At 44.2% G+C, this 125,148-nt stretch overlaps 5 protein-coding genes, 1 long non-coding RNA gene and 2 other non-coding genes across 18 annotated transcripts in view; 4 read left to right on the forward strand and 4 right to left on the reverse strand.

The window, feature by feature from the left end:
* The window catches only part of CDON (cell adhesion associated, oncogene regulated), a 101,595-nt gene extending 58,686 nt beyond the window's left edge, over nt 1-42,909 (forward strand). For 3 of the 7 annotated variants that reach the window (XM_077756583.1, XM_077756581.1, XM_077756582.1), the window contains exons 11-20: nt 1,122-1,250; nt 5,046-5,249; nt 6,883-7,064; nt 7,730-7,835; nt 12,264-12,386; nt 16,397-16,618; nt 18,603-18,877; nt 21,770-21,849; nt 37,713-37,975; nt 39,060-42,909. In XM_077756583.1, coding sequence (XP_077612709.1) covers nt 1,122-1,250; nt 5,046-5,249; nt 6,883-7,064; nt 7,730-7,835; nt 12,264-12,386; nt 16,397-16,618; nt 18,603-18,877; nt 21,770-21,849; nt 37,713-37,975; nt 39,060-39,223 — 1,748 coding nt within the window. In that variant the 3' untranslated portion in view covers nt 39,224-42,909. Of the gene's footprint in view, nt 1-1,121; nt 1,251-5,045; nt 5,250-6,882; nt 7,065-7,729; nt 7,836-12,263; nt 12,387-16,396; nt 16,619-18,602; nt 18,878-21,769; nt 21,850-32,050; nt 32,242-32,333; nt 32,634-35,821; nt 35,854-35,940; nt 36,239-37,712; nt 37,976-39,059 lie in introns of those variants that run through there. The other 4 variants (XR_013333287.1, XR_013333286.1, XR_013333289.1 and 1 more) reach the window with 4 other exon arrangements.
* Nucleotides 42,910-43,968: 1,059 nt separating this feature from the next.
* Nucleotides 43,969-52,989, reverse strand: VSIG10L2 (V-set and immunoglobulin domain containing 10 like 2). Its single transcript, XM_077756507.1, has 11 exons — nt 52,908-52,989; nt 50,657-51,010; nt 50,147-50,422; nt 49,303-49,578; nt 48,486-48,734; nt 47,813-48,073; nt 46,185-46,475; nt 45,458-45,754; nt 44,694-44,816; nt 44,212-44,264; nt 43,969-44,118 (listed from the first exon to the last, which is right to left on the reverse strand). Exons 1-11 carry the CDS (start codon nt 52,987-52,989, stop codon nt 43,969-43,971), a joined length of 2,412 nt encoding a protein of 803 aa, XP_077612633.1.
* A 6,147-nt stretch (nt 52,990-59,136) lies between these two features.
* Nucleotides 59,137-67,975, forward strand: LOC144225320 (uncharacterized). Its single transcript, XR_013333272.1, has 3 exons — nt 59,137-60,142; nt 61,164-61,277; nt 67,449-67,975. It is a non-coding gene; the product is annotated as an uncharacterized LOC144225320 (long non-coding RNA).
* Nucleotides 67,976-75,522: 7,547 nt separating this feature from the next.
* DDX25 (DEAD-box helicase 25) lies at nt 75,523-95,418 on the reverse strand. The gene is made up of 15 exons (XM_077756508.1): nt 95,284-95,418; nt 94,627-94,693; nt 94,321-94,365; nt 93,688-93,823; nt 91,783-91,875; nt 91,592-91,694; nt 89,993-90,107; nt 88,945-89,122; nt 88,799-88,830; nt 84,540-84,559; nt 83,544-83,650; nt 80,945-81,089; nt 80,525-80,687; nt 78,266-78,454; nt 75,523-75,812 (listed from the first exon to the last, which is right to left on the reverse strand). The coding sequence occupies exons 1-15, from the start codon at nt 95,416-95,418 to the stop codon at nt 75,751-75,753; spliced, it is 1,590 nt and encodes a 529-aa protein (XP_077612634.1). The 3' UTR covers nt 75,523-75,750.
* On the forward strand, nt 76,446-76,552 carry LOC144225421 (U6 spliceosomal RNA). Its single transcript, XR_013333295.1, has one exon. It is a non-coding gene; the product is annotated as a U6 spliceosomal RNA (small nuclear RNA).
* A 1,080-nt stretch (nt 95,419-96,498) lies between the features above and the next one.
* Nucleotides 96,499-107,198, forward strand: PUS3 (pseudouridine synthase 3). Of its 2 annotated transcripts, none has more exons than XM_077756585.1 (5): nt 96,499-96,536; nt 103,350-103,776; nt 103,889-104,454; nt 105,354-105,544; nt 105,674-107,198. In XM_077756585.1, the coding sequence occupies exons 2-5, from the start codon at nt 103,402-103,404 to the stop codon at nt 105,982-105,984; spliced, it is 1,443 nt and encodes a 480-aa protein (XP_077612711.1). In that variant the 5' UTR covers nt 96,499-96,536; nt 103,350-103,401; the 3' UTR covers nt 105,985-107,198. The 2 variants fall into 2 exon arrangements, with proteins under 2 accessions (XP_077612711.1, XP_077612712.1); XM_077756586.1 differs by lacking the exon at nt 96,499-96,536 and adding an exon at nt 98,931-99,255.
* HYLS1 (HYLS1 centriolar and ciliogenesis associated) lies at nt 98,459-110,203 on the reverse strand. 4 transcript variants are annotated; one of them, XM_077756587.1, is made up of 5 exons: nt 110,093-110,203; nt 109,711-109,944; nt 107,381-107,424; nt 102,726-102,844; nt 98,459-99,749 (listed from the first exon to the last, which is right to left on the reverse strand). In XM_077756587.1, exons 4-5 carry the CDS (start codon nt 102,737-102,739, stop codon nt 98,834-98,836), a joined length of 930 nt encoding a protein of 309 aa, XP_077612713.1. In that variant the 5' UTR covers nt 102,740-102,844; nt 107,381-107,424; nt 109,711-109,944; nt 110,093-110,203; the 3' UTR covers nt 98,459-98,833. The 4 variants fall into 4 exon arrangements, with proteins under 4 accessions (XP_077612713.1, XP_077612714.1, XP_077612716.1 ...); XM_077756588.1 differs by lacking the exon at nt 109,711-109,944; XM_077756590.1 differs by lacking the exon at nt 102,726-102,844.
* LOC144225431 (U4 spliceosomal RNA) lies at nt 104,950-105,084 on the reverse strand. The gene has a single exon (XR_013333302.1). It is a non-coding gene; the product is annotated as a U4 spliceosomal RNA (small nuclear RNA).
* Nucleotides 110,204-125,148: the final 14,945 nt, after the last annotated feature.

Consider the following 125,148-nt stretch of genomic DNA (forward strand, 5'->3'; position numbering starts at 1 on the left):
GGTTCCGCAGGGGTGGGGTAAGGATGGACTGCAGCAGGGCAAGGGAGTGAGCAGAGAGGCCAAAATCTGACAAGTACTGGGAAGGACTTAGAGGGTGCAAAGAAAGGATGTTCTTTCAAGTGAGGTAGCTTGCTGAGGGCAGGCTTGATTGAAAATGATGCCATTATAGCATGGCCATCTATGAACAAAAAGATTCCGTGAGCACAGAGGGGAACTGGGTGGAAGAGTATTTTAGTACGGCACAAAAATAAAAAAGAGGTATGATTGAGAAGAAATTATTTATTGGCTTTTGGAAAAGACCCTTTCATACTAATTGGCTGAGTCTAGCTAGAAAAATAATGAGTATTTCTTATTTGAACTGCATTTTGAGTTAATGTTCATAATTAGTCCATGGTTGTTCATAGCATCTGACCTATAAACACTGAAGAATAAGAATGTATTTCAGTTTTAAGAGAATCATCCTTTTTCACTTTTTGCCTCTTGGAATTTTCAAACTTACCGTGATAATTTTCCCACGAAGAAACAGAAGCTCTTTAAGAATGAAGTTTCCGTTTTAGAATGAAGAAGTAGGTATGGTAAGAAGAAAAAGGGATGAATAGTTAGAAAGCCTTTACTCATTTGGCTTTTATACTTGTGGTGTTTATTCTGTGTGTAACTTAAAATTAGCCTGATGAAGAAAGACACATTTTAGTTTTCCCTTAAAGCTACTAGAAAAAGACAAAGTAATTTTTAAAAACAGTACTTACTTATTTTGAGAGAGAGAGAAAGCAGAGCATGCTGACAGAGGGGCAGAGAGGGAAAGGGAGGAAAGAATCCCATGCAGGCTCGGCGCCTGACTCAGGGCTCCATCTCACCAAATGAGATCATGACCTGAGCCAAAATCAGGAGTCGGCTTCTTAGCTGACCGAGCCACCCAGGTGCCCTGACAAAGTAGTTTTGTTAAGTCAATTCCTCAGATTAGCTAAGCATTGACAATGTAGGTTTTGAACGTAGACCCTGTAACAGACAAGTTCACGTATTTATATGTGTACACCAGTTGAGTTTACCTTCTTTCCTTCACTCTGCATATACACAGAAGCGTATGTTACAGTATATGAGTATGTGTTTTTTAACTTTTCTAGAGAAAACAGCCTCATCCAAAAACACCCAGGCGTCCTCTCCACCCATGGGCATCCCTAGGCGCCCTGTTGTTTCGGAGGCTGCGGACAACTTTGGGGTGGTACTTACAGACTCCTCGAGGCATAGCGGAGGTAAAGTGGAGAGCCTTCATTTTTATTGATTTTGTTTACACGTGTACTGGCATGTTTCAAATTATTTAGGGGGTGGAGTGGGAGCGAGTGTTTGTTTATCGTTCAGATTATAGCCTGCCAAGCTTGCTCAGTCCCTATTTCAACCATTTTGGTAACGCCCTGTGCTCCAGTCTTGGTAACTCGGTGTCATGATTGGTATTTAAGGTAATAAACTCAGATTCAGAATGTTCAGGTACTATGGTTTTATAGCTCATAAAAAGGATTTTTCTGTCTCCTCTCTGGCAAAGAAACCACATTTATATTTTGAAGTCTGAAAGTCTTTTTTCTTCCTTTGGTGACTTATCAAAACGTGTGGTGGTACCCACGGTAAGGCTTAGTGTGTTTTATTGAAGGATCACATGTCCTAGTCCATTTTATTGCTATATCTTGCCAAGTGTATGGTTTTTAGATGTCCCAGCCATACAGTTTTCAAAAGATTCTTTTTAGTATTTAAATTTCACACTTACTAATTCTACAGTTACAACATAATGTGCTCGCTGTGGCTCTGTTAATACGTGTTAGCAGGATGTCGAGGGAGGGCTTAACTTTTCATTGCTGAGCTCTCAGAGGGTTCAAGCCCCTCTTCCCTGTTTGTAGAGTGTTTCATGAATTGGTCTCAGACAAACGCAGGTCATAACATTGGAACACCCTTCTGGAACCCCTCCGGTTTTTCAATATCATGAGCCTCTTCTGCATAAGAACCTTAGCCTCTGAGGAACAGCTCACGTACCTTAATAGATTAGTTACACGAGTATCAACTTTATGTAATTAAAAAAAAATTTTTAACATTTATTGATTTTTGAGAGTCGGAGAGACACAGAGTGTTAGTGGGGGAGAGGCAGAGAGACAGAATCTGAAACAGCCTCCAGGCTCCCAGCTGTCAGCACAGAGCCCTGCACGGGGCTTGAAACAAACCATGATCTCACAAACCATGAGATCATGACCTGAGCCGAAGTCAGACGCTCAACCGACTGAGCCACCCAGGCGCCCCAAGTATCAACTTTCTATGAATAAAGCTGACCTCTGAAAAACACCAACCTTATGACTTATTTAACATCCTATGGTAGATACTGGGCGAAATGCTATTGCAGCAGAGGCAAAATAAATCTTGCCTTCAAGAAGTTTACAGCATCGTGGATGATCTGACAGTAAGTCAGTAACAACATAGTGGGTCATATAGACAAACAAACCTGTAACAGTGATTTGGATTCATTATGCCTGAGAGTCTACCCCTGGTGTTCCAGGATGGGGATAGAAACATGGAGAGGAAGCACGTGGTGGTCAGAGAGGCTCCCTGTGGTGAGCTGCAGAGACAGGAATGCTCTAAAGACGAGAATGGAGGAAGGAACAAGAAGTTCTGGGCAAGACAGCTTCTGTGCAGGGAGATGGATGACTGACATGCTGTATTCCATCTAGAGACTTAGGGCTTAGGGGAGATTTGATGTGATTGGTTGCTGTGGGGAGTGACGCCAGAGTAGAGAGGAGGCAGGTGGGCACCTTGTATGATGTATGTAAAATTTTAATCTTAACACAACAACAACTAATCTTTCCTGGAAAGCCATGAAGAACCATAGAGACTTTAAAGAGGGGGAAAGGAGAAATGACCGAAGATGAGGCTAGAGAAATGACAACAAGAGTGACCACGTGGATGGAGAAGGACACAGCTGACAGGCAAAGGAGGTTGAGTCCACACTGAGTGAGAGGCGAACGTGTGGTGCCTCAGGCCTGGGTCACCAGGGGCCATTTACCAAGATAGGTAATAAGGACATTTAGGTGGATCCCACAAGAATTCAGTTCTGAAGTCATGAGTTTGGAGTTATCCAGAGATAGCCATAGGAAGTGACCTCTTGAATCTTCACAATAACCCTGTGGGAAAGATTAGCATCTCTGTTTTACAAATTCTTAACTGAGACTCAAGAAGGCCACACAGCTTTGCCTGAGGTCACCAGGGCTGCTGTTCAAAATTCAGATTTAAAAAAATTGTTTTTTACATTTTTAATTTATTTTTGAGAGACTGAGTGAGACAGAGCGTGAACTGGGGAGGGGCAGAGAAAGGAGGAGACACAGAATCTGAAACAGCCTCCAGGCTCTGAGCTAGCGTTCAGCACAGAACCTGACCCAGGGCTCGAACCCATGAACCGTGAGATCATGACCTGAGCCAAAGTCGAACACTCAACCGACTGAGCCAGCCAGGCGCCCCCCAAAATTCAGATTTTTAAATTCCCAACTACAGACTGTCTTTTATCCCTGAACTGCCACGTACTCTTTTAGATACTGAAGATTCTTTTCTGTAATGATTCTTTTCCCTAATAACCTTCTCTTTCTATTTGATCTCTGGTGTTCTTTGATGAGTTTTAACTTCCTGTGAATCAACATGAGGAAGTGGTTGGTTATCTAGTACGAAAAGAAAGATTCACTAACAGTTCTGTTCATTCTGTTTCCATTGCTTTCTAACTCGAAAGGAATACAGTAAGTATCAGTCAAAAGTTGCCTGCTTTGAATATTTTTCTCTTTTTATCCCTTAAGCAATTTGTTTTTAAAATGCCACCATTTTCTCCATACAAGTGCCGTCTGCAACAGTATTGTGTTCCTTCTTTTGTATTTGTTCGGGCTAAAGCAGAGTTGAGTTGGGACAGAGTGGTGTCTTAAGGAATGCGGCACGGGCCAGACAGGGCTCGCTTAGTGCCTTCGCCCAGGTAATGTCACCATGGCCTGGAGTTGGACCTCCTTCAGCTCTGGACACCTGACTGTCAGCACACCAAACGCCAGTCAGCCTCTTGAGACCCCGCTTGCTTTTGCAGAACTCAGGTGATCAGTGTAAACCAGAATGGCGATCTCCTCATTTGTACTGAAACCGTCCCACAGACCAGATTGTTTCTACTGGCATTGTTCCCTGGGAGGAACCACCCGGGAAGCCAGTTACAACCACAAGTATGTGGTCTTCTTGGTCAGCAAGAAGAGTTAGGTACATGGTGTAAATGGCTTGTGGACTTAATCCTGATGTTTCTACCTGCCACGGGAGTCTAGACTGTCTGGGTCGTGGGCTGGGACATCCCCTCCCCTTGGCAGTGCCACCTGAAACTCCTAGACACTCCGTTCTCTGACCCCCTTTCTCTGAAGTTTGTGTGGATATCAGGTGGCTCTTCTCTTTGTCGAGGGCACTTTATCTAACTACATATCCTGTCTTCCTGCTTCCATCCCGTGTAGCATTCTCTTTGCCCATTCATATCACTGCTGATTTATTACTCAAAGTTTATCTCTTTACTGCCTGCAGTCTGTTTTTTTGGAGTAGCGTTCCTGTAGCCTTGAGGTGTGCTAAGGTGGGATATGCTAGTAATAGCTGCTAGTCTGTATGTGTTTTCTGTAACTTGGATGGAGAAAGAAAAACATTTAAATAAAGTAACACCTAATTATGAAAATTTACTATAAATTATAAGCACATTCAGACTTGAGGCACCAAGTAATCATTACTTATATACTGTTTAGCCATGCATCTAAAGTAGCATCATACCCATTTAACTTTCCATTTTTTAGAGCTAATTACCAAGTTTATAGATGGCTTTGTTTTTCCTTTATTTCCTGTATTTGGTTATTTCATTGCCCCTTAGCTTTTGAAAGATGACAGGAAAACAGTCTGAATATTATTAACTCCGGCATTAGGTTTGGTGACGAATCTTTAATAAAATGACCCTTTCAGTTTGAGTTCTTCTTGTCTCTGACACCATGGGTTACTGGAAAAAATGTTTCCATGTTTAGTTCCAGAAGCACCTGATCGGCCTACCATCTCCACGGCATCTGAGACGTCTGTCTATGTCACTTGGATTCCTCGGGCCAATGGCGGTTCTCCAATCACTGCCTTCAAGGTCGAGTACAAACGGATGAGGACTAGTGATTGGCTGGTGGCAGCTGAAGATATCCCTCCTTCCAAACTTTCTGTGGAAGTTCGTAGCTTAGAGCCAGGTAGTAATACTCAAACATTTCCTTTCTTGCCCTCCATGCTGCCTCGAGATGCATATTTATAGTGATCTTGTCCTCTTCTCGTTGTTAAAGTAATACGAGCCTGGTATGTGAAAACTGAAGAGAAACTATAAAGAAGAGAATAAGTCACCTGAAACCCACCCAGCCAGAGATAAGCATTGTTTACGTTTTGGTATATTTTTGTAGTCTTTTTTGTTTTAAAAAAATTTTTTTTAATTTTAATTTTTGAGAGAGAAAGAAAGAGACAGAATGCATCAGGGTAGGGGCAAGAGAGAGGGATATACAGAATGCGAAGCAGGTTCCAGGCTCTGAGTTGTCAGCTGTCAGCACAGAGCCCAACGCGGGGCTCGAACTCACAAACCATGAGATCATGACCTGAGCCGAAGTCGGATGCTTAACCGACTCAGCCACCCAGGTGCCCCTGTTTTGTTTTGTTTTGTTTTGTTTTGTTTTGTTTTTAATACAACCCAAGATCATGCCATAAATACCATTTTGTGACCCCATTCTCCCTATATCATAGGCGTTTTCCAATATCATTAGAAATTGTTCAAAACCTCGGTTTTTCATTAACTATATATCTGCTGTATAGGTATAGTGTAATTTACTTAACACATTCTTTTTTTCTGCATCTTGGATTATTTCTGACAGTGCTGTGTGACATCTTTGTGGGTGTGTGTGTGAGAGAGAGAGGCAGGTGTTTTGCTATAATTACATATTTTAAGGGGAAAATTGCCGGTTATACACTTTGGTTACTTTTATTTATGTTTCATGACCATTTCGGTTTATGGACTTTTAAAGGTTCTTTAGTGGCAGATGCCAGTGTTTGTCTAGACAGGTAACATGAGCCTAGGAGCCTGTAGGTAGAGTTGGGACAAGGTGACACTTTTAAGTGTGGGCGAAGCTGAGTAGCATTTTATAGACGGAAAGCAGACTCTTCAGAAGCCCCGCGGTTATATTTGAGCAATCGGGAAGTGTGCAGGAGGAGTCTTAATTTATTCTTTAGATCCAGATCTTCAGACATTCGCAATCCTTAGAGGTTTTGTTGGTTTTTTTTTAAGTTCTTAATATGTAATACAAATAAATACCTTCTGTTGTAGCTTAAATCTGTTCACTCTTATGCTATTATTGGGGAAATCAGAGTGACATCTGCCGTCACCCACACAGCGCCCCTTCATAAGTGTATTGAGCGTGTTAAACTTCGCTTCAGTTGTTTCTTTCAAAGGAGAAAGAACCTTGTTTCGAGCACAGACACTTCAGCCAGTACAGTAGTTGATGGTTATGCCTTTAGAAGATGATGGTGTAAAGAACAAAGTACATGTGCTCTTTCCTGTTCTCTCCCTGCCCCTTCCATGGCAGACATCATTAATCTTTCATGGCGTTGTCTCCCAGGGGCTCCCAGTGAGCTCTTGGCCCCAGGAGCCCAACATCTTGAACGTTCGCTGCCAGTTGACAGATGCTGGCAAGTGGGGTGAAACCTGTTTGCCGTGGAGACTTCAGAGTCTGTTTCTGTGATGGTAGAAAGATATATTGGCACCTTCGTCGTATCTTGTATGTCATACCTTCAGTTGTCTTCCTGCAGCGTTTTAAAAACTGTTTTTCTCTCCTCCCTCAAAAGGTTCAACATACAAATTTAGGGTCATTGCTATCAACCATTATGGCGAGAGTTTTCGGAGTTCGGCGTCTCGTCCTTACCAGGTGGCTGGGTTCCCCAATCGTTTTTCTAACCGTCCCATAACTGGACCTCACATCGCATACACCGAAGCTGTCAGTGATACGCAGATCATGCTGAAGTGGACGGTAAGCAGGACATCTTTTCTAACGAGACGGTTTTCTGGTTTGGCCATGGTAACGATTGATCTGACATCCTCATGACATGACATTATGAATAGCAAATGTTTGTGACTTTTAAGTGAGGGAAAATTGAAGGCCATAGAATATTTATCTAAAAGCACGTGTGATAAGTGGGGCAGTCTCCTCAGCTGTCAGCCAAGTGTTATCGTCATTGCCATTTCAAGGTTGATTGATTTTTTTTCATGTTTATTTATTTACTCTGAGGGGGAGGGAGGGGCTGAGGGAGAGGGAGAGAGAATCCCAAGCAGGCTCCATGCTCTCAGCGCAGAGCCTGCCATGGGGCTCGAGCTCACAAACTGCGAGATCATGACCTGAGCAGAAATCAAGAGTTGGACGTTCAACCGACTGAGCCACCCAGGCAGCCCCAAGATTTATTTATTTTGAACCAAATGTATTTCCATGCCTTTGAACCTGGTGAAATATATCACGTCATTCGTGCCCAGCCCTCTAGTACTAAATACTCTCAATTCCTTTGAATTAAATTTAAAACAGCCATCAAGGATGTTTACAAAATGAAGCTGGAAAAATACTGCCACACAGATATTTCACGTCATGGATGTGAAAGTTACACTTGTTTTTGTCTTTGACAAGTCTTTGCTTCTGTTTTTCAGTACATTCCATCAAGTAACAATAATACTCCCATTCAAGGATTTTATATCTACTACCGGCCAACAGATAGTGACAATGACAGTGATTACAAGAGGGATGTTGTAGAAGGTAAGTCCCACCAGCAAGCTGGCCTCCCAGGAAAGCGCTTTGGGTGGAGAAAGTTTATAAATACTACAGAAAACATCATCCTAGGTTAAGGTAGATAAGACACGAAATGTCATACACACTATTACTTTGATTTTTTTCCCGAAGAGAGACCGTCTTTCCAGTGTAATATGTATAGTATCTTACTATTTTGGTAATAGAAACAGTTACAAAAGTATGGGGGAGATCTGATTTGTCAGCAGTTCATCTGAAAAAAATTTTTGTTTTCTGTTTTATTTAAATGAATAGTAATGTGGGTAGAAAAATCACGTGCGACTTGTAGCTATATCTAAAAAATGTCTCAGTCCCAGTTCTGTTGATATCTGAGCTAGAATGATTGTATCTTGAGCATATTCCCCACTTTGAGAGATGCTGAGAGACTGGAGTACATGTAGAGAAAAAACCAGCCAAGATAGCGAAGGGTGTTGACACTACCTTTCCCCTGCATATAAAACACAGTCTAGAACTTCGCATGTGGTCTGAAGGGCCAGCCACAGGATCTGGCTGGCCCCTGCCTCCACCTTCCGCCAGTCTCCCGCACCTCTCCCCTCTCACTGGGCCTTCCGTGACACGCTGGCCCTCTCTGAGTTTCCTTGTGTGCACCAAGATCTCTCGTGCCTCAGGACGATGACACATGGCAGTTCCTGCCCCCTACCGTGCTCCTCTTCCAGTGTTTAATTTAGTTTCTTCTGTTGTGTGCCGAAATGTTACTTTCTCAGGTATCCTCCATTGGTTAGTGTGAGCTACCTTTGGTGTAATTTCCAATGGGGCCCTTTATGGTTATGTCGTAGAATTCATCACAGTTGGTATGTAAGGAGTATGTGTGCATGTGTGTATGAAATTATTTACTTAGTTTGTCTCCCCCGCTAGATGTTAGCCTCTTTGTAGGCAAGGAGTCCCTTCTCCAGTGCTGTATCCCCAGCCCCTACAGTGGTGAGGTGTTCAGTATTGAATGAATGAATGAATGAATGAATGAATGAATGGATTCCAGAAAGAACAATGGAATGTCTGAGGATGTTGAGGCTGGAAAAGGGATATCTACCAAGCAGTGTGACTGACAGCTGTCTTCAAATACTTAAAGACTATTATGTGGAGGAAGAACTCAGCCAGTTGGGGAGGGGCAGCTGAAAGGAAGTAGCATAAAGAAGAACCCTCCACAACACCATTTTCAACAAAATAAGAAACCCCTTCATTTTGGAGGTGTTCGGCAGAAGCTGGATACTTCTTTTTCAGTGATCTCTTGGAAGGGATTCTTGCTTTGGGAGGAAGCCTTCTTCCTAGGACTTTTTTCACTCCCAAGATTCTGATTCTTTGAACTATTAACATTGTGATAGATCATGTCGGAAAATGGCCCTGGGCCAACGTTGTTCTCATATGACTTCTTGATGTCAAATACCGCATAAAATTTTTGTTATAAGTAGTCTTATAATAAATTCACTTAAATATGCTAAATTAAGTTCCTTTAAATGGTGTAATTCAAATAATGTTTTCCCAGCGGAATTACTTTTGTAATATAGTACAAAGTTATCATCCGAGTTTTAATACCTGGCTCGTGCAGGTGCTCAGTAAATCTTTTTTGAGTGAAAGAATGATTATTTCTCTTAATCTGGAAAAGTAGGAAACAAATTAGTTTTAAAAATCCACTTTAAACATGAAACGTTGGGGGAAATGAGGGAGATACTTGTTAGGGGCCAGACTATTCTGTGAAGGTAAGAGGGTAGCTGTCTTGGGGGAGATGTGACTGAAGAAACATGGGGAGGGGGACTTTTGGGGTGCCGGTAATAGTTCCTTTCTTGACCTAGGTGTTGGTCCCATGGGTATGTTCAATTCACTAGCATGCAGTGAGCTCTTCTGTCATGGGTACCTTTCCACATGCACATTTCACTTTCTAAAAAAGCTTTTCAAAAGGAAGAAATGGTAAGAGTTGTTAGTAACTGTTCTATGTTTGAGTCCTAGCCAGGTCTTCATTTTAGTTTCTCTGGGGTAGGAGAGTGGGGCTGGCAGACTTTTATTTCAAAAGTCTTTTGACAGAGATCACCATTTGCTATAAAATAGTTCTGAACAAGGTGAATGTAAATAACGTGAACCTCCCTCTCTGTCTTGCTCTTCGTCCTTCTTTTCCCTGCCTCTCTTGGTTCTACTCTCTAGAAACACCCACCAGTATTTCAGTTTTTACAGTGTGTTCTCTAGTTAAGTCTTTGAACTTTTTGCAAGCTTTCGTGATGTGAATATGGTGTGTGGAGCTGGGAGATTACTTTTGTACTCCAGTAGTAGTGTCTGCAGATGTGAGTTTTGCCTTACGGTGCACAGAGGACTTGTTTATAAACTTCGTAGACTGAGCAGTTAGATGTTTAAGTGGGCTTCACTGTGCTGTGTGATTTGCTTATTCCTTATTTTCAGGTTTATGCATTTGAAATTCTTTTTGTGGCCGCTGGAAACTATTGGCCTGTTCTCCCAAACCAAGGAACAAAAAGTATTTACCCTTTGCACATGAAGTTTTCTTGAAAGCAAAGTTTTAGATTACTTACGTATATTGACGCAGAATTGTTTAAGCTTTTGGAAAAAGTCTGAATCTCAATGACTGTGTTAAAGAATACACCAAGAGCAATTATATTACGTTATCCTATCTTCTGAATGAAGCCCCACATTGAAATAAACTGTAAATGTTTCCAGCATACCAGTGCTTTTGTGATGAGTATTTTTGCCTTGTACAGTTGAGTTTCCTATAAATTAAAGTATCAGGCATCCTAAGCTTTAAGCATGTGCTTTGGTTTTTCACCTTTTCTAAAATATCCTTTGAGGGGAAAAAAAAATGACCCCTTTAAGGAAAGGGTATGCTGGTTGGTTGACCCCCCTAAGAATGCACTTTGTTGTCTTATTCATCAGCGATCAGTAAAAACTCTCTCTCTGCTAGTGCTTCCTGTCATTTTAGCTGTTTGAGTAATTACCATAACAGTGGAATATTAATCTAACAAGGTACGTATTCTTTGACCTATATTTCTCTTATTAGTTAACCTATTGGAAGCGTAGTTTAATCCTGTTTTGACTAGGACTCTGAAAGGAAAACTTCAAATCTAGCGTGGTAATTATTCAGGAGAATGTTTATAGTTAGGTGAGTGTAGGGCTGGGCTAGAAAAGACCCAAGGACAGAGGAAAAATAGAAGTCTTTGAGAAAGGTTTTGGAATTTAGAAATAGATCTGTTCCAGTCTTTGACTCAAGATTGCGAGTCAAGTTTCTTTTAGGGTCCTCTTTATACTTATAAAGGGGGCATAGAATTCCTTACTTCTGGAGCCTTTCAGAGTCTCTTGATCCTAAAACAAGCAGATTCTCTCCTGTGTAAACTATGGGCCTTTATGAATGAGGGGTTTTGTAGTGGTGACCTGGAAAAGAGGGTGTGTTTCGGGTTTGAAATATTTTTGTCTGCGTTGAATTAGAAAGGGACCCAGTGCTATTGGACCTGTCAGCCAAGTAGATTTGACTCGCTTGTGTGGTTTGGTTTTGTTTTTCCTCCCCCTTCAATTAATTCTTAAATCAGTCGGTGGTATCGTTGAGCTTCTAAGGAACTGTGGAAACAGTTTGAAGAGATATGTTCTAAGAGGGATTAAAGGTGCTTGAAGAGTTCATTAAATCTGGCAGAAGTGTCCCTGTTTATTAAAGTTCATCACATGTCCGTGGAAGTAAAAATGGAGTGGTTCATATGCGTGTTCAGTTTGGGGAGTGTTTCTAAATGGAACGTTGGCTATGTGCCATGCATAACAGAATCATTCTATTAGAGATACTTGTGTGGTTGGGAGACCCTGACTCAAAAGAAAAGAAACAGTGGGAGCAGGAACCAAGAGTTTCCGCCAGTAGGTTTTGCTTTTTGATTATTTTCAACCATTTGTTCAGACATCCACTTAGATGTCTGTTCATGTCACATCCAATCCAGCAGAACTGAGTTTCTCTAAGGCCTGTCTTATGAATAAATGGTCACTTCTTCCGGGTAAGGCGCCATTTGCTGAACTCATTTATCGTGCTGCTTTCTGGTGGGTGGACAGAGTGGATTGACTTGTTAGGTTAAAACAGAACATCAGAGGACTTGAGGGTTTTTTCTCCCCTAACCTCTGCATGAAATTAACATGTATTTTATGAAGACCCACTACTAATTATTTGTAACGCAACAAAGTATTACTACCAGCGGTATAACTTTAATTCCATGTGTCTCTTGTCACTTGTTTCATGGCATGTCACAGAAATGCTGTTTGGCTGTCTGCATTACTGAAGTACTTCGCTTAAGGACATTTTCATCGCGCAAACAGACTCTACAGTGATAGGTGCTCTTCTAACCGTGTTTTGAGATCACCTTTGGGTCGTGCGATATGTAAAGCTTTTCTTTTCCTTTTCCTTTCTAGGTTCAAAGCAGTGGCACATGATTGGCCATCTGCAGCCAGAAACTTCTTACGATATTAAAATGCAGTGCTTCAATGAAGGGGGAGAAAGCGAGTTTAGTAATGTGATGATCTGTGAGACTAAAGGTAAGAGAAGAACAAGAACTCGCTTTTTTTTCCCTGGACGGTTCTGGAACTCCAGACTCTGCATTAATCCTTCTGACTCTTGAGATGTTTACCTAAGGAAGAGTCTGCTCTGGACAGTTTTCTGGGTGTAGGCATAAAGACTGTCCCAACAGAAAACATAACATGTTGGCCAGAGCACTTGTCTAAAACCTCGTTTACGGAAACATTGATCATATTCATCAATTTCTGTGTGGCTCCAAGCAACTCACTCCTCTTTTTTTTCCCTCCACAAAGAAAACAGAAATATTTGCTGGATGATTGCTGAGATTGCTGTGAAAATCAGAATACTTTTTTTAAAAAGTACAATTTTAAGGAAAAGTGCTTTATACACTTAAAGTGGTTTCTCGAGTGACAGTTATTAGTAATGCTGTCGGCTTCTTAAGGGTGGTAGTTAAATTCAGAATTAAGGTGCACTCTGCTAAATTGAAGTTCCTAACTCTGCCTATGTAGATTGACTATAAAATATCTTCTAGGTTTTCTTTTTTTAATGTTTATTTATTTTTAGAGAGAGAGGGATAGAGTTGGAGAGGGGCAGAGAGAGGGAAAGAGAGAGAATCCCAAGCAGGCTCCACACTGTCAGTGCAGAGCCTGATGCAGAGCTCGAACTCAGGAACTGTGAGATCGTGACCTGAGCCAAAATGAGGAGTCAAACGCTTAACCCACTGAGCTACCCAGGTGCCCCTATCATCTGTTTTTAAAGGTGATAATACTACACATGAGTAGTAGAAACAGCTAGTGTGGCTATTTACAACTCCTATCCAGTCTCAGTTAATCTAATAGAAAAAGAGACTGTTTTTAACTTGTGTCTGTTTTTAAGAACAAGAGAAAATTTCCCCGATTGCTCACCCATCCCTCATCCCCACTTGTCCCAGTGATCAGAACTCAGTCACACGTTCCCCAAACCATTCCCAGGAGCGAAATGATCGATTGGGACTTAACTTGAGTTGTCTGGGGTTTGAGTGGACATCTCAACAAACTCGGGGCTCTGCAGGAGTGGGAGGAAAAGGCTGCTGACCGGGCTGGGCAACTTTCAGTGTGTCTGCTACAGGTGATTTGATGATACCGATTTAAAAATGAAACTAAGGCACCTGGGTGGCTCAGTCAGTTGAGTGTCCAACTCTTGATTTTGGCTCAGGTCATGACCTCATCTCAGGATCAAACTCCATGCTGAGTGTAGAGCCTGCTTACGATTCTCTCTCTCCCCCTCTGTCCCTCTCCCCTGCTCACTCTCTCAAATAAAATTAAATTGTTTTTTAAATGAAGAAACTGAGGCTCAGGTAAATTGAATTATAAAGACAAGACATCGTTCCATCTTTTAATGCTAAGTTATGTGACTTTCTGCTGTAAAACCCACATATTAAATCCACATTTAATACACACACATGCAGACATTTAAATTTACCTTGGATTTATTTGGGGTAGTATATATTTGAGGAGCTTTTGGTATTAGTCGCTGTGATACGTTAATGGACATCTCTTACTTGCCTCTAGAGTGTTGTAATACTTAGGGCAGAATTAAATAAAAATGAAATTTATCATCTCTGTCCCCAAGGCATTTAAGAATCTAGCCAGGCAAAACATAAAACATAGACAACAGTGTAATAACTATATCACTTAATTAGTAGTATGGCGTAGCCCTGTCTATAATAGTATGCCTCATTAATTGACCTTACTGGTGAATACAAGGTTCTCCCTACAGACTTTCAAGTCACTAAAAAATGAAAAAAATCTCTTTGAAACGTTAACTGTTTGTATTGAATAACTTTCTGAAATGTATCACACAATTCCCAGCCTGTTTAAATAGAATGTATGATACACAATCTCAGCTTTTAAAGGAATGACTCAAGGGGAGCCTGGATGGCTCCATCAGTTAAGCATCCGACTTTGGCTCAGGTCATGATTTCAGGATTCGTGAGTTCAAGCCCCACGTGGGGCTCTGTGTTGACAGCTCAGAGCCTGCTTCAGCGGATCGTGCTATGGATCCTCTGTCCCGCCCCCCCCCCATCCGTCACCCACTCGTACTCCTCTCTCTCAAAAATTATAAAAACGTTTACGAAACAATAACTCCAGGTTCTTGTTGTGAACAGTGATTGCCTTATCTGTGATGATTCAGTAAGGTTTTCAGGAATGGTGTTGAAGCCAGCCATTTCCCCGTACTCTTAAAAGATCAGAGTCTCTCAAATTTTTCTCAGTCCTTTTTCTCTTTATGTTTTTCATCTCACTTTTCTTGTTCCATGCTCTTAGCCTCTTCTTCTTCTTCCTCCGCTTCCTCATTCTATTCCTTCTTTCTCCTCCTCTTTTTTTTTTTGAGGGGTGGAGCAGGCAGTGGGGTGGGGGAGGTGGGGGAGAAAGAGAATCCCAAGCAGGCTCCACATAGCCTGATGCAGGACTCAAACTCATGAACCATGACATAATGACCTGAGCCGAAATCAAGAGCTGACGCTTAACTGAGCCACCCAGGCACCCTCCTCCTCCTCCTCCTCCTTCTTCCTTCTTCTTCCTTCTTCTTCCTTCTTCTTCCTTCTCCTTCCTCCCCCTTCCTCCCCCTCCTTCCCCCTTCCTCCCCCTTCTTCCCCCTTCTTCTTCCCCCTCTTCCTGCCCCCCCTTCCTCCTCCTCCTCCTATCTCTTCTTACTGATGTTGATGAGTCTGTCTCACCCTCCACCACAGAATGTTTTAACTTTAGCAGAGGTTGGCAAAATCATCGAGCTTGGTAGAATTGTGAATAAATAAGACGTAAATAAAGAGTTGTTAAATCTGACGGACTTCCCCATGGGTAATCATGATCTTTAATGTATGGTCTGTCATGTCTCTTTTGCCTCAGAAACTCATTTGTTTCTTTTAGAATTGGCAGGGACCTTCAAATTGTCTAATGCAACATACCACCTGCCTTTACGGTCTCTGCCAAGCCTTCATCCAGTTGTCAGTGTTGGAGACCTCTTTCCTTTGAAAGGCGGCCTCTTCTTTATGGATTCCAGCTCTGTGCTGTGTAAAGTTGCTAGAAAATTGAACCGCAGTATAATATTTATTGAAGTAGATTGCTTTTAAAGACCGCTCTGCCCCAGTACGGACCATAACGGGAAATATAATAACTAGTAATAACAAAAGTGATTGAACACGGCCATGTGCCAGTCTCTCTTCTAAGTGCTTTACATGATTCACTCATTTACCCTTCATTACAACCTTACGATAAAGCTGTTGTTACCTACAGTTTCCACATACAGAAACTGGTCCTTGGAGGTTAAAGTCCTACAGCTGAGGGTAAGTGGTGGCACAGAGAATATAAAGCTGGGCAGTGTGGTTCCAGAGGCCGAGCTGTCAGCCACAATGCTCTGCTGCTTCTCTGTGATGTATAAAACATTAAGAACGTGTTGTTTGAGGACAGAAAATGGGGTTTGAGTCCCAACTGTTACTAGCTTCTGTTGTCGCTCTTACCCAGGATATCCATGCATTAGGTAAGAGGACTGCCTTTATATGGACTCCAAAGGTTATTGGTTTTGGAACGCTTGTCTTTGGAATTGTAGATAATTGTTTGAATAGTCCAAAGTCAATATCTTATAATGTTAATCATATAAAAGAGGCGTAAGATACGTATTTTTGAGTCTTATTCAGCTCAGAGTATATCACAGAGAAATATTTGTTCCATCCGTAAGTTGAAATATCTTTACTTCAGCTCTTTGTTAGTCTTCTACAGGTATCATTGAGCAGATAATCGTATAGCAGTTTGGGTTCGACTAAGTACATGTGTTTCTCTGCTTTTATGATTTCCATAGAATTTGGGGACTAAGACTTTGGCACATCTGATTTTTAAACTTTTGAGCCCTCTTTGTGACTCACTGGTGGTCAGATCGTCTCAGTAACGAGGATAAACACATTGGCTCGCATTCCCAACCAGACCTCCTTCGGAGAGTAAACCGTTTCACAGAGTCTGCATTCACTCTGACACCATGTTTTCCTTTACATTTCAACTAGTGAAACGTGTCCCTGGAGCTTCTGAGTATCCCGTCAAAGACTTGAGTACCCCTCCGAATTCTCCAGGAGGTGGACGAAACGTCGGGCCTGCAACCAGCCCCACCAGAAGCAGCGACATGTTGTATCTGATCGTCGGCTGTGTGCTGGGGGTGATGGTCCTCATCCTCATGGCTTTCATCGCAATGTGCCTGGTGAAGAACCGCCAGCAAAACACCATACAGAGTAAGCCGCTTGGGGCTGCTTTCTCGTCCCTAAAGATGGGTGGGAAAATATTATCAGGATAAATATCAATCCCAGATACTTCCGTGCGCTAGGGTCATGGTAGAAAACACACGAGATACTCTCCATTCGGGGGAGGTGACTTTAAAACTGTTCTGGCCGTCAGCCGGAATAAGTGGAGCATTGCATTAAATTGCCCAGTGGAAATAAATAGCAGAGCCCAAACAGGCAGGTCTCTAAGTAAATAGCTGACTTAGTGCTGAGAAACCCTGGCTTCGTCGGACCACCGAAGAGCAAGAGTGTTTGGAGTGTGAGCTCTGGGATTGCTGCAGGAACACCTTCATACTGGTGCAAGGCCTGTCAACAGGAATAGAAAGGGCTGGAAAGTCTGGAAAGGAATACTTTTCTGAGTTGCTTCTACTGAATGACACAAGTTAAGGGAGCACGGTCCTGTTTGAGTGCCCAGTGGACCAGAACTGCTCCAGACTGGCATCTCCTCCCCCTAAGTGTGATGCTTACCCGGTCAGTGATGGTGCTATGTGAAAACAGATAGCCCAGGGCCCCTTTTCCTTTCTCTTTCCCCACTTCTCTCCCTTACCCTCCCCTTCCTCTCTTTCTTGTTCTCCCAGCCGTTATAATCAGGGAAATCAGATTCAGCAGACTTTAGGCTCTGGTGGGAGGAGGTTTCAGGGTTTTCCCTTTGGCCCCAGAATAAGAGAATTAAAGCTAATAGCTCAGAGGTGGGGGGAGGGGGGAGGAAGATGATTTGTTTTTGTTGAATCGGTGCCTTCCAGGAGACAGGGAGAGAGGTGGTAGTGGCAGCGGCGGCGGTGGTGGTGCCAGGCTGAAAGGGTTGGAGATCATTTGACTGGGTCTTTTTCTAAATGGTTTCAATATCATTCACTCTAATGGTGTGAGCTGAGTCCTAAAGGAATAGTATTGCTTTGGTTATCTGGGCAAGATTAATCTGGTGAAGGTCATTTCCCTTTGTGAGTTGATAATATGTTAAAAAATGGAAGTTTATGTGATGTTCATTCAGTCATTTATTCAGAAGATACTCATTGACTGTCTTCGATGCCCTTGGCACTGTGTTAAACAATGGAGATACACTGGTGAAAACGTAAACATGGCCCCTGCCCTGCCAACTTATAGTTTAATGGAAAATGTAATCAGGTATACTGACAATAACTTACCTGTGCAAGAAGTTCAGTAATAGGGAGAAAGACACCTAACCCAATCTTGGCATGCTCTAACACCTTTGAAGAATTTATCCAAACTCTGCCAACAAGTCCTGTAGAGTTTAGGTACGCATTTTCTAAGGACTATTTCACTATTTCTAAATATGTCTAGTAAGCGTGCCTCTGGAAATCAGAATTGAGGAGGCAACTATTTAAATCCTTTTAATAAAAGGAAATGGAATAATTAGCCTTTGCCTTTAGTAAACCACAACTTCCACATGGACTATATTAACCAAGGAACTATATAGAGAGTCAGTGAATGTATACATAACTCTGTCCTTTCATTTAAAAGTGTTACTGTTATTTAAAATATCCTACCTAAAGGTTGCCTTTTGTAGTTGTTTTATACAGTTTCTGTCAGCACTTTGAAGTGTGTGGGAGTGTAAACACTTTTTCTTAGTGTTGCCAGGACTTTGATAATTTCAACTTGCATAATTTATTAATTCTCTTGAGTAATTTCTCTCTGGTTAATGTCTCTTCCCATTAACAGAGTCTTAATTAACTCAAAGTTCCTAGCTATCTCCATACAAGGAAATAGCAATAATTTTCTCAAAGCATATCTCAATAATTAGGCTTTAAGTGAACACACTGAAGGCATTTTATTTTACTGTATTATAGTTTCATAGGGGTTTGTTCCATTAATAAAACTGCCTATGCAAGATTGTCTCTTTTAGTGTCTTACTGTTAATGTGATTTTGGTTTGTTTGCTTGTTTTATTTTGTTTTGTTTTGCTTCTTTGTTCTCAACAGAATATGACCCTCCAGGATATCTCTACCAACGGTCAGATATTAATGGGCAGATGGTGGAATACACTACTCTACCTGGCACAAATCGGATAAATGGGAATGTTCATGGAAGCTTCATAAGCAATGGAGGTCTCAGCAATGGTTGCTCCCATGTTCACCATAAGATCCCTAATGGAATCAACGGAGTCGTGAATGGAAGCTTAAACGGAGGGCTTTACTCAGGGCACACAAGCTCACTACCCAGGACACATGTGGATTTTGAACATCCTCACCACCTAGTAAGTGTAAGAGACCTAATTATAAATAAAGCCTCCCTGGGTGTCTGGACAGCTCAGTCGGTTAAGCATCCGACTTTGGCTCAGATCATGACCTCGCTAGGTGGTGTTTCGAGCCCCATGTCAGGCTCTGAGCTATCTGAGCTGGAGCCTGCTTCAGATTCTGTGTCTCCCTCTCTCTCTCTGTCCCTCCCCTGCTCACGCTCTTGCTCTCTCAAAAATAAACATTTAAAATTTTTTTAAATAAATAAGTAAATAGAGCCTCCCTGTACCCCACGGGACCAGGGTACAAGAACATGGTTGGCCTACTTGGCCTTTTTGAACATAGAAACCTTACAGGTTCACTTCACTGGACTGGAAATAGTATGTATCAGTGGCAACCCCCGAATCCAGAGTAATCTTTGTAAGCTTTCTATCGTCAGGTGATAGTTGTGTTCATTCATTTGGTTTCTATTTTAAAATTATTTCACGGTGAAAGTAGAGTACCAGTAACGAACTTGCTGGAAGTTATTCTTGGGAGATGGAAATACCATAGGGCATAGATTGGACCCAATACTTTAAATTTGATTCATTTAGAGCAAAGTCTGAAAACTCACAGCCCCATGGGAGTCAGGCAGATCAGGAAACTGGGAGAAGCAAGCTGGGAAAGAGCAGTGGGAGCAGGGGCAATCTGGAGAACACCAGCCTCAGTTCACTACTGTTGTTGGCATGGACAAAGGGCCTGGGGTTACCGGCTTTTCTGATTTTTCAGTACCTCTTGTAAATCCGGGTAAAATGGCCAGGGTTTTTACATGTTGGCAACTAACTCCCAATTTTTGAAAGCAGTGCGTGGGCCACGCGACACAAGTCTGCAGGCCACCAGATTGTGACTTCTGACCTATAATGCGTTTCTTTTGTCTGTTGTGTCCAGTGTGTGGTAGGGCTGTTGCCTGTAAGATTTTTTGCCTTTTATAATATAAGCATCCTTTAGCCACAAGGAGTGATAGACCTTTAAAAAATACTTTATTTCAGGGATAACTTAGTGATCTAGTTTAATGTTTGAAACGGCTCATGTAGAACAACTAGCTTATTTTGCACTGATGCTGGTTAAAGACGTTCTCTGCATTCGGAAGTTTGATTTATGACATCACCTGGATATATGTGCATCCACAGTATTTTTTCAAATAGGTAATATATTTAGTTGATCAAAATAAGCACTCCTTGACATTTTTGTCGTTGTTCTGATTACAGATAAATTTGCCAGAATCCACACTGTGCTAAAATTTGAAGAAGTTTAGAGGGTTTTTTTCAATCCTCAACTCAACATAGGCTTATTAAAATACTGCATTTGAAGAACAGCACTATAGTATATATTCATATCTTAAAGCTGGCCATCCGCTGGGTTTTTGTGTGATCTAGTTTTAATGTGTTGTAGAAAAATACCTCATTTGCCTGAGTGCATCTCATTACCAAAAGAGAATAACGATTTCATTATTTTGCAGGGAAAGACATGGCTTATATTCAGACTTTCTAAACTTTTTTTGGTCACCATTCCTAGTCCAAGCTACTAACATTGTCCAAGAAACTAAAGGAGAGAGCATTACAGTGTGAATAGCACATGCTGTTTCCGTAAGCAGAAAAGAATACGTCTGACGTTTGACTTAGGATTTGGGCGCAGGAGTTTGGGTTTTTTGAATGGTGAATTTCTATTTAAATAGTTGCCCCTATAGTTGCAGTTTTAGAGGTTACCATCTGTGCTTTTCACTCCTTCGTTTTCTTACCCCTCTTTTCTGGGTGCAAGGAAATAGGGAATTTTTTTTTAATGCTGATGATCGTAAAAATCATTGAATTAACTTTGATGTGTTTAGTGACTCAAATAAGCACTTTATCCCGTAGGTGAACTTGATCTTGTGAAGCTTCATGGTCCGAATGTAGCAGAGGATATTCTTTCTCTCAATGTTTTCCTAAAAATTCCTCTTGCGAGTGGGATCAGGAATGTGGAGACACACTGTCAGTACTTTTGGTTTGCTTACATTCTGGCTGTTGTTATGAGATGAATGGAAATGGAAAGTATTCTGGGAAAAACAATCGCCTGAACTTTCCTTAACCTTGCAGAGCTGCTCTGGGTTGGGTGCAGTGTGACAGCCTCTCCCACCCTTATCAAATTCAGTTCTGCTGTTTTTCACCCGAAAGCAGGATTTTTACTCTGACCGTAAGGCTGGTTCAGTTCCCAGCATCGGTTTGGAAGAACTCTCACCATTATATATGTCCAGCGAGTGTTTTACAATGAGGTATGTGTTAATCTGGGCATTTTTCTTAATTGCCAGGCAGTTTCCGCCAAAAGCAACATCAAAATATTAATCCTCCCCTCCAAGTCACTGCTGGCTGAGGATCTACTCCATCTGGAAAAATATAACGTGTTTTAAAACTTAGTGTAGTCAAGTGAACAGACCTAGCGAAATAATTACAGGGAAATGAAGATGGGTTTATCTTGTGACCTCATTCAAACAGATTTCCACCCTGTTTCTCCAACTGGCATCACGTAAAATTCTTCCATGGCTGCTAGAAAAGTAAAAATGAACAGGAGGTTGTAATGTACAGTGTATTTTGGGCCCAGTAGATTTGAAACCCTGAAGGGGAAGTGACTAAATGTCTCCATTTCTTTGGCTCCTTCCAGTACAAAAAGACTTGGGGGAAACATGACGATTCACTTGTAAGAGTATAATGTTAATACTGTACAGAATTCATTGGTAAGTAATGATAAGCATGAACATTTTGCTCAGGTGTTGGTTAAAATGTAGCATTTAACTGTTTCGTATTGGCCTGGCTTTTACATTTGAGGCTGTTTGATTATTGGTCTGTGACACCTTCACGCTTTTCTCTTTTTCTTTTTCCCTGCATGTCCTTCCTGACAAGGGTGGAGAGATGTACACAGCAGTACCTCAGACGGACCCACTAGAGCGCGTTAGCTGTCGAAATTGTCGGAACAACAATAGGTATGTGGCTCTGAATTGGCACAGGTTGTTGGGAATCGGGTATAGGGCTCTTATTTTTCTATCCTTCAGCAAAGGAAGTTCTTGAAATGTTACGTAAGATAAACCTCAGAATATGGAGACTGAAGTTAAGGCCGTTACTGATTTTTTATGCCTGCTTTACAGTTTTTACTTTTCTGGGCTTTGGTTTCTTTTGCTATATGGACAATATTAAAGACGTCATTTCTCACTGAGATGTTATTAAAAGGTTTGATGTTTTTGAAATCTTTAAATTAGAGGCATTGTCTGCCTATAGACTTTGTCTTTTTTGTCTCTTTTTTTCTGTCTGTGTTATGAATGAGAGCATGTTTGCACGTTAGACGAAAATCCCTATTACTACATGTAATGTGTTTTCATAGTAATATTACTGAAATTTTCCTACCAGATTATTCAGTGCTTTTTAAAATTATTACTCTTAAAACCTCAAGATAATTAAGTAGTAACATCTCACTTTCTTCTAATTTGGGGGGATTTAAAAAAACTCTTAGAAGTCACATATACTCACAGTATTTCAAACAAGATAGAAACATGTAGGGTAGCATGCTCGTTTAAATTTTGGCACTATTCAGGAAGCTTTCAGGCTACCTCTGTATATAGTAACTCCAAAGGATTATCAGATTTTTCATTGTATTAAAGTTCCGTCTGTCAAAAACCTTACTTCTTTTTTTTTTTCCTAACAATGGTATCAGATCACATGGTCTCAGAAGCCCTCCCCAGGTCTAAAATTCTACAGTGTAAAAATGGTGTTCTAGTTAGTACATAAAGTAACTGGAGAATGGACTGGATTTTGGATATTTCATTACTGAAATGGGATGGGACCTGTATTTTTAAAATCAATGACAAGGTTAAGAGTCGTGTCTGTTACCAAAACCAGGGTTTGGAAGGAGCTGGGCAGCTACAGAGCTAACAGTACATTTTTCAGCATGTGTTATGAGTTGCAGAGCAAAAGCAATTAAAGCTTCCTGGAGATTTTTCTTTATCGTTTACTTAGCCCATCTTAGCGTGTCTGTGTGAGCAAGAGCCATCTGCCTATTTTGTGTACTAAGATTGCTTGTTACATTGTTTTAAATGTTTTATTTATTTCTGAGAGAGAGGGACAGACAGTGTGAGCAGGGGAGGGTCAGAGAGAGAGGGAGACACAGAATCTGAAACAGGCCCCAGGCTCTGAGCTGGCTGTCAGCACAGAGCCGGCGAGGGGCTCAAACCCACGAACCGTGAGATCATGACCTGAGCCGAAGTCGGACGCTTAACCGACTGAGCCACCCAGGCGCCCCGCTTGTTACATTTTTTTAATGTTTATTTTTGAGAGACAGAGTGGGAGCAAGCGCACGTGCGTGCTCACACAGCGCATGCGCGAGTGGGGGAGGGGGCAGAGAGTGAGGGAGAAAAAGAATCCCAAGACCGCGCAGAGCCCACTGGAGGGCTCCAACTCCTCGACTGTGGGATAATGATCTGAGCCTAAATCCAGAGTCGGATGCTTAACCGACTGAGCCACCCAGGCGCCCCTGCTTGTTACACTTTTTAATTCTATCTGACCCTGGCTAAATTTTAAGATGTTTGTAACATTGAAGCCCTATTTTTGTTCTGAGCTGGTTGTAGGCTTTATCGCAGTTTGTTAGGAACATGCTAAAGATGCTTCATACACCTGGTAAGTAATCTAGTAGATTTAATGAAAACGAATGGTATTGCCTAAAAACATAATGTATTTTCCTTTGTGTTTCTCATCAGCAGATATCAGTTCAACTGTAGGCATCAGAGTGATGTGAGAGAACCTCTGGTCTAAGAATAAGTAGACACAGGCTTCGCCACTGTCCCAATCTATGATCTTGGGAAAGTTACATAATCTCTCTGTGGCCATTTCCTTATCTGAAAAATGAAAAATTGTCCTAGAAATGTAAAATCACCCCCAACACACTCTGATTATAGATATTGGTGGTTTGCTGCTAAGGTCTTTATGATGAAATTCTCATCCTGGTACCAAAATGCATCCCATTTCCTTGAAATAATTTATGTGACCCGTATCTACCATCTTGCATTCATAGCCATTTGTGTGTGTGTGTGTGAGTGAGTGTATGTGTGTGTGAGTGTATGTGTATAGTATTGGGGGTTTTTGTGATATGTTTTTTTTTTCCTTTAAGACAGTGGACAGTTCTATGTCTATTAATTTTTCAAGTTGATGACTTCTGGAATTTCATGTGTGCGGTTTTTTTCTCTTATCTGGGAATGTGGGTGAATTCACTTTGGCCCGAGAAAACCCAACTTCTGTTCCACCCCAGCTTAAATTTACTCTTTCCTACATGAGAGTCTACCTGTTTAGAGCAAATCTTGACTTGCCTGCATTGCCTTCACGGTTAGCCAAATGTCCCACTTGGCTCTCAGGAGCCATTATGTGATTTTGATACTTAATGATTGGCCACATAAATATCAGTAAGTACCTACCTTCAACTCTGGAAAATTGGAATCATTAAATGTAATGAAAAGAGATCTTTTCTCAAGATCCCCCAAGATGGCAAAATTTGTAATGAGCTTCAGATGCTGAGAGGTAGATGATATATGATTTACTCCCCAGATAGACACACTTGTAGTTAATTTACACTTTTAGAATACTGGCATTACTAAGAATGCATTTGCACTTCCTAATGCCAGTTGAACTAATGTGTGTGCAAAACGAGGCAAAGTTTCAGTTAAGTTATATGAGTGTTTACCTGAGGGTGAATACAGGCCTGCCTCATTTTAGTGTGCTTTACTTCATTGCACTCTGCAGCTACTGTGTTTTGTCACAAATTGAAGGTTTGTGGGAACCCTACATTGGGCATGTCTGTCAGCGCCCATTTTCCAAAGTGAGCATTTTGCTCACTTTGCGGCTCTGTCACGTTTTGGTAATTCTCACGGCATTTCACACTTTTTCACTGTTACGTTTGTTATAGTGATCTGTTCAGGGATTATGGCTCACTGAAAGCTCAGATGATGGTTGCAATTGTTTAACAGTAAAGTATTTTTTAGTTAAGGTATGTATATAATGCTGTTGCACACTTTCTAGTACAGTGTTAACGTAACTTTTATATGTACTGGGAAGTGAACAGATTCATTCGACTTCTTCTATTAAGACATTTGCTTTATTGCTGTGGTCCGGAGCCAAACCTTATCATCTCAAAGGTATGCCGTTGTGCCGTTCACTGGTTATCACGCTTTGGCATACGTTAGAGTCACTTGGAGCACTTGTGAAAACACAAATTATGAGGCTCTACCCTTCGAGTTTCTGATTCAGTAGGCATCGGGGTGGGGGCCTGAGAATGTGCACGTCTCATGGATCCCCCCTGAGACTGATGCTACTGGTCCTGGGACCCTGCTTTAAGCACCACCGGATAACCTGGCTGCTGAAGTACAAGGAGAGAGAGGGTAGCGGGATATAAAATGGAAAACTGGATTGAGTTTAGATCTTGAATGACTCAGAATGTCACGGTTTAGTAGTTTATTTAATAAACATTTATTGAGTGCCTACCATGTACCGGGTACTGGTCCACGTCCTGCCTCTGGAGAGCCCACAGTCTGATCACAGTGATTCACAACAGAGCTCGAAATATAGTGAGCGGAGTCTGAGGAAGCACATTGAATCTTGTTCTACATTTAAGGACTAGAAAAAGTCCCTATTGTTTCAGTAGTAACGGTACAGGAGGGATAGAAAATTTTTATGTTAATCAAAAGTAGGGGATATTGGGCGCCTGGGTGGCTCAGTCAGTTAAGCATCCGACTTCGGCTGAAGTCATGATCTCACAGTTTGTGAGTTCGAGTCCCACATCGGGTGAGCTCAGGCCCCACACTCTCTTGCTCGCTCTCTCGCTCTCTCGCTCTCTCTGCCTCTCATGGGATTCTCTGTCTCCCTCATTCTCTCTGCCCCTCACTCACCTGAGTGTGTGTGTGTCTCTCTCTCTCTCTCTTTCTCTCAATAATTAATTAACTAACTAATTAATTAAAACACACACAGAAGTAGGGGATATTGGTTAACTGTTGAAAAGCAATGGGCTAGTCACATCATAATTCTCTGGAAGGTTTTTGAGAAGGAGAGCAGTATATTGACAAGATGCGTTTAGGCCTGATTAGTGAGGGCAGCACACAGGTGGGATTGCAGGGAGGAGACCAGTTTGTTTCCGTAACGAAGACCTGGCTTTCATGTAAGGAGTGGAGGTAGGAAGGTTCTAGAGAGGGAATCTTTGGGACTTGGCCACTGACTGATAGGGATCTAGAAAAAAAGGAAAATTTACAATGAAAAGGGTTTCCAGAATTGATGGTATGGTAATTGCCACATTGATAGTCATAAAAGTAAGGAACTTAAATAAAATGACATTGAGAAAAAGTGATGGATTTGACTTGGGGCCTTTAGAGTTTCCTGTGCCAGTTGGATATCTAAGCCAAGAGGACAGATGAAAATGCTGGCCTTGGGTTCAGGGGGTAGATTGGGGACTGTGCTACAGATTTAAGAGTCATTTTCATCAAAGTGATAGAACTTAGGAGCGCCTGGTTGGCTCAGTTGGTTAAGCTTCCAACTTTGGCTTTCGTGATATCACAGTTTGTGAGTTCCAGCCCCGATCAGGCTCTGTGCTGACAGCTCAGAGCCTGGAGCCTGCTTCAGATGCTGTGTCCCCCTCTCTCTCTCTGCCCTCCCCCATTCATTCTCTCTCTCTCTCTCTCTCTCTCTCATAAATAAACTTTAAATTTTTTTTAAGAAAAAGTGACAGAACTTAAATATGGATGGGATCACCAAGGGAAACAGAAGCTTTGGCTAATTGATTATTTTTACATTTTTAATTATTTAAGGTATTGTTTTTGCCTTATATCCTAAGCATTTAAAGTGATTAGACATCCTTTTTATAAGACTTTCTTCTGTATTTCATTATTTTTGCTTATGGCCTTGGCATAGCTTCAAGGAGCTGAAGAAAGGGATTGATAAAATAAGGAGAGTGAAAGGGAAACACAGTTATTCATTCATTTAGCAATCATTTGTTGCAGGTCTGTAGTGGGCCAAACACCAAGCTAGATCCTGGGCAGTATGTTGTGAGCGCACCAGGCATCGTCCCTGCCTACACTGAGCTTATAGTTTGATGGGAAGACATACCTTTTCCCAAAATGATATAAAAGAAGCATAAAAATGACCATGTACTCAAAACTGTGTGCTTTAAAGGAAAAATAAAGAATGTCTTAGAAAGGACTCATTTCCCCAAACAAGTGATGTTTTGCCTTAAAGCTCTGAAGAATTTATAAAACTAGGTAAACGAGAAGGGGATGAGTTTAAAACTTTCCAGGCAAACAAAAGGTACCATTTATGCAGAGCCATAGAGCAGAATGCCTTACAGAGCTTCCGGAAGATTAATGCAGCAGGAACCTCACAAGCAAAGGGGTCAGAGGTAAAAGGTGAGTAAAAGCAGGTCATACAGAACCATGGCAACTCAATGAGAGATTTTAAGTAGGACAGCATTGTACTACGGCATTCTGGATGGAGTTTTAGAGAGTAGATTGGATGGAGCAAGAGAAGATACAAGGGACCAGTTAGATGGCAATTGCAGTAGCCCAGACAAGAAACAGTGCACTTGGACGGTTGCAGTAGATATGGAGAGAAGTAGATGAGTTCAGAGATTTCGGAGGAATCAATTTAAAAAAAAATAGTCCCCTGGGGCGCCTGGGTGGCTCAGTCAGTTGAGCGTCCCAACTGTGGCTCAAGTCATGATCTTGAGATTCATAGGTTGGAGACCTGTATTGGGCTCTGTGCTGACAGCTTGGAGCCTAAAGCCTGCTTCTATCTGTGGCTCCCTCTCTTCCCTTCCGCTGCTGTACTCTGTCTGTGTCTCTCTCTCTCAAAAATAAACATTAAAAAAATTAAAATAGACACCAGTGATCAGTTGAGGGAGGAGGCAGGCAGGGGTGTATGTATCTAGGTAAGTGGGTCAACCTACTAAGTAGGAATCAGATTGCAGGAGATGAGAAGAAACTATTTACCCCTTAACACACCCTTGGGAGCCATCCTTTTCGACCCCTCTTCGAACTCATCTTTACCCTGTGTGGCTCTCATATTCCACAGATGCCTAATGAAAGAAGTCTTGTATAGGACCTGTCCCCTAGGGAATCTTTCTGTGCGGTGTCCTGCCGTGTCTTCTTGGGTGTAAACTTAAACGTATTTTGTAGAGTGGGCTCTTACGAAGCAAGGCAGTGCCAGCCTTAGACCCCTTTTACCATCCCTCTGTTTTGGTAATGACTGGAGAGAAAACATTGTCTTTATTGTCTAAATTGGAGGACTGATGCGAACATTGGAGAACAGGTAAGAGGGGATGTGCATTCCAGCAGTCTGTAGAGTTTTATTGGATTCTAGTGCTTTTGTGGCATGTTGTGAATGACTGTCTGCTTCATGGAGTCCAGCTAATTTGAACCCTTTTCAGGTTTTAAGAGTTATCTGTAATAGCTCACGACAGCTAGAAAGAAGCATATGTAATGCAACTTTGCGGGAACCCAGCCCCCTGCGCTTAAAGACTTAATCGAGAAATTCTTGTGCATTTCAAGACTGTAACATTTTAATCAAATAAATCAAAAGCTTTCCGTCTTTCCCCTTCTCTTCTCCTCTCCTCAATTTAAAAGCAGTGGAGCAGGTCTGGATATGTAATCAAATGGGGTTTGTCAGTTGCTTGGCTAGTTTAATGGGAGAGGATTGACATTAAATCCTGCCTGTTTACCATCAGTCTCAATAATGTGTTAAAGAGTAGAGAGGACACTGATGGAATTCACAGATGAATGGACTGAGAGGTCCCATAAAGAAGGAACAAGAAATTAAGGGTCCTAGAGAGATTGGAAGTGGGCAGGAAGTAGCCAAGTAAAATCAGCTTGGAAAAATGCATATAATCCTCCTGGGGAAAAAAGCGCAAGCCATACATGGCTGATGGTCAAAAGGAGAAGTCACATGACTAAGCCTAGCGCCTTAGGAAGCACAGATCCTACGCATGATCTCCAAGGCCTTGCATGAGGACAGCCTTGAAAGCCTGTGTTGCTGAGCTTGGGGACCCTACCAACTTGGAACCTTTCACTGATGTCAGAGAGACGCAGATAAAAGTAATGTGTCGAGATGAGTATGCATACATTTCATTATAGTGCTGGCTCTTTCTGGCCTACGATTTGAGCTACCTAGTTGGTTTGTTAAGTATGAAAATGACTACTGAGTGCGTCTAAATTCTTTCCTCCAGCAAGTGAATTGGTTATCACTCAGTCGGTCTCCCATTGCTGATCACGTAGCTACTTCCGAACTAGCCATAAAAACCAAAGGCAGAAAACACATAAAACCTAAGGTTTGGTTTCTCTTCCATCTGTGGTAATCTGCCCAATTCCCTAAGAAAAAAAATTCAAAGCGTTGTGTCTGATTTTTAAGATTGATCAGTACCGTCCTTTTAGGGAAGTTCTGTATTTCCTACTTAAAATATGGAGACCAGTGGCCTGTTGTCAGGGAGTCATGTGGTTAGGATAGTGTTCTGGGTCTTTTTTGGTAAGATAACACGCATGTGAGCTTGCTGTGTTCAGCGACGTACTCAAGTCATTTATGTGACGGTCACCAGTAAACATTCCCAAAGGGCAACTCCCACTCTGAGACTGGGGTCATTGCATCCAACAAAGAATGTACAATGAGAGTGGACAGCCACGGCCCTGGAGGAAGGTCAGCAGGGTTCTGTGGCCTAGTGCCTCCAGAAGTAAGGGCTGGGTCAGCAAAATGACAGAGACACGGAGGCAAGAGGAAACAGAAGTAAGCTGAGCATTTATTTTAAGTTCATTTATTTATTTTGAGAGAGAGGGAGCCTGTGTGCACACATGAGCAGGGGAGAGGCAGAAAGAGGGGGAAAGAGAGAATCCCAAGCAGGCTCCATGCTTCTCCTATGGAGTCCGACTCAAGCCTTGAATTCATGAGCTCATGACCTGAGCCGAAGTCAAGAGTCAGATGCTTAACCCGACTGAGCCACCCAGGTGCCCAGCAAGCCGAGGACTAAAACAAACCACCACCAAGGTGTGACTATTTCAGAAGTCTCACGAACATTCTCATGAAAATAAGTATCGCACATCCAAGAGACCCATAGACAGTCTGGGCCCTTTAGGGATCATCAAAAGAGAAAACTTAATGCAAAATTTATACAATTACTGATCTGACCCATTCTGTACAAAATCACACCTAACAAATATTTAACTATGTAAACAGAAATGGAACACTTCTCTAGAGAAAATTTTAGAGCTCCTATATGGTTTTACTGGAATGTCACAAATATATTTAGTCAAATACCAAAGCAACGTACTCCTCCAAGCACAGTCCTGTGCCGCTGTTCCAATCTCGTATTTCCTAGTGTGTGCTATTCAGATTGTTGGTTAAAGAATATTTTATTACTTTCATGACACTGTAATAGTCATTTTTCTATCTTACAGATTTGTCAGGTCTTTCCTGTTAACTGAAAGATACCTTAGTAAACTAACAGGTCCCAGGACCACCTGAATTAATTTTAGCATACATTTTTGTACATGGCAAGATGCCCAGAGTTCTATTTGCCCACTGTTTTTAAACTTAAAATGAAGAAAAGTAGTTTCATTGAGCCAGAGACAGCTCAGTGAAAACTTTCACTCTCCCTGAAGCCAATAATAACTGCAAATGAAGGATTATTTGAGAAGCCTACGGTAGTGAAATTGCAAACTCTTTGTGCCTGTATAAGCTGTAAACTGTGCGTCGTAAGAGCATCTTGATGAATGTCCTATATATGTGGACATACTCATTTGACCTCTCTTTCACTGCCTATAGATTTGGGTCTTTGAAGTTTACATGGATACAGATAATATTTATGTGATTACCTGATTGCTTTAGAGATTTTAATTCGAGTGTTAATCAACAAAAATGTTTTCACATGCTATCTTCTTAATTCTATTCAGAACAAGTATTATATTCCTTTTTTAATTTATTCACTTATTTTTCGTTTATTTTTATTTTCTGAGAAAGATGGGATGCAGGTGAGCAAGGGGCAGGGAGAAAGAGGGAGGGAGAGGGGGGACAGAGAGTGAGAAAAGCAAGGATCACCTGGAGCGGGGCTCGTGCTCACCCAGGGTGGGACTCAAACCCACGAGCTGTGAGGTCATGACGTGAGCGGAAGTCAGATGCTTAATGAGTCAGCCACCCAGGTGCCCCTGTTATATTCTTTTTTTTTTTTAATATACTTTGTCATCATCTGTGTTTGTGTCTTAGCACATAACCCCCAAGTTAAAGCCATTTTTATGCTGACACATGTAGATACCTGGAATAGAAAAATGATTTACATGTAGTTATCCAAATAGTAAATTCCTGGGGCACTTGGGTGGCTTATTTGGTTGAGCTTCCAACTTCGGCTCAGGTCACGATCTCACGATTTGTGGGTTCATGCCCCGCATCAGGCTCTCTGCTGTCAGCACGGAGCCTGGAGCCTGCTTCGGATCCTCTGCCCCCTTCTCTCTCCGCCCCTCCCCAACTCGCTCTGTCTCAAAAATAAACATTAAAAAAAAAAAAACTAAGTCCTGATGACTAGGAGTTCGGATTTGTTGTACTAGGAAATTTTATCAGTTTGGTTTAGCTTGTTGAAAAGTGGGTAATCTAACACAAAGTATGATCAACGTCAACACCGTTCTATTGGGAGTCACAGTTCTGAACAAAGTAAACTGCTGTCATCTTCTGTTTCACTTACCTGAAAAATAGATACCGAAGAGTATGGAACAGTAATATTGTATTTTTTTTTTTTTTTTTTGCTAAATATGTGTCATAGCTTTTAAAACATGGATATTTCATCCGTGTGTTTACTCTGGCACAGAAAACCAGGTTATCATCTGGCCGTGAATTAGATGGCCATGGCCCCTCTGTCTTGGCCATCTCCTTAGTCCTGCCCCACCCACGTCGTTCACCTCCACTGCCTCCCAGAAGTGCCTCCCACTCAAATCGCCCTTGCACTTCATTTAAAAAGTTCATCCTTTGGGGCACCTGGGTGACTCAGTTGGTAGAGCATCTGACTCTTGATCTCAGCTCAGGTCTTGATCTGGGGGTCATGAGTTTAAGCTTCACATGGGGCTCATGGAGCCAAATAAATAAGCAAGCAAGCAAACAAATAAATATGTCATCCTTTGCTTTAAATTGAAGAAGTGAGCAGACAAAAAGAAACTAAAAGGAAAGCAACAGAAGAATTTAAGCCTCTTACTATCTGGTGAGTCTTCATTATTTTATGTTCACATTATTTTATGTTCACATTAATTCCTCTTAGATCTACCTCAACGAATTATTAATTCATACTATTTTGTTTTTAGGGAACTGCCCTGGTTTTTCTAATTCTGGCAAGTATTTTTTTTTTTTCCTACAGTTTAACTTTGCTTCTTTTAAATGAAAACTTTTCTTTCTGACCTGATGATACTTTGTGGTCTTTTAGGTTTCTAGGACCTCTGTGTTACTCCCAGATTCTTGCAGAGAAATGGGGCATCAAGCCGGAAGCTTATTCGTTTGTTGTAGAACATCACCATCGGGGATTGTTGTTCAAGGTCTGCCTGTGTGTGCATCTCACTGTTTTAAGAGGCTACTCTAACATTGAGGACAGTTATCGCCTGTCCTCAGGGAGATCGAAGTTTAAGTCAGACAACTTTGGAACCAGCAGATGAGAGAAAACCCAGACAAGAGCCAGTATGAAATAAGAACAGCGACAGCTACTACTGTCCTACAAAAATATTAAGGGGTGAGTATCACCATTCATTCTCGCTGAAATGGACATGTCATCTTAGTGTTGACCGTGGTCTGTTTCAAGATGTTTTCCAGTTGGTTTAATCGTTGCTCCCAACCCCCGACAATGAATTTCTTTAAGAAAAAGGATCTACAAAATGTCTGATGTTTTAATGTTATGTATTAGTTCAACATTTTTGATGTCCTACTATGTGCCATGAACTATGTGCTTGGCGATAGACATTATGACTTTAATCGGAATCCGGTATACATCAGTGCTTTTACCACTTCTTAGACAGTAAAATAGACCATTTTCATTCCATTTCTTTCTTCAGGGTTTTGTGGTATTTTTGTCAGGTTTTCATTCTACAGTTATTTAAAATCCTCTAAGACATTACAGCTACTGTTTTTTGAAGTCAGTTATTCAGAATTCCTGACACTACACTTTCTTGTTACTGCTCATTCTTTCAGTATTTCCTTTCTTCTCCGTGCTGATAATCATTTCCTTCAACTTGGAAAAACTCCCTTTGCGATCTCTTATAAGACAGGTCTGAGGGTGACAAATTCTCCCAGCGTTTTGGTCTGAAAATGTCTTCAGTTCATCTTTTCTGACAGATCCTTCTTACTCTTTATTGAACTCTAGGCTGGCAGTTACTTTCTTTTCGTACTTGAACGATGTTGCATTCTGGGCTTCTGTCATTTCTGGAGAATTGTCTGTGCGGCTGCCACTTTTCCCTTCCAAAGTAACAATGTCTGTTTCTTCTGGCTACTTTTATGATTTTCACGTTGTATTTTGCCTTCAGCAGTTTAATTATTCCCATTAAACTTTGTGATTCATTATTCACATTCAGAAGTGTGATTGTCCTTGTATGTCTTCTGCTTGGGGTTCCTAGGACTTCTTGAATCTGCGGCTTGAGCTTTCATCAGTTTTAGAACTCAACCCTGTGTTTCCAGATATGGCTTCTGTCATGTTCTTTTCATGATGCCTCATGTGTCTTTAAAATTTCTCTCCGTTATTTCCCCTCCTTTTGTCTCTGCGCTTCAGCCTGAATAGTATGCAGTGCCTGCTTCGTGTGCAGGAGATCCCTGTCCATCTGTGCCCAGTTAGCCCTTAACCTCATGTCTTCAGTTCTCGATTTCAGTTACTCTACTTTTAGTGTAGAAATGCCAAACAATAATTATCACTAGAGTCTAGGTGTCTTTTAAAACGCTTCATCTCGTCATCTGTTTTCTTAAATATATGCATCCAAGTCTTTTAAAGTCTTTGTCTCCTAATTCAGTGTCTGCATCACTTATGTTTTTCTTGTTTCTTTCTCTTGATATGTCCGGTAATTTTTATTGAATTCTGGGCACTGCATGTGAAAACTCATGGAGGCTCTGGGAGAAGTTTTCTTCTTCCAGGAGGAATTGCTTTTGGCAGGCGGTTTGGCAAGGGGCAGATCACTTTAACCCGATCAGGGACTGAGCTGATTTACTGCTGAGTTTCAGCATCTGTAAAAGCGTTGTCTGTTTCTGCCTCACCATTATTTTTACAGCGTAAGCCTTCAAGGGTCCTAATTAAAAGTCTTTTCTCTTTGGGAGGCTCTGAACTCCAGTGTCTTGTTTTCTCAGCCCCTGAAAGTGCCAGGAGCCCTACTTGGCCTCTTAGCTTTGTAGCCAGCACTTTCTACTCGATGCCTCAGCCTTTTCTTTTAGCACTGAATTGGGCAATTACCTCCAGAGGAAAAGTGGTGCCAAAACTCAGGTTCACACTTACCCTCTCTCTGGAATCTCAGCCTCCCAGGTGCTTGCTTTGATAGTAGCCCTCTGATGACCTCAACAGATTTAAAACAAAAATTTCTTGGGGTGCCTGGGTGGCTCAGTCGGTTAAGCATCTGACTTCAGCTCAGGTCATGATCTCACGGTCCATGGGTTTTAGCCCCATGTCAGGCTCTGTGCTGACAGCTCAGATCCTGGAACCTGCTTCAGATTCAGATTTACCTTAACTTCTCCCTCTCTCTCTGCCCCTCTCCTGTGTGCATGCTCTCTCGCTCTCTTTCTTTCTCTCAAAAGTAAACAAACATTAAAGAAAATTTAAAATAAAAATTTCCCCATTCTTTGTAGTTGTCCTTGGTAGGAGAACTGTTCTGATAGAAACTAATCAGTCATAGCCAGAAACCAGCGATTTAATTTTTTAAAAGTTGTTTCCAACAATTCCCGATAGCCATGTAGATTCTCCTGACCAGAGGTACTTCCAGTTTGGGGAAATCAGAATCCTTCTTATTTTCTAACTCTGTAATTGCGGCCTAATGAAGTCTCCTTGATTATACAACCGTTGAGTCTGAACCAGTAGGAAAGAACAGACACTGGTCTCTGGCTGGTCACGTGGGAAGTGCCCTCTTCTCATCAACCACACATCTATTACGCATCTCATAGACAGTGGCTCTTATATCTTCTTGTGTAACACTTACTGCATCACACTGGAGCCATTTGTTTACTTGTTCGTCTCTGCTTGACTGGAAGCTGGAAATCTGCTGTATTTACCTTTATATTTTCAGTCTCTTACCACCGTGTCTGACATTTAGAAGGTGTTCAGCAAATGCTTTTAGAATAAAGGGTTCTTCTAGGTACGGTTATTTATATAAATGGAGAATACCCATTAATTTTCATTAGTATAATTATTTGAATTCAGAAAGGTTATTTTTGTTCGTGTTTTGGTTTTGCCTCTGACCATGGCCCACATTTTGGGTGAATACCCTACTTACAGTCTGTATTCAACGTTGCATTCAGTTCCATGAATTGAATACATTTAGGGGCCTTCTCAGGTTCCCTGGGTAAGGGGACAGAGGAAGAGACCTGACAAAATCCAAGAATGAAAGAGACTGAGCACACGGACATTATTAAATGGCTGTCAGGAGATTAGTGCTCACTTTTGCCAGCATCCCAGAAAAGTTTTTAAAATTCAGAGTTGAGTATAATGTAGAACGGGACAAATAAGGAATGCGGTACTCCTCTGGAGTCATGATCTGCCTCCAGCACACTTCTTACTAGTGCCTCTTTCATTGTTTTTGGCTTAAGACATGCGTGGGAACATTTAGGTTTTATTTGAATCAGGTATATATTTCTTGCTATATACATTATTAAAGTTTAGAGTCCTATTAGATAATCCTGTACTCAGACTGTTATGTACAAATTAATATCTCACATACTTTGCTTTCGTTTCAGGTGACTAGTATCTAAATTCCACTAAATGAATAGTAAGTATATTTCTCTATTTGGAATTAATGTTGGACTTACTTAAAATAAGGATCTGGTTTACTGACCGATATCTTACTCTCTTCCAGGTTCAGATCTTCCTGCCTAGCATTTACTACTTCTAGTAACTTGAACCAACAGAGATGCTAGTAGCAGTTGCATGGGCTTCCTTTTACTGATTCTCACATGCCCTAGAAATGCTCCATTCTGTGTAAAAAAGTGGGGGTCCAAAGGATTCTTATTTTTATTCCCCAACATTGCCCAGCTCCATCATACTACTGGTCAGTTCTATGTGTTTCCTACTTAACATGCCTAAATCAAAGCCAAAATGAAATGTCTTCCTAAGACTTTTTTACAATTCAAGAAATAAAAAATATATTTCTGTAATTCCAGCTTCTGTTTATGATGGAATAGCTCGATCATCCTAGGTAATAGTGATGAAATCTGGGCAATTTGAAATTACTGGAGAATAGCCACAAGCGGGCAGAAACTGAATAAATCTAACCTTGAAAGACAATGGCTGACATTTATTTGTGGATTTTTGCTGGAGGGCATTCTCCAGTCTTGGATTAGGGAACCAAACAGAAGGTGTCAGAGGTTGGAGTTTATGATGAACAGAAAACCAGAAAAAAAAAAGTTACATGTGAAGAAATAGGAAAATGTGATACTTAAAGAAAAAAATCCACAGAAACAGACCCTGAAGTGACAGAGATGTCACAATTAGTAGACAATGACTTTTGAGGCAGCTGTTATAAATATGTTAAAGCACCTAAGAGAAGATAAACACACAATGAATTCACAGCAGAGAAATTGACACTATAAAAAAAGACCACAAGGAAGTTCCAAAGCTGAAAAACATAATTAACAGAATGGAAAATGTACTGAATGGGCTTCACAGCAGACTGGAAACGACAGAAGAAAGAATCATGAACTAGAAGATCAATAGAAATTATCTAATCTGAAGAACAGAAAGAAAAAAAGAAAACATATGTCTTAGGTGAGGGCAGGAAGTGAAAGTAGGTCAGGATTGAAGTGAATGTTCTGCGCTAATAAGTTCTGGCAATCAATTCTTCATCAAAGAAAAAAATTTAAAAATACACAAAACCTGGATTTCAAGCATCTAATTCTTGGTAGTGTCTTTTTTTTTTCTCTAAGGGTGAGAGGGAACATATTACCTGACTTCAGAGCAGTGTGTTTTTGTTGGCTTTCATAAGATAAGTCTTCTCATGTGGCCATAGGCTTCTTAGTTTTCTCTTCTCTTCTTCCTCTTTCTCTCCTTCATTCCTTCCAGTGGCTAATGGCCTTTCTCTTCTGTGTGCTGTATCAGGAACCAGTTAATTATGAAATGGAAGACAACTTCTGACAGAGGACCGAGGCTAAGGAAGCCTGTGAGATAGGTCATCATCTCTGGCCTTACTCTTAAACGGTGCATTCTCCTGCTGTATTCCACCTTAGTTGTAATTTCTGAGGTCTTGATCTTTCAAATCAGAGTGAAACATTTCAGGTTTTTTTTTTTAATGTTTTTATTTATTTGTGAGAGAGAGAGAGAGAGAGCGTGAGCAGGGGAGGGTCAGAAAGAGGGAGATACAGAATCTGAAGCAGGCTCCAGGCTCTGAGCTAGCTGTCAGCACAGAGCCTGACACGGGGCTCGAACCCTTGAACTGTGAGATCATGACCTGAGCCGAAGTCGGTCACTTAACCGACTGAGCCACCCAGGCGCCCCATCATTTCATTATTTTTAAGCACTGGTCTTTCTTAATAAGAGTCTGTGAATACAAAACACCAAATGGTATTTCAGAGTAAGTATTTTAACAGCTGATCCTGAAGACACAATTTTGTTTCTTTTGGTTGTATTTTGTAGGTGTTTCACCAAAACCAACAGCAGTTTCAGCAGCAGCCCCCTTCCTGTGGCCCCAGTGGTAGCACCTTATTCTCAGGATGGCTTGGAAATGAAGCCCCTCAGTCACATGAAGGTGTCCGTATGTCTGGCTTCCCCAGACTCCGACTGTGGCCAGTCACCTGAGGAAAGCTTCAAAGAGGACGTGGCACCAAGACCTGCTCAGCATACTTGCTGTCAGGACAGTAGAGATGAGTGCACGGAAGATACAGCAGAGCTCAGCAGAGGTACCGGCAGCCATTAGAAACCTTCAGTTTCAAGCTAGTCTTCAGTTACTTAAGACATATGTGAAGGAAGTTGCTTTCAGAACGTTCTGTGATCAACTCACATATTTCTTTAGTAGTAGGTGGGGGGTGTTGGGTACTTCAAAAAAGTTGACACCTTCATCTCAGGCTGTTAATCCCATTATGTTTTAGAGAATAAATCCAAATAGGCCTTGATTTGGTTTGTACTTGAACAGTAGACTTGCTTGAACAGTACATTTTGTGATCATGAGCCTCTTTCATTTGATTCTGGAGTTCTTTCAGTTAATTCTGGAGCTATAGCCTTTCTTTTCTTTTTTTTTTTTAATGTTTGTTTTTGAGGGTGGGGGAGAAAGAAAAAACACGAGTGGGGGAGGGGCAGAGAGCAGGAGGGAGAATGAGAGAGAGAGAGAGAGAGAATGAATCCTAAGCAGGCCTCACACTGTCCATGTGGAGCCCAACATGAGGCTCAAACCCATGAACCGTGAGATCATAACCTGAGCTAAAATCAAGAGTCAGATTAAGTAACTGATCAAGCCATCCAGGCACCCCTGTAGCCTGCCTGCCTACCTGCCTGCCTCCCTCCCTTTCTCCCTCCTTCCCTATTGTTTTTAATGTTTGTTTATTTTCAAGAGAAAGTACAAGCAAGGGAGGGGCAGAGACAGAGGGAGACACAGAATCTGAAGCAGCTCCAGGCTCTGAGCTGTCAGCACAGAGCTTGATGCAGGGCTCGAACTCATGAACTATGAGATCATGTCCTGAGCCAAAGTCAGACACTTAACTGACTGAGCCACCCAGGCACTCCTGTAGCCTTTCTTTAAAGTGGTTATTTGTGGGGTTTTAAGGGGTTTGCTTTCAGCCCTCAGATGAATTGTGCAACTGTCCGTGAGAGCTCAACTTTATTTTAGATCTTTGAAACCTACTTCCTCTCTGCAAGTCAAACTCAACATAACTGGGCTCTACCCTTGCTCATGATTCTCTCTTTATTGCTCAAAGTAGTATTTTTAGACTGTTTTGTGAAAATCAGCTTTATGATTTCATAACACTCCCAAACCCTTGTGTTTTTCAGGAGACAGCTGTGTCCATTCAGAAACAGAGAACACAATTTTAAGTTGGAATCCTCTTATTTTGCCACATGTGTCAAAGGACTGTACTGAAAAGACAGCATGGTCTCCTCCTGGCATTCCTTTAGACAGCCCTCCAGGGGTCCCTCAGCAACCCCAAGAAAGCTGAGGGTGTGCGTATGACTAGTCATGCTCCCACTTCAAGCCAGTACCTGCACAAAACAGGCCTAGGGATGGACTGTGTGAAGGACATTCATTCAAATCAGAGAAAATCATTATTTATTTTTTGTAGTAGTAATGTCATATGAATGTATCTTAAAATGTGTGCCCTTTTATATTATTTATGCCTTAAAAATTCCCCATCCCTTCCCATCCCCTGTCCCTTAGTAGGAAACAACCTAGTTTTGTGTAGTTTTCAATCATCTGAGAGCAGTGGCATCATTCCATGTTTTCGAGAACCTCCGTGACCAGAAGAGCTCCTCCTGCAAGGATCCAGCCTATTGGCCGATACGGCCGAGAGGGAACTGAACAGGCTATTTGAATTTTCAGATGGAAAGCTGTCTTTTGATATTGCATTTATTATTATTGAGAACATTTGAAATCACCCTCAGTTGTGACCTAGTGTTTCTAATAGCAGGTCTCTTGTGAATTTGGGGAGCGCCTTCCACAGAAGTGATAGGTGACCTGTTGACTCTCTGCACGTGGGCACAAATTACATTCCGTTTTCTAGACACTAGGCACAAATGGTGTCACGAACATGGTCAAGGTTAAGGTCTGGGGTTATTGCATTATGCAGAGGGGGATCAAGGGCCAGAGAGGAAAATGCATGTCCTCAGGTCCCACTGCTTTAAAAGTGGATTGGTTTAGAAAATCATCATGGTGGGACTCTTTCTGACTGTTTCTGAGAGTAGAAACAAAATAAGAGTTTAAAGTGGCGACTTGAAAAGAAAGACCCACATTGTGCTCCTGGGGTCGCGCCACCCGAAAATTATTATTTTCCAGCTTCCAACCTGGGCGCTACTTGGAAGACGTGAATGTCAGAAAAGACTTAATTTGGAAGGAGAGGGGTATGGTTTGAAATCTCCTGACTCTTTTCAGAATGTCGTCATTGTAAACAGGCCCCTGAAGCTTTGGTTAGCAGAGCTCATAAATCACAGTTACTGCTCCGTCTGAGTGACAAGGACATTTGCAGCTGCCTTTGGAAGGCTTTTCTTCTCCACATCTAAAAAAAAAAAAAAAGGAAAAGGAAAAAAAACTCACAAAAAAACACTACTACTATTTAATAGCTATTTTAATAGCTTTCGAGTCCAGCTTTAATGGATCACTGCTCGTTTTTGGATTGTGCATCCCTTGGGGACAAAACCAGAAAATGATCCTCTTTCTGTAAAGTCATACAGTTTCAGAATAAATGAAAAAAACTTCACAATTTCCCAAATATCGCAGTGAAATAGACTAGAATACTATGTTAATCAACTGTTTATGTAAATGCATCAGTATTCCCTTACATATGTCTATATATTTTATAAATAGAGCTGTTAGCGAAATACGCTGTTTGAGCTGGGTCACTATGCAAGAATGTCTTCGAGTAGAATGTAGTGAATATAATTTCAGGCTCAGGTATTAGGGACGCTCTAGAATCAAGTTCTGCATTCCAGATGTCCATACCTACACTATACTGGATTCATGCTTTATGTGGTATAGATACAATTGGCTTTGGAGGGATATAGCTGCATCCCTTCTGTGATTAGCAAAGGACGGAGCCCTAGTGCACAGGATAGGAAAACGCCCTATCTGGGTTTGCCGACCACCTCACAGCCATGCGGTCACAAAGGGAGTTTGAGAAAAATGGGAGTAGATGTTCATAGGCAGCCATTTTGATTCAGGAAACAGAGGTATTATTAGCATGAGCCTTAGGTCATAAACTGCTTTTAAAGATTGAGTTGGAATATGAGATTTGTCCACTCGGTAGAGAAGATGACTTTTACCTTTAGGGCAAACTCATTGTGGACTGCTTTATTTATATTACTAGTAACGCTGTTTTAAGTGTTATTCCTTTTATTGTATTTTATTTATAAAAAATGCCTTTATATATTGAGACATATAAATATAAATATATAAATATATATATATATATATTTGCCTTACTGTTTAGGAGTTCTGCATTCTCCCTGACCCCGAGTTGATCTTCCCTGACCTTGAATTGTTCTGAACACGCGTGACCTGCGCAGTTAACCAGTAACCCATCCCACCTGCTGTCGCTTCCCCGAGTGACATAGCCCAGGGTGGGACATGGCACTGGTATTTGTGGAGTAGCTGCCGTGGACCAGGCACCATGCTCGGTGCTGGCCTCTGCTCTCTCGTTAGCCCTCACAGCAGCTCTGTCAGCATAGTCACCTGCCACAGAGCTTGAACTTGAGCCCAATTTATCTGGAGCCGTAATCCGGGATTCTTCCACTTTTTCCATACTGCTTTCCAAAAGCCTGTGGTTCCCTCTTTCAATGGAACGAGGCCAGTTCTTTATGCCCTTCCCCCCTCCCCCCTGGTTCCTCTGATGCTCTGACCCCACCGCCTGAGAAGCTGCCCTTGGTCCTGCACGGGCAGAGCTCCGTGCTCTGGGCCTTCCCAGAGTCCCCGTTTCTCCCTGGGACACCCCTCAGCGCCACCCCCACCAGAGAGTGTCATCTTCCCTCGGTTTAGTGAGCATGTCATTGGTCAGGCCTCATCGTGTTCCTTCTCGTCTTAGGATTCTCTGTGGTTCTTTGTTTTAGCATCGAACTTCGCCCGCTCCTGTTCCATCGGTTCACTATCTCCTTTTTTTCCATTACGAACTGATAGTCTGCTGATGGGTGCCGTACAGGATGTAAGCGAAATCACAACGCTTTAAGCCTTTTAAAATGGTCTTTTAGAAAAGCATTTCTGGGTTTGATTTGTGTTGAGTGAGTCTGTGAAGACCAGTCCGTTTGTCTTGGGCTGACCGTGTCACAACTATCTCACTCCAGATACTGTACTGCCAAGAGCTTGGTTTCATGATTGAATTTCACCTGTGTCGCTCTTTTCCAGAAACGACCTCGAGATGCATGTCTTTGTATCATATTGAAAAGTATGTTTTTATTTCCCTTAACGTTGTAATATTCTGTTTGGAACTGTACATATTTTAAATGATGTAGCTTTGGCAGGTTTTGTCTGGTTGGTATGACTTTATATTAAAAGAGGATGCTGCTTTCCTACAGAGTAGCGCATGAAAATGGGGACCCTGAGATGCCCCCTGTTAGTCTAAAGCTGCTTACAGCTTGTGATTGGGGTGGGGGTGTATCTCACTCTGCAATTGTTTGGAACCTGTATCCCTGTCCTCTCCCAAAAAATCCCTATGCCCCAGAGCCAAGTGAGTTAATCCCTTCTGTTCTGACCGAGAGATCCAGGCCCTGAAGGAACAGGATCTAGGACTACAAGGGATTAATGGGGAGACTAGAAAAATGCCTGAGTCAAAGAGCTGTGTGGACGCAGGCAGAGCCCCGGGGTGGGGGGTTGGGGGGAACTCAGTATCTCTTGGGAAAGAAGAAAGGAGCCTGCGGAGGAGAATGGTCTGTTTACCATTAGCTTGGAGCTGCTTCGGTGTGAACTGGGTAGACCGCCAGCCTCCTCACGAAGCAGCCCTAAAAAGTCAACAGGTCTGGACTACAGTGACCAGAAAGCCAAAAGGGTCGTTGGCATGGGGCAGGGCCTGGTTCTCGTTCACTCCCCATGTTGAAATAAGCCTTCTTTAAACCATAGCTCCAGTCCTGAGAGCCTTGTGAGAACTTGAAACCCCTTTTCCTAATAAAGTCTAAATCTGTGAGAACCTAAGAAGCAACTAAAGTTTCTGTCCGTCTCCTGTCTCCTTCCGGGCGCCACTCTCCTTATTCCTGGCAAGATCGCCCGTTGGCTGTCTTGCTGTTTCTTCTTCTCCCAGTCCCCTGCGGAGGCAGCTCTGAGCCCCGACTCTTGTAGTCCAGTTGAACAGGCATTCGTTTGTGCTTCCCCCGGGTTTCAGACACACACATACACGCACACACGCGCGCACACTGGAGCCCGTGAGTCATGCTGGCAGCTGACTGAGTACGCCTCTGGAAGGGCCCCTGTCAGCCAGCTCCTCCGGTGGCAAGAAGCTGCACCTGGAATAGCTCTGCTGTGCCGTGTTGGCACAGACCCCTGGAGTCTAGCGACCGTGTGGCCCTGTCACCACTGCAGACTCCATGACACTCCTACACCGAAGATCAAAGACAAAGACCCCGGGATTGGCACATGGCTCTGCTACCCCTCTGATCAAGCTGGTTCCAGAATTGAAGTTGGCGTCCCTGGGGGAGGACTTTGAGATCCAGATAGTAAGAAGCTCCTAGAAGAGCACCTTTCTTGCTACGGTTGGAGGAAGGCAGCACAGGTCGACAGATCCTGCTTCCCATCTCCTAGCTTCCCCCCTGTAGGAGAGCCTGGGACCCGGCTGAAGCTGGGGCCAGCCTCTCCCTGTGGGAATTGCCACTGAAATAACCCTTCAGTAGTGAGAGCATCACGTATGATTTATTTAGCAGTTGCTCAGTTTACAGGCTTTGTGTGCAGGCAGCTAGCTTGCTCGTCAGAGCTGCAGGCACCGTCCCTGGAATCATCTTTCCCCCCAGCCCTCGGACACCCGGCCAGTCTCTTCCCCAAGTGTGTGTCTTCCTCATCCTTCCACCTCCAGGTTCCATAAGCTGGGCCAGGACTCCTCTTGGAAGCAAGTCGTCCAGAGGCACCACACCTTGTCCTGGTTGTCAAGTCTGGTTATCGAAAGGGGACGGGGTAGCTGGTGTCTTAGCTTTCTGGGCTTTAGGACCGACTACACAGGGACCTTTCCATTCCCCCTGTCTCCTCTGTGCATGTTTGCACCTTTGTCTTGGGGCTTCATGGGGTTGCAGTCACAGTGATGGTGACATTAACGGGGGCATCCATGGCTTCCTGTGCAGGCTCCACATCTGGGGTGGTGGGTGGTGGCTCGATCCCTTTAAAGAACAGACCCAAGCAGAGGAGTCCGATGCCTTGGGGGCTCCCCAACTGTTCTCGGACAAGACACAGCATCATGCATGAAACGAGGACTGCTGTCCTGTCCTTACACATGAGTAGTCCTTGGGAGAAAGTCATGCTTACCTGCCCGTTCCTCAGGGTCTGCCCTCGAATCCCTATAGTGATGACTTTGCTCCCTGAAGGTGAAGTGCGAGAGTGAAGTTAGTGACAACTTCAATTCCCCAGCCTTTCTTTCCAGTTAGAGGAAAATCCTGATCCCCTGCCCCCCAAATGACTAGAATTCTACACTCACGTGCGAACAAGCAACCGACCAAGGCCTGTAGGAAGAAAAGAAGGGGTGTTAACTTGAGCGATCCTCCACAGGTCCTGGAGAATAGCCCTCCCTTCCTTCGTAGGCTCTGTGTTAGAGACTCAGGAACCAGACAGGGATGGCCTCAGATCCTGGGGTTGGGGGTTGGAGCCCGGATGGACGGCTAGCATTGAGAAGTCACAGTTCAGGAAGAGCCTAGCTTCCTTCCCCAGGGGAGTCTACATCTCTCCTTGGATAGGTCTAGACCTGGCCACCTGTGGAATCAAGCAGCCCCGCCCTTGGGCTTTCCACTCACAGGGGATGGTCCCCGGGTGTCGGGCAGCATACTGGAACACCAGTAGGGATGCCACCGTTGCCACCACCACTCCTGTGCCCGCTGCACCCAGCACTGCTGGATAGGCGCTGAAGGGTGGGTCCGCTAAGGAGGGGAGAGCGCTGGTTACATGGCTTTGGAGCCACTACTGAAACTTAACAATGGCTTAGGGGGAGGCATGCAGGCAATGCCCTGCAGCGGGCAATCAAGAGCAGGACTTGACCCAGAGAACCCATAAGTCGGGTCTTTCCCAAGGGAAGAGGTGCTCTGCATGCCCCAGCCAAGTCCCCCATTTGTGGCACCGAAGGCCTCAGCCTCAGTAATCTTGGCAGCTCGGGGCTGAAGGGAAGGACACCATGAAATAAGGGAGTTTCCAGGATGGAGAGAGAGCATCAGGAAGCCGAGAGCCCAGCTGTGCCCTGGGAGGTGAGACTGAGGCACAGAGTTGGGCCCCTACCCTTCTCAAATTGCCAGCACCCTGTGCCTCCCCCTTCCCCATTTCTCCAGGTTCAAGCTGAGCTGAGGCCTGGGGCCTGGGGCCTCCGGAGCCTCCCAGGGAGGGATGGGAAAGACAGCCGTGATTCCTGAAGGGGAGGGTGGAGAAGAGGAAGGAGACAGGGAGGGAGGACTTCCAGTGGGAAGGAGGACGAGGAACGGAGCAGGGGATGCCCTGCGAGGAGCAAGATGAAGCGGGGTTCGGCATTGTGGAGGAAAGGCGAGTCCCTCCACGGCACTAGCCCCGGCACCTGGTATCTTCACCTCAGAGGGGTGTCCAGCCGTGTGGTGATTCAGAGCCAGGACGCGGAAGGCATAGCGGACACCTGGGTCCAAGCCCCCCAGCCTCCGGCCCCTGCTCTCTGGCTCAATGTCAGTGGCTGCGGTCTCCCAAGCCCCAGCTCCCGGGCTCGGGGCACTGGGCCTCCGCTGCACCAGGAAGCCCGTCAGGTTCCCAGGGCCTTGCACGGCCCACTGCAGCTGCACCTCCCTCCGGTGTCTCCCGTACGTCAGGCGGCTGATGGTGACGTTGGGAGGAGCTGGGTATCCTGGGGGTGAGGGCGGGAACACACACAGCACCTGCACACCTGCAGCCACATGTGTCGGGGTGCTTGGGCCCCCAAGTTGGTTCCAGTGTTGTCGAGAGACAGCCAGGAGTGCGGCACCCTGTTGGGGTCTGCAGACCTGATTGGTCCTGTGTAGTTTCGGTCCATGTTGCCCTAGTGCCCTCCCCTATAAACTGAGCAGATTATTCTCCCAGCATGGAGTACCGTCGGCCTTGATACAAGAGTGCATCAGATTCATCAGGTTCACGTTCACATAAGCCCATGTGGGTTCACGCTTTCCATGGCCTGTCTGTGCCTGAGAAGCTAATGTGTCTAAATTTAGGGGTAGAGGATCCCTGCGTCTTTCCACCTACACATGGCTGGAGGTTCCCCCTGCCCCTCGCCACACAAACACCCACCACCCGTCACTCACTCAGGACTTCCAACAGGACGCTCCGACTGCTGTTCCCTAAGGCGTTGCGAGCCACGCATTGGTAGGCGCCCCCGTGGCGTGCTGGCTCAGCGGCCCGGATACTAAGGTGGAGCTGGGCCCCCTCAGAGTGCAGTATGAATCCGGAAGGGCCGGCGTCCACTTGCCGTCGCTGGGGTCCCAGCCAGAGGAGCTGGACAGGCGGCGTGCCCCCCAGGAGGGCACAGCCCAGCCGGGCCTCTCCCCCTTCCAGCACAGACACCCAGGGCTTCGCCACTGCCACCTGCGGGGCTTCTGCAGCGACAGAGAGGGTAAGGCTGGAAGGTGTCCCCTGAGCCTGGGCTAGTGGGAAGGCTTGGGGGTAAGGTGCTGGCCAGCAGCGGAGGGGAAACGGAAGAGGGATGGGGCCAGTGGAGTTGGTAGTGAAGCTTGTCTTGGGCCAGTCTGCTGCCTCTTCCAGAATCCCATTCTATGCCAGGGTCCTACCACAATCTGCTTCAAGATTTCTTGGTAACAGCAGTGTGCCTTCCTGCCCCTCTGGCCCCCACCCAACTCCAGCCTCAGCTCCTACAGGTAGGGCCCTGCCTTATTCACTCTGTGTTAACCACCTCCCCCTCTCCCCCTTAGCACCTGGCATGGGGCCTCCTAGTACCTCCCTAATGGCCCACCAGCTCCCATCCCCTCTGCCCCCCCGGGGCATGGGGCTGGGCTCAGAGCAGATGCTTTTTATGGACTGAGTCCTAAAGACCCAGGGTTTCAGGTGCCAGTGAATCTCCTAGGATAGAATTTCCAGCCCCGAGACTGAGTAATAAGGGAGGGAAATGTTCCCAGATGAGGGCCTCCTGAGAGCCCCAGGGAGGCTGGTCACCAACCCCCTGGAGACCAAGATATAAATCATTTTGTGAGAACTGTTATATGTGGCGGCTCCTCTGTGTGCTTTTCTCACATTTGTCACTTCAATATTTAACTCCTTTTCATGAAGTTGGCAATAAAAGGGACTGTCAGGGCCAGATGAAGACAGAGAAGGAAACCAGACCAAATCAAATAGAGGCAGTGAGAGAGGTAGAGACCTCTGATACTTGAAACACGGATGCATGTCAGGAATATAATCAGGCACCTCTCATGCAAATTGATGCAAATGAGGGAGGCAGAATTCCCTCACTGTCTAGACCGGGTGCGGCCCCATAGCGGTAGCCCCTGGCCACACGTGACTATTGCACACTTGAAAGGTGGCCCGTCCACACTGAGATGTTCTGTAACTAAATACACCAGATTTTGAGGACAGTAGAATAAGATACCTCATTCATAATTGTTTATTATTATGCATTGAAATAATAATACGTTGGATATATTGAGTTCCATAAAATGTTTCTCTTGTTTCTTTGTCCTTTTTTAAATATAAAATTTTACATTGTCTATACGGCTCACCTGTTTTTATTGGACAACACAGACCCAGACCAAACCCCCTGATTTTATGGATCAAAACAACTTGAGTCCCTGGGAGGTGAGGTGACTCAGTCTCCTGACTCACTTTGCATTCCAGCGCAGACACCCCGAGAGGCCCTCATCGGGATTCCAAAGGGCTGCTCTCCCACCTCAGTCCCAGAACCAAGCCACCAGCCCCTACTCACCCAGCTGGAGCTGGCAGTGGGGGTCAGGGACCCTGAGTGGGTGAGTGCCCCTGCAGGTGAACTCTCGGCCAGCCAGATCTTCCTGGGCACGCAGCAGGTGGATGGCCAGTGAGGGGCTAGCGGTGCCCAGGGGCTGCTGCTGTCCATCGAGCCAGCTCAGCACAGCACGGGGCTCGCCTCCAGGCCACTCACAGCTCAGCATGATGAACTGGTCTCCAGCTATGGCTGTGGTCCAGCAGGTGGGGCTCCGGAGGGGTTCCCCTGGATGGGGAATAATGGCTCAGCATGGCCCTACAGAAAGGGGGAAGGGCCTGGGAGACCTCCCCCATCTCTCCTTCCTTCATTTAGTGCTTCACTCCCTCATTCTTCCATTGACTCAATGACTCATTCATTCATTCATTCATTCATTCATTCATTCATCATTTATTGAGAGCCTCCAAGCCCGAATGGCAGAGGACAGGGCAGGGTGGCTGGGCACCCGGCTGGAGTGGAGACAAGTTGAAAGGGAGGGTCAGGGCCAGTGCTGTCCACCTCCTCGCTACATGGCAGGTCTTGGAGTTTGCGATCTGGAGCCTCATCCCAGATCCCAGGGCCCCTCAAGGGCTCTCCCCTGGCCCCCTCCCACACCTCTGCCTGGAACATCAGAGCCCTGCTGGGTCCCATGTCCACTCACACAGTGCAATCCTGCAGAGCGCAGGCAGCGCCAGGGCTGGGTGCTGGCCGGCACAGGTGAAAACACCGCCATTAGGGAGCTGGGGGGCTGTGCGACTCCAGGTGACATTGCTGACAGCAGCAGGGCCGATTCCTTGGGGCCCTTCCCACTGCAGCTGGGCAGCGGGAAGCCCCCCCGGCCAGGTGCAGGCCAAGCTCACAGCCCCAAGGGTGGGGAGCACAGAACAGGAAGGCTGCCCCTCAGGGGAATCTGGGCGGAGAAGTGGGTGAGGATGGGGCTGGACAGGCATTGCTGCAGGGTACCGCAGCGCCCGGCCCAGCCCGGAGGCCTGGAGGCCACAGGGTCAAGGGTAGGCGGAGGGAGAAGTGGATGGGCAGGGAATCATGGATCCCTCTGAGGGGCTGGAGAGCAAAGAGGTCTCTGAGGTCAGGGGGTAAAAGCGAAAGGGGTGAGCAGGAGTTCAGAGCCCCTGAGGAATCCCAGAGGTCCATGGAAGCCCCCGTATGGGAAGTCTCCCCATCGCCTCTTCTTCGCCACTGGGTGCTTTGCCTCACAGTCATTTCTCTACCCTTCTCTGTGCCTCAGCTCAGCCCCCAAGGCCGTGGGAAGAATCACTTGGGGATGAGGTCGACATAGGGTCAGGGGCTTCCTCTCTCCCTGCCCCCTCCCACAGCTTTCTCAGCCCCGCCCCCTGCTCTCCAGCTCCTGCCTCCCACACCTCCCTCCCCTACAACGCCTACACCGCTTTCCACAGGCAGCTGGAGTCTGCCAGGACATGGTGGCCCCGGCTTTGAGAGGCCGCTTCCCACACACTCACAGTAGATGGTGAGCCTGACGGTGGACTGGCTGCGGGTGTCCAGGCGGCTGTTGTGAGCCAGGCAGGTGTACAGGCCTGTGTGGGCACGGCTGGCGCTGGCGATGAGGTAGGCGGGCCCGGCGTGGACCTGAGTGTGGTCCCGGAGCCACACATAGTGACAAGGGGGGTTGGATGCAGCCCGGCAGCTCAGGGTCACCTCTTCCCTCTCACTGGCCCAGAAACCCTCCTCGGTCAAGCCCAGCGGCTCCACAGTGATCACAGGAGTGTCCGGACCATCTGGGGGACAAGGAGGACTTGTCCTGTCTCTCCAGCCTTCACTCCCTCACCCACTCACATAAGCATCGCTGAACTTACCATCCAACCAGCTCGTACTATGTACCGACTATGTCAACCACTGGGCTAGGCCCCAAAGGAGCTCAGAGTCCAGGGGCCACAGGCACCATCCAGTGTCGGTGCTCAGGGTCCGTGGAGGGAAGCACCCAAGGCTGTGGGAGGCGTCCCTGAGGGACTGAGGTACAGGGACCCAGGGTTCAGTTGGTCCCGAGAGGCCTTCAGCTTTAACCCAAAGGCAAGCTCTGTGGGCCACCCCTTTTACCGTAATTATGCATAAAATTGTGATTCTGAATATACACCCATTTTCCTGGGCAGAGGGTCCCATGAGCTTGAAAAGCTTAAAACCCCTGTTCTAGACCTGTATTTGGTACCAGTGGCTACAGTGTCCTGAGGTTCTTGCCCTCTGGAGCCTCTTGGAGGGCCGTGGCACTCCTGGTGGCCCTGAGGTGTGCCAGGAGGCAGGGCACAGACCACGTGCCCCCCCGCTCCCCCTCCCCCCGGTCTGACTCACAGATGACATCAAGGAAGGTTCCATCACTGCTCAGCCAGTTGACGGCGTTGTGGGCACTGCACACGTACCAGCCCAGGTGTGTCCTGTTGACTGGGTCTAGCTGAAGTGATTGCTCTGTGACCTCCACTAGGTCCTCCTCAGGGCCTCGAGGTGCCTGATGTCTCCAGGCAAAAGTCACCGGCTCCGTGCCCTCCCGTACCGCACACGTGGCCACCGCAGAGGTCCCTTCCACTGGGGATGGGTCACTCAGTCTCACCTGAGGCTTTGATACGGGCACTGGCCAGGGGAAGGAGAGGCCCCGTGTTTCTTATCACAGACCCAGGCCATGCCCGGCTATGCCTCACAGCCCAGCTCTTGCTGGCTGGGGGTTGGCCTGCCCATGGGGCCCTGTGACCATCCCTTTTTCAAGAGCCCAGGTTTTCTCATCCCCCTGGAGGCAAGGACCCGTGGAATAGAGGCAAAACAACATGCAAAGCAACCCAGGTCACCCGCCCCAGCTGGGCTCCTCACCCAGCACGGCCAGGGTGAGGTAGGCGTAGGTGGTATGGAGCTGGCCTCCGGCCGCGTGCAGAGCCTGGCACAGGAAGTGGCCGCGGGCACCCTCCTGCAGCTCCTGAAGCACCAGGCTGCGGTTCCAAAGACTCACGGCCCCCAGAGCGGAGGCCCCGGCCTCCACTTTGGACTCTGCTCCATTGGTGACAGCCACAGGCTGTGGGATGAGCGAGCCCAGGGGCGTGAAGCTCCAGAAGATCACCAGGGGGGTGGGCCCAGAGCCACAGGCCAGCTCCACAGAGCCGCCCCGCACTCCTTGAATGGACGTGGCCTCCTCGTTGTTGGGGGCTCTGCGTGTCAGGTGAGGCTGCCCTAGGGACAGAGTGGCAATTCAGGACACATGGGCTGTGCTGGGCTCTCCTCCCTCCTCTCCTTGGAGTCGGTGGGGAAGAGATAGTGTCTGAAGGAGCTTTGGAATTCTGTCTGGCCGTGCTGTAGGCGCAGGCAGCCTGGGGGAGTCCTTGCCTGAGACCAGGGAACAGACTGGAGCTGAGGTTCCCACCCCCAGGTGCCATCAGGCCGTTGTGGGAGACTGATAACAATATATATTCCTGGGCCTCACCGCAGACCACTGAGTCAGAATCCCCAAGCCTCAAGGCCTAGGAATCTGTATTTTTAACAAGCATCTCGAAGTCAATCTGATGATCCGCCCGAGGCTGGGAGATCTACTGGTAACTGAGGCTCTGGGGGTCTCTGTGTAAAGATTCCAGGGGCATTCCAGACGTGCTGCAGCACAGGGAAGATGAGCCCAGCCTGCTAGCAGCCCATCCAGCATTCACGTGTCAACTGCTAATTACGTAGTACCTGCTCTGTACCAGGCACCAGAGTGCCACCCCAGTGACGGATGAGCCGCCCCAGTCCTGCTTTCACGGATCTTTCAGTCTATCAGGGAGTCCCGCATGAAATAGCCATTACAGAGTAACGCTGTCAGCAGGTGTTCTTTTCTGCTCAGGACCTAGCATGGAACCCCAGCATCTGCCTGAGGACCACGTTCTCCCGTCCCCTGTGGCCAAATAACTATAATGTGCTGGGCTTTGCCACACATGCATGACAATAGTACCTTGGGAGACGGTCAATGCGCTGAATACCTGTTGACCTTATTGGTAACAATAATAACATCCCCTGAGACTCTGAAGCACGAACTCACTTTGTCTAAAAGCACATGGTAGGTGGTGGAGCTGGGAATGGAGCCTGGTTCCCGATCTCAGACTCTTGCCACTGCTCCCAGCTTCTCCAGCCAGAAGAGAAGACAGGCATGGAGCTGGAGGGCAGGGATCAAGGGCGAAATTCTGCTGCTCAGTTGATTAAGAAGAAAACACTTAACCCAGGGGCTGATTCTTCTCAACCCTGCAGGGCACTGCTTTGACCCAAGCTACCAGAATCTCTCAACTAGCCTAGCTCCCAGATGCTCTCAGCTCCCAGAAAACCATCTGCCTCAAAAGGAACATTTGCGGGGGGCGCTGGGTGGCTCAGTTGGTTAAGCGTCTGACTTCAGTTCAGGTCATGACTTCATGATTTGAGTTCGAGTCCTGCATCGGGCTCTGTGCTGACAGCTCAGATCCTGTAGTCTGCTTCAGATTCTGTGTCTCCCTCTCTCTCTCTGCCCCTCCCCTGCTCATGCTCTGTCTCTCTCAAAAATAAATAAACATCAGGGCGCCTGGATGGCTTAGTCAGTTAAGCGTCCGACTTTCGTTTAGGTCATGATCTCGCGGTTCGTGGGTTCGAGCCCTGCGTCGGGCTCTGTGCTGACTGCCAGCTCAGAGCCTGGAGCCTGTTTCAGTCTGTGACTCCCTCTCTCTCTGACCCTCCCTTGCTCACGCTGTCTCTCTCTCTCCTAGAAATAAATAAAAATATAAATAAATAAATAAACATCAAAAAAAATTTTTTTAAAGGGGGGAAACGTTTGGAAGCTCAGATCTGACCATGTCACTCCATGTTTACAACCCGACAGTGGTCCTCAGGATAACCCAGGCTTCTGAAGATAGTGCAGAGCAAACTTTGTCTTCCGTCCCTGCCTCCCCTCTCCGCCTCCTGGTACATAGTGGTAGCTCAGGGAGAGCTGGCTAAGGCCTAGCAGATGAACAAAGTGGATATACTTGACTGAATGGCCACAGAAGTGTAAAAGGGGATCCCGAGGAAGGAAGGGAAGAAACGACAGGATATGAGGGGGGAATGGGCCACCGCGGGGGGCGGTCTGAGTATCACTCACCCAAGGCCCCTGGATGCAGAAGGCAGAGAGGTGTCAGCAGCAGGAGACTGAGCGGTTTATGCAGGGTCCTCTGACCCACCATGGCCTCGTGTCCCTCGGTGGCTGCCCATGTGGGGTTCCTGCCTGACTCTCCGGCACTCTCTCTCCAGAGCAAAGTCCAGCCCGAAAGGATTGGGGGTCTGGCTCAGGTGGCAAACCTCAGCCTTCTGACATCTCCATCCTGCTCTCCTGTTACCCTCACTGTCCCGATGACGAGTGAATTGTTTACCAGATGATTCCACTCCATCCATAATGCAGAGATGGGGAGGGCAAGACCTGGCTGGGCACACACCTCGGGGACAACCCTGAGCTCCCTGCATTTTCACTTCAGTGACAGTATAATATTAGAGAGTCACTGAGCATAGCATTGAAAATGGCCCCAACCTCATCAAGTCCAGGCACCTGCCCAGCACGGGACCCCATGTGCAGCGCTCCGGGCCTCAGGGACAAGGACATCCAAACGTGTCATTGAATGCCTTTCATCCCCTCTTGTGTTTCCCTGCTGTTTTGTTGGGAGAAGCTGGTAGAGAAGCGGAAGGAGTTCATCCAACGCAACGCCAGAGTTCGGGTTTGACTGATGAGCTGGGACACTTCTGGAAATTTCTGAACCTCTCTGAGCTTTAGTTTCTTCGCAAATGAAGGGGGATAAGAACACCTTTTTTTGTAAGATGGTTGTGAATATTAGATAAAACCCTTATGTTAGCATTGTGGGGGGGTGCTTCTCGGATGCTAGTAAAGTCCTATTTCGTGAGTTGGTTCGGGGTTACAGTTCATCAAGCTGTACGCGCACACAGGCATGCACACTCTTGGGTGAGGCGCCCAGCGTGTAGTTGGTGTGCTGTCCTTCACGCTCCAGCCGGATCTGATCTATGAAGCATGGACCGTCTCTCCTGCTGCTAGGTGTCTCTGACAGCCTGACATGAGGTCAGTTTTCTGTCTTCTGGTGCAGGGTTAGGGGTAGGGTAAGATTCCCGGATCCCGGTGAGATGCGGGATCTGATGTCTGGTGTCAGGTTCACCAGGGCTCGGCTGGGACAGAAGGAGTCAGAGCTGAGTGCCCTGAGGTGCTCACCGTGGCACGCTCGGCCTCTCACTTGCCCCAGGCTAGTGGACAGATCCCTGTCCCACTCTTATTTAGCCATGGCCATGGTCCTTCCGTGCCCTCCTTAGGGCCACGAGTCTATTCCCTCCTAACTGGGCTTCAAGCAGAATGACATATGGTCCCTGAGAGTCGGGTTCCCACATAGTGAGGATGGCATGTTTTCCTGACCCTACTGACCAGTCCATATGGCCCACTCCTTTTGATCCCCCCATCCCAAACTGGGAATATCTTAACGTTCCTTTGGGAGAAAAGAATGGGGACCTGGCGCTGCTGTCCGCCTCAAGAGGGGCACAGCCCTGTCTTTAGAGAAAACATGAGCATCAGGCAGAGTGAATGAGGACAGCTTGAAGGATATTCGATCTTGCAGCAAGCATTTGTGCTGGCCTTGAAGTTAACCTCTTCCGCTTGTGGAATGGGCCCCTGCAGGCAGCCTTGTCTCACCCAGGGCCATCAGGATCTCAGAAGATATGGGCAGTGCTCCTCAACTCACTCTGCCTCTTTAGTAAGGGAGACTCTGGAAGGGAGAATCAGGGAAGAAGTGTATTAGGATTCTCCAGAGAAACAGAACTGATAGGATGCGTGTGTCTATGCATTTCTTGTAAGAAATTGGCTCACATGATTAGAGGGGTGGGCAAATCCCCAGATTTGCAGTCAGCAAGCTGGAAACCCAGGAGGGCCTAGGGTGTAAGTTCCAGTTTGAAGACTGGAAAACTTGAGGCCCAGTAAGAGCTGATGCTTGGGTCCGAGTCCAAAGGCAGAAAAAGATTGATGTCCCATCTCAAAGCAGAAAGGCAGGAAGAGTTCTCTCCTATTTGAAGGAGAAGGTCCAGCTTTTTGTTCCATTCGAGCTTTCAACTGATTGGACGAGGTCCACCCACATGGGGGGGTGGGGAGCAATCTGCTTTATTCTGTCCACTGATTCAAATGTGAATCTTACCCAGAAACACCCTCACAGGCATACTCAGAATAATGTTTGATCAAATATCTGGCCATGCCATGGCTCTGTGAAGTTGACACATAAAATTAATCGTCCCCCTACCCAGGGCAGAGCCACAGTCCTGTCTGGAAGGGAACAGGAGGCATGACCAGAATGGGCAAGCAGGTCTAGGATTCCTGTGTCGGATGCAATGGGAGCTCAGGGGCCAGGAGAGGGAAGGTCTTTCACGGTTGAGAGAACAAAGTGCCATGGTCAGCGTACAGCTTTGCCTCTTTGTTATTGTGTGACCTTGGCATGTAACTAACCTCCCCTGAGCCTCAGTTTCTTCATTTATATAATTGCTTTTGAGAAGAATGAATGAGCTTATGCATATATAGTACCTGCCTATTAAAATTATTTATGCCCCTTGAACTGAAGAATGTCAACGATTAATTCAACAAACACTTCTTGAACATCTACTAAGTGCTAGGCACTGTGCTACATACGCAGGCCACCTCCCTGTCTCGCGTCCCCTCTTCCCCAAAGAGCACCAGCCAAGCCAGGCTGACCTGGCACTGCTTTGCTCTGGGCATGCTCTGTACCCAGGCTCTGGGGCAGGTGAGGCTGTAAGCTCCCCAGGGTTTGGTGCCTGCTTCTCATCCTCCCCTCCTGTCCAGGTCCTTTGCAGGGCTCTTCACTGTGGGGCTTCCATCGACAGCCTACCTGGGTCCCAAGGGCTCACATCAGTACCTGCATCATTGCTTTGCTTCCTCCTGGAAGGAGGAAGAGGGAATGGTCTAGAGTCAGGAGGGATGAGGGGCCAACTCTGGAGCATTCTCTCGGCTCAACTCAGAAGAGAAGAGGTTACAAGGATGGACTGGGAGATCCAGACTCTTGAGTTGTTTGAGCTGACATTTTGGAGAACCAGGCTGAGGGCTCTGAATGGGTCAGCAAGACCCACTTTATAGCAGAGGAAGCCCCCAACAGCTTTCTGGAGAGATGGTCCAACAGCCCCTCCTATTGACCAACTTTGGGTGGGCACTGCAGTAGCTACATGACCCTGGGCAAGCACGTACCCTGAACTTCCTTGTCCTCATCTTTAAAATGAGCATAACAATGACTTCATCTTCAAGCTATCGGACAGATAAGATGCGCCCACATGTACCAAGCACCTTGTAAGCACCTAGCATACACTCAATAAATGTTCATTCTTGCCCTCTTTCTGTTTAGGGTGAACTAGAATCTGCCTCCCTGATGCTGCTGTTGTCAGGGTTGAGCTCTTCTCCTGAAACTTTGCCAAATTACTCATATCCCTCTTCCAAATGAAAACCATTCAGAATTTGACACAGCATGTCCAGTCCTTCTATTCTCTACCTAAATAATAACACCATTTACCGCTAAGGACATGTTGTATGGGCTAGGTGTTTTCCACACTCCATGAAGTAGTACTGCTACCCACATTTTACCAATGGGCTCAGATTCTCTCCACTTTTTTCCCCTATGAATCAGTCTCCCATGCTCCTTGTAGCTCCATGACCTTTGAGCATTTTCCAGGGTGTCACCACCTGAGACTGTCCCCTCAGGGCTGGCCAGAAGCCTGTGAAACTGCTACGTTCCTTTTCTCTCTGACAAGAAGACTCAAAATCTCTCTCGGTTATGTATTGTGTTAGAGTTTTGCTGATCCATCCAGTTAACATTTATTTCTGCGTTCCTGGGTCCTCACCTAGGCCCAGGAGGAAGGCTGGACAGAACTTAGTATTGTGAGAGGAAATGGTGGCTCCATGGGACTCCCCAGGTGCTTGGGCGAGGTAGCCGTCCGGCTGCAATGAGGGCTTGGGTTTCCTGGCTGCTGCCTCAGTTTCTGGGAAACTTCTGCCTCGCTCTGGGCGGCGGCGCGTCAGACTTCTCCAGCCTGTGGCGACCATTTTCAACCCTGATTTTGAAAACCTGAGGCTTTGGGGGAAACAGACTGTGGAAGGATAGTGTCAGCTGGACTGGAGCAGAGGAAGCAGATGCTCCTGGAAGTAAATGGCTTTTTCACATGTGTCCATGTGTGCCTTGTCAGAGGCCAGCCCTAGGCCCTCGGGGACCCCGGCAGGAGATGAGCCGAGGGCTGGAGAGGAAATGGGCCAGAGGCTCCGCAGTGGACGTGGCTCCTGCTGTGTTCCTGGCTGAGAGGAGGAGGGGGAGGGCAAGAGGGACAGGGGGGCCCTGCAGGGGTCACCGCTCAGTCACTTTGTTAACTGCCCTTTGGAGACCAGAGAGGAAATGAAGAGGCCCTAGATAGAGGGGTGAGGAAGAGGGGGCCAACGGTAAGGGGGGACGAAGCTGAGGTGTGACGATGGGGCTAAGTGCCCCCTTTGGGGGACCGGAGGCAGGCCTGTTCCCTGTGCCAGCTCCGCCTGGAGGCAGCCCTCCTTCCAGCGGCTGCACCAGTCCCGGAGACTTTCACAGCCACCCTTCCCACGCCACTGCAGGTGAGACACTCCGTCCCTCTGGGCCTCTGTTCCCTCAGCAGTTAAGAACGGGGTTGCCACGCCGGCCCGGCGGCTTCTCAGGGCTGTTGTAGGAGTTGGAGGGGCGGGTGCCTAGGAGAGGACGGCGAGAAGCAGAAACCACTATGCAAACCCACGGAGCTGTAGAAGGAGCAGAGCCTGGGACCCGGCGGGCGTTCAGATACAGGCCCCCTGGCCGCTCCCAGGTCTCAGTCCCTTTCCGTAAATGAGGCTGATCCGTTATGAGACGTCCCTGGAAAAATGTTGCTAATTCTCTTTTGGGAGGTGATGGTTTTGTGATTAGGTAAGGCAGTGTTTCTACTTTTCTTAAACGAATGCTAAGACCTTCAGGGAGGAGACGTAATGGTGTCTTCAGTTCCCTCCACAGACTTCTGCAAAAATAAAGCAGATGAGGCTTAGCCAGGTCTTTAGTTCTACGTTGCTGCAAGGAATTTTTTTTAATGTTTTATTTATTTCTGAGAGAGAAAGAGTGAGCAGGGGAGGGTCAGAGAGACAGGGAGACACAGAATTCGAAATAGACCCCAGGCTCTGAGCTGTCAGCACAGAGCCCGACACAGGGCTTGAACCCACAAACCGTGAGATCATGACCTGAGCCAAAGTCGGACACTTAACCAACTGAGCCACCCAGACTCCCCGCTGCAAGGATTTTTATAGGACAGATGCAAAACCTGCTTCACATCAGTCAACATTTTTAATTTTTTTTGGAATCACGACGTCATTGAAACGTTGTGTTAGGTGTTCTCTGTGGAAGCAGTAAGGAGGAGAAAGGAGAGTGCCTTTGGTGGCAGTCTTTGAGTTTGGGGATGAGTCAGAGGTCACTGGGTCCTCAAGAGAGGATGAACCTCCAGAGGCCAGGCCCCTAACCCACAAAGGGCAGAGAAGTGGAAAGTGTCCCGAAGGCTTGGCCAACAGGAAGGTCAGTGGCAACCATGATGGGTGCAGGGTTATAAGCGTCTCCCTATTTTTGGTACCTTGTAAGCCTTGCAGATCCTGGTGGGCTCTGGGGGGGGTGAGGGGAGGGGCCTAGTAATGGAGGCAACTTTATTTGATTTTAATGCAGTGAGATTTACACCCACCCACCGTTATTATTATTGTTACATTGCCGCCGCTATTATTATGAAACAGACTGGAGCCAGGGCGTGACACTAGGTGCCAGTGTGTGCGCTGCCTGCTTCAGTGACAGGAACTTAGGAGTAGCTGAGCCTCCTCCCCAAGAAAGGTTCTGGGCTCTTCCGTGCTGCAGCTAGCAATGGGGCTCCCACTGTGCCTGGGGGAGGGATGGCGTGAGGACAGATGTCTGCAGTTGAGGGTCTGGCTGGAGAACTCAGCCTTGTCTGGACCCAGTGGGTATGTGTCGGGACCAGGCTGGGGGAGCTGGCCAGGCACTAGAGGTCTGTGGATGAAGCCAAGGCCCAAGGAAATTGCTTGTCTCTCTTTCCATCTGCAGGCCTGGTCTGCTCCCTACACCCCTTCCCATGCCCTGCCCTCCTACCCCCCAACCTGGCTAGATTCTCCAAGTTCCCTGGCTGGGGAGCAGGAAGGAGTAGGGAGTTTCCAGAAGGTCTCCGTAGAACTCCAGGGGGAGTCTTGGCAACTGGAAATTGTCAGCCGTCTCCTTGACAACCGGCAGCCAAATAATTCTGGGAATGGAGGAGGGAGGGGAGCTCTCAGCAGGGTGGCCAAGGGAAGCAGCCCTCAGCCCCCAGAAAACTTCGATCCCCCCCACCCCGTTACCTGTGTTGGTCAGGGGCCCATCAGGAGACAAAAATCCCACCAGTTAGTTGAAAGAAGGATAAAGAATCTATTAAAAAAAAAAAAAGAATCGATAACTAGATATAATGTTCCTGAGATAAGAGAAGGGCGACAAGAGAAGGAATGGCTCAGGCGTCATGGGGTCTCGGCAATGGCAGCCACCACGGCCAGCAGCTGGGGAAACCAGAGGAAGAGGCTATAATCACTAACCCTTAGACATTTGGAGGAGGGACCCAGAGCCCTGGGGAGGAGGCTCTCAGCCGGAAGGAAGGTCCCCTGGGCTTGTGCCCAGACCTCTGAGGAAGGGGCACCTGCTGGCAGGGGCCAGAGTCTCTGGAGCTGGCATGTGGGGTGCATGGCGAGTGGTGAAGCTGGACGTACTGGAGAAGTGGCATGCTGGATTCAGCTTCGGAAGGGGCCTGCTGCGGGGTGAAAGGGGGAGGCGATTGGGGTGCCTCTTACAGGGAACACACAGAAGGCAGGCGGTCACCGGTCCTCCTCCAGCCTGCAGCCTCCCACTAGTGGCTCCGGTTGCAAGGACCCAACTGGGAACAGCTGGTCAAGCAGAAACGGGATTCACAGGGCCCAAGGCCACCTTCACAAAGCAGTGTCCAGAGGATGGGGCTGGAGCTGAGAAGCCAGAAACTTCAAGTATTAGTCACTGCAGGGTGGGAAGCTCTGGTCTTCCCGCCCCAGCTCTACTGAAAAGAGCAGTACCGAGCACATGGGCGATGCTCCTCAAATATCGCCTGGCCTCTGCCGTCCTTGATTCCCCACCATGTACATGGGCAGGCCTTCCCGGACTGACTCTGGCTTCTCTTGAAAAGTTACCGACGTTCCCAGCCTCTGACGGCTGCAAGGAATTTGTATAACCGTGACGATGAAAACAACAGTAATGAGGAAATATTTAGGTAAGAGGGGCCTATGAAAACGGACTACAAATCACTTTGACCAAATCCTATGTTAAGGCTAAAGGACAAGATAAACAGATTCATGGGACAGAAATAGAACTGAGTCCAGAAATATACATCAGTACATAAGGAGAATACACAATAAAAGTGGTATTTTAAACCGGTGGGGAGAAGGATAGTTTATTTGATCAATTGCATAGGCCCTACTGGCTCTCTGAAAAAAACAGAACAAGGTTCATCTCTCTACCTCACAAGTTATTAAAACTAAATTTCAAATAGGTTGAAGATTTAAATGTGTTTAAATTTAAACATTTAAGACCATTTATATATTTTCATTTTTAAACAATTTCATGAGGAACTATTTAAAACAATTTTAAACACTGTTTAAAACAATCTAACGAGGAAAACATTAGAAGAATATTTATACAATCTATGGTTTGGGGAGATTTTTCTAAACAAAACGGAAAATCCAGAAGCTAGAGAAGAAAAGGTAGACATACATTTAAAAAATTTTTTTGTTAATGTTTATTTTAGAGAGAGAAAGAGAGAGCCTGAGTGGGGGAGGAGCAGAGAGAGGAGGAGACGCAGAGTCTGAAGCAGGCTCCAGGCTCCGAGCTGTCAGCATAGAGCCCAGTACGGGGCTTGAACTCACAGACCACGAGATCATGACCTGAGCTGAAGTTGGATGCTTAACCAACTGAGCCACCCAGCGCCCCCAACATCCCTTTTTTTTTTTTTAATTTTCAAAGGGTAAAAAATCACATATACAGAGTCAAAAGACAAATTACAGACAAAATTTCAACATCTACTACCTATAGAGAGTTAACATCCATCTGTCTGGGAGCAAAGAGCTCCCATGCACAGTAAGAAAGAGAAGCCAGCGAGAAAATGGACAAAACATATGAACATATTTGTATTTGTATTGGAAATGGCCAATGCACTCAGGGAAAGATGCATAATCTTGTTAATAGAGAAATGAATATTTTAAAAGCATGACTCCACTTTTCCTTTATCACAACAGCAAACCTTCAAGTGAGGAGAGCCAGCGCTGAAGGGTATGTGGGAGAAGCTACTCTCAGTCACAATGGTGGAGATGGGAGTTACCCAGACTTCTGAGAAAGGGATCTAGTAACAGGTATGGAAGGTAAATAGGCATCTCTTGGGGCGCCTGAGTGGCTCAGTCAGCTAGATGTTCGACTTCAGCTCAGGTCATGATCTCGTGGTTTGTGGGTTCAAGCCCAGCATTGGGCTCTGTGCTGACAGCTCAGAGCCTGGAGCCTGCTTCGGATTCTGTGTCTCCCTCTCTCTCTACCCCTCCCTGTTTGCACTCGTATCTCTCTCTCAAAAATAAACATTAAACATTTTTTTTAAATATATGCATCTCTTTGAACCAGCTATGGGTTATTTCATATGTCATGACATGTCATTTCTGGTTTTTTATCCTACAGAGAAGGAAGGAAGGAAGGAAGGAAGGAAGGAAGGAAGGAAAAGAGGAAAGGAGGGAGGGAGGAAATAAAAAAGAAAAAGTAAGAAAGGCAGCAAACTCCAGTATTCAAGGATATGCATAAAAAAATTGCATAGCACTTTTTTTTACAGCAACAAACATACTAGTAATTTTGGAATGATACACATAGGTCCATATACTGTATGTTATGCAACTATTAAGGGTAAATTACAAAAAGACAAATGCTGTATGATTCCGCTTTTGATACTTATAAAGTAGACAGACTGGGAGAAACAGAAAGAAAAGTGGTTTCCAGTGGCTGGGGTGAGAGGTGAATGGTGAGCTGGTGTTTCACGGGTACAGAGTTTCAGTTTTGTAAGGTGAGTAAGTTCTGGAGGTTGGTTGCATGACAGTGTGAATATCCTTAACATCAGGGGGCTGTACCCTTAAAAATGATTAAGGTGGCAAGTTTTACATATATTTTTGCCACTGTTTAAGAAAAAGAATACATTTAGAGGGGGATTTTTTTTGCAGCATTAGGTGAGAAAAGCAGCTTGCAGAGACATCTATGTGGAATTTGTAAACATAAACGACATATTTACATAAATATATATAAAGGCCTCTTGGGTAATCCAGACCTGCCTGGCTATGACCTCAGACCTCTGATGCCAGAGGGCTCTCCACCCTCCCCACAAAGCCTGGGATTCCAGCAGCCGCTGGCATTGAACTAGGCTCACTAGCTTTCTCAGCCTTTGGGGGGAAAAGCACCCTTTAGACTCCTGCCCTGGTGTTTCCCGATTTCAACCCTCCTCCCCCCAAACACTGGGCCCCCACGGACTCTGGCACCGCCAGCCAAGGCCCGCAGCTGTTTCCAATATTCTGCACAAACTTTATTGAAATGAGAAGCCCTGTTTATCATCCCTCAGGCCCCAGCTCCTCCTGATTAGGTACATATGACCTGACCTGTCAGCGGGGCCTGGGCCAGCAATCAAAGAGGAGATTGTTCTGAGCCAGGAGGGAAGGGGGCAGGTGCCTGGGGAGCTGAAAAGGGCCTCTGACCAATGAGGGGTGGATGGGGGATATTCTCAAGCTGAGGGGAGAAGGGGAGGGCAGAGCTGAGTAATTTAAGGGCCACTGGTCTGCTTGTCTTCTCTAGCCGTATCTTCTCTCTTCAATCCAAGCCCCTTCCAAAAGACATTTCCTAGAGCAAGAATATCTCCCCACCCCCCAGTTCCAAACTCAGTCCCAATTCCTCTTTCCTTTCATCTCTGAGCTGTACCAGGAACCCTCTCCAGACATAATAAAAAAGAAAAGGCACCCCTTCACAATTCCACTCCTCCAAGAGGCGCAGAATCATTAACACTCAAATACTGAAAATGCCTTAGAGATCACCTAAGTCTCAACTCCCTCTCGATGTAGAAAAATCTTTCTTCCTGGTCCTGCTTGTTGATGCTTGAACATTCTAAGCTACATGGTCCCATGTGATAGTCCCCAGCCATACGTGTCTATTTAAAAATAAATCTCACATCTGGATACATATCCAAAGAAAGTGAAATCAGAAGCTCGAAGATACTTCTGCACCCTCATGTTTATCACAGCATTATTCACAATCACTAAGGTATGGGAATAGCCTACATGCCTATCAAGGGATGAATGAATAAAGTAGATGTGGTCCAAATATACAATGGAGGGACGCCTGTGTGGCTCAGTCCATTAGGCATCACGTCTGACTTGATTTCGGCTCAGGTCATGATCTCACAGCTCGTGAGATGGAGCCCCGTGTAGGGCTCTGCGCTGACAGTGCAGATCCTGCTTGGGATTCTCTCTCTCCCTCTCTCTGTGCCCTTCCCTCACATTTTCTCTCTCCCTCAAAAATAAATAAATAAACTTTGACAGAATATATGCAATGGAATATTTCTCAACCCTAAAAAAGTAAACCCAGCTATTTATGACAAATGGATGGACCTGGAGGGCGTTATGCTAAATGAAATAAGCCAGAGGAAGACAGATACTGTATGGCATATATAGAATCTTACATGTGGAATCTAAAAAATGGGGGAGAAAAAAGTCAAACTCACAGATACAGAGTAGAATGGTGGTTGCCAGGGACTGGAAGGTGAGGGAAATGAGGAGAGATTAATCAAAGTGTTCAAACTTTCAGTGACAAGATGAGTATGTTCCGAGGGTCTCATGTATAGCATGCTGACTACGGTTAATAATACTGTACTATATATTTGAAATTTGCTGAGAGTAATTCTTAAGAGTTCTAACCAAAAAAGGAAGCAAGGTAACTACACGTGAGATGACGGATATGTAAATAAATTGGATTGTAATCACAATGTATGCTTGTATCAGATCATCACATTGTACACTTTAAATATAATTTTAGTTGTCAATTATACCTCAATAAAACTAGGGAAAATGAGTTCAAACTAAAAATTCAGTTTCTTAGTCATACTAGCCACATTTCAATTGCTCAATGGCCACGTGTTTTGGACAATGTGTTGACACTCATTGTGTCACACACACATTGTTTCACAAATGCTAGCGTAAGACATGAGACTCCTGAGTCTGAGACAAAAGACTTTATTATTTATAGCAATATCAGTGGCCAGAGTATCAGCATTTGCTTGCTCTAGTTTCCTGAGCTCCAGTTCTCGCAGGGCAACATGAGGAGGGCCAGATGATCCTTGTGCATGCAGTGGGCTCCAATACAAGAGAGAAACCCCCAATTTAGGGAACCTGAATCTTTTATAATGGGCAGGAAGCAGGCTGTTTTCTTGGCTCTGCAGGAAGACATTATCTCTGCCTTCCAAGACTGTTGGCTATACAAATGTCTTTGAAAATTGTCCAGAAAAAGGTAGTCAGTGCCCTCCTTGAAAAATGTGCAGAAATGCAAAAGACCCATGAAGTGTCTCCCAGCACAATGCAGATATTGAACATGCCCATTATTGCAGAAGTTCTGTCGGACAGGACTGTTCTAAACCATGGGGAGCCAGCTGCTTTACTAGGTCCTCCTCATCAGTTCTGAATTCTGACCAAAGGAATCAGAGAGAAATGAGCCAGCGTTGGCTCCTCTGTACCCTCATGTGTAAGTTTCAAGGTGTCTTCCTCCAGCCAGATGTTCTTTCACATCACATTTCTTGTCTTTCTTAACTAAGCTGTGAAAGGCTGGGTCTGAGTTAACATTTATACGGTGCTTCACCCAGGGCTTTCACGTGCTGTGTTCATGAGGACGCTGTGAGTCCAGGAGGGGCAAAGGAAGATACTCCCGAGTGGTCCCACTCTCCAGGGCAGTGGTTGCCAAACTTAAGCAAGTGTGGGAATTGCCTGGAAGGTTTGAGAAAAGAGCTTGCTGCGCCCCATTCCCAGAGTTTCTGATTCAGGAGGTCAATGGTAGGGCCTGAGGATTTGCATTTCTGAGACCTTCTCAGGTGATGCTGATGCTGCCAACCTGGGGACCACACTGTGACAGCCACTGTCCTTGTGGGATGGGAGCACTTTGGGCAACATCCAAGGTAACACACGGATGACAATTTTTATCTTATCTATATTTGTGCATTAAGGCATGTTGAAAAAATAACCAGTACACATCAAACTAGTTACATTTTTTTTTTAATTTATGTCTATTTATTCTTGAGAGAGAGACTCTGACAGAGTGTGAGTGGGGGAGGGGCAGAGAGACAGTGGGAGACACAGAATCCAAAGATCTGTCAGCACAGAGCCTGATGCAGGTCTCGAACTCATGAACCACGAGATCATGACCTGAGCCAAAGTCATGTGCCTAACCAACTGAGGCATCCAAGCGCCCCCAAACTAATTACATTCTTAGGCAAAAATAAATTGATATAAGGACGTATTTACATATATAAAGCACAACCTCTCAGCTTCCACATTTATAAAATGGCATTAAGTTCTTATGAGAGTTCCCAGGCCTTGTGAGGGTCTACTTCCTTCCTCCCTCCATCTCCCTACCTTCCTTCCTTTGGAAGAAGGCACAGTCCCCACCCTTACAGTCTAGGGGACACACTGTGTCACCTTTAAATGCTAAGAACTTGTCAGGGGTCATTATAGCCCCAGTCTCCCACCCTAAGACAGAAGCTTCAGCCCGAGGACTCTGGAAGGAAGAACAAATCCTAGCAGAGGGGAAAGTGGAGGGTCACGCAGCTACTTTCCAGATGGGCGATCCTGGGCCCTCCTGCTTGGGACCAAACAGTGCCATCCTTCCCCTCCGGGGAAGCTACCTTGAGTTAATAAAGCATCCTGAGTCCCAACCCAGGGATGGAACTGAGCCTGACCCAGAGAATCCATCCAGAACAGAATCCATGTTCCTTTTCTAGAGCATTAAGGCCTTGTCTCAATGGGCCCAGTCTTAATGGTAGTAGGACCACAGGAATGACAAAATAGGGAAACAAATAGTCTGCGGCCATCCGCACAGAGAAACCTCTCTGGAGGAGCCCCTTCAGGGAGCTCAGGTCACACCAGCTGTCGGACGGGCTGCTAACTGGTACAGGGGCAGCCTTTTAAGTGAACCCCTACATTCAGGCTTTGGGCTGAGCCTGTAGGCTTCGAGCGATGTTTCCATCACACCATTCATTCCACAGGGCTTTCTGCTCCCTGCCCTCCTCGTTTTAATGATCTCAGACAGACATAAAAACGGCTGAGCTCAGCACAAGTGACTGAGACATGAACATTGCCTCAGAGTCCCCGCGGACCCCAGCTGGGTACCGTGCCGCCCTCGGTTCCATTTTGACAGGATAAAGTGAACTCATTTATTCAGTTGTTTTAAGTGAGCTCACGCTAGGCAGTGCCAGAGAACAGAGACATAAATCTCTCCCAGCACACCGAGTCACTGCCAAACACCTTGGATAAAACTTTCTGCTTGTTCAAGATAGTTTTTCCTCCCCTCCAAATATGAGGAGGGGAAAAGTGCTAAAAATTGAAGGGAACGGAGGGAGGGTGTTAGCAGATTCTGGGAATGACAAACTTGTCAACGCTTTGGCCTAATAAAAATTCTTCCAGTAAGAAAGGCAAACTTTTAACTCAGAGATTTTCCTTAACGCTTTTGGTGGGTGTGGAGGGTGTCCCTGGTCATTTGGTCCAGCTGCGGGTTAACCCTGTATGAGGAGCAAGGGACTCCTTGCTTACATCTCTAGGGGCTGTATCTGTACCAGAGGTGGGTCTGCTGGTCACACTTCACCTTCTGGGCAGTGGGTACAGCCTCGGGGACTTCTAGATGAGAGCAAACCTAAGCAGGCTCTTTGAAAACACCTTCAGAACTGCCCCAGCCAGAGAGAAGACTTACCTCAGGAGCACAATCACTTAGAGAAGGGACAACGAGTGATGTGGCCCTTTGTGGCTGCGGGATGAACCGCTTTTGTTTTTCCTGTTCACAAAGAGATTTCAAGGCAGTTTTTATTCTTTGCCAACACTTGAAAGCAACAAACAGGTAAAAAACCTTGACTGTAACCTTACCGTCCCAACAATGTATCAGATGGCTTTGTGTTTCTTGTCTATACACATACTTTTAAAAGCATAATGGGAGGCACCTGGGTGGCTCGGTCGGCTAAGCATCCAACTTAGGCTCAGGTCATGATCTCGTGGTTCAGTGAGTTCAAGTCCCGTGGTGGGCTCTGTGCTGACGGCTCGGAGCCTGGAGCCTGCTTCAGATTATGTGTCTCCCTGTCTCTCTCTGTCCCTCCACTGCTCACGCTCTCTCAAAAATAAATAAACGTTAAAAAATAAATAATTAAAAGCATAATGGTCATAATGGTCACCAGGCTCTAGCTGCCTGGCCTCCCCTGCCTCCTAACTCACCTTTCTTTTTTTTTTCAACCAACTCACCTTTCTTTTTTTTTTCAGCCAAGAATTCCACATAGATTGGTGTTCTATTATAGCTTTGCTATTCAAGGTGTGGTCTGCATATGAAGAGCACGGGCACCACCCAGGCGTCCCCTCGGTGAGCTGCAGAATCACACATACACTGGCTGATTTCTGTTTATGTCGCAGCCTGACACCGCGGCGCTAAAACACGTGAGCTGGGACAAAGCTCTTGTCTACACTGGAGCAGCACGCTTTCTCCCTCTGCCCCCTCTTCCTGCCGGTGTGGAACACCCGTGAGGGCTGAAGAACCCAGAAGAACCCAACTGGGTGCTGGGATCTAGAGGGTCCAGCAGAAGGCTCTCCACCTCCCCGCCTCGTGGTCTAGCAGAGCTGAAGCAAGGACAGCAGAGCGGGGTCCTCCACCATGAGGAGCAGAGGTGAACAGGACTTCAGAGCTGGGAGGCTCCTTGGGGGACGAGGCCGGGGCAGATGAAGTGGCTTCACCCTGGCCCAGAGGGGCTAACAACACTCCAGGTGGGGCTGGAACCCGGGTCTCCTGGCCTGTGCAGCATACACCAGTCTCCCTCGCCCAAACTCCCCACCCCCATCCCCACCACCACCCCCCCGGCAGACACAAGGGCACTCATGGACCAGCCCAGGTACAGCCAGCTGAGTCCCTCCAACACCCCTGCCCCCAAGCATCCCAGCCTCCCAGCCCACGCCAAGCCCGTTCCCTCTGCCTTTGCTCCGAGCATGCCTCCGGACATGGAGACAGAAACGACCTACCAGGAAATTAAATACTGCACAAATTAATGTACGGACTGAATAGCTGTAACTGCCAAATGGATGCAGTCAAATAAAAATCCAGAGTTTTTTGAAAGTTGATAAAATGGATCTAAAATTAATCTCAAAGAATAAAACTAGTAATGATGTTTTTAAAAATGAGAGGGGAATTGGGGCGCCTGGGTGGTTCAGTCGATTGGGGGTCTGACTTCGGCTCAGGTCATGATCTTAGTTTGTGAGTTCAAGCCCCTTGTCGGGCTCTGTGTTGACAGCTCAGAGCCTGGCGCCTGCTTCGGATTCTGTGTCTCCCTCTTTCTCTGTCCCTCCACTAAGTTCTCTCTTTCTCTCTCAATCTCTTTCTCTCTCAAAAATAAACATAAAATTTTTTTAAAATGAGAGGGAACTACAATAGTCAAGAGGAGGACCGAGTCCTTAGACTAAAATAGATTATGTAACAATACTTAAAACTGTGGTACCGGCACAATAAACTGGAATCAAGCAGATAGTCAGAATCCTGTCATATGTGCATGGATGTATAGAGATTTAATATGATAAAGGAAAAATCCAAAGATTATGGAAAAAGGAAAGGATCTCTCAGTAAATGGTGTCGGAATTATGATCATTTTTTAAAAATATTTATTTTTGAGAGAGAGACAGAGAGCAGGGGAGGAGCAGAGAGAGAAGGAGACACCAAATCCAAAGCAGGTTCCAGGCTGCTAGCTGTCAGCACAGAGTCCGATGCGGGGCTCGAACTCACAAACGGTGAGATTATGATCTCAGCCGAAGTGGAATGCTTAACTGACTCAGCCACCCAGGTGCCCCAGAATTATTAACATTAAAAAAAATTTTTTTTAGGGGCGCCTGGGTGGCTTAGTCAGATAAGCGTCCGACTTTCGCTTAGGTCATGATCTCGCGGTTCGTGGGTTCGANGGTAAGCAGGGGAGGAGCAGAGAGAGAGGGAGACACAGAATCCAAAGCAGGCGCCAGGCTCTGAGCTGTCAGCACAGAGCCTGATGCAGCCCTCAAACCCATGAATGTGAGATCATGACCTGAGCAGAAGTCCGACGTCTAACCGACTGAGCCACCCAGGTGCCCCTTAACATTTTTTTAAAAGAGGGGTTGCCTCAATGGCTCAGTCAGTTGAGCATCCAACTCTTGATTTCGGCTCAGGTCATGATCTCGCAGTTCATGGGATACAGCCTCGCATCCTGGCTCTGTGTGGACAGTGTGGAACCTGCTTGGCATTCTCTCTCTCCTTTCTCTCTGCCCCTCCCCTAGTCACACTCCAAAGTGCTCTTTCTCTTAATATAAATAAACTTAAAAAAAATGTGATCAATTTGATATACTTCTCACCAGAATAAATTTCAGATGGAATAGTCAAATATCTTTTTTATTTTTAAATGTTTTATTTTGAGAGAGAGTACAAGCAGGGGAGGGGCAGAAAGAGAGAAAGGGAGAAACAGAATCCAAAGCAGGCTTCAGGCTCTGAGCTGTCAGCCCAGAGCCCAATATGGGGCTTGAACCCATGAACTATGAAACCTGAGCTAAATAGGACCCTTAACTGACTAAGCCACCCAGGCAGCACTCAAATATCTTTTCTAAAGATGAAATTACAACAATAACAGAGCATAAAACTGGCTATTTCCTAGAGCAGTGCTAACATTCTAGAACCAGAAGTCAAAACTCACAAAACTATTGATATATTTTACTGTAAAAAATAGATAATTTTTCTGTGTAAGCCATAATATTAATAACAAAGGCAAACTGGGAGTACATGTTTTAGGAAAAATGGTTAATATCTTTATTTTATTTGGAAAAATCAGCTCACACATGTACTTCACACAACTGGATAAGGACAACATTAAGATCTCATAAGATAAATGGGCAAAGAACACCATAGATGTTTTTCAAACAACGAACCATATTCAAAAAAATTCCAATCTTATTTGTAATAGAAGAAATGTAAACCAGAAAAAAGTTGCCAAGCACTTTGAAAATGAAATACTCCTTGCTGGTAAGGCGGGATGAAATCAGAAGGGTGATATAAACGGGTGTGGTTATGGCCCTCTAGAAGCAATTTGGCACCATTTATCAAAAGCCATGAAAATGCTCCTAATTTTTGCCTAATACTCAAACTTAAATGTCTCTCCCTCCCAAGAAATAACTCAAAATAATGGGCAAGAAGATTTGCTCCATTACTTAGAAGTCTATAATTTTGAAAAACTGGACAGCATCTAAGTGCTCTACAAAGCTAAGCTGTTTTGAACGCACTGTGTTATATTCACCTGATAGGAGAGCCTGGCCAATAATTATTTTTCATAATTATTCCAAAGACTACTTAGCACTATGAAAGAACACCTGAATGTTTCTAATAAAGAGACATAACATGCACGCACTATGATTAACCACCAATAGTCACACTAAGGTGGAAAGGACTGTATCAAGATAATAATTGTTATGATCAAGTAATGAGATATTTTATAATTTTCCTCTACTTTTATTTGCTGTTTTCTTGTTTTTATAATGTAAATATTAGGTGAAAAATAATCCACATTCTGCATAAGTTGATGAAGACAAGTAGAAAGAGGTGGTCACATGGGGAAGAGACCGGTGAACCTGAAAGTTGAGACAGGGTGCAGGTAGAACTTAGTCACTCTGTTGATGTCATTTCCTTTGTGGAAGACAGTCTTCCTCTGTGCAAAGCTTCTAGGGCTCACGTAGCCTCTATGTGTGTAGCTCCGTGTGTGGAGTCACGGAAACATGGCACTTCAGAATGGACAGAGTCTCTGGGATCATTGCATTCCAAACTCCCAGTTAATTCAAGAACCACAAATACAATATCCATTGCGAGTGACCGCAGTGGATGCTTCTGATTGACTACAGAGTCCTATGACTGGGGAGCTCACTACCTCACAAGGCAGCCTGTTCAGACTTTGCCTTCTTAATCAGGCCTGAGGCTGTAATACTTGACCGTGTCTCTAAACCTCACAAAAAGCGGGCTTCCTGGTCAATCATTTCCTTCCAACTGGGATTCCAAGCCACAAATCACAAACTAAGGGACTGGAGTAAAACCACATCATTCTTCCTAACACAAGAAAAATATCAAGCTCAAAATAAGACATTATCCCCACTCATGGAAATGTATTTTATAAATGGGAATATAGAAACCCACAACCATTCTACTGAATAGAAGAAAATCACAGGCAAGGACAAATTCCCAAAGAAGAGTATGAGATGGTTTGCCCACATTTCTCTCTAAAGACTAAGGACTTCAGAAGATTCTCATTTAGAAAATTCTTTCATTTGTTCTGGAATACAAGAAAAGGAAAGCCATTCTTTCTTAATATATTGGAGCTGCTGGCTGTCTTTAATCAGACTAGAAGTTGAAGCAGATTAACTGGGGAGGGAGGGAGGGCAGCTCAACACGGGCAGTGGGTCTCCGTGGCTTTTCAGGACACACTGTTACTTCTCTTAACCTAGAATCACCCTATTTCAGGTGTGTTTCCCGTATTTCATTAGAAGTTCCCAGAAAGTTGCCTGTTTAATGGCGGGGTGGAAAATGACATTATAAAAGGATAATGGTGCTTCAACCCCACCCCAACTTTTAAATGATAGTCTATGGAGTGTTATGGATAATTTTAAAATGATAAGCTGCAAAGTGTTATTTGGCAGCTGGTACACAACATTTGTTCCCTGACCCCACCTCAGATTCATATGTCGAAGCCCCAACCCCAGTGTGGTGGTGTTTGGAAGTGTGGATGTGGGAAGGTAATTCGGTCATGAGGGTGAGGCCCTCATGAGATTATGGGATTAGAGACACGAGAAAGGTAGCAGGTGCCAGCTCTCTCTCCCCCTGCCACGTGGGGATGGAGTGCGAAGGCAGAAGAGAGTCCTCTCCAGAAACGGAACACTGCTGGACCTTGATCTGGGACTTTCCAGCCTCCAGAATTGTAAGCAAAGAAATTTCTGTTGTTTCAACCACCTAGTCTGTGGTATTTTGTTATGGGGCCCCAGCTGAGACACAGCAATAAGGAAAATCAAGGGGAGAGGGCAGCCTCTCAGGCTGATGGCACCAGGCAGCACAGTTGGGGTGGGAGGGAGGGGTGTGGGGTTAGAGCCTGGCTGACCAGTCCCTCCTTAGACAGCAGGAAGCACTGCCAGGAACACGGAATAATGCAGAACCTAGAACTGAAAACGTTAGCCAGGGAACGGGGTCAGCAGACAGAAGAAAGAAGACCGTGGGTAAAAAAAAGTAAAAGTATACAAAATTCTGGGGCAAGTTCTTTTCGGATTCTTCCAAGAACAGAAAGGTGGTGTTCCTTGCAGCATAGCCTGAGATATTTCACAGTCTGTAGGTTACATTGTTATGAGTGTCTTTAATACACAGGATGATTCCCTGCAAGCAGTGGGGGTTGGAGTGAGGGGGTAGGATTTCAGAGGACCCCTCTCTTCCGTTAGTCCTGTGCTAAAGCTAACATATGCCCAGCTGCTGGGCCCCTCGTGCCCTCTGGATCGGCACAATGGGTCCTCCGTGCAATGGCAGGAAAGGACAGAGCAAGGCCCTCGAGCTCAGGGGCCAAGACGTGCAGGGCCATGGAGAGGTCCTTGCTCTCAACTCCCATTTCCTTCCACCCTGCCGGCTGTGTTGTCTTTCTGCTGGGGTGCCTACTTGAATGAAGGGAAGGAGACGGAGCCTCTCAGGGGACCAGGAGCAGAAGCGAGGCTGGACACAAGCAGCTGCTCTCCCCAGTGCTGGAGAGGCACCGCCATCTCCCCCATCCAACAATCCTCTAAGACTTTCCACCATTGATCACATGTGCAGAGACTGCCAGCGACTTTACGGGGACCAGGCTTTGCTGGGGAGGATCAACACTTGCTGGTGACCAAGAACAATAATGTCTCTTGAGAAGGGCTGTCAGACATCCTACCAGACTATGACCAACACCTCCGCCTTTCCTATTATTCATAGTTGCCTTAGATCCAGCACCCAACATCCCAGGAGCCGTGCCCTAGGAGGGGTGTTCACGCACAGCTCCCGCTGGGAATCACAGCCCTGCTCTACGTAATCGTGAATTTCAATACACTAACAGGACCGAGCTGGCCAAGATAAACCGAATGGGTTTGGTTTAGTATTTAGTGCCAAGTAATACACAGCTGATTAATCCAGGCCACAGATGCACTGAAATCATCTGGTTATTCCTTGCTTCTCCACTGACTCCTTCCTCAGGCAGGCATCAACTGAGAGATGACCTCGGCCGGGCCACGCACGGTGTGATGTGACAATTGCTTGCAGCTTCCAGCAAGGAGCTGCACCCTGCAAAACAGCCTTCAGATTATTGACTCACCAGACCAGACGGCGAGTGTTAAGACAGCTGTGATGCACACAGAACACGGGAGGGCTTTGCTGCCTCCTAGGTGGCGACACAAAAGAATATGAGGAGAGGGGCAAAGGGGAAGGCCGAAGAATGCCCACTATTTGCAGATCCTGTGGGAACAGTTGCCAAATGGAAACGACTGAAGACATTTGTGAGGGTAACTGGTAGGGAGTCTATCAGCCGTCTTAACTGGAAGGGGAAGCGGTAGTTTTATTGAGAACACCGCAAGGCAGAGCGGAATATGATGCAAAGTCCCACTCAGTTCTCAAATAGTGAGAGAGAGCAGACGCCTTGATATGCTCCCTATGCTCAGTCCTCCTATGCCCTGTGATTGGGGTTCACAACTAGGATGGAAAACGGCAGGGAAGAATGTCAGTGAAGGAAGAAATGGCAAAGGAATAGTTACTGGACAAGTATTTACTGAGCGTCTCTTATGTGCAGGTCACTGGCTGGGGCTTGGGGACACAGTGGACAGCAAGAACGACCACAAACCGACCGCAGTCCAGAGAGGAAGGCAGACAAAGTGAGAGGAAACCCCGAGGGGGCGATCAGAGGTGGGAGTTCCGCTTCCTACAAATTCTGTCGCTGGAGGCTTTTCTAGGCGTCGGTCTCCTGAGACAGAGCTCTGTTACCTACAGCTTTGCCTGTGCCTTCAGCTCCCCTCCACTGCACTCTGGGCTCTACCTTTCAGGGGTCTGGCTCTTTTTTCCCCACCCGGGGGGGGTCATGGTGATGAGCAGGGCCCATGTCAGGGAAGCGTAGGGCGGTACTAAGTACATGACGTGAGGCACCAGTCAATACGTATTTCTGGTAGAAGGAGCCGCACAGCGTCCTCTCTGCGAAGCCGGCCCACATGGGGCTGGGAGTCTCTCCTCTGTGCTGTACCAGCGGGCGCACAGCCCTCTGTCCCTCGGCACCATCTGTGATACTGCTGGCGTGTTCTGAGGCTGCTGTTGTTCTGAATTCTGAGGTGACCCTAACATCTTTTCCACCTCCCTCTCCCTGGTGCTTGGTGTAAAGAGAGTACAGTAAACGTCTGCTGCCACGGAGTGAGGGGGTGGATGGTCTCCATGTATTTCTGAGCCCTCCTCGGGGGGTACAACACGGGCAGGGGGCGATGCATGGGGAACACCAGGAGAGGCCAGAAACCCCCTTCAGGCCAGGAGGACGGGAGCACTCGCTGCGGCCGCTGCTGGCACTCGGACGGACACGGACACGGGACAGGGCCGGGGCCTGGACTAGCTGCAGGCTGCAGCTGGGCTCAAGCTTTCTGGGAGAGTATCGATCCCCTCACCCCCTTTCCTCAAGCCCGCCATCTCACTGCTTAGCGGCAAATTTGAGAAATGAAAAGCATCTCAATGGGACTTACAGGAAAACATCTGGGATTCTCAGATATACCTTCAAGTTTTTAAAAGTCAAACGCTGTGGCTCCCTGAAACGTTACTTCTTTAATGAGGAGAGTGGGTTCCCCCCTTCACTGGCTGTTTTGAAGAAATGCCTATAATAAAGCCACATTCCCAGAGCCTATGCAATAGGCGAGGACGCTCTAATTTGAAGACATTAAGAAGCCAAACAGAGAAGATATTTTCACAAACAGTACATCACATGAAGCGGTAAAAACAAGCAAAACGTTCTCCTTCAAACTGTTTTACTTTCTGAAGGTTTAACCCTGAGCTCCAACCTAAGGGGTGCGTGTGTGTGCGCACACATCTGTGTGCACGTGCACGCGCGCACTGCTGAGCACACCTGCACCGGGAGGGGAAGCGGATGGACGCTGGTGGCTGTAAAGGCGCGGGAGCGAGGCAGCTGCAGCTCCCATCCGAGCACCAGTGGACTTCTGCTGCCATCTCGTGGCGCTGTGACACGTGCACGAGAGGCCCGCTCTGCCCCATCCTACAAACCAAGTTCCCCAAACACCCCAGGGGCCCACACAGAGAGGTTTACCTGCAAAAAGATTAGAGTAAGAAATAATCTTGCTTTTTTATTCAAAAAGATCACGTGCTTCACACCAATTTGGTCTCAGAAAGACCTCAGGTCTTAAGACTAAGGCTACCATGACATTTCTTTTGCCATATTCAACAGTTTCACTTTGAAAAAGCCCCAACGGAAAAAAAAATTACCTTCAAAACCCACTGGGACATTCTCACATAAACTAGGACATTTCACAAGCAATAGTTCTATCTTCAATACTCAATCTTTTCAATCTCATCCATGTCTTCGGGGTCAAGCTGCTTGATACAGCTATCTAAAAGGAAAGAGAACAGAAGCAGTCTTAGCCCGGGGCATACACAGAACTTCCTTCCACTCAGCTCTGAATTTCTGAGGACAGTGACACCTTCACAGATGTGTGTTCCTGTCATCCCCTTATGGAAAGCCCTGAGAGAAGAACATACTTTAGACTAGATAAGGAAGAAATAGGATCATAATAACCAATTAAAACTAACTAAAGTAGCATCCGGTGTACCAAACAATAGAACATATGTGTCTCGATACCTTGGGGCAGAATAAAGGCCAGAGTACAGGTAAGGGGAGCCTGGGAAGAGGCCTGGCCCTTCTGGAAGGAATGAATGGGTGTGTGGGGAGGTGCGGGGGTGCAGTATGGCAACAGGGAGCAGGGCTAAGGCACCTCTGCTGAGGTCACTTCCCAAGTCATAAGGAACTAACCGGAGCAGGGGTGGATGGAAAGGGCTCTTTCCACCTGCCATCCCTCCTTGCCTCTCCTAACAGAAGGGTGCTTAATCAACCTCCCTGAAGGGCCCATGGATGTGTGACACTGTCTGCAGACTTTTCAAAATCGTGTTCCAAACTGTATACATGTACCTCGATGCATCTCCCCAGGGACAGCATCCACTGCTTCCCACAAAAGTTAAGTACCATTGTGCTCGCTTCAGCAGCACATATACTAAAATTGGAACAATACAGAGAAGGTTAGCATGGCCCCTGCGCAAGGATTACACACAAATTCGTGAAGCGTTCCATATTTTTCTCATCAGGGAAATACAAATCAAAACCACACTGAAATACCACCTCACACCTGTCAGAGTGGCTAAAATGAGCAAATCAGAGAACTCTAGATGCTGGCGAGGATGTGGAGAAACGGGCACCCTCCTACACTGTTGCTGGGAATGTAAACTGGTGCAGCCCCTCAGGAAAACAGTGTAGAGGTTCCTCAAAAAATCAACAATAGAACTCCCCTATGACCCAGCAATAGCACTGTTAGGAACTTACCCAAGGGGTACAGGAGTGCTGATGCCTAGGGGCACATATACCCCAATGTTCATAGCAGCACTCTCAACAATAGCCAAAACATGGAAAGAGCCTAAGTGTCCATCAACGGACGAATGGGTCAAGAAGATATGGTTTACCTATACAATGGAATACTACATGGCAATGAGAAAGAATGAAACCTGGCCATGTGTAGCAACATGGATGGACCTTGAGGGTGTTATGCTGAGCGAATTAAGTCAGGCAGAGAAGGACAGATACCATATGTTTGCACGTATAGGTGGATTAGGAGGAACTTAATGGAGGACTGTGGGGAGAAGAAGGGGGGAAATAGTGGGGGAGAGGGAGAGTGGCAAACCATGAGAGACTCTTGAATGTTGAGAACAAATTGACGACTGATGGGTATGGGGGAGAGGGGAAGGGGGGTGATGGGCATGGAGGAGGACACTTGTGGGGATGAGCACTGGGTGTCATATAGAAACCAACTTGACAATAAGCTATTTAAGGAAAGGGGGAAAAAAAAGTTAAGTACCATTTTCCCCAAAAGGTGAAGCTACATTCGGGGTNCAGAAACCAACTTGACAATAAGCTATTTAAGGAAAGGGGGGGAAAAAAAGTTAAGTACCATTTTCCCCAAAAGGTGAAGCTACATTCGGGGTCATTTGAGCAAGTGTTCCTCTCCCCCTGCTCCCCAGCCATGTCCATGGGCTTTGGGGCCTGGGTAACTGCGAGGTGGACACCTGAGATTATGTCACCCTTCCAGTTTCCATCAGAGTGCAAGCTGCCCATCCAAGAGCCCGGCAGGTTACCAGAGGCTGCCTTGTGTGGATGCGGGGTGGGAGGAAGGGCCGCACATCTCAAAATTTAGGACTATCCTAGTTAGTAGGACGAGGCCAGAGGAAGGGAAAAATGTAAACACGAGGGGAAGCTGGGGACAGAATTTATCTTTTTTTTTTTTAGTTTATTTATTTGAGAGAGCATGTGAGCACAAGCGAGTGGGGGAGGGGCAGAGAGAGTCCTAAGTATGCTCCATATTGTCAGTCTAGAGCCTGACTTGGGGCTTGAACATACGAACCGTGAGATCAGGATCTGAGCCCGAACCAAGAGTTGGACGCATAACCAACTGAGCCACCAGGCACTCCGGGGACAGAGTATAATCTTAAAGGACTTTACTACTTTGTTTTGGATGGTGCTTTATAGGACTTGAAAGGCTGCCCTGGGGCCCATAATGGGCAATAACACAGCCTGAGCTCATATTAATTCCACTTGATTTTTAAGTTGTTCCTTAGCTACCATATAGGGATGACTTGCGCGACAGCCTCACATCAGGAGCTCTGGCACTCACTGTGGATTAGGAGCCGCCCACTCCTTGGCACCTGCCCCCACGGACCCTAGACCTCTGGGTGCCAGGTCCATGATAGACTGTCACCGTCAGCAGGGTCCACAGTTCCCACCGTGAAAGGTGCTACTTACTAAAGTGATCCTGGATCTTCATAAGCAGGGGCAGCTTATCCACTTCAATCATGTTGAAGGCCAGGCCTTTTTTCCCAAAGCGCCCCGTCCGCCCTATGCGGTGAAGGTACGTCTCGTAGTCTGGCTCCTCAGCTTGGTTCACAGGGAGATCAAAGTTCACAACAATTGTGACCTGCTTCACATCAATCCCTAGAAGAGGAAAAGGCACTGTGGGATCCTGCGACTATTTCCTTAGGACACAGCTATTCCTGAGCCACATCTGCCTGGGAAACTCTCACTTCAGAGCCGCCACTGATTTTGCGTCACTGAAGTGATGGTCAAGCAGTTTGCTGGCGCAGTGTGTCTAGGAAGCTAGACTGAAGAGTGTCAGTAGCAGCTAATTCTACAGAAGTCGCAATATGTACCAAGTGCGTGTGTGTGTGTGTGTGTGTGTGTGTGTGTGTGTGTTGTGGACAGGGCCCTCGCCAAGCCCACAAAGCCTCCTCTCTGCTCCTGCGGTGCCAAGGCCCCGGCAGGACCCCCAGTCTCACGTGCCCCACCCTTTACTGGACCCCACGCCCTCCATGTTGCAGCCATGATTCCAGCCAGGACTGTTTTATCCCTTGCCTCACTGTTACAACAACCTCCAGATGGGTTCCCCCTCTTCTCTCCTCCTCCAATCTCTCAACCACGGTCACCATGGCAACGTCCTGAACACCCATGTTCAGGACCCAACTGCCCAAACTGCACAGGATGAAGCACAAACTATTCCAGATTTCCAAGCCACCTGAAGTCTCATCTCTTCCTCTCCTGATTCAAATCCAACACCAGTCACACAGCCTTGCCATTTCCCAAGCAAACTGTAAATTGGTGTCAAATTAGATTCTACCCTTCCTTCAAAACCTTTCACATCTAACGTTCCTCGGAAGACTTCTATGATCCCCCAGTGCCTCTGTCCCCCAGCACCAGAAAGCTGTCTGGGTCACAATCCTTGTCCTCCTTGGCTCCTGGTGCCCTCTTTCCTCCAAGATCTAGAGGTGTGCCATTCAATATGGCTATCTAACCTAAATTAATTCAAATTAAAAGTTCATTCCTCAGTCACACTAGCCCCATTTCAAGTGCCCAGCAGCCCTATATGCTCACTAGCTATCACCTGGACAGTACAGAACAGAACATTTACATCAATGGAGAAAGTTCTATCAGATGGCACTGGTCTAGACAGTCAAGCATCTAGATGCTGAGCTCCTGAGGGGCTGGGACCTCATCTCTTTTCAGGCGACTCTCCCACAGTGCTGAGCTCCACAAGAATAGCAGGTCCTCATTTCTATCTGCTAAACTAAGAATGAATTAGGAAACACAGTTTGAGTATGGGGTGTAGGCAAGGGTATAGGAAGAATAACGTAGGAAGGCCTGTCTCCTGAAAAACCAATTTTTTCCCAAGTAGTCAATAGTTTTAAAATTAAAAACACCTCAGAGATGACCAACATTAGTCATTAGGGAACATGAGTCAAAAACACAATGAGATACCACACACATCTACTAGAATGGCTAAAATGAAAAAGAGTAGCAGTATTAATTGCTGGCATGGATGCAGAGCAACTGGAACTCTCCTACATTGCTGGTGGGAATAAAAAGTGGTACAGTCACTCTGGAAGACAGTCTCACAGTTTCCTATAAAACTAAGCATACATTTACCAAATGACCCCAAAATCCTACTTTATTTATCCAAGAGAAATGAAAACATGTCTACACAAGACCTATATATGAATGTTTATTACAGATTTATTCAAAATAGCCCCAAACTGTGAATAATTCAAATGTCCATCAACTGGTGAATGAACTAATTGTGGTATATCCGTTCAAGGGAATCAGACTCAGCAGTAAAAAAGACTGACCTACTAACATATGTCACAACATTGATGAATTCAAAAGCATTATGTCAAGTGGAGGAAGTCAGACACTATGGTTACCTATATGTGATTTAATTTCTATAGCATTCTGGAAGAGACAAAAAAGTAGAGAGAGAAATCTGATCAGGAGTTGCCAGGGGTCAGATGATACGAGGAAGAGTCTGGCTGCAAAGGAGCATAAGGACGTTCTGGAGGGAAGGGAAGTGTTCTGTGCTTTGATTACAGTGACGGTTACATGACCCTGTATGTTTGTCAAAAAACTCACTGTATACTTAAATTCCATGAGTTTTATCATACATAAATTATATACTTCAATAAACTTGACTTTAAATGCGTACACACACACACATACACAAACACACACACACACCTCGAGCACAGACATTGGTTGTTATAAGAACTTTCTCTTTCCCATCCCGAAACCTCTGAATGATGGAGGCTCGCTGATCCACGGTCAGCTCTCCGCTTAACAAAGACACTTGGTGGCCGTCCTGCATCATCTCCACAGTCAACCACTTGGCATTTCGACGAGTCTACATGAAAACACAAAACCCAGCACAGCACCCCAAGTCAAAGCAGACCTGCCGTGTTTGCAATGCTCACTTAGGCACGGTGGGGAAGTCAGAAATGGCTGCACAGGAACTTTGCTAGACCTCTCCCTCAAGTCCTAGAGGAACCTTAGAACAGGCATGGAATTCATCCACCCCCTGTACTTCCTAGGGTCATATCCTCTCAACTTTTAGGAGCTTTGGCTTCTCAGCCATGAAGGAGAGATAAAATGCTCGCCTACCTCTAGTGTGATGACAAAAGTATAATGTAGTAATGACACCCTTAGTCCCTTTAAGAAGAGTGCTTCATGTCTGCCAGGCATCTCGCTCAAATCTTTACATGCATTACAGTCATTTGCTCTCACAACAACTTGATGACATAGCTGCCTAAATTTAAAAAAAAAAANATAGTCATTTAATGCAGGCGTTCTAGTTCTTGGGAGGAAAAGAACCGCAGCTGCAGCTAACTCTGGAACAAGAACCTGGATATACACAAAAGGGGAACAAAAGGAGAAAAATGCTACGCATGCAAAGTATGAGTTGAACCCATAACGAACACAGGGCCGATTTACATACAGTTCAACAATGGGTAAAATGAATCTATGGAACTAGTGGTCAGAAGTGACAGAAAAAGTGAGGGGTCTGGGTGGCTTANGGAAGAACCTGGATATACACAAAAGGGGAACAAAAGGAGAAAAATGTTACGCATGCAAAGTATAAGTTGAACCCATAACGAACCAGGGCCGATTTACATACAGTTCAACAATGGGTAAAATGAATCTATGGAACTAGTGGTCAGAAGTGACAGAAAAAGTGAGGGGTCTGGGTGGCTTAGCTGGTTAAGCGTCCAACTTTGGCTCAGGTCATGATCGCACGGTTCATGGGTTCGAGCCCCGCGTCGGGCTCTGTGCTGACAGCCAGCTCAGAGTCTGGAGCCTGTTTCAAATTCTGTGTCTCTCTCTCTGACCCTCCCCTGCTCACGCTCTCTCTCTCTCTCTCAGAAATAAATAAAACATTAAAAAAACAAAACAAAACAAAAAAGACGTGACAGGAAGAGAGCCACAGGGACCCCTGGAGTACTGGTAAAGTTCTATTTCTTGGTCTGGGCCACTGCTACACAAACACAGCCTCTTTGCAATAATTCACTCAGCTGTACCTTGTGATTTGTGTATTTCTCTGAACATATTTTATACATCAATAAATTTTAATTTAATCTGATTTCACCGGAGAGAAATCACTGCTTTTGAGAGGAAGACGGAGCACCTAGAAAATAAGGCATTAATGCTAAAAGAGAGTGGAAGAGATCATGGAATCCAGCGAGTCCCAAGTATTGCATCAAGTCTGGGGTCTGGGTCATCTGGGGAACTTTCTAAAGTGACGATGTGACAGACTTCTGGGCAACTATGGAAGACTGTGTACATGCATACCTCCTTAGCTTCCCAACATACCACCGGAAAGATCATGAAGAGATAAAAAGATATGTATCTACAACAACATGGAGACAGAAGAGGAAGAATTGGTGGATGAGATATTTCAATACATTTCTGGAAGATGGGAAACTGTGATAAACAAGAAAACGTGAGCACTATAGATGGAAACAGTGACGCCAAAGGTGGCTGAGCTGCAAACGCGGTGACTCTCTCAGAACCCGAGAGAGCCCTTGTAGCTGCGGGCACCAGGGGCCAGAGTAAACAGGGGCAGTGTGTCAGGGTGTGTCAGAGATATGAGGAATACTTCGCCGGGCGTGTCAGTGGGGGAGACTCTTGGCCGTCTGTGGCATCACAGTTCTCCATCTGGAGAAAGATGGCACCGGGACTGGCATCCAAAGGCCTGTGCCATTTCATTCCAAAAAGACAATGTACCCAGGCTGTACAAGGAAGGCAACGTGGGCTGTTCTGCAACCACCCTGGATTCTGAAGACTTTGTGGGAGAAACAGAATGTGAACTATTTCATTAATGACTTTCATATTGATTAAATTGACTCCTTGTTGAAATGCTATTTTTGATATGCTGGGTTAAATAAAATATAACCTGAACTTCAGCTGTTTTTTTCTAATGCAGCTATTAGAAAATTTTATTTATTTTTTAAAAAATATTTTGTTTTATTTTTGAGAGAGAGATAGAGACAGCATGAGCAGGGGAGGGCCAGAGAGAGAGGGAGACACAGAATCCGAAGCAGGCTCCAGGCTCTGAGCTAGTTGTCAGCACAGAGCCCGATGCGGGGCTTGAACACATGAACCGTGAGATCATGACCCAAGCTGAAGCCGGACATTTAATCAACTGAGCCACTCAGGCGCCCCAAGAAAATTTTAAATTACACACATGGTTTACATTATCTTTCTATTGGACAATACTGCAATTTAATCTTTTTTAAGCAAAAGGAAGAACATCAACAACGGAGGTGTGAACAGCCAACATAAATGCTCTAATTATTATTTAATATTCTCTTTTTTAAAAAATTTTATTTATTTTTTAAAGAGAGAGAGAGAGAGAGAGAGAGTGAGCCGGGGTGAGGCAGAGAGAGAGAAGGGGACAGAATCTGAAGCAGGCTCCAGGCTCTCAGCACAGAGCCTGAGACAGGGCTCGAACTCACAAACTGTGTGATCATGACCTGAGTCAAAGTCAGACGCTTAACCAACTGAGCCACCCAGGCGTCCCAATATTCTCTTGCATAGAAAGCCCTTTTCGACTACCAAACCTTTCATTCTCGGTTATATATAAACATACCAACTTAGCGGTAAGGGATGGCAAGAAGGGAGCCTTGCTTGATCTTTGGCCAAAAGTATTTTAAATAGGAAGGCTGTCTGAAAATGTGCGAGGAGCAGCTGGACCCCACCTTACTTCAGGCAGCTGAACATGTGCAAGTAGAAGACCAGAGGTTTATTCTGTGCAGAAACCCCAGACTTGGGGATACCAGCCTTAGTAGAAGGTAAGGGTAAAACAGACAGCTGAAAATAAGGAATGGGTGGAAATATGCGCATGAGAATATGCAGCCCACTCTGTGGCCTGCTCCCAGAAGGCCAGCAACCAAGTGTACGCCTGCTAGGGAGGGGATGAGAAACACCCCACAGTTCTAACAACCTGCGGATAATGACCATCCTAGAGGGAAGCTGCCCAAGTCACAAGCCCCAGCCATGCACCTGGAGCTGTCAATAAGCTTCTTGGTTCCCAATCTTAGATTATGAAAGGCTGACCATGTACCACCAGATTCAAGGCGGAAAAGGTCCACCGCCAAAGGCAGAAACTATAGCAAAAAACAAAAAAAGAAACTTAGGTAATTCAGAGCCAATGTTGAGAACAGAAGAAACTTTTAAATACTATAATTAGCATCCTCAGAGAGATAACAGCAGCATACTGCAAGAAACAAGAAAAAGAAGTTATGGAAAAGAAACAGAACACCAGGATGAACCAGACAAGACAGAAAAAGGCAGCTCAATGATTGTCTTAATGACAGATGGAAGGACACATTCAACTGGGTTAAAGAGGTAAATACCAAAAACTGAGCAACTAAGCAACTGCACCACATGAAGGGGAGAACTGGGGGCAAGGCATGGTGGAGAAGGGGATGGGAAAAGCATATATGGACACCGAATATCACAAATTCAGAAGGAGACAGGCAACATTTCTAAATTCAAAGCTATTTTAACTTTTTTAACTCAGCTGGAAACAGTGAACGCTGAATTATTTGGCCATAGCATACAAATGGATATACATTATTGTGTCCCTCCCTGGATAGCTCTCTGAAATGGAGGAAAGTTACATTTCCTGATTTAGAGGTTGCAAGTAAAATGTCCTCTGAGTGAACAAATGGAGACATTTTGACCACAGATGCCTTACNAAAGCACACCAGTGCTCAGCTGGAAACAGTGAACGCTGAATTATTCGGCCATAGCATACAAATGGATATACATTATTGTGTCCCTCCCTGGATAGCTCTCTGAAATGGAGGAAAGCTGAATTTCCTGATTTAGAGGTTGCAAGTAAAATGTCCTCTGAGTGAACAAATGGAGACATTTTGACCACAGATGCCTTACTACTTTCAGGGTACAGCTAATTCTATAAGACCTTACCAATGATCACGCTGTCTACACTATACCAGGGGATATGTCAAATCACAGTAACAAGAAATATATTCCCTCTATCTCTTAGGTACTCGGACTTGAAAAATGGGAGTTCAAAACATCTCCTTGACTTCTATAAAGTTTTAAGAAGTCACAGAAAATCTAAACTGAAGATTGTTGATATCCTACCCAATACAAACTAGCTTTCGCTCAACTGTCTGCATATGCTGCAGACAGTGCAAATGTAAATTCTGGCAGATTCCACTGGGTCTATCAACTTATCAAAGAAAACAAAAAGATCTTGTTAGCTAAATTATATCCTGCACATTTTGTGCACCGCACTTATAAAAGGCATATAATTTGCTTAACTGTGATGCTGAGCTTTCGTTACCAAAGTTTTTGGTTACTTTTTAGTTTCCTTAAAACTTGCAGAGGCATTTAGTACATTTTTAACTGTATGTTAGCGGAAGAAGAGAGTCACCTTGGGCATATGTCTAGAAGATGCTGATCACTGCTGCTGGCCATGGAAAAGAGTTAAAATGTCAGTTATAAAATCGTATCTTCCAAGTGTGAGACAAAAAGAATGTTCTTCTCTAACTTGAAAATATGCTGAATATAGGAATGGAGAAAAGGATTACAGGAAAACAGAAATGATATGCTGTGTGATGCCCTGTGAAGTGTCCATAAGGGATACAGAGAAAAGGAGGGCCTGCTTGCACCTGATCTGTCTGGTGTGATCTACAGCTTACAGCTAAGACTCATAACAAGAAAAAAAATTACTATTTTTAAAGAAATAAGGCTGCTGCAGAACTCAAGAACGTCAGCAGAAAAGGGGAGCTAAGTTGAACAAGAGTTTCTTGCTTCTTTGCTAAAAACTGTCACTTACTCAGAATCCATCTTTGATTTTCACAGGCTTAAATCTGCTCTGTGCTTCACAACCATTTCCCTGAGAATCACAATGCTATCTAATGGACTTCAGAGTGTTTAAAAATGATGAACATTTTAGACATGGATAACCTAAGTGGTGGATTTTATAAATGAGAAGCATTTGAATGGCAAACAGCTTGTTTACAAAACAAGCCTGCAGATATAGTGGATATGGATGCTTTTAGAACGCTGGACCTGATTTCTTGCATGTTTAAAAACCTACTGTTGCTAGGCAGTAAACCCTTAGTAGTTCATATTTAAATACTTTATTTTTAATGTTTTAATTTTTTTTATTATTTTTTAATCTTTTTTTATTTTGAGAAAGAAACAGAGTGAGAATGGGGTAGGAACAGAGAAGAGAGGGAGACATAGAATCCGAAGCAGACTCCAGGCTCCAAGCTGTCAGCAGAGAGCCCGACATGGGGTTTGAACTCCTGGACAGTGAGATCATGACCTGAGCTGAAATCGAATGCTTAACGGACTGAGCCACCCAGGCACCCTTTAAACGCTTTTGTTAGGAGGACATCACACTGGACTAATACCAAGAATTGGTGTGGGTTTGATACGAGCAGAGCTGCAAGTCAAAATGAATTTTATATTTGACTGTATTCAGTTTTATCACCACATATAAGGAAAGAAGGCTGCAGGTATTTCAGAGAAGTATTACTGAAAGAGGAAAGGGAAAGAGTAGAAATAGCCTACTGCATGCACCATGAGACCAAAAAAACAAAACAAAACAAAAAACAAATAGGTCATTGCTGGTTTTGTCTTTAAACACAGGTAACAGCTGTTTGATTAGTCCTATTGTGTTGACATTCTCCCTGTAAAAAGTCTTATATTTAAGTCTCTTAAAAGCATACAACAATATATCTTACATAATTTAAGCATCCATTAAAGAATTTTAAATGATGAAAATAATTATGATGAATTTTATTTCATTTATTTTATGAATCATCATTCATAAAAATGATGAAAATTACTATGTCAAAAGTGACAAAATACCATTATATCTTTCTCATACATACTATTCATTTAATTAGTTCTATTGATAATTATGATTAATAGCCACTTAACAAGTTCTGTTGTTTTTCTTTAAATAATAGCATTTATGTAACAAAAAATATAGAACATGCAATTTTAAAGAAACATTACTTCCCACATTTTTATGTTAATAACACACGTGTATGACTATTTCTTCTATGTTATATTCATATATACATATATATACACATATATATACATATATATGTGTATATATATATAATTTTTTGGGTCTGGCATGACTGTGTCCTGCTCTCTAAAAAGTTAGTCAATGTACAGAAAAAAATAACCTAAGAAATTTTCCCAGATCTGGCAGGCACAAGTTTTAAAAATGAACAAGGTGAGTGTACTGTGTGTCTAGAACAATGAACGAGCAAAAAAGGACCCAAACAAACACATATGATTGTCAAGTTTCAGAATACTATGGAGAAAGAAGATTCCAAAAGCTATTACAGAGAAAAAACAGATCACGTACGAGAGTTTGGGTATCAGAATGACATTAAATGTCAACAACAACACTGGAACTGAGGGAATTATAGTATTTAAAAAATTTCTGTTTTCAACAGTGACTCTGAATTTATAGGGAGAATTTTTTTCAACTTGGACTCCACCTCCAAGCAAACTATCAATCGAAAGATCAGATTTATAGGCACAATAAAGACATTTTCAACATGTGGGGGATGAAAAGTAAACTTCCTGACATCCTTTTCTAGGAACCCATTAGAGAATATACTCCTCCAGCGTACTGAATAAACTGACTGTCAACCAAGAAAAGGGACCCAGAAAACAGTAGATTCCAAACTGTAAATCAGGGCCAGGAAGACCCAGAGAGACTGCTGGACCACCAAGTCTGGACTGAAACTGGAGAGCGGGTGCCTGGGAGGGCTTCTGGGAAAACAAGACAGAGACGGAGTTTTTAAGTGTATTGGCCTTTCTGGAGACGCCACTGACATATGACACATATGATGAAATAGGCAGAGAAAACGTAAAGATCCCCACAGAGTGATACTAACCAAACAAAGGAAAACAGGCAATTATTAAATCCTGGAGGAAACAATTATAGTAATATCCTGCACAACAGTGAGCAGTATTTGTATGTCTTAATAATATCACTATTAACATAACCAACTCTCATGATGTAACCAACCACAGAGAGGTGACAGAGGGGACAGGAGGGTAGGAGAGGGTGGCTGTACAAAAGAGAAGAATCCCCACCTCCTCTACTAGGTAGGCAGCAGACAATGACACATTAAGAAATAGTGAGCATGTTATTTAAAGATATGAGGGTAATACCAGAACACAGGCATATTCTCTACAGGCTAGGGTAGGAGGTCACTGTTTTTCATGACTGGGCTTTCAGTACTATATGAGTTTAATACTGAGTGCATAAACGCTTCCTCTAAAAACCAGTGATACATGGGGCACCTGCGTGGCTCAGTTGGTTAAACATCCACCTTCGGCTCAGGGCATGATCTCACAGTTCGTGGGTTCAATCCCCTCATCAGGCTCTGTGCTGACAGCTAGCTCAGAGGCTGGAGCCTGCTTCAGATTCTGTGTCTCCCTCTCTCTCTGTCCCTCCCCTGCTCACAGTCTGTCTCTTTGTCTCTCAAAAATAAACATTTAAAAAAATTAATAATAAAAATAAAAAAATAAAAACCAGTGATACAGATTGCTAGAGCCCATTCCCAGAAATTCTGAATCAATGAGTCTCAGGTTAGGCCTGGTAATTTGTGATTTTAAGGCCCTTGGGTGATCCTGAGAGAAAGGCCCAGGAAAACAAAAGGATTTGTCAAGTAACAACAAATGAGAGGCAAAGTCAGGACTAGACCACATGGTTTCCAATCCCAGGAGACTGTGTTCACTACCCCCAGCAGTTATCCTCACCACAGCCTTATTAAGTTTTAATAAATTCTCTTTGGACTTTTGCTCTAATAGAGAACTTATTGGCCCAGTTTGGTGCCATCCCACCACATGAGTTCCAAATGTAGGCCAGTAGTGAGAACACGGGCAGTCTGGCAAGATTACCAACTGAAGGAACCGGGAAATGACATCAGTCTAATGGTCCGCTGAACTGATGAAAATACTGAACTCCAAATTTGCTTTAAAGACAAAGTGGAGAATTAAGCAGTGAAGGCAATGAGAAGCAGCAGACAAATCAAACTCCCCCTCCGGACAGAAGATCCAGGAAGAACAAGGATGGATGTGAAACTTACCTCTGAATACGAATGCTTTGATCTGAGAACCCTTGTGTGTCAATCATCACATCTGCTTCATCCAGGACAAACACACGGATCTTAGTCAGATCGATTACTTTTCGCTTGAAACACCAATCAAGGACAGTCCCAGGAGTGCCGATAATAATCTGTTTGGTGACATCGGTTCCTCTGGGAACTAGGGAGAAAAGGGATCGAAGGGCTCCTTCAGATGTGATACAAATGACTCTAAGAATCCACAAGTCAGGGTGACTCGATATAGGACTCTTCAGTGAAAGGACATTTTGTGATGATTTTCCAAATGCAAACCCTGAGGGTTTCTGCAGATTTCGATCTTGCAGAGCTTTAGGACAGATTCCTCAGTTTCTAGGATTTAGTAATAGTAGTCCTGCCTATAAGAGTCTGCCCACAGTCAGTTAAGAAGCCACCCTGCAGCACACCGGCATAGTGGTAGAAACCCTACAAACTGTCCCCAGACAGCGTCCCCATGTGAATTTTGTAGACACTAAGAAAATAGTGCTCCCGTTTTCACACTCTACAAAAACAAATACATACATGTATGGCTATATGTGTATGAACTGAAAAAGAAAGCAAACAACAGAGGTCTGTGAACAAAAAAAAAAACTAGCTATCCCTGGAAATAGGTCTTTGGAGGACAAGGAAGAGCAACTTTCGCTTTTACTTTCTGACCTGTGTTTTAAGGACTTTTTTCCTGCTATGCACATGAAATGCTTTAATGAAAAAGTTTAACGTCACAGCTGTTCTGCACAGAATGACTGCGCTTCAAAAAAAGAAATACACAAAAGCATCGTCTTGCAGGCTGTGGAAATGGAGCAGCTAACATGTACTGGGTCCTTCTTATGTGCCAGGCGCACACTCGGAGCTTCATCCTCACTGGGTCATTTAATTCTAGTAACTGCCCTTTGCTACAGGTGCTGTCACAGCCCCCCACTTTAGAGACAAGAAAGCTGAGAAGGTATGTAACATGCTTGCTGGTGGCAGAGCGAGGACTTAAAAGGTCAGGCAGGACTGGCTTCCTGGTACATACTGCGATTCCCTCGAATGGCATACATCACTTGAACATCCACACAGAACTTTCCCATCCGTTCGACCACACGACCAGTCTGCAGAGCCAGTTCGTAAGTCGGAGCTAGACAGAGGCACTGCGAGAGAGAAGGGGAAGTCGAAATGCTCATGCAAGCCATTGTGCAACTCTGAAATACAAGTAATTTGGACAGGGAGACACACACGTGCAAAACTGGAGATTTGGGCTGACTAAAATATTTTCAATTGAACACAATTTAGCAGCAGACAGATCCGAGGTGAATGTTGAATATGGGAGGGGAGAAGAGGCTGAAGGATGGAGAAATACCTTTTATATATTCCTCTCTAAAGAGTTATAAAGAACCAACGGTTATCCTTTTTTGTGGGGGAGAGTGGGGTGTAGGGAGGCTGGGAATCCAGAAGATAGAAAATGCAAGACAAATCACAGCTTGAGTGTGACCCCCATAACTTCTCACCTGCTATTAAGTCTGCCTATTTCCAGAATACTCTCCACTTGATCCCCTGTATACAATTGGCAGAATAGTCCCTAAAATTCTTTTCTTTGTTACTTCCATCCCCCTACTTCTGGCTGATGAGTGAAGAAGTTGATGGAAGAAACTGGTGATATCTAATTCATTTGTTAAGATCAATTAAGAATCTGTGATACAGAGGAGAGGAAAACATTGCTAAAGTGCTAAAAATTGTTTCCACACACATTTCTCAACCTGTGTTCAAGCACAGCCTTTCCTGAAGAGTTTTTATTTGTAATATCAAACCATGAACATATATTTCAGTGAACTTTTCTTAAAAAGCACAAAATTTCAAATGCTGGGCATAAGCCACAGCTTATCCTGATAATCAAACTATAAGCTTCCAAAAGAACCCTTGTTTTCCCGACAGCATGGAGTGCACTCAATACTCAGTTACTCAACTTGTCAAACAAACTGATGAGCACAGGTTAGAGAAACGGGGAAAGAATACCACTTTCCATGAGTGGAAGCCAGACTAAGTACATGGCAAGATCTATTCCAGTCCCTGCTCACTCCTGACATCTGTGGCCTTATGTGAGACACTTCCCTCTCCAAGCCCCAGTTTCACCCTCTGCTAAGGAGAAGGTGGCCTGGGTGATCCTCTAGTCGTACAGTCATCAGCGGTGAATGCTCACTTTAGGCCTAGCACAGTGCTAAAGAGGTACATTATTTAATCTGCATCACAATCCTATGAGGCATTCATTCATTCATTCATCCATCCTTTCATCCATTCACACATGCATTCAATGCTTAATGAGCAGTTTCTACACTGTGCTCAGAGTCAGGAATGATCCACGCCTTTACAGATGTTATCTTTACAGACAAGTAAACAAACATGGAAAGATCTACTAACTCACCTAAGATATTCTACTAGTAAGCAAAAAGGCTGGGATTGGAACCAGCCAAACTATAATGCCTGCATTCCCAATCACTGCCCCTATGCCCAATGCTCTGTGATTTTATGAAAGAATATTTATTCTAAATGCCATCACATCATTGAAGTAGTATCACCCGTTACTATGATATCATTGGCATTTACAAGCATTCCCATCTCTCCCTCAGCTTTTCCTTACCTGTGGAAACGATTCCAAGGTATTAACTCTGCTTAGCATTGCCAACACAAAAGCAGCTGTTTTTCCTGTTCCAGACTGGCTCTGGGCTATGAGGTTCTGGGGTCTGGAGAAAAGAGGAGACGCCTGAGTATAAACTGCATACAGGAGACTAAAAATAACCAAGTTGGGATAGCACTGCCCTGGAAACTCACGGGTGTGCCAGCATCATAGGAAGAGCCATCTCTTGGATTTTGGATGGTCTGTTAAATCCCATTGCATAGATTCCTTTTAATAACTCTTCTTTCCTGTCAAAAGAAAAAAAAAGGCAAAGAAAGCCTATGATTGGTCAGCAGCCTCAGAAACACAAACTCCAAAGGTGCATTTTTAAATTAAGCCACTTTGCAACTGTAGTATTTAGAAATAAACAATTTATACCTCAAATCCCAAACATATACAATCATGCTTGTACAGTTTTATCATTAAAATAATAAGCTATGCTATAAGCCCAGGCTGAGGACAGTAATAAGAGCCTAACACTGAACTTTCAGTTGAACCCAGCAAAAAAGGAAAAACTCGTTTGACAAGAAGTATATTAATTTGCCAGGAGAGTCTTATTCTCCACACAATCAGAAAACTGAGGTTTACTATTTAATTCTTCTTTTTTTTTCTAAGTAGGCTCCACACCCAGCATGGAGCCCAACACGGAGCTTAAACTCACGACCCTGAGATCAAGACCTAAGTTGAGATCAAGAGTCCAACACTTAACCAACTGAGCCAGCCAGGCACCCCTCTGCTTAATTCTTTTTAATAAATGATAAAGTTTGATGCTTTAACAGCAATTTTCAGAGAAGACAAAATTCTATTGAGGTGATCCTTACATCAGTTCTGTCTAGGAGCTGAAGGCACAATATTATCAAATCTATCTGATCTAGTATTTAAAATTCTTTTAATGTTTATTTTTGAGAGAGAGAGAGAGAGAGAGAACGCAGAGGATGGGCAGAGAGAGAGGGAGACACAGAGTTTGAAGCAGGCTCCAGGCTCTGAGCTGTCAGCACAGACCCCGACGTGGGCTTGAACTCATGAGCAGTGAGATCATGCCCTGAGCCGAAGATGGACGCTTAACGAGTGAGCCACCCAGGCACGCCTGAGCTAGCACTTTTTAAGCATCTTTCCTGGGGTCTCATGATAGATGTTAGAAAGAAAATAAAAAGAAATAAGTTGGAACACTTCCACCTTCGGTGGCATGCACATTTTGCATGCGGTAAATTGGCAGATTACTGGCAGCCAGCTGTTAATCATAGGGAGGCTTCTCTTTCCATTAAGAAAATGTCTGAGCATTGGGATTTTGGATTTTTCCCCCTTACACAGGTTCCTATCAATAATTCTTTCCATTAAAACACATTTCCTTAATGCAAGTTAACAGATCCCTAGCAAATGCAAACCCATTTGGGAAAGTTATTCCTTTTAATGCCATCTGAAACAAAATAGAACTAGGAATTTGACAGCTTATAACTTATCTAAAGGAGGTGAGGGAAAATATTTGAGTCATCAACGTCTCTGTATCTGTATCATGGTATGGAGAATAGTAATATGGCTGTGTTGAGCTTAGTTATCCCACTTTGCACAGCAAGGTTAAAATATTTTACCATCAAAATGTTCTCAATTTACTGCACAACTCAGGTATCCTAGTGCTCCTTTTTGAGCTGTATTTTATTTATTTATTTTTAAAGTGGTACTTTAAAAAATTTTTTTAATGTTTTATTTATTTTTGAGAGATAGAGACAGCGTGAGCAGGGGAGGGTTAGAGAGAGAGGAAAACACAGAATCTGAAGACAGGCTCCAGGCTCTGAGCTAGCTGTCAGCACAGAGCCCAACGCGAGGCTCGAACCCATGAACTGTGAGGTCATGACCTGAGCCGAAGTCAGACTCTTAAGCGACTGAGCCACCCAGGTGCTCCTGAGCTGTACTTGAATTGCATGCAAAAGGTACACATCTCATTTTAATACTGAATATTAGAACATGAAGGGGATTCTGAGAGTTTTTATTATTAGCAGATTACTTTGTTCTGGAACATTCTTTCCGTCATTTTCCTGCACAAAATGAGTAAAAATACTTACAGCCGCAGCTCTTCAAATGTTTTCACTGAGTAGAGCGGAGACCTGGGATCCTTTTGTAAGACTTCGACTCGGTGACTGGATTCTACTAATGACTGCCGGATTAATTTGTTCAAGAGTGAATTGGCTGCCAAATCCACTAGAAAAGCAAAAATAAAAAAGGAAATATTGCACAAGAAAATCCAGCTTCCTAAATGACATCTAATAAATTGTTCCTTCCCATTCAGTGGTTGTATATCAAGCAACTGCTCCTACTCTTACCTTCCTCCTAAAAGAAAGTTCTAGAAACCATGACTTAACACAGAGAGTTCCTTTTTACATGTGGATCCAGTTCCTTATGCCCTGCTGTTACACCAACCTCTGGCCTTAAGCAAGCCTACATCCATTACCACCAGACCTAATTTTGCCTTGCCAGCTGAAAATTCTTGCCTCATTCCCCCATATTCCATTTCAACTCCCTCTAAAGAAATATGGCCTACACCCTATTTAGTATTTCTTCTGATAGTCACTATTTATAAAGAAAATAGAGGAAAAGACAGTTCTTTTTCACTTAAGATTATATTATTCACTCACATTGTGAAAGTCATGATTCACTGATACAAGAATGCTGTTACATGCAAATGAATTGACTCCTACCTACATCTTCTTCATCATCCTCTTCCGTGTTATTAATAGAACCATCTGAAAGGATGGAAAAGAAACAATAAATACCAAACAGAAATGTAGTGTCCCAGCATCTCTCACCAACTCCACAGTGAGCAGTGTCATGAACAGTCACCCAATGGACAGTGGGTAAAAAGACAGGGTCTTTTTTTACTACCTAGTGGAGGACCGTGAGTATTAAATTAATGAGAGCTGAAGGTTTTTCGGCTGCCTGGAACCTGAGGAAAGCAATGCTTTTTAATTAATTGAGACCGATCTGCTTTATCTAACAGCACTCACCTACGTTTGAGACCGGAGTACTCCTAATACCCCGAAGGTTCTTCCGGGGGTGGATGAGGTTTGAAAACTATTGAAAGACACAAATTTCAATCAATATTAGGAAGCAAGCCACCAAGAAGCCCAATACTCCCCACTAGCAGGGAGGGACCACCCGAATACTGTTTCCTTTGCAGTATCAGGTATTAATGGATTCTTTTCAGGTCATCTGGATGAATTATGCTAAAATGAAGGAGCCTTTCTGGTGCCCTTGTACCTTAAACTCCTCTTTATAGTCCTCTAATCTAAATGTGCCAGTCCCTGGGGGTCACACACAGCATGAGCAAGGGATGGTAGATAGCAAAGCGCGGTGGGCGGTAAGACGGCAGCTAGCCGAGCCGCAATGGTCAAATTGGGAGGGCAGAAAACTCCGAGGTCTAGTTGGGACTATCAGCTGCTTTCTCTCCCGGGACTCCTAGGGGTCTTCATTCTGCCCTTTCAAACCAAAGGCCTTGTGTCTCGGGGTCTCCTTCCTCTGGCCCTCCCCAAATCCTTGCCACATCTCCGCTCCACCATTTGACATTNGCAGCTCCCGCCCCCAGCACGTGCGCCCTCCCGTGGCACGAGGCAGTGTCAGGCCCCAGCCAGCGGCCAATGGGCTTCCTCTGGGGGCGGGCTTACGCGCCCGCGACCGTGGGCGGCGCGGCGGCGCAGGCGCGCGAGCTCGAGATGGGTGGGGGTGGGGGGGAGTTGGCGGCGGCCTGAGCCGGAGAAGTGTGCTCCTGGGGCCGGCTTCTGTTCCACCGGCACTCCCATCTGCCCCAGGGGCTAGAAACGGGCGACGGGGCGCTACTGTCGTGAACACTCGTGTGCTCCGAACTTCTGCTAAGCCAACAATAGCTTGCGACTCTAAGCTGCAGCAATTTTCGCACTGATTAGAGTTCTTCCTCCCATGCGCACCAGTCACTACAGACAATCCTCACCCACCCCTGGTTTCAAGCACTTGTGCCTACGTTTCCCCCTAAATATTCGCTTCTGCATTACAAGATGTCAGAAAGGCCAGAGAATTGCATAGGACAGTAAAGGCGCAGAATGAATGAGTTTCATCTGACAATTCAAATGCGAAAGATGAGAAGGGGGAGTGAAGTTACTCAAGTTCTAATTTTTGCTCCTGTTCTAATACTGTGATGTTTCCGCATACCGGCTTGTTTTAATTTGAATTCTGTTATGTGCCCTTTGCTAAAGCAATCCTGAGAAAACTCTTTTCCTTGAGGTAAAACCTCCACCTCTTAACCGCATCAGCATTATCCAGGATAGGTTCCCTGTGCTACTGACTGCTAAATTTGGACAAAAGAAGCAGATTTACCTCAGTTTTCTAACTGGAATCTTGAGATTTGGATCAGCATCTCTGCAAAAACCCACAAACCAAAACCTAGTTATGATCTCTCCGTGGTGCTGAAGCACGACTCCCCAGCTCTCTTCGGGCACTCTCAGGCACCTTAATCGTTGTTTTGAGGTTATCAAATTCCTTTACATGTGGATTCTAATAGCAAATGTTTTTGTCTTACAACGGGTACCTTTCTTTTAATTTAAGTAGGTATAAAGTCGAGCCGGGTTCTTTACTGTTAGCTTTCGTATGCAGATAGCAGATACTTGAAAAACTGCTTTTCCGTTATTTTATCGCACTAGAATTTATCCTATATTTTATTGTTGTATTAGCATAGGCTCCAGATTCTGCTTTGTCGGAGGTGAAGTTGTGGCCAGACAAGAAAACATTAGGCAGATTTTAGCGTCAAGCCTGCACCTCGGTCTCTTGGAACTACATTTCCCACAAGGGTAGACTACATCTCCCATGAGACCCTGGGCGCGCGCGCAGAAGACGCAAAGTGACAGCTTCCTGTCTCGCGAAAGGCTGCGTGGTCGGCAACCGGAAGGTAAGTAAGGGGATTTGGGGATGAATTGTCTTCTGGGTTCTACAAAGAGGGACGTATCAGTGGATAAACAGCTGGATGGTTCTTTTTCTCCACCACTTCCCCTTGTTTTTGCAGGCACTGGTGGGTGGCCATGGGATCTCGCTTAGGACCCAGTTTTTGTATCTGGTGCTTGATGTTCCTGGTAGAGACTCGCAGCAGTAGGAACATCTTGTAATTCAATTTACTTAGAAAGCCTTTGGACTGTGGAGTTAAGTCTCTGCTTCCTCAGAATTTGTTTGGTCACAAAACTAAATACTAGTACAGGTCGGGATTCCAGTAGTAGGTGGAGAGGGACGTGTGGCGACTTATTTCCAAATTGGGAGATAGCTTTCCACACCATTGCTTTTTACTATTTAGTGATCATATTGCGTGTCTCCTGAACCTTGGCTATTCCTCCTTCCCCTTTTTGGTTTAAAATAAAGTTTATCATTCCTTCCCCTTTTTGGTTTAAAATAAAGTTTATCATGGATAACTCTTTCTGCTACCCTATTGGTTATTAATATTTTGAGATTTAATTTTTTTCAACTTCAAAAAATGTATTAAAACTCCAGCGATATCTGGTTATATGTACAGTCCATACTCGGCGCACACACGACTTCCCTCCTTGTGGTAACTTGGCAGCCCCTTTCCAGGCGTTGCGTGTGCTGGAGGAAGCATTGCACATAGTCAGGAGTCTTGGACCCAAGTCCTCTTTTTGCCACAAATCTTACTACCTGCATAAGGCCTTTGGTCTAGTTCTCTGGTGAAAAAAGGGTTAAACTAGGTAGTCAGTAAACTTTTTGGGTTGATAGTGGGCTTTGAGATAATATAAAGGGACGTCATTGGTGCAATTTGCATATAAAATGCTTTCAAGTTTTTTCTTTTTCCTAAATAAGCAGTGTAAAGACTACCTTTAATCTCATTGCCCAGTAAGGTTTTGATTTTTTTCTTGTGCTTTGTGTATATGACTGTGATCATACTGTATAGTTTACAGCTTGTTTCACTTAATTTGCACTTTGTCAATAGCTTCCCATTATTTTCAGAGGATAATATTCCTGATCCTTTCACTACTGTTGGGATAGTTTTCAATTTTTACTTAATTGCCGTGAGCATATCCCACATCTATCTTTGAGTCACTGATTATTTCTTTCCCTGATAAATGCCTTCCAGTGGAACTGGACGAATGTGGCCCAGATATTTTGGTGAAAATATATTTTAGCATATAGGAATGGTCAACGTTATTCATTTTTATGTCACACAGCTGTTTTCCCTAAACAGGCAAATTATTTCTGTCACTGTAAGTGGCTTCAAATGCTACAAATGACATCCTCCAGATTTTAGATGTTCCCTGTTGGATTGGAAGCATCAAGAATAGAGCCAATTTAAGGTGAACAGAGTTAGCGTTTTGGTCTGTACCCAAATAGGCCAAATTCACTTGGATATTTGTATCTGCATCTAGTTAGATAGTATTCGTAGTTAAGTTGTTTCATAGAGGGACCAGCCTTCAAGTGACAGGCATAATTTCCAAGAAAACCTCAGTGACAAATTACGAAAAGCATGGTATTCTAGAAGTGATCATTGGAGGGCAATATATTATTGAAGTAATTCTGGAATAAAACTTGGGTTAGAATCCTACACATATAGCACTGTTACTGAGCGTCTGTTGAAAATCACTTAAGTTTTTTGGATTTACTATATTCTTTTAGTACTGGAGGATATCTGTGTTGTTAATCTCCTTCCTTCCTTTAGGACTGTATGCATAAAGGACAGCTTTTTGTTCCCATCCTCTGGCTCTCATTATTTAAGCGGTGAGAGTATGATGGAAGTAATGATTGGAGGGAGAATCATAACCTTGTTTTGAGATCATCTTATTTTGGAAAGTAGCAAATAAAAATAAGATCAAGTTCAAAAAATTTCAAAATTCTTTAATGAATAAGCTTAACACCCAGCAACTTTAAAGATAGCAACTCACACATCGGCCAAAGGTTAGAAACAGCATAGAACAGAAATTGTGCTATCTGATAAAGTGGAAAGACCAGGCCTGTTTTTCCTTCTCTGGCATGATTTCTCTTGCAATTACTGGATTTGAGAGTGGTCATTTGGAAGTAAAGTAGCATTTGATACCAACGGTATTTTGACTTAGGAAAGACCAGTGATAGATGAAGTCTTTATCATGTTCCATGGGCTTTCAAGGTAGTTGTTTCTACTTAAATAAAAGGAGAGAAAGAAGGAACCAGGCTACCCCCCAAACAATCCCATAAAAGAGGTTAAAAAAACACTTAAGAAGGAAAAAGAGGGAAGGGAAGCTTCCTGGGCATGACACCGTTTGCGAGGTCACAACGAACACCCCAACGAAGGGCAGATCTTTTCTTCTCAGTTGGCACTAGGTAATTGTTAGGAACATAGATGTGCTGGGGCTTGGGTGGGGGTTCTGTTCGAGAAAGCATCTGCTCTCGGACACCCCAGCGTAATTCCTTTCTATGATCTTCACCAGGTAACCTCATTGAGTCCCAGTCTCGTTTGTACTCAAAATATCGGGCCACGCGGTCTATCTTGCCCCGGTTTCGGCTCAACTGGTCCAGCCTTGGGAGAATAAAGGACTTTGGTCGGCTGGCAACAATCAGGTCTTGTTCATAAGCTGGAGCGGCCATTCCTTCTCTTCGTAGATAGCACATGAGCTCATCTTGAGAAATTCCTTGTGGTAAATTAAATTTTTGTGAAATGTCAACTGGGGATTCCCTGTCTTCCTGGAACTGCAGATTCATTAGCTTTTGTCTCAAGTCCCAGACTTCCATATCACTTTCTGTACCGGACTCTGATTCACTGATAACCGACTCATCTGTCACTAAGACTTCCCCTCCTGGCTTCCTCCGCAACACCTTTCTTTTCATCACTGGCTTTCGGAGTCTTTGGGAGGCCTCTGAGACTATTTCTGAAGTGGCATTACTTTCTACATGTGGGTGCTGCAGTGGCACAGGGAGAGGTCGCTTCCCTGGGGTTACTGAGGCTTTACTGTAGGGGTCGTATTGCATAGACTGGGCATCTCTTCGGACATCTCCCTCACCCTGCCCCGCACAGATCTGGGTGAAAGCTGTAGCAGCCGCCAGCATTCGTTCTTCCGGATCCATATCAGCCCATTTTTGTCCACTGTGTCCCATGAGTTCCTCCATTGCTTCTCCTCCACTATAGGACCTTCTGCAAGAAAAAATACTCATCAGTTTTCTGATAAATCTCAGCTCATAAATTGTTCACTCCCTTCTTGTGTTTATTATTTTATTGTAGTCAAACAGAGAAAGAATGGCTAAGGCAATCATAAATGTAATAGTTCTATAATAAAATATAGAATTTGGTACAGGGTAGTATGGTAGCAGTTTGGAGTATTAAGTCAGCGCCAGAAAATCCACCACCTGCTTTTATTTCCACTCTTCTGGTTCGCTCCCACTTTCTAATGCCTGGCAGAGTTCTGCTACCTATAGTAGCTCCTAGGACAGGACAGGTGAGTTCTGGCGTTAAAAAAAAAAAAAAAGCTTGGGACATGATGCTTAATGTACATTATGCAACTTACACTGAGAAGGGCACTTTATGTATCTAGCATTGTTCTGTGTACTTAACATTTACTAATTATGTAATCCTGTGAGGGAGCTGGTACTCTTATTACCGATTTTCCAGAGACGAGTAACATGAGACATAAAGAGATTAAAGAACTAGCCCAAGGTTATAAGGCTTTTAAGTGATGGAGTTGGAAGTCTAACTCAGGCAGTCAGGCTTCAGTCCTTGCTTTTACCTATGAGTGATTTAATCCAAAATCATCACAAAGCAGTGATATGCACATAACCATTCCTGTGCTTAAGTAATTTTAATACATCTTCAGTTGCCAAGCTAAGTCTGTTCATCTCAGGACCCTGTCACTGAATTAACTTTTAAACCCCAATCAGCCAACCAAATGCCCAATGCTAGTTTCCCGACTGGATCTAGGATAGGTACTGCCATTTCCTGTCTCCCTACACTTTTTTTTCTTTTTTTTTTAATACCCTACAATTTTTCTTTTTAAACTGAAAAACTAGTATATGCACATGGGAATTTTTTAAAATTAAAATATGGGGTGGCTTAGTCAGTTAAGCGTCCGACTTTCGCTTAGGTCATGATCTCGCGGTTCGTGGGTTCGAGCCCCGCATCGGGCTCTGTGCTGGCAGCCAGCTCAGAGCCTGGAGCCTGTTTCAGAGTCTGTGTCTCCCTCCCTCTCTGACTCTCCCCTGCTGTCTCTCTCTCTCTCTCCTGGAAATAAATTTAAAAAATATTAAAAAAAAAAAAAATATATATATATATATATAGTTGACATATGATGTTACATTAGTTTCAGGTGTACATTTGACAAGTTTATAGATTATGCTAAGCTCACCACAAGTATAGCTAAAATGCTATTACAACACTATATATATAGTCATGACTAGACTTCCTATGCTGTACTGCACGTGGTAATTTTAAGTAAGGTCTCACTCTGAAAGGCAGTTTCTTATACTTTCTTTAGTAATCTTCCGTATTCATGTACATTTTTATACCAGAAAGAAGCATGTTAATACAATTCTGAGACTTTTTTTTTTAATTTTGTTTTTAACATTTATTTTTGAGACAGAGCAAGACAGAGCATGGGGGGGAGGGGGGGCAAAGAGAGAGGGTAGACACAGAATCCGAAGCAGACTCCAGGCTCTAAACTGTCAGCAGAGCCTGATGTAGGGCTCGAGCCCACAGACCATGAGATCATGACCTGAGCCGAAGTCGGATGTTTAACCGACTGAGCCACCCAGATGCCCCGCAACTCTCCTCCATTTTAAAGATGGTCTTGGTGATCCAGCTAGATCTGCACACATGGACTTCATTTTGTTTAACGTTGTACAGAATTCTAACATATGGAAGTACCATAATTTATTCGTTCAGTCCCTAATTTAATTCACAGTCTTGTGAAAAACGAATGTTACAAGTATCTTTTCAGTTTTTACATACTTGTGCAAGCCTATGTTTATGTAAAGTTTCTAGAAATGGAGTAGGTGCGTCAAAAGATGTGGGAGTGCTCAATTTGATAGATGTTGTCAACTGCCCTCTGAAGAGGCTGGACTGACAGCATCTTTCAGAGCTTGTTTCTTGATTCTCTCTCCAGAGTGGTGTACTACCAAACCTTCTCTGCAGTCGGCCTGATCAAAAATAGTTCTCGGATTAGGAGGAACTTGACGGAGGAACAAGGGGGAGAAGAAGGGCGGAAATGGTGGGGGAAAGGGAGAGAGGCAAACCATGAGAGACTCTTGAATGCTGACAAAAACTGAGGACTGATGGATGTGGGGGGGAGGGGGGGATGGGCATGGAGGAGGGCACTTTGGGGATGAGCACTGTTATGTGGAAACTAAATTGACAATAAACTATTTGTGTAAAAAAAATAAAAATAAAAAAATAAAATAAAATCTAGAGACCTTTAAAAAAAAAATGGTTCTCATATAAATGGCATTTACACTGAGTAGAACTGAACAACTTGTCATACACTTTTAAGCTATTTTCCCCCTTTTTGTATGAAATGCTTTTTCTTTCCCATTTATCTCTTGGGTTGTTGGACTTTCTCTTATTGATCCTTAAATTATAAAATATTCATAAAAATACTCTATGCCAAGCAAATTTGAGCTTTGCCATACTTATTTTTCTTCCAGTTTGTTGTTTACCTTTTGACTTTATTTTCTGCTAGTAGAAACTTTTAATTTTAAGTAATCACATTTTTTGGTTTTCTTTAATTTCTAGGCTTCTCTAGTATCTTACATAGAAAAGCCCTTCACATTCCAAGACTATAAAAGAAAGGTTTTCTTCTAGTATTTATTATAGTTTCATTTTTTTATATTTAAACTTTTAATCTATTATAGCTACAGAATTCTCAAAGGCCAAAAACGAAATGAGCTACCCAGATAACATAGCCTTAGAATACATTTGGTGACAATCCATAATAAAGTGGCCATCAGTCTTAGACTGTCTAATATAATACTGTCCCAATTTTAAGAATGTAGTATATTCATCCCTAGATTTTTTAAATACGTCAGGAATTGCAACATCTTAATTTTCCAGACTGACTTTTCTAACTGCTAGAGGTATAGAGCATAAATCTGACTTTAAAAAAGGATCATGATGCTTAATTACCTTCTCTCTGCCATCAAAACTACTTAAGAGTGGGAAAATCTTGACTTCAGGCTCTACTTCCAATATGAAGTACAATCATTGACAAGTTTCGTCAATCAGGCTAGCTTCTGCTGTACCACCTTTAAGACAGAACTGAGTGTTAGAAGACAGAACATACAAGCCACTAATTTTATATGAAATATTGGAAAGCAATAGAAACTGAGTAGACATATATATTCCATATGAACAGATTTTATGATTAGAAAGATTAGACAAGTGACAAGCAGTCAAAAGGAGATGTTTTAAGGAAAAAATATCAAAAACATGAGTCTTTAATCTTCACAGCTAATGAAGCAGAGAGAGAAATGGGATCTACAGATATTTTCTCTAAATTTTGACCAAACTTTGATGCTCCTCTCCTTTTCTCCTGTGAACTGGCCAGCAGAGGATAGAAAAGAACAGGATCTGTGGATGATCAACTCAGAGCAATTAAGCTAATGCTTGTCTCCCTGGGCAGAAGCAAAATATATCCTTTAGGCATTAAGTTAAATCTTAAGTACTATTTGCCTATGATGGAATGATATGGACATCACCAAAGTAATCAATCCACATTGAAACACTTGTATCCTTTTACTCTCTTTTCAGGTAGAGTGGACCTATGTGATTTCTTTATCCCTGGGATTGGTGGTCTTTTATCATGGCTGAAAATGACATAGACAGAATCCAGACTGAGAAACTCCTAAAAAGAGTACAGGAACTGGAGCAGGAGGTACAAAGACTTAAAAAAGAACAGGCCAACAACAAAGACTCAAACATGAGAGAACATTCTTCAGGAGCTGGAAAAGCGAAGCGTGCATTTGATTTCAGCGCTCATGGTCGAAGACATGTAGCTCTAAAGATAGCCTATCTGGGCTGGGGATACCAGGGCTTTGCCAGTCAGGAAAACACAAACAATACAATTGAAGAGAAACTGTTTGAGGCTCTAACCAAGACTCGACTAGTAGAAAGCCGACAGACATCCAACTATCACCGGTGTGGGCGAACAGACAAAGGAGTTAGTGCCTTTGGACAGGTAAGGGCCACTATACTGTTTCTTAAAGCAAGCAATACCCATATAGTCTAGGCTCACATACCAAGGATTCAGATGGTGTCTTTAAAACAACCATCTTTCTTTCATTCCGCAGGTGATTTCTCTTGACCTTCGTTCTCACTTTCCGAAGGACAGGGCTTCAGAGGATCTTAATTTAAAAGATGAAGTCAATGATGCTGCTAAAGAGATCCGCTATACCCACATTCTCAATCGGGTACTCCCTCCAGACATCCGTGTACTGGCCTGGGCCCCTGTGGAACCCAGCTTCAGTGCTAGGTTCAGCTGTCTTGAGCGGACTTACCGCTATTTTTTCCCTCATGCTGATTTAGACATCGTGACCATGAACGATGCAGCTCAGAAGTACGTGGGCACACATGACTTTAGGAACTTATGTAAAATGGATGTAGCCAACGGAGTGATTAATTTTCAGAGGACTATTCTGTCTGCTCAAGTACAGCTAGTGGGCCAGACCCTGGATAAGGAGAGATGGCAGGAACCCTTCCAGTTATGTCAGTTTGAAGTGACAGGCCAGGCATTCCTTTATCATCAAGTCCGCTGCATGATGGCTATCCTTTTTCTGATTGGCCAAGGAATGGAGAAGCCAGAGATTATTGATGAGCTGCTGAACATAGAGAAAAACCCCCAGAAACCTCAATACAGGTATGTTAAAAACAAAAGACAGTTGTTGCTGTTAGAATATTTTTAAGTAGATTAAATATTTTAAAAAATTAAAGGTTAACATATCTTCCTCTCCAACAACTGTCTAATTAACTAGGTCACTTATTTTGTCTTCATGAAGCTTTTAATCTAACTTGGAGAATGTCATGAATATGCAGGAGGGCTAGCTTTTTCTCCTCTTGTCGTTCTATCCCATTAGTAAGAAACAGGTATGTGGACCAGTCCCCTTAAATAAAATAACATTCATTCCTAAATGTTTTTTCCCCTGAATTTATGCTAATGGTATTATTGTTAGGTTCTGGTGAAGTTTAAAAGTGAGTACTCAAACTATTCATATTAAATCTTCCTTGCTTCATAGTACTGGGCAGTCATACTACTGTTTTAAATTTTTCCATAATTTCAGTGTCTGAAATGGTAGGAAAGGTATAAAGAATAATCAGACTTTTGAGACTAGACTAAGGTTAGATAGACTAACAATTCATTCCTAAGCAGTGAAATCTAGTTTTTCCCTCATACTATACAAAATTAACAAGTTTGGAAACACGTTTCAATTAGCAATAATAGCGCCTCGGATAAACCTCACTGGCTACGATACTGCCTCTGTGCAAAGCTAACAGGTTTGGAAAAATGTAAAAAATAATGTTATAGCATTATGAGTGAGGCCTAACAAGTTGATTCATGGTTTGTTTTTCTTTTGTCTTTTAATTATAAAGTTGTTCAAGGTCAGGGATGGTGTTTTTTACTTTCTTATCTGTTAATACTGACAAAGCTTTTCCCCTCCTTTCAACCCAACTACCCCTCCCTCCCAACTTGTTTTTAAAAAACTGTTGGATGGCTGCTGTGTACTTTCATACTGTTTCTTGTCTCTTTTTTCTCTCTAGTATGGCTGTAGAATTTCCTCTAGTCTTGTATGACTGTAAGTTTGAAAATATCAACTGGATTTATGACCGAGAGGTTCAGGAGTTCAATGTCACCCACCTCCAACAACTATGGGCTAATCATGCTGTGAAAACTCACATGTTGTACAGCATGCTACAAGGACTGGACTCTGTGGCAGTGCCCTGTGGTACAGGTATGAGGGGAATTCCTAAGATACGATTATTTACCAGAACCAAAGTTATATGGGGTTATGGGAGTAGTATATTTATATAAAGTTTGGAGGTGATTCTATTGTGGTTACGTTTGATTGTATATATTATAGGACCGGAGATGGATGGAATGATAGAATGGAGAAATGTTAAGCCATCTGTCATAAAGCAGACCAGTGCCTTTGTAGAAGGAGTGAAAATGCGCACATATAAACCACTAATGGATCGTCCTAAATGCCAAGGATTAGAATCCCGGATCCAGCATTTTGTACGTAGGGGACGCATTGAGCACCCACATTCATTCCTTGAGGAAGAAACAAAACCCAAAAGGGACTGTCATGATACAATGGAGGAAGAAAATACTCTTTTGGAGAAACCAACAAAGAGAATCTGTGTTGATACAGAAATTAAAAGCATCAGTTAACCATAACAGAATCTAGGAGGTAATAACCAGCGAGCGGTAGGTGGATAGAAAAGAAATACAAGAAAATATGTACTACATAAGTCCTAAAACTTCAGATCATCAGCACTCTGAAAAAACAAAACAACAATAACCGCCCCCAAAAAACCCCAAGCCAAGAACACTAAGCCCTATAAAGGAAGCTCTTGCTTCACTAAGAGAATTCAAACATTCTCATTCCTGTCCAAAGTGATTAAGAGATGGAAGAAGCAAAAAAACAACCGTGAAATGGATTCACATATGTGTGGAAACCTGTGCCTTGTTTCAAATTCATTAAAGCCTGATCCTGCAAGTGTCTAACTTGTTATGCTGTTTAATTTTTATAGAGAGTGTGGGGTAGAGGGGCAGAGAGAGAAAGGAAGAGAATCTTAAGCAGGCTCCACACCCAGCACTTAACCCAATGCAGGGCTCGATCCCATGACCCTGGGGTAATACACGAGCCGAAATCAAGAGTAGGATGCTCAACTGACTGAGCCACCCAGGCACCCTTCTTATTCTGTCTTTTTAAAAAGCAAATGAATGGGATGCCTGAGTGGCTCAGTAGGTTAAGCATCCAACTTTGGCTCAGGTCATGATCTTGCACTCTGTGAATTCAATCCCTGCATTGAGCTCTGTGCTAACAGCTTGGAGCCTGAACCTTGCTTTGGATTCTGGGTCTCCCTCTCTCTCTGCCCCTCCCCTACTCATGCTCTCTTTCCCTCTCTCAAAAATAAACATTAAAAAAAATTTTTTTTAAAGCATATGAAATATTCACTACTCCTCTCAATTCTCATAAAGGGCTTTGCCTGAGTGTCTTATTTTTAAGAGAGAAATTAAAAGTAAGAAATTCAGTCTGTTAAATATTTGATACATTGGTTTATGCCAGGCACAATACTATCCGAAAATGGCCTAACTCAGTAAAGCACAGCATCTCTTACAAAGCTTATCAGTCTAGTGTTGGTCTCGACTGCATAGTCATCATCGTCTTCACAACCTTTTACATATGCTGAAAACATTGTTGGGGCACTTGGGTGACTCAGTCAAGTAAGCCTCCAACTCTTGGTTTTGGCTCAAGTCATCATCTCATGGTTCAGGAGTTCAAGCCCCACATCTCCACTCTGCACTGAGAGCATGGAGTCTGCTTTGGGTCCTCTGTCCCTCTCTGACCCACCCCTGCTCTCTCTCTCTAAAAAAAAAAAAATATATATATATATATATGGCCTTAATATATGGCTATATTATGATATAATGTTNGGCTTTCCTCTTTAATTTTGATGTCAGGATCCTTTTGTTTTTAGTGTAACCATTGAGTATAGTAGAATATCCTCACTTAAACATGTAAGGAAAAACCAAAGCATTTAATTTTTTTTCAATTTCCTACCTTATTTCAATGTACCTCCACTGCCATTAGTTTTCAAGAAAAACCTGGAAAAGAACAGAGTTTAAGAAATCACTATTTTAAAAAATCAACTTTAAAGAAATGATTCATGGGACAAAAAACACTAACTAAAACACCATCCATAGAGATCCCTTAGAAGCAAGCTGAGTTAGAGGATCAGCGTCTTAGATCTTAAATAAACTCCTTTCAAGGTTAATTAGGCTGTACTATCAAATCTAGAAGAATAAGCATTTAGTGACATTATTTTTTGGTAGTTACCATAGATACATTCAGGAGAATCATCATTGAGGAAGCAATGACGCATCTTAAAATCTAACTACAAAATTACTTACGTTATCAGAGGTAATATTCATTATAAATTTCAGTTTCTGACTCATGGTACGGAGTCAGAAGTAAAGTAGACCTTAGATCTTATTTTCTTTATTGGAAAAATGGAAGGAATTAAATGAGATTGTCCACATTATATATGAATATATAACACATATATGTAACATATATATCTGATACGTATAGAAATAAAATGGTGCTGGGGCGCCTGGGTGGCTTAGTCGGTTAAGGGTCCGACTTTCCCTTAGGTCATGATCTCGCGGTTTGTGGGTTCGAGCCCCACGTCGGGCTCTGTGCCTGGAGCCTGTTTCAGTCTGTGACTCCCTCTCTCTCTGACCCTCCCCTGGTCACGCTGTCTCTCTCTCTCTCTCTCCTAGAAATAAATAAAACATTAAAAAAAATAATAAAATGGTGCTTTGTGAGAGGTTTTATACCATTTATTTCAATGTTCATGCGATACAAAACCACCTACTAAAAAGATAAAATAAAGCAGAGACAGAAATGGAATAGGACTCTGGGCTAGGAGGATCTCCCAACACTAAAGCCCAAAGAGATTTTTTTTTTTAACATCACATGTACTATACTATACAGTGATTAATTAACATGTTATTTTCTTTGCATTTAAATTATGGTACACTCCTTTTTTTTTTTGAATGTATGAAGAAGGGTGTTTGCAAATAGTAAAATACAAACGTTAGTAAAGCTCACAGATAACTAACTATAAGTTCTTTGTTTTTAATAAAGAACTAATAATTCTTTCCCTTTACTTAGGAGGAAACTTTCACATAGAAGCTAGAGCAGCTTATGTTTTGCAGATATGATAATTTTGACCAAAATACCCAATAGTACCTCTCTCCAAAAATCCTAAGCAACTTGGCATCCTTAGTAGTTCCAAGTACAAGGATTTAAAGGGTGAAAGGGGAGAATTTTAAACCAGGATACTAGTTAGATTCTAACCATTGCAGGGAGGTTTCTGTAGAGTTACAACAAATTTCTCTACCTCTGGGGAGGTAAGAAAGTAGCTTAAAGAACTACAATGAACAAAACAAGAGAAAATGAAATACCCAGCAAAAGTCAACCGTAATTCAAGAGACAATAAACTGGGGAAAATACGTGTTAACAGGTTCAAAATCACTAATTCAAATTCCTCTTAGAAAGCTATTAAAAGGTAAAAACACACCAGAAAAGGGGACCAGAATAAGGGCAAGACAGAATTTACCAAAGAAATAATGACTAATACACACAGAAAAAGATGTTCAATCTCATTAATAACCCAAACAGAGATATTAAGATATCTTTTCAGATTGGTAAGATTTTCCCATACCCAATGCCAGTCAGACTGTGGAGAAATAAGCACCCTACACCCTGTATGTGTGTGTAGATGGGGGGGATATCAATTTTTCTAGAGGGCAGCTTGCCATTATGAATCACAATTTAAACTGCACCACAATTTCTAAGCCATAATCCACTTCCAAGAATTATTCTAAGGAGGTAAATTGAACAAGAATGCAAACATGTATAGGCACATGTAACCACCACCACGCTATTTTATGATGAAGAAACGGGAAAAACAAGTGTCCATCGTGAGGGGACTGGTTATATATCACATTGTACAGCACAGCCACTGCAAGAAATGCCATGCACCCATTAAAAACGATAATGAAAATTATATATATATAAATTCAGAACTAATATATCTGAAGGGAACCCAAATATGAAGCGGGTTTTTTTTTCATGGTTATCTGTGATCAGCGGAATATCTAGTATTTTCCTTTATACGATCGTTCTTCTTGGATTTATTTCTAAAAACAACGGGATGGTATAACTCTATAATCATCTTTATAAATCAACTTTATAATCATCTGGGGCAGAACTACTGGGTTCGTTTTCCCACGCTCGCACCGTTACACCCAGAAATTCACAAAGGGCGCAACTACGGGCTGGGAAGACTGATCTCTGAACAACAAAGACAACCGGGTGCCCACCTGGCCTCGGGCGTGGTTGTCACCTCCGATGCTGGCGGCCTCCGGGGAACCCGGCTCCCGCGGCGACACCGCCCCCTCGCCGCCCTCTGAGCTACGGAGGTGCCAGCCAGGGCAGCCACCGGGCTGGCAGTGGGCGTCGGGCGCGCCACGGACACCCACTGTGACTTCGGGGGGCTCAGGCACGCCAAGGGCACAGCACGACACAGCTTACCCCAGCCTTGGGAAGCAGTAAACCTGTGTTCGGGAGATAATGTCAGGCGTGAGACGGCGCGCCAGTGGGGAAACTCCCATTCCGTGCTCTTCAGAACTCGAACTCTCCGCACGGCGGGAAGCCGGCTGCCATGGGCCCTTGCACCCCCTATTTCAGCCTCTACCCCCTTACCTGCCCCACCGAGGTCCGCTCGCCGCACCGAGTACCGCTGCCAGGCCGGCGAAGCTCCGCAGGCTTCCGTTAGCGTCCAGCAGCTCGCGCAGGCGCACAGCACACCCAAGCGCCGAAGCTGCAGTTAACCGCCTGGCCGCCGCGGTTTAAACCTGAAGAGCGAACCGGCATCCTCGGCCCCGCCCTCCAGTTCTCCTATTGGTTCTGAGTGTGAACGCCTTCCATGTCTACATTCTGATTGGTGTCCATTTTCTCTTGCTTTCTCTCCCTCCCCCCCACCCCGCCCCACTGGCGGGAGGAAGCCCGGGATTTGATGCCTGGATTTGGAAATATTGGTACCACCCCTTGCTCTGGCGCGTAACCCGGAACTGTATCTGCGACGCTTTCATACCTACGGGTAGGGAAGGAGGGGACTCTTTAAACTCGGTAAACGGCAAGTAAGCGAAGTTTGGGCAGGGGCGGCCCTAACGTTCAGTCCATCTCAGTGGAAAGAGTGTCCGCCCTTCCCAATTTTGGGCGGCCCCGGGGGGGGGCGTGGCATTGGAACTGAAGGTTCTCCGAGTTCTCCTGGAGCCGTCTCCAGCTTCCCGGTTTTTCAGACGGTCCCCCTGGGAACTGACGCACTCGGGGTCTGTGCACGCTCCTTGAGTCCTTTCCGTGGCTCCCAGGGCCCTCGGATTTGACCCATTGCTGTGTCTCCCGTCCGTGCCAATGTCACTCTGCGCCCGTGCTCCAGTCGTGCTGACTGCTTGCTAGCATCGGCACTCACTTGCAGTTTTCCTTCGGAGTGCGCGCGTCTGCTCCCTTGACCTCGCCTTACTCCTTATAAAACGTGTTCCCGCTTTGGGAATTGCTGAGGATGAGACCTAGAAAAGAAAAGAGTAGAGGTCCCCACGACTCAGTATTCTAGCCACTGCCCTTCAACATAACTAAACAGTTTGCCCTGCCAAGTCCTGAGCGTTCTGGATCCCACATCACACAAATAGGTGCTGGATGACAAATTTCTATTATTTCTTAAATCCAGGATTCAATGACAGGGAGATCATATTTAATCCACTTCACATTGCCTCTTACACACCCTTCCCCCCCCCCCCCCCCTTGTCTCGGGGCCTTTGCACTACCTCTAAGTCACTTTGGATGTTTTGGGGGAAAGAAAAAGGAGTAAACAAGATAGCAGAAAGTAGGTTGTAAAGATTTCAATGACCCTACCCCTAGATCTCCGGTATCAATACTACTTTAGTGCCACACATTCTTTTCTTTACTCATGAGCAAATATCCCTTGTTCTAGTTTGGTTGTCTTATACCTACATGATCTTTGCTTTGACATCAAATCTCCCCAGTCCATCTGTTTTAGAAACAGGAGCAGAGTCATTTTTCTTACCTACTCCTTTGATCATTCAACATGCTCCTTATTTCCGCCCCTAGTTATTTTCTTGTTATTCTGTATGTTAAAGTTTGATCTTTGAAAACCTTTAATTGATAACAACTTAAAAGATATATCTCCTGTCATATTTCAAGTGATGTCTTGCGTTCAACCCAGTTCTTGTGTTTTGGTGGATCACTTAATGCTCCAGCTTCGCCTAGATCTGATTTTAAAAAAATTTTTTTCTTAATGTTTTATTTATTTCTGAGAGAGAGAGAGAGACATCATGAGCAGGGGAGGGTCAGAGAGAGAGGGAGATACAGAATCTGAAACAGCCCTCAGCCTGAGCTAGCTGTCAGCACAGAGCCTGACGTGGGGCTCGAACCCAGGAACCATGAGATTATGACCTGAGCTGAAGTCAGAGCTGTGGTTGGACGCTTAACCAACTGAGCCACCCTGGCTCCCCTGCCTAGATCTGATTTAATAATCTTCATGATTCTCTGAAATCCATTACACCCAAGTCAAGAAACCTTAACTAAGGCCATCCAAAACACAGTATATGGAAGAAAATCCTATTCTTAAAAACCAAATTGTGTCCTTAAGATTTATTAAGGAAACTTACAAACACATAAAAAAAAATTGTATGTAATGAAGCCCTGTGAACTCAATGCTCAGTTCCAATAATTATTAATTCATGACCAATCTTGTTTCTATATCACTATCCATATATTATTTTGAAGTGAATATCAGGCATCTGTAATCTATAAATATTATGTAAGATTTCTTTACAAGAAAGAACTTTTTAAAAGCGTAACTTCAATACTGTAATCAGACCTAAAAATATCTAAGGTATTTCCTTAATAGCATCAAATAACCAGTGTTTGATTTTCTTTTTCTTTTATAAAATTTTTTCATGTTTATTTGTTTTTGAGAGAGGAAAGAGAGAGACAGAGTGTGAGCAGGGGAGGGGCAGAGAGAGGGAGACACAGATTCCAAAGCAGGCTCCAGGCTCTGAGCTGTCAGCATAGAGCTGGATGCGGGGCTCAAACTCACAAACAGATCATGACCTGCGCTGAAGTCAGACACTCAACCAACTGAGCCACCTAGGCACACCTGATTTTCACTTGTCTCAGTTTTTTTTCCCTTTGCCTGTTTGAAACAGGATCCAATCAAGTCCACACGTTGTGACTGGTTGTTTCATTTAAGTTTCTTTTATAAATTCCTCCTCCATTTTCTTCTGGTGCAGTTTGTTGAAGGAATCTTGTTGTTGGTCCTATGGAGTTTCTCATAATCTGGATTTTGCTGATTACATCCAAGGTATGCAGTTTAATATGGCTCCCTTACCTTTTGGGAAATAGGTCTATTTCAGATGCTTTCCCTACTTAGGTTTATTAACCCATCAGCATCTTTTTCTATGCTTGAAATATTACTTTCAGTTGGTTATATTGTCATGCTTAAAGTAATCCCTCCTTTATGATATGTTTGCTTACCTCACCCCTTTGCTGACATTTTCAAACTCCTTCGACTGTAGCCTTCTCTTACCTGACTCATTATCTCCTATCTCTAACATTTGCAGTTTTTCCTTCTTTAGTCTTAGAAATACAGAAAATAGCAATGGCATAAAGAAAGGCAAAATGAGGGGTGCCCAGGTGGCTCAGTTGGTTAAGCGTCCAACTCTTGATTTCGGGTCAGGTCATGATCTCACCGTTCATGAGTTCAAGCCCTGCATCGAGCTCTTTGCTGCCAATACGGAGCCTTCTTGGGATTCTCTCTCCCTCTCTCTCTGTTCCTCCCCTGCTTGTGCTCACTCTCTCTAAATAAATAAACTTAAAAAAAAAAAAAAAAGCTGAAAACAACTCTCACCCCCTGCTAATGCCTCCTGTCAGCCTACTTGTCCAATTTCTCTTCTCTGTTCTCATTGCTCAGTTGTTTCTTAAGTCCCTGCATTCTGGATTCTACACCCATCTCTATATTCAAACTATTCTCAAACATAACTCTTCTTAATAGCCATCTGTAGTTGTTTTGCTCAGTTCCCATTCTCTCTCTCTTTTTTGAGACCGTTTGATAATTTATTCAGCAAATATTTATTGAGCGCTTCACCTTAAAAATAAAACTGTCAATTAATTTACCAGCAAAAATTGGTTTATTTGGGAATAGCAGGGGATTGCATCATGGGACATGCAACGTTTAGCAAAATGATGGGCAAGTACAGAGAACAAAAGAGAGGCATATTCTTTTATAGAGGAAAGGAGGAAGCTGGGAGGGACTGTTATAAGCAAAAAGTTCTTTGGAGTAGCCTGGGAATTTGAAGTATCGTAGGGTTTTCCTTGGCTGAGTTGTGACAGTCTCTCATTGGTTGGGCTGTTGTCAAGCAAGTAGAAAAAGCCTCCTACTTTCTTGGGTAGTCGCGTATAGGCTTCTTCCTGTTAGGAATGCAAGGCACATCGCTTTTTATTGGGGAATCTACAGTTGACAATGAGTGGTAGAGCATGAGACCTCCCCTTTCTGGCCTCTCAGCTCTATTTTAAATGAAGTATCCTTTACTTGGTTTCACAATACCCATGTTAGGTACTGTGCTGTGTCTTAGTGATGAATAAAAAGACATGATCCTTGCCCTTTTGAAGTTTCCAGTTGGATAGGAGAAAATGACATTTAGCAAACAATCACATTATTGTAAAATTACAGTTGTGTCCAGTGCTGAGGAGAGGCAAATAGTCTCATAAGAACATCTGATAATGGGGAGATTTGACATAGTGCCGCTGAACAAAGAGCTAAAGGATGAGTAGGGAAAATGTTGTGGAGGGGAGAGATGGGGGTGAAAGGAGATTTCTAGGCAGAAGGAAAAATATATGCAAAGGCCTAGTGGGGGTGGAAGATTGGAAGATTCAAGAAATTGAAAGAAGACCAGCAAAGAGACAGAGGGTAGAGATGAGCCTAAAGAGGTAGGCAAGGGCCAGATTATGTAGGTCACGTAGCCCAACATAAAGAATTTGATTTTTTCCTAAGAACTATGGAAACTCACAAAAGTAGAGATTGGGATGTGTTTTGTGACATTTTCAGGTGTGCATTTGAAATTTTGCCTTGGATGCATTGAAAAGAATGCATTTGAGGGGGCAAGACTATGTGAAGTACAAATGCAAGGCAGTTGCGATATTCTAGGCAGAATGGTGGTGGCTCAGGCGAGGACACTAATGGCCAGAAATAGCAAGAGGAGGACAGATAGATATTTAGTTAAAACTTATAATGACTTGACCTTGAATTGACTGGGGTTGATATATGAAAGATAGGTCATGGATTATTTGTAGGTTTCTAGTTTTTCAGCTGGATGCCACTTTCTGAGATGGAGAATTCTGGAAGAAGGTGGTCATATTTTGAGAGGCAGAGTTAGATTTTGGGTGAATGGTGAATTTGAGATGCCCTTGAGACATCCAGGTGGAGATAAAATTAGGCAGTTGGAAATCTGGGTGTGGAGGTTAGATGCAAAGTATGGCCTTGTAGTGTTTGCATGTGGGCGGATAGTTGTTTAAGTAATGGGTGAGAATAAGATCTTCCAGGAGAGCAAATAGAATGAAAAGAGAAGGCAGCCTACCCTCTTGTGAAACTCATCTGGTGAACTCTCGGAGGCTACCCTATCCTGGCTCTCCTCTCACCCCTCCTCTTCTGCCTTTCAACTATTGCTGTTTCCAAAGTATGGTCCTCTCTTTCCCCTCGGAGAGCTAAATAGTTTTATCATTTCCACTACTCGTTTTATGTAAGATAAGTTCAAACAAAATATTTCCAATTCCTATTCTTCCCTGGTTTCTAAAATTTATCTTAGTTGTGTACTAAGATTTCTACACAGATACCTTTTTGTCTTCCCAATACAACATATCAAAATGCTATTGTTTCCCGCGGGATTCACCCTTATGATATCCATATCCTTTTCAGTGGTCTTCTCATTTCCCCAGGCTTTCATCCCTTAAGGAATGGTCATTTTTTACGCTTTCAAGTCTCCTCACTCTCACTTCCATTTCCTTTTTTCTATTAATCATTAGTTCAGCCCTAATTATTTCGTTTTCAGATTCCTTCAGTAACACATTTAATAATATGGAAGGGTATGGCATAGTAATTAAGATTGTATGCTCTGAGCTCATATTATATGGGCTCAAAATCTGACTCCTCCACTCCCTAGTTATGTGACTTAGGCAAGTTATACAGCATCTCTTTGATTCAGTTGTCTTTTAAAATGGAGATGATATTCTGACTTCTTTCATGTGGTTGTTGTGAAAATTAAATGAGAAAATGCATGTTAGCACAGTGCCTACCAAATAGTAATAACTTGCTGCATTATAGATCTTATACAGTATAGTTGACCCTTGAACAACACAGATTTAAACTGTGTGAGCTGACTGACAATGTAGTTTTTTAAAAATAACTATAATAACAGTACTGAAAATATATTTTCTCTTCCTTATGATTTTCTTAATATTTTTGTATTTCTAGCTTACTTTATTATGACTACAGTATACAATATATATAACATTCAAAATATGTGTTAATCAACTATGTTACCAGTAAGGTTTCTGGGGAACAGTAGTTAAGGTTTTGGGGAGTCAAAAGTTACAGATTTGCAGCTTCACTAGAATTTACCAGTGAAGTCATCTGGGCCATAGATTTCCTTTGTGGAAAGTTTTTTGATTATTAACTTAATATTTTAAATAGTTATAGAGCTAAACAAAAATTTTCATATTGGGTGAATTGCAATAATCTGTAATTTTTGAGGAATTAGTCCATTTTGTCTAAGTTGTCAAATTTATTTATATAGAGTAGTTCATACTATTACCTTGTTATCTTTTTGATGTCAGCAAGGCCTGTAGTAATATCCCATGCTTCATTCCTGATATCGGAAACATATTTCTTCTCTGTCAGCCTTACTGGAGGTTTCTAAATTTTATAGATCTTACCAAAGAATCAGCTCTTTTGGTTTTTTTTTTTTTATGTGTTTTTCTGTTTTCATTTTTGTTGATTTCTCCTCTTATTATTTCCTTTCTTCTGTGTAGGGTTTAATTTGCTCCTGTTTTCCTAGGTTCTTGAGATGGGATCTTAGAATACTGATAAGTGACTTTTCCTCTTTTCAGATGTATGCATTTAGTGCTATAAAAAGAGCACTGCATTAGCTCCTTTCTACAAATTTTGACATATTTTAATTTTCAATCAGTTCAATGCATTAACAAATTTTTTCCCTTGTTCTTACAAGTGAAATAGACAGGAAATCTAATAAATTCTTACTTGACCTATACAAGCAGGAAAGTTCTACATTGGTGAACAGAAGTCTAACTTGAATCTTAAAACCAGAGAGCCAGGGCCTCTTTAGTCAGTTCACTGGCTTGAGCAAGTTTACAGACCTGGAATCCTTTGAATGAAGGGGGTGTCTCCTCCCTGAAGTATATTATTGAAAATGTATACTGTTTTTTCCTTCCAGCCTTGCTCAAAGGGACCTATGGCCTTTTACCTGGGTAACTGTGAACTGGGGAAAAGGAAATATTCAGACCTTTCAGGGATTACTAGAAACTGACTCCGAATTGACACTAATTCCAGGAGCCCCCAAATATCACTGTGGCTTACCAGTCAGAATCCAGATCTTCAATGGCTGTGCTGGCTTAAGCCAGGAGAGCGCATTTGCCCTTCTGCATTTTTGTTCTCTTCAGGCCTTCAGTGGATTGGATGGTGTCGACCCTCAATTGTGAAGGTGATCTCTTTACTCCGTCTACTGATTCAAATGCTACTTTCTTCTGGAAACATCCTCACAGATGCACCCAGAGAGGATATTTTACCAGCTCTCTGGGTACCAACTTAGCCCAGCCTACTTGACACATAAAATTAACCATCACACCTACCACGTTCTCCCATATCCTTCCATCTTAATTTTACACCCCCGTCTTATCTCCTGAGCTACAGGGTCCCATAGCTACTGTCTACTTGCTGTTTTTACTCGAATGTCTCACTTTACTTTCAGGTATAATATGTATGAAGTTGCATTATCTCCCCTCTTAATTCCACAATTCCTCAGCGAGGTTTCTCCACGTGAGTGATGGCACATACCAGATACACGGGAGTCTTTGATATCCACCCTTTTCTCCATCTAGTAGATCACCTACTATCTGCCCAAAGTGTAGCTCAGATGCTTCCATTCTTCCCTATCTTTACTAGTACCATTCTAATAGCAGGCACTATTCTCTGTCGTCTGGACTCTTGCACCTTCTCCTAATCCGCGTTCTCACTTCTTCCAGTTCTCACAGGAGCTAAAGTAAGTCACTTTCTCTCTTTTTTCTGACTTAGCTCCAGCTCCATTTTTCTTTCCTCACATCCTCAACTAGCATGCCTTTTCTACTTGCCTTCAAACCGGTACATACTCTTCCCATCCTCTGTTCCACACTTCATGCGTATTCATCCTTCTTTCTCTCTTTTTTTTAAAATGTTTATTTATTTTTGAGAGAGAGTGTGAGTGGGCGAGGGGCAGAGAGAAAAGGCGCAGACAATCCCAAGCAGGCTCCCCACTGACAGCTGTGAGTCCGACGGGGGGCTCAAACTTACCAACCGCAAGCTCATGACCTGAGCCGAAATTGAATGCTCAATTGACCGACCCACCCAAGTGCCACCATCCTTCTTTCTCTTAATGTCACCATCCCCAGAGCTCATCTCTGACCACCTTGTCATTTTTGTGTTTATGTTCCAGTATTCTTTTTGGTTTGTTCATAGCGCATAACACGCTTCATAATTATTCTTTTACTTAATTACTTGCATGTTCATTTCTTGAGAGTGGGAACCATGACTATCATGTTTGTCATTGTTTTCCCAGCTCCTAGAACAGTGCCTGGTACCCAGAGGCAGGATTAGTAAATATTTGCTGAAGGAATGAAAGCATCGAGGGGTTCCCTCCGCTTCTCTGGAAATGACCCCACGGGAGCAGCCTCATTCTGTGGCAATCACAGAATTATCCAGCAGGGGGCGTTGCATCCCAGACAAAGTGTAGCCGTGGGACCATGTCTACCAGAGTCTCCGTTCCGCTGGCGCAGGAGGACCCGAGTTCTAGTTGGCGTCTGAGGACTTTAACTCCAACTGCTGTAATCACACAAACTCATAACTGTAAACCGATTATCATGAAAATATGTGATTCGAGGGGGCTGTGGGGGACGGCGAGAACGTCAACTTCTTTTTGCATTCCTCTATTTTTTTTAACTTTATTTAAAGAGATAGAGTGTGTGTGTACCAGCAGGGGAGGGGCAGAGAGCGAGAGGGAGAGAGAGAATCCCAAGCAGGCTCTGTGCTGTCAGCGCAGAGCCTGTCGTGGTGCTCAATCTCACAAACCATGAGATCATGACCTGAGTGGAAATCAAGAATCAGATGCTTAACCAACGGGGCCACCCAGGCGCCCCTTTATATTCCTGTATTGTTTGAAATTTATAGCAGGCAGATGTTATATTATAATTTAAAATTTTTAACACATTTGGTTAAAAACTAAAACGTGTTGGGTTGAGAAATGATGCTGCATGATTAATTTCTGTGTGTGGTTTTCAGTGGTTCCAAGAGCTTTGGCTTCAAGAATAGAATATTCCTTCGGGCAGATCAAGACTGAGTCACACTAGGGGCGCCTGGGTGGCTCAGTGATTAAGCGTCCGACTTTGGCTCAGGTCATGATCTCGCGGTTTGTGAGTTAACGCCCGCATCGGGCTCTGTGCTGACTGCCAGCTCAGAGCCTGGAGCCTGTTTCAAATTCTGTCTCCCTCTCTCTCTGATCCTCCCCTGCTTGCACTGTCTCTCTCTCTCTCTCTCTCTCTCTGTCTCTCTCTCTCTCTCTCTCTCCCTCTCTCTCTCTCTCAGAAATAAATACATTTAAAACAATTTAAAAAAAAAAGACTGAGTCAGACTGCTTTCTTCATTTGCTATTTTCTTCCTAATCTTCTCTGGTTTTTCTATGCCATGATAGCTTCATTTGCTTTTGGTTTTGATTTGTCTTATTCTAATTTGTGATGGAATACAGGTTGACTCCTTGTAAAAGGAGAATTACTGATACTCTGGATATGACTTGCTATATGAGATTAGGTATAATCAGAGTCACCTGGATGTCCATAGGTAGGTCCTGGCCAGGTTTGTCAGGCTCTAAGCCTCTGTCAGAAAGGGTTAGAGAAGAGGGGACTATGAAGGTAGCTTATAAACTCACAACTCAGACATGTAGTATTTTGTTAAGGGAAGTAGATTCTCATCTAGAAACAGAAAGAAGGTCCATGGCACTTAGGTTTGGGTTGAGTCAACTTGGATCAAGAACACCAGTTGTTACAGCAGAATTTCTTGGGACCTCAGCTAAAATCCCGAGACAGGCAATGGGGCAGAGTGTCCGCCTTTGGTTCTTGCCACAAAATACTGAAAATTTAGTGTTTCTGGGGGTATGGGGCCAGTGCCTAAGAAGGAGCATTTGAACTTTGGCTAGGTACCATTACCAAGGTATTTTGAGTGACAGGGAAAAGAAGGAAAGGAACCAAATGTATTCAGATGTAGATGTGAGTATGGAAATGATGTCATTAAGAACAGCTAACAGGACACCTGGGTGGCTCAGTCAGTGGAGTGTCCAACTTTGGCTCAGGTCATGATCTCATAGTCTGTGAGTTGGAGCCCCGCGTCAGGCTCTGTGCTGACAGCTCCGAGCCTGGAGCCTGCTTTGGATTCTGTGTTTCCTTTTCTCTCTGCCCCTCCCCTGCTCATGCTCTGTCGCTCTCTGTCTCAAAAATAAACAAACATTAAAAAAAAAAAAAAAAGAACAGCTAACATCTGTGGAGAAATTCTGCTGTTCCAGGCTCTGTAGCAAGCTCTTCACATGTAATGACATCTCATGTCATTATTATCACAGTCCTAAGATAGTATTATTCTCTCTATTTCATAGATGAAGAAATAGGGGCACAGAAGCCACACATCTACTAAATGAGGAGTGGAGTTTGAAGTTCGGATGTGTGCCTCAAAAACTCACTCTTGTACCTTCCACCCTCACTGTACTCCTTTCTGCTATACATGTCCAATATCATCTCTTACGTCAGACTCAAGCTCAAATGACAACAAATAATGTAAATTAGATTAAATGAATTGTATCTGGGAGAAAATACAGAGCAGTGGAGGCCGTCAGAAACCTGGTGACCCTAGTTGGAAAGGATAGCAGTTATTGAGTTCTGATGGATTGTAACCTTGGGGTATTTTGGGTTCAGTACTGACAAATCCTTTGATGATTAAAAATACCACATGCAGATTGTAAAATATCTACAAATCTGGATATTTGTGTGAATTCTTGTGTTCCTTATTTTAAAATTTTTATTATGATAAAACCACTGTGCCATGCAGGTCTAACAAAGCACAGCTGGTAACAAAATGTGTGAACAATATTGACTTATGTCTTCAATCACTAAATTCAGGAAGAACAAAAAAACAGTTCTTGGGACTTCACCTTTGGTAGTGAAGGGACCCATAGATTTGTCTGATGCTAATTCACCATGTACAGGACGCACTGCACTTATGTTCTCACTCTGTGCCTTGGGAACTGGTGGCCCATTTTTTATTTTTGCCCAGACAGTACTCCCAGAAATATGGGCCATTTTCCCTTTGCCGAATGGACATTCTCCTGGCCTTTACTGGGCTGGGTCCTTTTGAGGAATTGGCTCAGCAGTTTCTCCCCGTGCCTCCTGCAAATCCCACTCCAATCCATGCCATTAGAACCCCTTTGGCGCACCACAGCAGGTCCCAAGGCAGACCCACTGGCTTTCAAATCCGTGGCCACCTCACACACGATCAAGGGTGACTTGGGAAAGCGATTCTCAGGCTCTCCTTTTCCTGAGTATGCTTTGCCACCATGATCACCACCAAAATCTTCCCTCCAAAATTGATAGAAGACAGCATGTGAAGGGACCCCCTCTCAAAGTCCCAGTCAGGGAATAGGGCACCATTTCCCCCTGCCAAGCCATCAAATTGCCACTCCTAGAGCCCAGTGGGGGCAAATGAGATGTTTCTTCTCTTCTTCTTGTCTCCGCCTTTAACTTCCTCCTAGAGCTGGAAAACGGAGGCCACTTATTATTTTCCTTCCTCTAAATCACATACACCCTTCTACGACAGAGTAGACCTGGGCATCGCAGTCCTATAGGACAGTCATTCTGTACCAGGAAGGAACTTTCTCTGAGTTCTCCAGTTTTAGTTGTTGGATTGTTAATGGAGGAGCTAAAGACAGTTTACAAATCCCTTTTCTTTTTCCTTTTTTCCAGAAAACTTATCTGGCTTCTAAAGCTGTTGTCTTCTACTTAATCTGATCTTGAATGTCAGTCTTTGAATATTATCTCCTGACTTTGTTGTGCTCTCCTCGTGAAACAAATCCCAACTCACCCATGGGCAATAAAGTTGGCTATTGCAGGAGTCAAAAGTAAAATAAATTATATTCTTTTTTATTCTTTCTCCCAGTCTCAGAAGCCTCAGGACCTGTGTGCAGGCCCTCAGTGGCTAGGCCATATCTATCTACCTTAGCTCCTGCCAAGAAAGCTAAACTTCAGAGGTTGGCTGGGCAAATGGCAGAGTAGGGGGACCATAAGCCTGCCTTGTCCCACAGACACAACTAGATGACACTCTCATCAGCATAAATCACTAAGGAAAATTTCCCACAGAACAAACTCCAAAACTAAAATTAGGCCACATCAAGGAAGGTAAGAAGGGCAAAGATGCAGTCTGGGAGTGAAATGGACCGTGACCATCCATGGTGGGGAGGGAGCTGGTGGCACAGAGAAGGGCAAAAGACAGACTTTCACACAGAGGAGCCCATGAGCAGGGAGGACCAGTCCCCATGATGCTGGCCTTTGAAAGCAAGAGGGGCTGAATTTCATGAGTTTTTACAACCAGCAGGACTTAGAGCTTGGAATTTTAAAAATTGGTGGGCTTGGCTCTGGGAGATCCCAGAGGGCGTTAAGAAATGGAATCCCTGTCCTTAAAGAGGCAGCGGCGTGACAAACAGCCTATGCAGATACACTGTAGAACCAGCACTTTGAAAAATGCTGGGGGCAGACAAGAGGGAGAGTGATTTGCTCATCTCAGAGCATGACTTGGAGAGACAGGGATCACAGAGAGCCCCTCCAGGAGCCAAGGAGCCAGCAGTACCACTTCCCTCCCCTGCTGCTCAGCACAAACAGAGTCTCCTGCAGGAACCAGCAGGGATGGGATGCTCACTACCTAACTTGCTTACACCAAGCAGTGCTTGCTTCAGCAGATCTGCCCTTCCTAGTCAACGCTGCCTCAGTCTTGGTGCTGTGGGCCCTTCTCATGCAAACCCTGCCAATACTACATCTACTGACCTATGTGTATTGTGGGACCTGAATTCTGTCAGCAGCAGGGAGAGGTCTCATTTTGTAAGCAGACCACCACACACCTTGTTACATGCACCCCACCCCTGCTGGGGACACATAGACAAAGAGAGCCTCTGCAGACAGTTGTACCGAAGGGAAAAGAGGCAAAACACAAAAGCAGAGCACGTGCAACACACATAGGAGATACTCCCTGAAGCGCCAGGCCCTGAGAACATGGGACTCTGTATTGCAGAGCACTGTAGGACTTCTCATAAGGCTGTTATTGTTAAGGAGAGTGGCTGACTTTCCTAACACACAGAAACAGACACAGAGAGTTAGACAAAATGAGACAGAGAAATATGTCCCAGATAAAAGAATAGGATCAAACCACAGCAAGAGACCTATATGAAATGGACATAAGTAGTATGCCCAATATGAGAATTTAAAGTAATGATTATAATCATATATCTTTATAAAGATACTCAGGAGAAGAGTGGAGGACATCTGTGAGACCCTTTACAGAAAAAAAAAAAAAAACAATCAGAGATCAAGAACACAATAAATTAAATTTAAAATACATTTGATGCTCTCTCTCTCTAAATAAATAAATAAACTTAACAAAAAAAATTTTTTTAAAGGTGCGCCTGGGTGACTAGGTTGGTTAAGCATTCAACTCTTGATTTCAGCTCAGGTCATAATCTAATGGTTTGTAAGTTCAAGCCCCACGTCGGGAAAGCTATCCTCAGGTTTTCCTTTGGCTACTTATGCTTTGCCTCCATGGTCACCACCAAAATCAATCCCCAAACAGGATTCTCTCTCACTCTGTCTGCCTCCTCCCCTGCTTGTGCGCTCGCTCTCTCTCTCAAAATAAATAAATAAAAAATACACTTGATGGAATAAATAGCAGGCTAAATGAATCAGAGGAACAAATTAATGATCTCCAAGGCAGAGTCATGGAAAATAACCAAGCTGAGCAAAGAAGAAGAAAGAAAATTATGCAAATTGAGAATACTTTTAGAGAACCCAGTGATTCTAGCAAGCATAGTAACAGTCACATTATACAGATCTCATAAGAAGAAGAGAGGGAAAAGGAGGCAGAAAATTTATTTGAAGAAATAATAGCTGAAAACTTCTCCAATCCAGGGAAGGAAATAGATATTTAGATCCAGAAGGCATGGAGATTCCCCCCCCACACACACAAATTCAATCTAAGGAGGTCTACACTAAGACATATAATAATTAAAATAGCAAAAAGTAATGGTAAAGAAAAACATTTTTAAAGCAGCAAAAGAAGATGGTTACATACAGGGAAACCCCGTTAGGCTATCAGTAGATTTTTCAGCAGAAACTTGACAGGCCAAGAGAGTGGCATTCAAAAGTACTGACAGAGAAAAATCTGCAGCCAAGAATACTCTATCCAGCAAGGTTATCATTCAGAATAGAAAGAAAGATAAAGAATTTCTAAGACAAACAAAAACTGTAAGAGTTCATGAGCACTAAACCAGTCCTATAAGAAATATTAAAAGAGACTCTATGAGTAGAAAAGAAAGATTGTGAGAGTATGAAAAGTAAAAACCACAAAATTAGTAAAAACAAATACTTCTCTAAAAATCAGCCAAGGAATTCATAAAATTAAAGGAAGTAAATATCTGAATATAGATATAAGGCATATATTTTAGTATATGTGCTGCCGAAGCGAGCACATAAGGCATATATTTAAAATGTGGGAGAGAGGGGTGCCTGGGTGGCTTAGTCGGTTAAGCATCCGACTTTCGCTTAGGTCATGATCTTGCAGTTCATGGGTTCGAGCCCCGTATCGGGCTCTGTGCTGACTGCCAACTCGGAGCCTGGAGCCTGTTTCAGTCTGTGACTCCCTCTCTCTCTGACCCTCCCCTGCTCACACTGTCTCTCTCTCTCTCTCTCTCTCTCTCCTAGAAATTAAAAATATTAAAAAATAAATAAATTAAAAAAATAAAATGTGGGAGGGAAAAGAGTATAGAATGGGTTGAAACCTAAGCAATCATCAATTTAATATAAAATGCTATATGCAGAAGAGGTTAGATACAAACCTCTTGGTAATCACAAATCAAAAACCAGTAATAGATACACAGAATAAAGAGAAAGGAATCCAACTATATCACTAAAAGAGGTCAACTTATCATGAAAGAAGAGAGCAAGGGAGAAAGGATCAGAGAAAAATCTATGGAAACAACCACAAAACAAGAAACTAAATGGCACTAAATACATACCTATCAATAATTACTCTGAATGTTAATGGACTAAATGCTACAACCAAAAGACATAGGGTGACAGAATGGATTAAAAAAAAAAAAAAAAAACAAAGAACCACA

The sequence above is a fragment of the Crocuta crocuta genome, unplaced genomic scaffold (assembly GCF_008692635.1).
Source record: "Crocuta crocuta isolate KB4526 unplaced genomic scaffold, BGI_CrCroc_1.0 scaffold172, whole genome shotgun sequence".
In the NCBI taxonomy this organism is placed as follows: domain Eukaryota; kingdom Metazoa; phylum Chordata; class Mammalia; order Carnivora; family Hyaenidae; genus Crocuta; species Crocuta crocuta.

Coding starts and splice junctions, on each gene's coding strand:
- VSIG10L2 (XM_077756507.1), bottom strand. CDS start 52,989: ATGGTGGGTCAGAGGACCCTGCATAAACCGCTCAGTCTCCTGCTGCTG. Junction 50,423..50,656: donor CCTCACCCTGGCCGTGCTGG/GTGAGGAGCCCA, acceptor TCCCCTGGCCAG/TGCCCGTATCAAAGCCTCAG. Junction 44,119..44,211: donor AGACCCTGAGGAACGGGCAG/GTAAGCATGACT, acceptor GTCCGAGAACAG/TTGGGGAGCCCCCAAGGCAT.
- PUS3 (XM_077756585.1), top strand. CDS start 103,402: ATGGCTGAAAATGACATAGACAGAATCCAGACTGAGAAACTCCTAAAA. Junction 104,455..105,353: donor CCCCAGAAACCTCAATACAG/GTATGTTAAAAA, acceptor TTTTCTCTCTAG/TATGGCTGTAGAATTTCCTC. Junction 105,545..105,673: donor GGCAGTGCCCTGTGGTACAG/GTATGAGGGGAA, acceptor TATATATTATAG/GACCGGAGATGGATGGAATG.